We start from the raw sequence: 140951 nt of genomic DNA on the forward strand, positions 1-140951 counted from the left end.
TGTCATTGGTTTGGGGAGCAAATTTGGTTTTTCTCTGGCTAGTCCTGAGTTGGAGGTAGAGGCAAAGATTAGGAAAGCTGACCACTACGGACCCAGCCCTGACTGTTTCGGGCTTATTACTGCAGAGGCTGTGGGTCAGAGTTCAGTCATCATGTGTGGTCCGCCCACTATCTGTTTATATATTCAACCTCCCAGCACACACACACATCCTCGATTTCCATTTTTGGACGTTTTGAGACATTTATCAAATAGGGCACAAGTTAGAGGCAAAACTGGATTAAGAAGTGAAGAGAGGGGTTCAGCACAGTGATGAGCAGGCAGCTGACATTCAGTAAGTCCGTGGTTTGTTACTGAGGCTGGGAGATAAGTCTAGGACGTCAGGGTTCTATTGAAGCTCATCTTCATCTCTTCAACTCATTCCATTCATTCAACAAATATTTCTATTTGTTATTGGTGTGTTAAAGTTGTCTTCTGTTTGTCCATTAGTTCCTTCCCCCAATAAACCATCTGTTCTGATGTTTCAGCTTGGTTTCCCTCCTCCAAGTTTCTGAATCTACCTCCCCCCAGTTTATGAATTCTCCTAAGTGGCTTGCAGTGAGTTGAATGCAGGCTCTCCAAAAAGATATGTCCACATCCTAATCCCTGGAATCTGTGAATGTGACCTTATTTGGTAAAAGGGTCTTTGCAGATGTAATTAAATGAAGGATTTTGACATAAGGAGATTCTTCTCCATTATCTGGGTGGGCCCTAAATCCAAGGACAAATGTCCTTGTAAGCATGCGTCAGAAGGAGACCACACAGACACAGAGGAGAAGCAGTGTGACTGGAGTGATACGGCCACAAAACAAGAAATGCCAAGGATTGCTGGCAGCCACCAGAAGCTCGGACTAAAGGATGAAACAGATTCTCTCCCAGAGCCCATGGGAGTGGGATGGCCCTGCTGACACCTTGATTTAAGACGTTTGGCATCCAGACCTCTGAGGTAATAAATTTCTGTTGTTTTAAGTGGTAATTTTTTACAGCAGCCACAGGAGAACAATATAGTCACCCATAGGAAAAAATTACTTTTGTTTAGGGCAAATCATTGTGTGATTTTTGAATACTATGTTTATACAAACATTGTTAAAACCATCTAACGGTTTTTTTCAAAAGGAACAAAAAATTACCCATGATCCTCACCAGACATGTTGACCATTTCCATTTCTTCATAGTCTCTTCCATTTATTAGACTTATGTGTATTGTAAAACTAGTATTTGTAATTCTCCATTTTCTTTATTTTTCTTTTTTTTATTGAGTTATAGTCATTTTACAATGTTGTGTCAAATTCCAGTGTATAGCACAACTTTTCAGTTATACATGAACATACATACATTCATTGTCACATTCTCTTTCTCTGTGAGCCACCACAAGATCCTGTATATATTTCCTTGTGCTACACAGTACAATCTTGTTTATCTATCCTACATTTTGAAATCCCAGTCTGTCCCTTCCTATCCGCCTGTAATTCTCCATTTTCATTCAGCTTTAGAAAGCAGAGATTGTCCCATGTGGCCTCATTGTGGTCACCATTGTGTCATGATTGTATTTCATAGAGTGACACTGTAAGCGTTCATGACTTAACCATGCCCCTATTGTTAGGTATCTGGGCTACTTCCAAACTTTTTGTTACAGATAATGTTGCAATGAAAAATAACAGTAGTAACCACCATTTGTGCTGCGCCCATGATGCCACCTACTCAGACACGTCCCTCCATGTGGTTTTTATCTAAGACTCTCGATCAATAATTTTTTGAAGCAAGAAAGTATTTGTTTGAAGGAGGTTATGGGTATTACAGATAAGAAAATGAGGCTCTAAGAAGTAAATCAACATGTCCTCAAAGGCCCATCAAGTCAGGAATAAGGGGAGCCCGGGTTGGAATTTGGTCCGTCTGACTCTAAAACCACGCTTTGTCATGAAGACATACTGCTTCCCAAAGTTAGTATAACTAACATGTTTAATTTGTGTCATATCCTCAGACTATGTTTCCAGGAGTGAGATGACAAAATGTAATCCCACCTGCTCCCCACCAAAAAAAAAACCTTACAAAATCTTACTAGAAGCTGGGGCCCATAGATTTGCCTATTTTAAAAAAGAGAAGAGGAGGAATTTAAGGCAAGACTAGAGGAGAATAAGTGCAGATTAGGACTCAGAAGGCTTAGGTTTATTTTGTGCTTTCTAGCTGTGTGACCTTGGGGAAGTTACTTGACTTCTCTGCCTCAATTTCCCCATCTGAAAAATAGGGATAATGAAAACATCAAATAAAATCGTTGTGAAGATTAAATTAATTAAGGCATGGGAAGTGCTTAGAATAATGCCTGACACATGTTGAATAACCAATAAATGTTAGTAATTTATTGTCATCACTGTTATGAACAACCCTGAGTAGGTCACATAACATCTCAGCTTCAGTTTCTTTCCCTGTAAAATGGGGGCTAATTATAACATCTCCCTCATGGGTAAAGCCCAAGTGAGAAGAAGGAAGAGAAAGTACTTTATAAACTAGGGGGAGCTTAAACTGGGACTCAAAGCCTTTAGCGGGTAGCTGTTCAGGGAACCCAGGGAGATGAGGAGTGATGAGGTGGAAGGAGATGGAGTCATGAGGACTACGAGCAGAGTGAGAAGCCAGCACTTAGTTCCAGAGACTGTGGTCACACAGATGTTTCTAATGAAGCCACAAATCCAGATTTTTATGTAAGATCTCTCCTTTTTAAATGTTGGCAATTAAGTTGGATTTTTGTAAAACACTTTGAAAGCCAATCAAAACAAGGATACAGGCTGCCAACTTGTGACCTGTTGTAAACTTTCACAGCTATTACTTAATAAACCAAGGCAGGGAGGACAGGGAATCTATCAAAACAGCTGATGCAATAACTAAACTGAAAAGCCAAGAAACAACTAACATTAATTGGGTGCTATGTGTCATGCACATTATAGCATTTGATTCTCCCAGCAGCCCCAAGAGATAGGCACCCACATTCTACAGATAAGGAAACTGAGGCCCAGAGACATCCAAGGTCACACAACTGGTGAGAGGCCAATAGGGTTGGATGCTACCTCTCTGTGACTCTGAAACCCAATCTCTTTTCACTCCTATGGTGTTGCAAGATTGCAACACAGTCACCTGAGCCCACCAGCCCCTAGACTTCACTGCAGAAGTAAAATGTCATGGCAACGGCCACAGTCAGTGGGCCCAGCATTCAGACTCATTGCCCTGCCCTGCTTCACAATGGGGAACACCTATATGAAGGCCATGAATGTCAATCAACACCTGAACTAGTCCTTGCCCAGAAAAGGGTTTCTTGGGCTTGAGGGTGTTTTTTCAGTGAGGCTTCTGGACTTGCAATAGGCAGCCTGAAGAGTAAGGAGGGAGAGGGCATTAGAGTCTCCAGATCAAAAATGGTCTCAGAACCAGTCCCAAAAGCAAGGTACAAAAATGCAGCAAGCTTTCTAGATTAATATATTTTATGTTTATAATCCAAACCATAAGTCTCTACATTGCTGTGGCTTAGACCAGTGGCTTCCATCACCCTCAACCCATTGCTGAGTCCACCCCCAAATTACATCAAAATTTGGGCATTTTCAAACATTTGGTTATCATAGAAGAAAGAGTGGGGAAGGATAAATTAGGATTTGGGGATTAACATATATAAAATAGATAACCAACAAGGGCTTACTGTTTTGCACAGGGAACTATATTCAACATCTTGTAATAACCTATAATGGAAAAGAATCTGAAAAAGAAAAGACTCATATATATATATACAATGATTTATAAATATATATACGTACATATAATGGAATCACTTTGCTGTACACCTGAAACTAATACAACATTGTAAATCAATTATACTTCAATTAAAAAAAAAACTTGAGCATCTGATGGGGGCACTGGTAAGTTTTAAAAGCTCCCCAGGTGATCCACCAAGAATCACTGACTGAATGTATACTAGGAGAATTCAGCAGGTACTGTATTCATTCAACAGCTATTTTTTGAGCACCTACTATGTGCCAGGCAAAATAGTTGTGTTGGAAATAGAGTCAGAAGTAGAAAGGCAATGCCCTTACTTTAGTCTAGCGGGGATGGCAGGGGAGGGGGATGAAAAGCAAGTAAACAAAATAACAAAATTTTAGGCATAATAATAATAATTGTTATAAAGAAAAACAAAACAGTTCGAGGGGATAGAGAGTGATGGAGGGGTAGGTTATTTTAATGGCACATTGGGTTTTTTTAAACTGAGAATTTTTTGAGTAGGTAATATGTTCACATGTTTAAAAAAAATCAAAATGATAAGAAAAAGATAAACCCTGAGAAGACTTCTCCAGCCTCTGAGTCTGTCTATTCCTTTTTCTGGCCCAGTAGGTCTCAAATTATGATTCCCTGACTGGCAACCTGGGAACTTGTTATACATGCACAGTTTGGGCTCCATCCCAGACCCACTGAAGCAGAAGCTCTGGGGGTGGGAGCTAGTAATCTGTTTTGTAACAAGCCCTCCAGGTGATGCTGACGTGCACTGGAGTTTGCGAACCATTGCTCTAGACTGATTCATAAACATTTTCTTCATTTCTGATATATCCTTCCAGTGTCTCTTTTGTAAATACCAATAACATGAATATTCACTCTTTTTCCTCCCTTCTTACACAATTACTATTCTGCACCTTAGTTTTATTACTTAGTATATGCTAGAGATCTTTCCATTTGAGCACAAAGTTCATTCTTTTCTCTACATTCCTCTCCTTTCCTTGCATGGATATACCATCGAGCATTTAACCATCTCTCACGTGATGATTGTAGGTTATTTACACCATTGCTATTACCCAACTTAATGACCTTGTGCATGTGTCATTTCACAGTTATGCAAGTCAGAGGCTGAATTCCTAAAAGTGGGATCAAAGGGCAAATGAATTTGGAAATTTCATGGGTGGTGTTTGCTGCTCACAGAGGATTTTGCTTTCTTGTCTGCAATGACAAGAATGTCTGTTTCACCACAAATTCACCAAAAAAAGTGTTGGATTTTTGCTAATCGTTAGGTAAAAAAAAATTGTAGCCTCATGTCATTTTAATCTGTATTTCTCTTATTCTGAATGAAGTTGACCATCTTTGCATGTGTTTAAGGGCCATCTGTATTTTACTGTGAACTTCTCATTCCTGTCTTTTGCTGAATTTTTTCTATTAATTGATGCTCTTTTTCTCTTCTATTTCTAGAAGCTTTTTATATATTAGGGGGATTAATCCTTTGCGATATGAGCTAATCAAATAATAATTTTGATTAACTCATAAATAAAAATAATCAAATAATTTTCCCAGTTTATCAGTCACCTTTTGAATTTTATGGAGTTTTTTTGTTGCTTAACTTTCATTTTTAATTTTAATAATTGTTTTCTACTTAAAATTTAGTTCTTAAAAATCTGAATTTGGGGAAAAAAATCCTCAGTATTTTAATTACAAAATTTAATACAAGTATTATTTATATTGTTGGAGTACTGTCCAAATATACATCACAGTTATTTTTAGCATAACATGGAGAATTAAAAGCTTGATCTTATAGTAAGTATCAATGACTCCAAAAAATCTGGGCAGGATGTTCTATTTTTAAGAGACTTCCAGGTGATTGTGATGCATGCTGAACTTTGAGAAGAATCTTATCTCTGCATTCAGTTTTTAATTTTTTAAGACTTTAAATTCTTAGTTTAATAATTAAATTCTCAATAAAACATGATCATTTAAATTAAAAAAAATCTGAATTTGGTTACTCATTTAAGATCAACTACAAGGCTCACCAGAGCCTATCAGAAGCAAGTGACCAAGTCCTGAGGATGGCAACTGAGACCAAAAAAAATTAGTTTTTTGTCTACAATATTTTGTTGACAAATATTTTGTCTACAATCATTTATGTATCTACCATGTGTCAGGAACAAACAAGTGGGTTTTTTATTCTGAGCTGTATATTTTTTTCCTACAATTTTTCACTGTAAATATATGTCACTATATATAGTTATATATAATATATTAAACACTTTTCCATGGATGGGGCCAGGAATACAATATAGAGTACAGTGTGTAACTTCTTATTCCCTCAAAGAACAACTTATTGTGAGAGCCAAGCATTGGTTTACAAGTGAAATTCTGGAATGCTTATAGGTTCATAAGCAGGTTGGTACATTTTATGTCTGCAGCTCAGCTCTAAGCTCTGAAGGCAGAGCCCAGGTCCCCCACAGTGCTCACTAAATACTTCTGAGAACAGTTTACTAACTGCTCAGTCATGGAGAAGGTGGCCTCCTTGAGGGCATCATGTCTTTAAGTGTCCACACCTGTACCCAGGCTGTTCCCCTGGTCTGGGGTCCTTCTATGCACCTCTCCTCCTAAGATGAGGCCTTAGCCAGCTTTCTGGGCCAGGGCCCCAGGCTGGGGGCTTGTCACTTTGGGATCACAGCCCCTGTGCCCTGGTGGTCCCAGAAGGGACCACACCCAGCAGATGAAAAGTAGGTGCTTGCCAGCTTTGGCCAGAGCCTGAGAACTGGTCTCAGAATCAAGTGCATCACACTCTGAGCCAGCTCTGCCCCTTTGGCTCAGAAGCCCCCTCTGAATACAAAACCCCCTATGAGCTCAAGATAATCTTTCTCTCTCTGAAGCTTCTAAAAGGTGACAGAGGAAGAAAATAGAAACCCCACTGAGGTTGGGGTTATCATGAATCCCCACGGGTAGCCTGAGGAATCAGAGGCCCAGAAAGGAGAGGGACTTGCTTATGGTCACATAATTAATAGCAAGCTGGTCTAGAGCACTAGCAACAGTAACAGTAACAGCCGACGATTATTGCATGTTTACTATGGGCCAGAAACGGTCAGGCTGTTCTAAGAATGTCCACACCAGATATGAAGTGGTGAAGTCACCATGGCCACAGGAAGAAACAAGAATAAGGCTCGAAAGGAAGATGCTTATGTTGCTCACAGATCCCAGAGAGGGCTCAGCGTGGCTGCAGGGGAAAACATCGATGTCCGTCAAGAACCAGAAAGGAGCGAGGGAAAAGTCTAGGCCAGAGACTTTCCAGGGGTTTCTGCAGTAAAGACGAGCCAGGCCAAGGTAAACGGGATAATTCTGGTGAGCTTTGGTCTCTAGTTGCCTGGAACCTACCCTAGGATGATTTAAGGCCGGGAAGATACTGGCTTCTAGTGTGAGAGTTAGATAAGGAGGTGGTAAGGGGGTAGAGACTCAGGACTAGCTGGTTTGCGCAGGAAAGACATGCTCATGGGTAGGTTATTATTTTTCGGAATCAGCTAGCCCTGGGAGGGGCAGTCTCTTCCTGGGTCTGTAAAGCCCCCAGATGCCGGAGCATCAGGAATACAAGAAGCTATAGTTAATATAATTGGCCTTGTGATGAATGGATGCCAAATAGACCAATACAGAATCTAAGAAAACAAACTTATGGTTACCAGGGGGAAAGGTGGGGGTGGAGGAATAAACTGGGAGTTCGGCATTTGCAGATACTAACTACTATATATAAAATAGATAATGCCATTTGTAGCAACATGGATGGATCTGGAGATCATCATTCTAAGTGAAGTAAGCCAGAAAGAGAAAGAAAAATACCGTATGCTATCACTCATGTGTGGAATCTAAGAAAAAGAAATTATTTACAAAACAGAAACAGAGTCACAAACATAGAAAACAAACTTATGGTTACCAGGGGGAAAAGAAGGTGAGAAGGGATAAACTGGGAGTTTGAGATTTGTAGATACTAACTACTATATATATATAAACAAGGTCCTACTGTATAGCACAGGGAACTATATTCAATACCTTATAACAGCCTATAATGACAAAGAATATGAAAAGGAATATATATGTATAACTGAATCACTACATTGTATACCAGAAACTAACACAATATTGTAAATTAACTATACTTCAATGAAAAAGAAGAAAACACCATTGGAACATAAGTGTTTTTCATGTGTAATGCTACTTAATGCTCGCAATGGCCCTCGAAACAAGAAACTATATTTCTCCACTAGTCACTGATAAGGGAGCTGGGCTCCTGAGAGGTTAAGCGACTGCCCAACGTCCTCCAGCTGGTGGGGTGGTGGAGCAGGACTGACACCTAGGTTCCCGTCACTCCTGGGCCCTCTGTGCCCCCTTGATGTCCCCCTGTACTAAGTACCAGGGCTCAGAAGGGAATGGGAGGGAACATGGCCACACCTGCATCCCCTCCCGCCCCCTGCTCTCCTGGCTGCTCCGTGTCAATTGAAAACTCTTCTCTACAAAAGCCTGGTTCTCTGGTTTCTCCTTCAAACAAGAAGGTAAGTAGTGCGGGTTCCAAATCCTGGCTCTGCTACTTACTAGCCGAGTTTCCACTGGAAATTCAACTTATTTATGCCTAAGTGGTCTCATTTGTAAAATAATGATAACATCTTCCTTGTATAGATTAAATGAAATCAGGTATGCCAAGAATAAGTGCTGAATGAATACATGAGTTTTCTTCTGCTGTGTTGTTGAGACCAACGCCTTCATCCATGCTGGAGAAGGCTATTTCTCTCAGGGTACAGGTGTCTGCTCTCTTAGCCCAAGAAAGTTATTCAGCATCAACCAGTGAGGAAGGGGAGGTGGCCTCTCCTTGGATGTGTGGGGATGACATCTGGGTGTGGAGAAAGCCTCACTCCCATGTGCCTGACCGTTCTGGCCACTTCAGAATCAGTTAAAAGACAGCTGTCCACACCTTCCTGTTGAATCCAGGACTGATGCAGGAGAAGCTGGCAGTGCTTCACACTCCACATACATGGAGACTTTGTACCTCAAAAAAGAAATTCAGAACCAAAAGCACTTCACGTTCCTCTGCTACATACATCTATTTACATACTGAAGTTTCCTAGGTCTGTCTGATTTCGAAAGGCAGAAGCTTCTTTCTCTGTCATGTTTCTGCCTCCTTATACAAACAATGCATGATTTGAATAACCTGTTAAGAACTTGTTAGGTATTCTCTGGCACCCCAAGGAAAAGACACTGCCAAGTCAAAGAAGATGTCCTGAGATTAATATAAGGATGTGAGCCTGGCTGGGAGAGAAAGGGAGGGAAAGATGCTATACAAAGACACTAACTGTTTTCGGTGGCATTTATCACCTCACCAGATCAAATCTTCCAAGTATACAGTTCCTGGACTTCTTCCCTGAAAGATATCACTACCTGACACAACAGACTTAAAAAAGAAAAAATACTGTTACAGATAAAGAGTAAATGGTAAAATGATCAGATCGCAAGGAAAACTTAATAACAGCCTTGAAGTATATAAATTACAAATCAAAAGGACGACAAGGAGAAAAAGACAAACCACATCAGTAGATTCTAACATGCCTAAGTCAGTAATTGATGGATCAAAAAGACACAAGAAACGAGTCCAGATATGGAAGATTTCAACTAATGTATTCTCAAGTTTGATTTAATGGATCTACAAACAACACTATGCCGTCATCTGCAGAATATGCATTCTTTATGGGCACATGATGAACATTTATGAAAATCAAACATTCACTGGGTCATAAAGCAAATATTTACAAAACTCAAATGATCAGTCTCATATATCCTCGTTCTCTGTCCAAAATAGGGTTATTAGAAACCAATAACAAGTTTTTTTCAACAAATGGTGCTGGAACAATTGAATATTCATATGCAAAAAGATTAATTTAAACCCTTAACTCATACTTTACACAAAAATTAATCCTGAATGGATCATAGCCCAAAATTTAAGAGCTAAAACTATAAAACTTTCAGAAAAAAATAGGAAAAAGTTTTCTTGACTTTGGATTAGGCAGAGTTCTTAGATGTGACATGAAGGGCATGATCCATGAAAGAAAAAAATTGATAAACTTGACTTAATAAAAATTTGGACTTTAAAAGTCACTATTAAGAAAATGAAAAGATAAGCCACAGATGGGAAAAAAAATTTGCAAGTCATAATTCTGATAGATTGTGTAGTCAGATTCTAGAGAATTTTTACAACTCAAGAAGACAAGCAACACAATTTTTTAAATAGACAAAAGAGTTTGAATAGATATTTCACCGAAGAGGATATATGAATAGCTAATAAGTACATTAAAAGATGCTCAGTATCATTAATCATCAGGAAGATGCAAATTAAAACCACAAGGAGATGCTACTAGGATGGCTATAACCAAGAAAGACAGACAATTATAACTGTGGGAAAGGATGTGAAGGAACTGGAATCCTCATAGATTGCTGATGGAAATGCAAAATAGCATATTCGCTTTGAAAAATAGCTTGGCAGTTTCTTAAAAAGTGAAACATTTTAAATTATGTTTAAAAACCTAGTAATTCAACTCATAGATATCCATTCAAGATAAAAATATGCGTCCACAGAAACTCTTGCACAGGAAAGTTGATAGCATCATTATCCATAAAAGCCAAAAAGTGGAAACAATACATTCACTTGTAAGTGGGGAAAAAATGTGTTACATCCATTCAATATAATACTGTTCATAAGTAAGAGGAATGAACTACTGATACATGCTACAAAGATGGATGAACTTTGAAGGTATGCTAAGTGAAAGAAGTCAAATGAAAGAAAGAGCACATATTGTATGGTTCCATTTATATAAAATATCCAGAAAAGGCAAATCTACAGAAAGAGGAAGCAGATTGACATTTGCCCGGGGAATGGGGATTGACTAAAAATGGGCATAAGGGGTCTTTTGGGGATGGTGGAAATGTTCTAAAATTGGGTTGTGGTGATGATTGCACATTCAGTCAATTTACTAAAAACAGTGAATTGTATTCTTAAAAATGGGTGAGTCACATGGTATGTAAATTATACCTAAATAAAGCTTTTTAAAGACATAACAAAAAGATAAGTGGGAAAACCTTATGCTGGGAAGTTAAGAAACATCCTTATATAAAAAGCAAAAACCCTTTTAGCAAGTTAGGAATAAAAAAGAACTTCCTTAATCTGATTAAGAGTATCTACAAAAAAAAAAAAAAGAAAACTATCACAATAGCAATACTTAGTGATAAAATGTTGAAAGCTTTTCTCCTTAAGTTCAGGAATAAGACATGGATGCCTCAAATCATGATGTTTTCATCCAGCTTTGTCCTGGGGGTCTTAACCATGGCAGTAAAGGTAGAGGGGGGAGTATAAAATGTGTAAGGATTGAAATGGAAGAAGCAAAGCTATCATTATTTGCTGATAATATGGTTGTCTATATAGAACTTCTCAAAGCATAGGAGAATTTAGTAGTCAACAGGATACAAACTCCAGGCACAAAAATCAGTTTTATTTCTATATACCAGAAACAGAAAATGCAAGCAAACAGGATACTATTTGCAATATCGTCAACAAATACAAAGTATGTAGGAGTAGATCTAAAAATAGATGTTCAACACATGGAGAAAAATGATAAAACTACTGAAATAAGACCTAAATAAATAGAAAGATAAATCATGTTCATGAATTGGAAGATTCAATATCATAAAGATGCCAAATCTTATCAGATTGATAAAAATAATTTCCATGTAATTATAATAAAAATCGCAATTTTTTTTCCTGAAACTTAAACTTTTTCCTAAATTTGTTTGTGCCTTTATTGAAAACTATTACATTTCTGAAAAGGAAGAAAATGATAAAGGGGCTTGCCTAGCAAAGTATCAAGAATTATCATAAACTTAGCTCACAGCAAAAAAAAAAAATGTGACAATGAATATATGTATGTTCATGTATAACTGAAAATTGTGCTCGATGCTGGAATTTGACACAACATTGTAAAATGACTATAACTCAATAAAAAATGTTAAAAAAAACATAAAAAAAAGAATTATCATAAACTTATAGTAATTAAGACAAAGTGGCATTGCAGACCCAAACACAAACAGAACTTAATTTTACTGCAGAGAAGGCATTTTAGTTCAAGGTAAAAAGACCAATTTTTCAACATGTGGTACTGGGACAATTAGCTAACTTATGGAGAACATGATAGTAGACTCTTTAACCAGGTCTTTAACCAGGTTGGTTAGACTCATATGAGAAGAGTAAAAGCACACAATTCTCAGAAATTTTCATAGAAGAATAATTTAATTAGAGGAGAAAATTTTTTTAAAACAAGATACAGACGAATCATAAAGAAAAAGATTGATGCATTCAATTATATTAAGTTATAACTTCTGTTTATCTAAAGATATCATAGATAAGCCATAAACAGGGAAACACATATAAATGATAGAGTTAATATCCGGATTATGTAAAGAAGACCTATAAATCAAGAAGGAAAGATAAACAACTCAATTAAAAATAGGCAAAAGAAATGAACAGGAATTTCACTGAAAAGTGTCTCACAAACATATTAAAATAGATGTAAATTCAGTATTCAGGAATGCAAATATACACCATAACGTAATACTACTTCACACCTACCAGATCGGCAGGAGTTAAAAATTAATCAAAATCAAATGCTGGTGTGCATGTGGAGCAAGGGAACTTTCAGTATAATGTGGATGAATGTATCACTTGGTAAAAGTAATTTGGAAAACAGGTGGCATTACCTAGTTAAGCTGAACATCTGCATAACCTATGACCTAGTAATTCCAATGCAATGTGTATAACCTAGAGGGAGATTTACACATGTGCACTTGTAGTTAAGAATGTTTCTAGTGGCAACATTCACAATAGTCAAAAATTGTAAAAACACAAATGTCCATCTACAACATATGATAAATAATATTCCATTCATACCACGAAATACTACATAACAGAAAAAAATAAATTATAGCTATATTCAGTGACAATGAATCTCTACAACATGATGTTAAGTGGGAAAAAATTCAATGGCATCATTTACATAAGTTCAAAATAGGTAAAACTAAATACATATTCGAATCTATTCTTAAAAGGCAATGCAATGATAAAACACAAAATTGGGAGAGAGGTTACTTTGGAAAGAGATGAAAAGACATAAAATAAAACCATGAAACCTCCTCTTTTAAATAACCAGCATGTGAGATAGTTAAGACTCATGTTCTCAATTACGGCATCCTTAGATTTCATTGGTCATAGCCTGGGGCCAAGGGAAGCAAAACAGTCCTCTGCTGGAGTGAAATTGCCCCTTCTTAAGAGTTTGGCTGCTGTCAGGGGCCAAGCAACTGAGCCAGGCTTACTGACCCCAACAGGAGCCAACCTCTGACATTGACCTCTTGATGCTTGAGCTAATGGCTAAAGATTCTGCGCACCATTGCCCATGTTGTCTTCCTCAAGTGCCACTTCATCACAACCAATCAATCATTCAATCAGTCAATCACTAATGAGTCCTGGACCTAATGAGAAAAGATGAGACTGAATTACAACTCAGAGCCACCTCACTTCTGACCTAGAGTAAGTCCCTTTCCTTTGCTGGCCTCCCTTTGCTCCTCTGAAAAACACTACTCTGTCTAGGTCACAGTTACTTGATCCTTCCAAACACAAACTGTCTTTGGAGGGACAGAAAAGTTTCACAGTCCCCAGAGATTATGATGTGGACCTTCCCAGGGAACATTCTCTCTCCCCCAGCACTGGGAATTTTCTTGGCTGATGAGGTTATGTAGAAAGAGTTCTGCCAGCCAAGAAGTTCTTGTTGAGTTTTATTCGGTGGAGTAAAAGAAGAGGGGATTTGTGTTTATTTTCCAAAAATGAAATTATGATATTGTGGATAATTTTTAAAGCAAAACCTTCCTCAGAGGTAGTGCCATGCCCCTCTAGGGACTGTGCTGCTCCCCTGTCTCCCAGAGCAGAGAGTCTCTCGATCAGATGATCGTCTGTGGTTGTGCCCAGCTCTGGTGTCTGGTCTGGCAGTCTGAGAAGGCCCAGGAGGGGAGGTTAGTGAGCTGCTCCCCCAAGCTCCCCGTTCCTGCTCCCACGAAAGCTCACCTCTGGCCTGGAGATTCTCACTAATCACAGTAGGCTCGTCTTTTAAAAAAAATTTTAACTGAAGTACAGTCAGTTTACAATGTTGTGTCAATTTCTGGTGTACAGCATAATGTTTCCATCATACGTGTACATCCATATATTCCTTTTCATGTTCTTTTTCACTATAGGTTACTGAAAGATATTGAATATAGTTCCCTGTGCTATACAGAAGAAAGTTGTTATTTATCTATTTTCTATATATAGTAGTTAGTATCTGCAAATCTCAAATTCTCAATTAATCCCTTCCCACCCCTTTTCCCCCGTGGTAACTATGAGTTTGTTTTCTATGTCTGTGAGTCTGTTTCTGTTTTATAAGTTCATTTGTGTCTTTTTATAGATTTCACATATAAGTGATATCATATGGTATTTTTCTTTCTCTTTCTGGCTTACTTCACTTAGGATGACAATCTCCAGGTCCATTCATGTTGCTGCCAATGGCATTATTTTGTTCCTTTTTATGACTGAGTAATATTCCACTGTACAAATATACCACAACTTCTTTATCCTGTCATCTGCGGACATTTTGGTTGTTTCCATGTCTTGGCTATTGCAAGTAGTGCTGCTGTGAACACTGGGGTACATGTATCCTTTTAAATTAAAGTCCCTCTGGATATATGCCCAGGAGTTGGATTGCTGTTTTCCCCAAGAGTATTCCTCAGAGTCAAAAAAGACCTTAAACCTTTGTCCTTCCCCTGACTCGTTCACCCTCTGCCAAGAGCCTCTATGCATTGGCCCACTCTCACCCCAACTTTCATCAGAAACCAAGGCTGAATCCATTCCCTGTTCAGTTTCTTAACCTGATTCTCGAGCTAATCTGTGGCCTCAACTGCCCAAGATTAGTCTTTCCCCAGTCACTGACCACTGTGGCTCTGCAGACAGCTGTCCTGTGTCTCCCGCCCTGCCTCCCCCATTCGGCAACCACTGGCCTCAGCACCTTCCCAAAGGAAATGAACATCTGGCAGCCAGAGGCAGCAAGTAGCAAGAGCATGGACACAGGTTGTACAGGAAGCTGAGGTGGGCGGTGGGGTGGACAGGAAGAGGGAGGTTATTCCAGAAGAGGGGCCACACAGTTACTGCTGTGCAGGTTAGGGGGTGGAGGCAAATTCTAGACCATAAAGGAGACAGAGGCTGCAAAATCACAGCCAACAGCAGAATGATTCTTTGAGGAATGTTTCCAGGTTTAGTGAGGACTGAAGAGAAAGGAGGGGAAGTTCTGTTCCTGACCTGGCACCTAGTTTCCAGGTGGCTTTGCCCAGGTTCCTTTCTTTCTCCAGGCCCCAGAGAATGGACTAGAATGTTCCTAAGGCTCCCTGTGGGCTTTAAGCCTGGGTTCTGAATGCTGGCTCCCTGAATTGGTGGCTTTGTGGGCCCAAACAAGTGAGAAGCAGTGGGCTGAGAAGGACAAAGAAATAACCTGGACCAGACAGTAGCCTGCAGTCTGCTCTGAGCCCACTGTGGGTGGGGCCCCAGGTGCCTGCTGCCCTAAAGGGGAGAGGCAGACAGCAGAGAAGGCAGAGCAACAAGGAGCCTTCAGCAGCCGCTCCTAAGTTCTGGTGCTGGCTTATAGGAGAGAATATGTCACACATTTTATACAAGAAGGAAAAGAAAGCCAAAGTGTAAGCACACCTTGCCAAGAGCTGAATGACGAGAATAATGTACTAGATATTTTGCTGTGTCTATTCAGTCCACTTTTCTAACTGTTTCTGCACACACCTACAGGGTTACCTTGCAAGCAGTGATTTTAAAAAATGTGACCCTTCCCCTTGCTGCCACTGGCCACAGATGTTGGGTCCAGGCTGGGCCAATCAGAACCTCCCCTGGGAATTTTGGACTTGGAGTGAGAAGGAGCTACTGATAGCCACGTTTCCTCCACCTGGACCAGAGAAGTGGTAGAAATGCTCCATTTTCTCCATTAGAAAAAGAATAATGTAGCACAAACGTCGCCACCAAAATGTAAGCTCTGTGAAAGCAGAGACTGTTGCCCATTTCCGTTTATTGCTGTATCCCTAGAATATGCCTGGCATGTAGTAACAGTGATAATAATAGGAACATGTATGTAGTGCTTATAATGATCAGACACATGCAATTCATTCAATCCACATGATAACCCTGTAAGATAGAACATTTGTATCCTTCTATTCCATATGAGAAAACGGAGACACAGGGTAACTTACTGAAGGTCACACAAACAGCTGGTCTAGGAGCTGGGATTCAAACACAAGTCCTCCAGTTCCAGAGTCTGTGCTCTTAATCACCAGCCTACACCACATCTCAGTGAACCTGTGCTGAATGTAGAATGAATGAATGGATCAGGCATGCAGAAAGGAGAGCAAGTAAGAGAGAATTTTATGAACAACTGAGCACCTAGTGCAGATGGTCTTTGCAACTCAGTTCTACCCTTTGCCCTTGGGTCCTGTGAAAGCCTTGCCATCCAGTCCTATAAACAGGACTCATGGGCATCAGAAGGGCCCCATGCTTGGTTTAATGCTCTGCTATCACCACCTCTAAATTCATAATAATTTTGTCTTTGAGTCTGTGTTTTACAGGCAAAGTCTGGCAGGACAATGGAGCATGCATGAGAGCAGACACAGTCAGTGTGGTATCACTGTCCACTGCCGTTCCCAGCCTCTCCATCCGCAGACAGTGTACGTGATGCCCCATGAGCTCAGAATCTCTTTTATTTGCATTTAAAATTGGGGTTGCAAAGGAAATTAAAGAAGACTTTAAAAAATGGAAAGATATCCAATGCTCCTGGATTGGAAGAATCGATATTGTTAAAATGGTTGTACTGCCCAAGGCAATCTACAGATTTAATGCAATCCCTATCAAATTACCCAGGACATATTTCACAGAACTAGAACAAATCATAGTAAAGTTTATATGGAAGCACAAAAGACCTAGAATTGCCAAAACATTACTGAAGAAAAAGAAAGAGGCTGGAGGAATAACTCTCCCAGACTTCAGACAATACTACAGAGCTACAGTAATCAAAACAGCATGGTATTGGTACAAAAACAGACATATGGACCAATGGAACAGAATAGAGAGCCCAGAAATGAACCCACAAGGTTTTGTTCAACTAATCTGCGACAAAGAAGGCAAGAATATACAATGGAATAAAGGCAGTCTCTTCAGCAAATGGGTGTTGGAAAAACTGGCAGCAGCATGTAAATCAATGAAGCTAGAGCACTCCCTTACACCATACACAAAAATAAACTAAAAATGGCTTAAAGATTTAAACATAAGACAAGATACAATAAACCTCCTAGAAAAAAACATTATCTCACGTACATCCCAAAAATGTTCTCCTTAGGGCAGTCCACCCAAGCAATAGAAATAAAAACAAGAATAAACAAATGTGACGTAATTAAACTTACAAGCTTCTGCAAAGCAAAATGACAACCTACAGAATGGGAGAAAATTTTTGCAAATGAAACTGACAAAGGCTTGGTCTCCAGAATATATAAGCAGCTCATACGACTTAATAAGAAAAAAACAAACAACCCAATCCAAAAATGGGCAAAAGACCTAAACAAGCAATTCTCCAAGGAAGACATACAAATGATCAATAGGCACATGAAAAAATGCTCAATATCACTAATTATCAGAGAAATGCAAATCAAAACTACAATGAAGTATCACCTCACACCAGTCAGAATGGTCATCATTCAAAAGTCCACAAATGACAAATGCTGGAGAGGCTGTGGAGAAAAGGGAACCTTCCTGCGCTGCTGGTGGGAATGCAGTTTGGTGCAGCCACTGTGGAAAACAGTATGGAGATTCCTCAAAAGACTAGGAATAGACTTACCGTATGACCCAGGAATCCCGCTCCTGGGCATATATCCAGAAGGAACCCTACTTCAAAATGACACCTGCACCCCAATGTTCATAGCAGCACTATTTACAATAGCCAAGACATGGAAACAGCCTAAATGTCAATCAACAGATGACTGGATAAAGAAGAGGTGGTATATTTATACAATGGAATACTATTCAGCCATAAAAACCAACAACATAACGCTATTTGCAGCAACGTGGATGCTCCTGGAGAATGTCATTCTAAGTGAAGTAAGCCAGAAAGAGAAAGAAAAATACCATATGAGATCGCTCATATGTGAAATCTAATAAATAAATAAATAAATACAAAACACTAACAGACTCATAGACATAGAATACAAACTTGTGGTTGCCAAGGGGGCAGGGGGTGGGAAGGGACAGACTGGGATTTCAAGATGTAGAACAGATAAACAAGATTATACTGTATAGCACAGGGAAATATATACAAGATCTTATGGTAGCTCACAGCAAAAAAAAATGTGACAATGAACATATGTATGTTCCTGTATAATTGAAAAATTATGCTCTACACTGGAATTTGACACAACATTGTAAAATGACTATAACTCAATAAAAAATGTTTAAAAAAACTGGGGTTGCAAATATAACTATGAATGGGAAAACTCATGCTCATAATTTAAAATTTTTATTTGCTTAAGAAGGCTATTAAATAGCAAATAAAAAAAACTTCTGATAAGTTGAGAAAGCGACTGTGGAGAAAAGAAAAAAGCGTCATGTTTTAGTACATTTCATGCACTTTCCCCCTTGCTTTTTGAACAAAAAGCCCCATGTGTTCATTTTGAAGTGGGCCCCACAAATTATCTAGTCAGTCTTGCTTATAATTTTCTTTTTACTTAAGCAGCTTGATTTGATTTCCTGTTATTTGCTAGCAAGAGTCTTAATTGATTTGGAAACTTTAGCTGAACTTTCCGGGGGTTTTAACTTTATACTTTGTTCTAACCATTATATTAAAGTAACTGGGAATGCGATGCAATGTAGAGAACACAGGCTTTTATAGATGTAGAAAAGAGGCTCAGAGAGGCTCACTAATTAGCTTAGCTTCTAGGGTAAAGTTTTAAGATTTCTTTACTTACTTGTTTATTTTCACAGGAAGTACTGGGGATTGAACCCAGGACCTTGTGTATGCTAGGAAGCATTCTACCACTTGAGCTATATCCTCCCCCCAGATCTAAGATTTGAATTCAGCTCAGTGTGACTCTAGAAAGTTCAGTAGAAGTTTCTATGATCATGGAAATATTCTGTATCTGCTCTGTTCAATATGGTAGCCACTAGCCACATAAGGCTATTGAGCCCTTGGACTGTGGCTAGTGCAACCAGAGAATTGATTTTTTTTCTGTGTAAAGCAGGACATTTATTCTCCTCATTATCTTAATATTTTAATCTCATTGCAGATTGATTAGTGTTTCCAGTGAAGAAGACTCTACCGAAGTAAGTTTAAGTGTGTGTGCTTGAACAAATCTAGTCCCAGATTTACACGGGTGTGGCTAGCAGTCCACTTATTTGATTCAATGGCTCAAGTGATGACAACATTGGTTTGATACCAGTGTCCTTGTCAAAGTCCTATATACATCCAGTGACCAGAAACTTTTTTCAGAGACTGCGATAGTTAATTTTATGTGGCAACTTGACTGGATCAGAGGATGCCCAGCTATCTGATCAAGCATTATTTTTGAGTGTGTCTGTGTGTTTCTGGCTGAGATTAACAGTTGAATCAGCAGAGTAAAGTAGATTGTCCTCCCCAGTGTGGGGAGGGGCATCCTTCAATCTTTTGTGGGCTTGAACAGAACAAAAGGGCAGAGAAAGGAGGAATTTGTCCCCTTTTTTCCTGCCTCATTACTTGAGCTGGGACAACTCGTCTCATCTTAGAGAACTGAATTTTACACTTTATTTCTTTTTCACTACTTTCACTTTAAATAGTGCTGCTGTATTGGTGTGCACAGATCCAGAACTGGTGTCCTTCCCCTGCACCCCAACACTTGATTGGATTCAGTTGCTGCCTATGGAGGGGCTGAACCGGTCACTGGTGCCCTCTGTTTCGAGGCTCTTTGGCAGAGTCTGGCACATAGTAGGTGCTCAACAGCAGCTGAGTGGTTTTGTAGGTGCTCCGGCCTGATTTCTACAGATGAGGAATCTAGATGTGGGTAGGGGGCTGGAAAGGGAAGAAGAAGGGGGTGTGAGAGTGCCTATCACCGAAGCATCACTTTACCCCATCCCCCAATGCAAACAACGGAGAGGACCAGCCTCAGCGGAGGTCGGACAGCCCCTCAGTGACTAACACTCACAGGAATCCACACCCAGTTGGGTTGGTTGTCCACAGAAACCTTCCGGGAAGGGCCCAGCCTACAGTGAACTGGGGAGACGTGTCAGGGAGGAGATTAAGGCGCCTCTGGTATGTCTCTGGAAAGCAGCCAACAAACCCAGAGCTGTCATCACCATAAACCCAGCTGGGAGCTCAGACAGCTCAACCTAAACTCACTTTGATACACGGTGGAGGGGGTGAGGCCCCAGGCCTGCTGGTTCCCAGAAGCAGCTCTCGGACCTCCAGCCTGGGCCCCTCTTTGAAACCAGCTCTCCTCTTGCCTCCCCGTTGACCAACACCCCCTTTCCTGAGTTAACTCCTGGCTTATTCAGGTCTCTGACTATATGACCCCTCCTACACCCACCCCTCCTATGCCTCCCGGGCTGAGTCGGCCCCTCTATTGACCCTGGGGAATCATTAATAATCAGCAAATACCTTGACCTTGCTAGTTTCCACCGTGGCATACCTGGCACAGCCCAACTGCAAACTCACTTCTGCAGAGTGGGGCAGCTGCCCTTGTGATTTGGGGCTCGTTTTTGACGACACTCTGTATCTTTTCTACCAATAATATCTTAATCCGTGCAGTTCAAGTCTCCCAGGAAGCATCTTCCGGGCGTCCTGCTGCCCAGCAGTTTCAGCTGCTCTGGAGGGCAACTCCTCGCTCCTTGGGGCCCCCAGCTCCCCCCAGTATACCCTCTAACTTTAAGAATGATCCATCAAGTTGTTTCAAATGACATGGTAACAAATGGAGACATTTTATTCTCACAGATTTTTACTTCCTTGTCACAGCCATTCACAAGGGAACTGGGGTTAATCCCAGGTGGTGACTGAGGAGGGGCCTGAGTTAGTGGGAGGAGGAGGGGTTGTTGTATCTGGGGTGATCAGGGAAGGCTTCAGGGAAGATGGGGCATTTGACCTGGGCCTTTAGAGACATTCCAGGCAGAGGAGATAGCACAGGCACGGGTGCTGAGACCTGCGAGAGGATGCCAGACTGAAGGAACTCCAAGTTGTTTGGATTATAGAAGCTGGAGGTAAAATGAGCGGGAGGAAGTTGTGTGCTGAAGGGGCGAGGTGAGCAAATACAAGCCCCTGAGGACCTCACACACGTCCCTAAGGAGCAGGGACTTCATTCTGGAGGCTAGAATGTTCCAGAGTGTGTTCCCCAAACCCCAGACCCATGGAATTCTCTGCTCCAGAAGAGAACTTTGCTTCTGTACCCACTACTGGAAGACTTCCTCCAAAATGTTAGTTTTGTAAAGGCTCTGCTAAAATGAATAGTAACTGCCTGTGAGTGTCTGCAAGGCACCAGGCAATGCTCTAAGCGTGTAGCACGCATCACTGTTTTTGACCCACATCACAACCCTATAAACTAGGTACTATTGTGTTATTCCTATTTTATAGAGAGTTTAAGAAAGTTTATAGAGTGGTTATGGTCACATAGCTAGTAAGTGATAGAGCTAAGATATGAACTTGAACAGTCTGACTTTCCTGAGCAAAGAACAGGCTTAACTTTGTTTCATCCAGCTTTTTTTAATTATGGAAAAAATGTTTTTCATATCTAGTAACATTGTAAGGCCATTGATTCTGTGGGCAATGGGCACTATTAAAGAGTTCTTATCCAAGAGCCTTTCTTTTTGATTTGCAAATATCCTTAGTAAACTCATTATCAGTCCCTTACACTTTAGTGTGAATTAGCCCTCGCTTAGAGCCCCTCAGTTTTCTTATAAGCTCCCTGAGGGCAAGTACTGTATCAACTCATTGCTGTGTCCCTAGTACCCAGGAGGGGTGACAAGGGATGGTGCTATAAGAATATTTGCCTGAATGAGTTGTAACTTTCCCTGTTGAAGACAGTGGGAATGATGGATAGAAAGGCCTGGAGTCTGGAAGGCAGGTGGTGGTCGTGTTGGAGTGTGAGGGACAGGAGGCAGAAATGATTGTGGGGGCCCCATGGGAATCAGAGTCTTGGAGCTGAAGTGGAAAGCAAGATTCACCTACTTCATGGCATGACTAAAGGCCAGGCCTGGACATTGGTTGAAATGCAAATCCAAATATCTACTCAGAATGGTTTCCCCTCTAGACAGTAATTAAACCACCTGGTTAATTGGAAAATGAGGCACTTGTTGGAGCTGAAGGAAGAAAAACTCAGACTTGTAGAATCCCTTCACCCAGAAAGCTACTGGCAGTGAGCAGGGGATTTAGAAGACTGACTTGTTGAACTGAGGGATCCTTAGAAAACACCTAGGCTGTTTCTGTCATTCTAAGGAAGGCAAGACTGAGGTCCAGAGAGGGCAAGTTCACAGAGCTGGTTAAATTGAGACTGGAACCCTAGGGTCCCCTCCCAGTCAGCGGCTCTGCCCATGGCTTCAGGGCCTGCACCCTGGTCCCCTCCACCCGGAGCCCCCATCCTCACTCTGCTGTTCGTTGGCTCTGTCCTCTCTGTCAGGAGAGGCCAACTTGTGCACACCCCGCCCTACCACAGACCCACTGCGCTCCCTGCTGCCACCTGACTGCCCCTAATGAGATTACAGACTCCCAGTGAAACGGACGAGAGTTAATTCCCTCTGGCTTTAAAGGGCAGGCCAGGCCACAAGAAACAGCAAAAACAAAAACAAATAAACAAAACCCCTTTCTCTAAAACAGCTAAATGTAGAAGATGATCCTAACAGCCCTTCCCCTCCTTGGCACACTGCAGTTCACCACTGCTTTCACAAGCATTCTCTGGATGGAACGCCGCACCAGCCCTAAGGAAAGAAATGCTATTTTTATGTCTGGTTGGTGGGGGACCCTGAGGCACACTGTGTGCTTAGATGGCTTGTCCAGGATCACACAGCTAGTAAGTGGCAGAGCTAGGACTTGAATGTAGGTCCTTAGGGCTCTGTCATCTTTAAAAATAGCAAGCCCTGAGAACCTACAGGGTTCCCAGCTTCAGGCTTAACTAAAGCAGCCCTGAAATATACACATCACAGGGGGTGGCAGAGCCCAAACTGGAGCTCCGGTCCACTGGACTCAAAGCCTACATTCCCCATGGTACTGGGAAACATCTTTGAACCCATCCACCTATTCATGTGGTGGAAACCAAAGCAACGCAGGCCTGAATTCCACTCTGCCTCTTGCTAGCTCTGTGACCATGGCCAAGGGACCCTGGCTCCTGGGTCTCAATCTCCCTTTCTGTAAAATGAAGGTTGGAACTCTAGGGTTGTTGGGAAGATTCCCGAGGGTTCGCATAGGGAATGCAACTAGAGCAGGCCTGCCACATAGCACATACTCTTTCCTCAGCCTCTCTTTGCCTCAGTTTCCCCAAGTGTAAAAAATGATATCTGTAGTACTTACTTCTTGGGATTTGTGTCAGTATTAAATGTGCTAATACAAGTAATGTGCTCCTAGAACAGAGTACATGGTGCACAATAAATGCTCAGTGCTGGCGACTGCAGCCTTGTTATTTATTGATTGTTGCTAGTTGGTTGTTACTTATTATTGCTAGTTATTGCCTTGCCTTCAATTCTTTCTGAAAAGACATGGAGGTAAAAATCAAGCCAACCAAATGTTCCTCTTGCTCCTCCCACCAGTCCCTGGGCCCCTCCCCTGTTTAAGAGGAGCACTTGGCTTTGAGGTCTGAACCCCCAACCACGTGGCCTGCTCTAATTTCCCAGGCTCTAATCTGCTCCCGGCTCCTAATGATGCAGCTGGTAATAGGATTGTGGCTTCCCTCCGGGGCAGCCATGCAGGCCATGGCTATGGGGCTGGCGACAGGTGCTTAGCAACACTGACCACCTGCCCTCTGAGGAGCCAGAGCCCCCAGTCAGGACCCTGTGCCTGGGCTGGCCTCCCGTGCATGGAATGGTGCTGTGCCCCGGGCCAGCAGGCTGGGCTCACCATGGTGCTGGGTGCCATCCTGGCCCGAGGGCGGGACGTTTGCAGGCGGAATGGACTGCTCATCCTGTCTGTGCTGTCCGTCACCGTGGGCTGCCTCCTCGGCTTCTTCCTAAGGACCCGGCGCCTCTCACCACAGGTCAGCCACCCGGGGCATCACAGGTCCCCATCTTGGAGGGCTGGGTGGGCCTGAGGGATCTGGAGGTCACATTCCCACTCTTTGGCTCCCTGATGACATGACAGTGGGAGAATCACTTCACCTCTCTGGGTACCAGTTTTCTCATCTGTAACGTGGATGTGACAAATATATTGCAGGACTAGAGTGACAGGGCAAGTAGCTATAAATCAGCATCTCCAGGTGATTAAGAGGCAAGGATACCTCATTAGAATAACCACAGGCTAAGAGCTGGCGGGGAGGGGAGACTTGGGTCCCTAAGCATGCAAAGCAGGCATCGGATAACACCTCCCAAAGCAGCTCATGGACAGACTCAGAAAAGGGCATTCTAGGCAGAGGGGCATGAAAGACTTCCAGGGGCATTGGAGCAGGATGCTCACTGCAGCTGGAATGTAGGCTGTGAGGCAGGGGCTGCGCACAGGGGCCATCAGGCCTCTAGATCCCATCACCGAGCACAGACTCGGGGCAACCATGAGAAGCTTGGAGCAGGGCAGTGATAGATACGACCTGAGCTGGGAGACATTCTTCTGGTGCTGTGTGGAGGAGGGGGGAGCGGTAGGACAGGGAGGGGGCTAAGTGAGGGGTGAGACATGACAGTGGGGCTGAATGGGGCAGATATTAGAAGTGTTTCCAAAGAGGAAGCTTCAGGATGTAGCAGCTTATTGGATGTGGAGTTGGGGGATGGGGAGGCAAGGCAGGCCCCCAGGGCTCTGGCTGGTGTGACTGCAACAGTGAAGATGCTTTGCCTGGGAAAGGGCCCTTTTCTCACTTAGCACCATCTCCTACAGGAGAGGGAGAGCCACTCATCTGGCATGAAGGGAAAATTATTGACACTTTCCATCGGTAAGGAAGACTATTCACGATTCACTATAGGCGTCAAGGCTCCAGCCATACAGGAGGGTGATCAGACTCAACTCCAAGTAAAACAAAGACAACTGGAGATTTACAGCCAATCAGCACAGTGAGGGGCCAATGGAGAGAAAATGACTAAAAGGAGACCTCAAGGGTAGAGTTGGGGGATTCTTGCTAAACCCACTTAACAGGACCCTTGTTGAAGGCCAAGTTGGGGGCTGGATTCTCATTAAATTGACTTATCTGGGTTTTTGCTACATGTAGGTGAGGCAGGACAAAGAATCAGCCCAAGGATGAAGCTTAGTTGAAAAGAGGGCTCAGAATAGCCTATCTGAAGTTTTGAAGTTTGGTCACGGCGAGAGTCCTTGTCAATGGGCTCCTGGGAGATTCCCTATTTCATAAACTCCTCTTCATGCAGCTCAGCGATATCCAATGTGATCTCAACCACTGGGGCTCAAGGCATCAGAGTCCATCTTCCATTAAAAGGAAAACACCCATCTCTGGGGATTGAGCCCAATTATTCTAGTGACATTGTTAAGCTGCTATCAATGGTTCAGGGAGAAGCATGGACTCTGGGGGCAAAGGCACCCTGAACTTTGACTCTACTAGTGTGGCCCTAAAATCCTATCTCCTTTCTGGGCTTCAGTTTCTTTATCTGTAAAATGGAATGGAGGGCACTGTCTGTCTGCTAGGCTTGTCGTAAGGGGTAAACAAGTGTTCAGCAGTGCCTGGAGACAGTGGGTGCTTAGTGGGTGTTACTCTACTCCTCCCTCCCTTCCCTGCCTGTCCAAGTCCCACCTACATTAAGAACCACCTCATATATTCCATATCTTATAAAAATTCTTCCAGACCTGCCCACATCTGAAATAATACTCTCCTCCCACACTTACTCCATGCTCATTCCACCGCCGGAACCCAGCTGCTAGCGGTCTTGCTTCAGAACCATTTGTCAAGTGTCTATTTCTCCCATCAGACTTCGACTTACTGAATATCACATGGACTTTCTTGAACCAAAATGTGAGCCTAGCTCAGTGTCACAGAGAGAACCCTCAGCTAATTGCTGAATGAAACTGGCAACGGCACAAACATTCTGCAATCCCCTTTCTTTAATTTTCCTCAGCAACTAAAATATATTTCTTGCAGGAAGATTATTTTGTGAAAACAAATTGGAATGCCTGCTATTAAAAGCCAAACTCATCTGGGACCTCCTTCGCCAAAGCTGCCTTCCCCATCTGTTTGGAAACACAAACGTGGATTAACCTGCCAGATAAATTGAAGGAAGGATGTGGAGTCTTAGAACAGTTATTTGGCAGGAATTGGCTTTCTCAGCATCTTCCTTTGAAATCCAGGAGTTGTTTGTTTGATCTCTGCTTATGACTCAGAAACCAAACCCTTCTTATTTTGTAAGCTTATGCAATAAGGCAAAATTCATAAACAATATGCAAAATGGTAGAATGTCCTATTTGTGAAAAGAACTGACAAAAATTACCAAGATTTGTCTTTAAAGATGAGTCTCTCATTTAAAAACATAGATCCTTTTGAGAGTTCCAGTTAAACCATGATGCACTTAGAATTGCATCCATTTTCCTTCCTTTCCTGGATTTCCATCAAAATTATAGTAATGGAATTTTTAAAAGATACAAACTCCCAAGAGCAAAGATGATATATAAGGAGACAACTGAGGAAAGAAGTTGAGGGATTACAATAAATTAGACAAGATGGGATGTGGATAGAGTAGAAAGATCTCATTTGGTAGAGCACAGAAAGCTGAAATCATGTGTCTGTAGAAGTAGATGCCATTTGAGTTTGTCTTGGACTCTGAACTTGAACGTGCAAGCGCTGCAGGAGGCAAGGGTCAAGCATGGAGTTGAAACTGGGGACACTGGTTAGAATTTTTGTAACTGGAGCAGTTAGACCCCTAGGTCCCTTCCAGTTCATGTAATTGGAGGATTCCTTATCCCTCTCTCTATCCCCCTGCCTGTCCCAAGGAACCAGAGAAGCTTGACTTGGGATATTAGGCCCATCTGTGTGTGCTGGGGAGGGGAGGTGGTGAGGCACATGCTTCAGATGAATTAGTGGACAGTGGACATCTGCATCCTGAGTGTGGGGTGCCCATACGATAGCTGTCAGCTGGGCTTAGGCACAGCCCCATCCCCCAGCCAGAGGTAGGAAGGGACTTCTCTCACTGAAGCCTCAGAGACAAGACCTCCAAATTCTGATGTGAAGGAGAATCCTCCCCTATCCCACCCTTCCCGCAGTGAAAAGGCCAGACCCCCACCCATCACCCTTCTTTGAGGAACATCGGTTGATAAGTTCTACTTAAACACACAGAAGCTTAGTGCCTCACACTTGTATACAAGCAGAAGCTGACGTCAAAGCTTCTAACGTGGAGACGGAGACCAAACGAACAGAAGGGTGGGTCTCCAGTGAAGCAGAAGCAATGCAGGGAATAGAAGGGAGATTTTTAAATATTTTCTTAGTTCTTCAGAGATAGGAGAGAAAATATAGTGACCATAAAACAGAACAGGAGGTAAAAAGAAGAAACAATCCAAGAGCAAGAAGGAGATTTTTGAAATTGAAAATAGGTGAGCCAAGATAAAAACGCAATCACTGGGATAAAGCTGCAGAAGTCTCCCAGAAAGTAAAACAAAAAGAGATGAAAATAGAAAAAAAAATGAGACTGTCCAACATTCAACTAATAAGAGTTTTAAAGAGAGCTAACAGAAAAAAAAGGAGAGAAAAATGTCACAGAGAACACAAGAATATTTCTCAGAAGTGAAAGGTATGTACAGCACTATGAATTGTAGAAAAAAGGAAAAAAGAAGAAAATCTCATACCATGGTCCATCACTATGAAAATTACAGAAAAACTGGAGATAAACAGATGATCCTTAAATGGTTCTGAGGGAATAAAACAGGTCTAATGTACAGAATAGGAAATAAGAATGGCTCCAAAGATCTTAAGTAACACTGGAATCTAGAAGCCAAAGAGAAAATGCCTTTGAAATTTGGAGGGGAAATTATTTTAAACTAAGAATCTTATATATAACCAATCTATTATCAGAGGTAAAAGTAGAATAAAGGCATTTTTACTATGTAAGGATTCAGAAGTTTCTCTCTCATTCACCCTTACTGAGGAAGCTACCAAAGGAGATGTTCCAGCAAAACAAGGAGTAAACCAAAGAGACAAGGAATCCTGGACAGAAGGGATCCTGCACAGGAGAAAGCCCCAGAAAAAAAAAGCAAAGAGGAGACCCATGAAAACCACTGGGGCTAGAGAGCGACCTGTCCAGCCTGAAACAGGAGCATGGAGAGATCTTGGACTGAGGTCCTAGGGGCCTAAAAAGGACCAGTGTGGGTTTGAGTAGGTAGAAAATACTATTGTTAGGCATTTTACAAGAGATGTTAAAGCATTTGGAGGAAATCAATGAGTGGGTCACAGAAAACAAGGAAAATGAAAAATCAGTCAATTATTAACTTCAGGAAAAAAGTGAAGGTTGCACAGAAAGGAGGCATGTGAACAATATTTTGTGATCAAAACATTTTAAACCTTGGCAATTAATTTAACCAAAAATCGATATAATAGTGAAATGGTAGGAGGAAAAAAGGAGTAGGAATTAAGTCCTCATCTGTCATGGCAGGGAAGTTAACAGATGTCAAAAAAAGATATATCTAGAAATAGCATTATAGCCATATTCTTTACAGATAACAATACCTAGGGGAACAGCTAGAGTTGTTGAGGATGGTCACTCCTGGGGTCGAGGATAGAGATGGGTGGGGAACGGCTGCCTTATAATCGTTATAGTACTATCTAAATTAAAGAACATACACAAGGATTAAAATTAATAAAAAAGACATAGGCATGATGGTTATATTTTTAAAAGTAGATTTTCTGGTGCGTTGGAAATGGTAGTGGAACAGGACCAGAAGGCCTGCACTGTGGCTAACTCACTCTGTGGGCAAGTCACGTCCCTCTCCTGGCTCCACTTCTTCATCTATAAAATGAGTCAACTGAACCAGAGATCTTTAAAACCCCTTCTCAGCACCAAAATTCTATAATTTAGGGCTTTTCAAAGCATCAGGCTATTAACCTTGGGTTGTATTTGGCTTTGGTTTAAAAAAAAAAAAAGAAAGACAGTTAACAAGTACAAAAATTTAAGTCAGATGGTGTTTGAAAATCCATGTACTGGCCTTACCCACGAGCTTACCCTCTGAGGGAAGCAGACTCCAGCAAGCATTGCCAGAAATAGCAACATTGAATTAAATTTAAAAGTTTAAAAACAGCACACTCAGTTAAATTTGAACTCCAGACAAACAACAAATAATTTTTATAAGTAAAGTAATAATATATGATATGTATAAGTAAAGAACAAATATTTGTGGTTTATCTGAAATTCAAACTTAACTGGGTGTAGGGGTTCCTTCTTCTTCAGCCATCAGGTTCTGGTCATGTGACCAGTTACTCTGGAGGCAGCTGATTGGGCAAGGACTTGACGCCTTCAACCAAGGCCCCGTTGATAGGCTGGAACCAGCAGCCTATGAGGAAGCCGGAGGCAAGAACTCTGCTCAGTAGGGGCTCTTTAATACAGAGTGGTGTCTCACCAGCCTAATCCAAGTCTCTCTTTTTCAGCATTTTAAATGTGAGCAGTGTTTCAAGGGGCTGGTAAGAATCTGTGAAAGTGTAGGGTGAGGGGTGCTAGACAGGAGACCTAGGACAGAAGGAGAAACTGACTCAAGAATGCCATGGTCGGTGAAGCGGGTGAGAAAGGATAAATTGGGAGTTTGAGATTTGCAGATACTAACATATATATGTAATAGATAATGACAAGTTCATACTGTATAGCACGGGGAACTATATTCAGTATCTTGTAGTAACTAATGGTGAAAAAGAATATGAAAATGAATGTATATATGTGCATGTATGACTGAAGCATTATGCTGTACACCAGAAACTGACACAAAATTGTAAATGGACTATACTTCAATAAAAAAATATATATATATACAAAAAAAAAAAAGAAGAATGCCATGGTCTATTTATGAGGCCGTCTCCTCCTAAAGCAGACTGACAACTTTTCCGGTGCAGGAACTGGGCCTAACCCATTGGGTTAGTATTTTGGTTGGGTACCCAGTATGATGCCTTGCACAGTATGGGTTGAATGGAGGTATGAACACTATGCAGCCCTGCCCTCTTGCCACTTACATGAGACAGATTTATACCACAGCTAGGTGGGTGAATGGAGCAGAGGTGGGGGAGAGCTGTTAGTTACTGTGATTACTGACCATTTACTCTCATCCAGGCGTTCTGCCAAGTGCTTTACACACATCCTCTCATTTAAGCCTCCCAGCGGCCCTGTGAAGTGGCTATTACTTCATGTTACAGATGAGAAAAACTCAGAGAGGTGGAGTAACTTGCTTAAGGCCACACAGTAACTTGTAGGGGGCCAGGATTAGAACCCAAGTCTATTTGACTGCCAAGCCAGTGCTTTCCCCATGGATTCTGCTGCCCACATGCTAGATGGGAGAATGCAGGTGAAATGGTGCTTTGAAGATTGTAAAGCAGCTGTGAAGTCTGTGTGCCTGCTATAACCCCAGCTCCTGCTGTGTTTTCAGGAAATTAGTTACTTCCAGTTTCCTGGAGAGCTCCTGATGAGGATGCTGAAGATGCTGATCCTACCACTCGTGGTCTCCAGGTGAGGGGCAGGGTGTTTGGCTGGGAGGTCTGGAGAGAGGGGTGTGGGGAGAGGATTCTGTACAGAGCTTGCAGGTGCCCTGCTCCTGCTGGGGTGGCTGGGCTGCAGGTCCTGCATGCTGTGACTGCAGGGCTTTTAGGAGGACAGGGCTGTAGTGCGGGCTGCTGGAGTCTGGGTCGTTCAGTGGTACCTGTTGTTTCAGTCCCATTCAGGGGACATTTCAGTGACTTGAACAAGTGATCTGGAGTCTCAGGGCGTGACCTGACTCCAGGGTAGCTCGGGGCCAGGGATTTCAGGGATTGCTCCCAGGGAGGGACTCTGTGGTGAATGCGGCAAGATGTGGAGAAAAGATGACCTTGGAGATGCTCGTGAGATGATGTCCTGGCTCAGCTGTGTGTGTACTGGCTTTGCAACCTTGGGCAGGTTATCAAACTTCTCTGACCCTCAGTCTCCTCATCTGTAAAAGGAAAATAATAACACCTACTCCAAAGGGTTGCTGCAAGGATCATAGGAGGCTATCTATTTGTGTGAGCTGATGCCGGGGCTGATCACAGGGTGTAAGGGCGGTGGGAGGGAGATGAAGTTGGAGAATGGGTTCTTGCTCAGTCACGAAAGACCTTGAATACCAGGCTAAAGAATTCAGACTTTACCCACTAGGATGAAGGCCACAGGAAGTCCTTGGAGATCACCTGGGCCCTATCACTCATGTGCTGGGTGACCTTGGGCAAGCCCCTGCCCCATCTAGGTCTCAGATTTTCCAGCTGTGTAATGAGTTGGCCACTCCAGACAGTATCCAAGAGCCCTTTGCTCTGAGGCCGTGTGTTCAGAATCCTCACCTCCCAGGATTTCTCTGCAGGAAGGGAAGTGGACAAACCTCTGAGTCCTGGGGGATGTCGTGGGCTCTGTCCCCCGGGGCAGGGTCATCAGCCTCCCCAGCTTCCCTGCTGCTGAGGAGCCAGCCAGCTCCTCTCCCTTTTCCCTCTAGGCTGGTGGAGATTATGCTCCCCAGGCCCAGGAGGCCAGGTAATGTTGCTCTCTGCTGCCCACAGGTGGCTTCGTCAAGCTCAGTTCAGCTTAATGCAGGCAGCGTTTGGGTCTCTCAGGACTCAGCCTTCAGGGCCCCACTGCTACCTCCCTCTGGAAGCCTTCCCTGACTCCTCAGCCCACTCCTGTTTTTGTCTCCTCTTCACGTGTTCTTTGAGTCATTCGCTGAGGCAGGGAATCTGTCAAGGCCACCAGGAGCCTCCATTCTGTGAACCCCAGAGGACACTCTGAGTGCTTGCTGGACACGATCTGTCCACAGAGTGGATACACCTGGTACAGCAGTCGACCTTTCCCTCTTGAAACACTCCTCCCTACGGCATTACCCTCTCCGGCTTTGTCTGCTCTCTGCTCCTCTATCCCATTTTCTCTCCTGCTCAGCCGCTGAACGTTGGCGATTTCTCAGGCCTTTTCCCATCTGTCCTCACAGTGTTAAGATACCGCCTGCAAGCCCAGCACTTCAGACAGAGCTCTCCCTCCCGGACCTCCCCTCCGAGCACTGCTCGAATTCCCCATTTGACACCACCACTTGATGTTTCACCAGCATTTCAACTCATCATAACTACTGGAGATTTTACTAGCACACCCATTCCTTCTCCTGTTTCCTGCTTGTCAGTGAGCATCAGCTCCGTCTACCCGGGGATTCAAGCCTCCTTGCTCACCCTTTCCCGCAGAGCTATTTAGAGCAACTCCAGCTGACTTCCCCCAGCTGGATGGAACCCAGCGTCACCCCCACCACGCAGGTGCAGGCTCCACAGTAACCTCACTGGTCTCTTGCTTCGGTCTGTGTTCCCCTCCCCTCCATTCCCCACCTAGCGCCCAGGATATCTCGTGCAAAGTCGATCAGGCCATGCCATTCGTTCATCTAAAACCCTCCTATGGCCTCCATGGCACTTAGAATAAACCCTCACATTCTTCATCTGATCAGGGAGGCCCTGCAGGATCCTCCACTCCACCTCAGCTCGTACCTCACTCACCCCAGTTCCCTGGGCTCTTAGTTTACTAAGCAGACGCAATCCTCCCCCATCTCAAGGTCTCCACCCATGCTGTTCCTTCTGCCTGGAACGTGCTTCCCCAACGCTTTACATGTCTTCCCCTTCCTCCTCCTTTAGGTCTTCATGTCCCCTCCTGAGAACGTCCCTCCCTGCCCGGCCCCCTCACCACCACCCGCACTCTGCCCCACCACGCCCTCTTTCTCTTCCAGCACAGCACTTGTTACATGTTATTATTCTGTACCTATTTAATTGTGAGCTTGTTTCTCTATCTTTCACTGGACCGTAAACTCTGTGAAGGCGGAGACAATATTCTCTTGAGGTTCCGCTCGGGACCTCGCTCAGTGCCTGGCGCATCATAGGTGCTCATTCATACTTGTTGAGAGGATTAATGGATTCAACAGTCATGCATTGTGCTTGCTGGGTACTTGGCCGTGTCCTGGGTACGCCAGATGCAGAGATGAATGAGGTCCTTCCCTGAGCAGCTCACAAGCTGTGAGGGAGACTGATGAGAAAATAGACAATTATGCGGCAGCCAAGTACACATGTTGGAGGAAGCACAGCACTCTTTCCTGTTGTTTCTGTTTTCCCCAGGTGTGGTGCAGTGTTGTTAGGCAGCCTGACCTTCCTTTACTGTGGACTTTGCTTATTGCTTGGGTGTTGCCTGTTACTCAGAACAGAAGCCCCTCAAAGGCAGAGGCCCTTGCATGGGCCCTGGAGTCAGACAAACCCAGGCCCCCATCTTGGCCCTGCTGTTTCCTAGCTCTGTGACCTTGGGCAAGTTATTAACTCGAAAAAAAATCCTGGAGTCAGAGGGTCAGAGGCCTGGGTCCTACACCTGCTTCCAGCACAAATCACCTTGTGATCTGGAGGAAGGCGTCCTCACCCTGGGCCTCAGTTTACCCAGGTTACCCAGCGGCTTCGGTCCGAGTCCTGGCTCTCAAAGACCTGGTCTCTCCATCAGATTCAAGTGCTTTCTCTTGGCTGGAAACGGAATGTGGTATTAACTTGAGAAAAGCCAGTGTGTCTTCATATGTTTTGTTTGTTTATTACACAGTTTGGGCTGGTGCAGAGCAACTGTGTCACTGAAAAATGAAAGTGCTTTAAAACTGTTCTACTAAGCAAGAATTAAACCTTCTTGCAGGGAAATGACACATTTCTGAGCCGCTAACCCCTCCATCCCTGAACCTTCCTTCCTTTAGCTTCAACTGGTCTATAACCCATCCATCCCTCCATCCCGCCACCCACCGTAGTTCCCTGAGCCCCTGCCCCTGGCCAGCCCAGGGGGCTGGGCATTCCTATCCTCAAGGAGCAACCACTCTGGTGGGGGGGTGTCTCTCAGGACACAGCAAAATCACCAAAGCGACTGAAAATTCAGATGTCAGGCCTCAGGCCAGGCTTCCTGAACCAGTGCTGCCAAAGGGCCTAAACAGGGAGCTGTTTTAAAACATCCCCAAGTGTTCTAATGATTTAAAAAAGAAACCCTGATGTCTTGGGATCAGGCCTTCTGGCTGGACAGCTAGAGAGCCTGGCACGAGGGCTGCTGCTCTTCTGTCCCCAGGGGCTCTGAGCCGTAACCCCAGGAGACAGAGGTTTTCTGCAGTGTACTTGCTCCAGGGCAGTGGGAAGGTACACATCACAGCACATTTGCTTCAGTTCCAATAACCTGGGCCCCAAAGCCTGGTACCCATGACTCTAAATGCTCCCACCTCTTTTCCAGGAAAACCTGCCTCCCTTCCCTATGCCAAGGCCCTGGCATCAGGCTGGTCACCTCATTAGTCCCTAAACAAGCTGAATACAACCTTCACTCTTGCTGCTCCCCTTCCTCAAATGCCTTCTCCTCTTAATTAGTTAAGCCCCACTCTGTGTCAAGATGCAGATCAAGTGTCTTCTGTGAAATCCTCCCAGCTCTTTTATTTATGCATAACTACTGATGATGACCCACCTGCATCCCTGATGCTGCTGGTAAACCTGGATGGACTCGGTACTGTTAGCTAAATGACTCAGCTGGCATACCGCACAATGGGGCGCACACACCATTTTTTCCATAGTAGTGACGTAGATATAAATCAGCATTCTATCTGGACTAGCCACTCATGTTGCTGAACAAGAAATGGCCCTGCCAACAGGTAGGACCAGTCACCATGACCCCCCCTTGGAAAAGGGCCAGGTGCATTGCTGTTTTCATGTAAGATACTGGGAGGCGGTCATTCACACTAACTTCTACCTGGTGGTCAGCGTAATAGATTTTTTGCAAGAGATGAAAATCTAATAGCAAAGAGAAGATGAGATGTAAAGAAGTATGGGCAGTAATGGTGGGGTTGGCACGAGGGGCGAGAAGACCCTGTGCCTGCCTTGGAGGGTCTCACTGTCTGGCAGGGAGACCGCCACAGAGATACTTTGTTCCAGAGAACGGAGCCCCAGGGGGAAGAAAGTGGGGCTCGTGGCCTGGGTTACAGCCCAGCAGAGTCACTCTTCCCACAATATGGCATCTTCCAGCTCACAGGCCTCTTTTCTCTAGAATCTACTCCAAACCAGCCCCCAGCCTGAGCCCCTCCTCAGACAGGCACGCCATGGTCCAAGCCAGTGCCACCTACCCTTTGCTGGTAGTAGCTTCATAAGGCTCAATGAGGGAGGCGAGCAGGCAGCATAGGCTCCAGAGGAAGAACGGGGCTTTGGAGTCGCTCACAGACATGTGAACTTGACCAAGTCTCTTAGCATCTGAGCCTCAGTCACCTTATCTGTAAAATGAGAAGATCATCTATGTCCTTCTTAGGGTTATTCTGAGAACAAAATAAGATGATGCACTTGAAGCACCCAGCATAGCTCCTGATACATTATGGATGCCACATCTTTTTCCCAACTTATTAAAGCATCACCAGGCTTCTTCAAGGCCCAGATAAGATAGTTCATGAAATCCTCCATCTGTTTCTGCTCTCAGCAGGCAGACCACTGGGGTGACTTCTTCCCTCCTCGGGCTTACTTAGCACCTGCGGCTTACTTGTCACTTCCTCTGGAAAGTCCCTTGATTCAGGCACACTTGGCACTCCCTCGGCACTGATACGGATACAGTGCACGTAGCACTCCTCCACCTGAGTCCTGCTCATCGGTGTTAACAGCAGCCTTTGCAGGGGCACGGACCAGGTCCTGCACATCTCCCTGTAACACAGTGTCCTTTGCCCAGAGCCATTCCCCATGCCATGATTGTCAAAACTGCCCCATTTCCCATGAATTCCTAGTTCTTTCTGCCTCTTGCTTTTCTCTGCCCTCATATGCCTACAACCAGCTACAAGGCGCAGCCTTTGCCAGTTTCCTATTCAAGTGTAATCCCTTGCTTTCAGCAGTTCATAAATTTTGCAGCTTCACCTACAGAAGGGAGCAAGATAACAGGTAAGGATTACATTAAGAAATGTAAGCCCTTCAGCCATCTCTTGGTGTTCGTCCTCTCTCTCTCTCTCTCTCTCTCTCCTTCTCTTTCTATGTGCTAGTTATCTATTGCTGTTAACAAATTACCACAAACTTAGTGACCTTTTACCATCTACCAGTTTTCATGGGTCAGAAGCATGGCTGAGTTGGATCCTCTGCTCAGGGTCTCACAGGGCTGCAATCAAAGTGTCACTTGGGCTATGTTCTCATCTGAAGGCTCAGCCAGAGAAGAATTCACTTCCAAGCCCATTCAGGTTGTTGGCAGAAGTCATTTCCTTGTGGCTGTTTGTCTGAGGGCCCATCTTCTTAATGGCTATCAGTTGGAGACCACCCTCAGGTCCTAGAAACCACCTTCTGGGCTTTTCCAGAGGCAGTTCCCCCTGTGGCTCATTGCTTTGTCAAGGCCAGGAGGAGGCTCCCTCACTCGCCAGTATTCTAAGACAAAGTCTTATGTAACATAATCATAGGCGTGACATCCCATCCCCTTTGCCATATTCTGCTAGAAGCAGGTCACAGATCTCACCCACACTCAGGGAGGATTACACAAGGGCATGGATCACTGGGGGTTGCCTTAGGGTATGTCCACCTCTCTCCCTCTCTTTCTTTCCACACCTTCCTTCTCTCTACCCTCTTCCAAGACCAGCCAGAAATCCTGCCCTCATTGTCCTTAAAAGCCACCTCCACTCATGCCCTGTTCCTGGAGTGGGGTGGGGTGGAGGTTCTGTTCAGCTTCTGGTCCAAGTGGTTCATCAAGGAATTTCTTCTGAACAAGGACAACTCCCTTACCATAAAAAGAATTCTGAAGAATATGAATTCATCTCTTTCCCAGGGACATCAGAGGGTCTGGTACACAGTAGGTGCCTAAGAAATGTTTATTAAATGAATAAAGAGCAGTGGAAGGGAAGTTTAGGCAGAATTCAGGAATGTTTCATGACCAACATTTAAACTGAATATTGGAAGATGGTTAGGAATTGTCTTTTTAAAATATTTTATACTTTTTAAGTTATATAAGCAAACACAAACATTGTGGATAACCAATAATAATAATAATAATAATAATAATCCTATCATCCCACAACCCTAATTCTGCCACTGTTCTCTTTTTTCTTAAACATGTTCTTATTCTTACTTGTGAGTTTGCCAGGCCCAGGGTGTGGCCCTTGGCTGACTAGTTTGGAAGCTCAACCTTGCCTGAGCCTCTGAGCTGGTCAGGCCTGTCCTCTGATGCTGGCAAGAGGTGACCAACAAACCAAATGCCAATTTATTCATTCACAGAGATAAATACAATTGCCAAGGAGGACAGATGCACACAGCCTCTGGCTAGAGCATTTCTCCCTGTAGGCATATCACTTGGGGAATCCACTGGTTAAATCTATCTGCTGGCAGGATAATTTAATTATTTAATGTTATAACAGGTCTGGGTCCAGGTTTGCCATTTTCAGTTAATTTCTGGGGCCCACATGATGGAATCCCATCCTATGTGCATTTAACTTAAGTGAATTCAATTACATGTGCTATGAAAAAGAAAAATAATTTAAAGGGGGCAGGCAGCTTCCCCTGTTCAAAGAGCTAGCCCGGGGTGAGTGTACCATGGGAGAACTAGTCTGCCTCACCCTGAGGCAGCCTCAGCTCCCACGTGCCCTTCAGAGCAGCTCCCTGGGGCAGCTGTGGTTCTGAGCCACGAAGAGTGGGTTGTTCGGTTTCTCTCTTATATCATGGCCTCTACGTGTATGCTGACTGCTTCAGTTGGTGTTCACCTAAAGAATCAGTAACTCATTACAAAACTGGGAGGGAAAACTGTCTGGAATGAAAGTATCTGAAACAAAACCTCCTGAACTTTATGGACAACGTAAGAGATCTTCAAGGGCAAATTTAATTATGCTTGGTTTTTGCTCTGTGCACTGACATGAGAACTTAGTATGCTGAATATGGTCCTACTCCTCCACACAGACAGAAAGCCCAGTGTCTTCCTCTGCACCTCACTGGCTAAGGTTGGCTTATTTCATTCAGTGGAAGTAGATAAGCGAGAACAGGGACATCAGATCTCCTTGGACTAGCCCTGTTGCTCTGCTTCCTTCCACATGGTGTCGCTGTTGAACACAGGTCCTGCATGATTTGGTTAAAGCCTGCACACAGCCCCTCGAAGGCGCATGTTCCTGTTCAAGCCACAGGGATGCTCTGCGCTGGCTACTAGATTGCACCAAAGAGCTCAGTCGTCATTCCTCAAAGCAGCTTCAGTTATACCCTGAGCTTAGCTCCCTGGGGTAGAGCCCTGAGTCCATTTTCCCTCCTGGTAGGTTAGCCTTTTAGTGCTAAGAGGCCTTGTTCATGGACACCCTGATCCTAACTTCAGAACTGCAGGAACAGGGGTTGGAGCCTTAGTCTTTTTTCTCTCAGAAGGCCCCTGAGCCTCTCATGCAAATTGGTGCCCCTTTCCATAACTCTGCGGAACTTAAGGTCTCAAGGAGGGACACTTCTATCAAACCACCAGTCCCCTCTCCCTTCCACTGGACAGTGTGTGCCTTACTGCCTTAACTATGCCATCTGAAAAATTCTTCAAAAAAAAAAATTGACTGCAAGGAGACTTGCTGTCTCTACCTTTGAACATAGAAACCTCAGGTGAAATTTAGAAAACTCTGCCTCATGTTACGTTGGCATGGGAACAAGTAGTCTGATAGTTAGGACCTGCCACAGAGTTATCATGTCCTTGAACTAGGGCCCTTCTCCCATAGGTGGTGTTCGGATAGGTGCTGAGTGTTTTGCCACTCTCACCTCGCTTCTCTGTGCCCCACTGCTGACTGAGTCCATGCTCATTACATCTTTTTTCATTAGAAAAGTCAAGCCTTGGGGACCTGGGAGCCTTCCTTTCCCATTTTCTCCCAGTAATACTACTTGTTGCTACTCTGATCCCTTTTGCTTTTAATTTATAGTTTAACCCAAAGAGTATTGGCAAATTTCTGTTCCTTTAAATTCTTAGAGGATACCTTACTGTTACTTCTGCAAAAATAAGTCTATCTGCTTCCTTTTTTTCACTCAACATAATGTCATAAAAATTGTCCATCCCACACCCTTATCTTTGTACTCCTGTTTCACTCTTCCACTCAGGGGCTGGAGCAGAGTTTGCAGAGCCCTTTTCTTTTCACTAGACACTTAGGCTGCTGTTGGATACCCTGCTGCGGGACTTTAGATTTACCTCACCTTCTGTTATTGACCACACTCTTGGCCTCAGCCATAAGATAGACACAGCGCCATCTGCAAACTTACAAAGTTCTGAGCCTTATTTTCACACGTCCCCAGACAAAAGCTACATGAGGAACCCAGGGTGGGTCACCCCTAGCATCTGGATCCAGCTAGGGCCTCCAAGTCTCCACTTGCTTTTTGCCAAACCCTCCTCTCCCCTCGTTCTTCAATTTCTTAAATCAGGCATCATTGAAGGAAAACTGGATCCATGTGTTTGTGATTCACTGATGCTGAACATGGCAGCGTGTTTTGTAAGCTCCATATCACAGCAAAGAAATCAAGTGCGTGTGTGGGTGAGGATGTGAACGTGCGTGGGTCTCTACATGCATGTATGGTGTGTGTGTGTGTGTGTGTGTGTGTGTGTGTGTGTGTGTGTGTGTGTGTGTGTGTACATGTGTAGGTATTGCTTTCCTTTCTATTTCTTGTAAGAATTTTAAAGTGATTTTTCTTAGAATCAGGAAGTCATGTTTGGCCAAAGAAACTCAACACTCCCTTCTCCCCCTTCCCAAGGAACTCTAGTTTGGCAGAAAACTTCCAAACACCCACATTCTAACTTACTGGAGATGGTCCGGGGCCAAGCAGCCATCGAAGTCTGGTTTGGGAGCCAGTGTGCAGGGGGCAGCTGCCCCAGGCATCCGAGGATAGACAGTGAGCGGGAGGAGGCAGGAGGAAGGGGCAGCCTGGGCTTCTGGGCTCTGCCCCGCAAGCCAGGGGGCAACTGTTCTTAGCAGAGCTCTGCTGACCTCTTTGATGGGAGCCCTGGGATCTTTCTTTGGCCCTCTTGCCGAGTCAGCTGACCGCCTTACTCATCAGGAGGGGAATAAGGCCCAGCTGTGGGCTGTGGGTGGGGTCAGAATGTTAGCCTGGTGACTCTGAAAACCTCCTAGATTTGATCACCCGTCACAGATTCCCATGCTCTTTCCCCCTTCCAGTTAGAGGATCCCTACCCCTCCTTCAGGATCTAGTCAGCAGTCACCTCTGGGAAGCCTAGCCTGCTTCTGGCCTCTCTCAATCCCAGCCGTGACCCAGGGTTTTGTGTTGTCCAGCCCACTGGTCTCTCCACCCACTTGAGGACCACAAACCCACCTCCTTCATTTCTGGGACCCACACACACAGAGCAAGTGTTCAACATGGGGCATATCGGGGACCTATCTGAGTCTGGCGTGGTAGGTGAGGTCTGGAAAAAGCTCCTTCTGCTCTTCTCACCACCTCACAGAGAGGGTCTTATTCAAGAGCCTCGGGCGGGCACACCCAGCAGAGCCTGGGGGAGTAGACACCAGCAGCCCCCCTGGTGGAGGGTGGGGACGAGGAGACCTGTGTTCTCATATACTCTGGGTGGGGTCTTTCCCTCCTTCTGGAGCAGGGCTCCTAACCACAGCACGATGGCTCTGGTCATAACCAGCCATGACCATGATGGGCATCCCAGGGAACTCATTCCTAATGGTGGAGGCGACAATCTGCAAAGGCAGAGCAGAGCAACAGTCGTCCGTCCGTGGGGATGCTGGCTCCCTCCCACCTCACATTCTTTGTCTTGTGGGAAAGAAAGGGGTAGAGGTTCTTCTCACGTGGACTGGGAACTAGACTGACCCTTATTACACTTTCCTGGTAGAAAGTGGTTGAGACTGGTTGATGGTCAGACGACGAGCTCTCTGAGAGCTGCAGCTCCTCCAGCTTTTGCTTTTGACTGAGTTCAAGCTTGTTACTTGCAAATTCCCAGTCAATCTCCATCCCATGCCCAGGGGCCCAGGAAGGAGGGGCCTGCAGAGGGCAGTTGGGGTTGCCAGGGCAGCAGCAGCCCCCCACCTCCCGGGCCCATGCTTGTCTCTGTGCTGCCCCTACTCCTCCCTCTCCCCCCACCCCACCTCCCACTCTCCGAGCCCTGTGCTCCCTCCCCTCATGGTCTCTTAAGTGGAACCAAAGAGAGCAGGGCTGGGCCCAGTGTGGGAACTCTCTTCCCTGGAGACAGATTTCATTCTAATAAGCTTCACTAGCCCACAGTAGAGGTAGTGAGTTCTCTGTCCTCTGAGCTATGTAAACAGAGGTGGTAGACACATTTCTGCCTTTGGGAGGTGAGTGCTGGGACCAGATGACCCAGACTTTAGCCAAGTGGGAGTCTAGGCATCCTGCCTCAGGTCTTAGCAGGAGCTGGCTTGAGGGGGTGGGGGTAAAGCTCAGTGGTAGAGCGTGTGCTTAGCATGCATGAGTCCTGGGTTCAATCCCCAGTACCTCCATTAAAAAAAAGAAGAAGAAGGCATTGGCTTGAGGGTGGGGGTGCAGCAGAGACATGTGGGGAGCATAATTTGGTACTAACATGGCACTTGCTATCAGCTGCTGGGCCTGTCATCTGCTCAGGGGAAGGAAGTAGGCCAGGATACTTGGAGGGGCTGACAGGACTCTCACAGATCCCCAGATGCCGCCATCTGGTTGCCTGTCGGGTGGACTCCCTGCAGCTGCATCCCGGGGGTCAGCTTGGGAGAGCCTCAGCTGAGGTCAGCCGAGGCCAGAGCCCAAGGACTCCTTCCTGTCTCTAACATCCCAGGGCCAGGCTGTTGTGACTATGGATGTTGTCATGCTATGTAGACCAGGATTCAAATCTGCTTACTCACTGTGTGACTCCAGCAAGTTGCTTGCACACCTCCAGTGACTGGGAGTTCACTACTTCTCAAGGTGGTCCCCTCCAGGGCAGGACAGCTCTGTTTGCTAGAAAGTTGTTCCTGGTCCTGAGCTGAGATCTGCTTCCCTATGACTTTCCCCATCAGCCCCAGTGTTCTCAAGGTCGGCTCTGCTCTACTCCACAGCCCCTGCCCCGCAGGCTGGCATCACTGTCACCTGCCACCTACCCCAGCTACACTCTTGGGACACACACCTCTCCCCTGTCCCTTTCCCAGTGAATTTCAACATCAGGGCAGGTCTGTGGGCTCCTCAACCAGCCTTCCAGGCTTCTAGCCCCGCAGGCTGAGGGCCCCCCAGCCCTTTGGCAGCCTCGTTCCCCAGTGACTCATCAAGCTGGCTGCAAACCCCCAAGGTTCCCCTCCCACGTGCTGCCGCTGCAGCTCAGGCCCCCCTTCACCCCAGAGCTTGTGCTCTCCGAGCTACTGAAGCCAAGTGTGGCTCCGAATGTGTCCGTGTTCACTTTCATCATGTCAGTCAGAACTGGCCTGTGGTCCCGGCCTGCTGGGGTCTGCTTATTCCCAACTCCCTCATCCAACAGATGAGCTGTTCCTCCCAGTTTCCTGTCCTCTACAAATCTGATCCACATGCTGTCAGCAGCCTTGGCCAAGCCAAAAATGGCCAGGAAGGAGAGAGCTGAAGGCCGAGCCCCAGAGTACAACTCCAGAGACCCTGTCAGGTTCCCATCACTCAGAAGAGGGCACTGCTCATGATAATCATTCCCCCAAATTCCCAAAAGTTCCAGTGCCAACTGCCCCAATGTTACACAGACATACAGTGCCAGGGGCATTCCCCTAAACCTGGCTGGTCCAGGTGACTTTTTCTCTGGGAATGCACAGGAGGTGCACTTGGTCACCAGAGCTCACAGTTCATCCCTTTTCACAGTCTAGTCTAGAACTCCCCCTTGGCTTCACATCACACACACACCAACAAACCTGCACCCAGGCGAGGCCCTGGGGTCTGAGGACGTAGAGCTGAGCTAGATTCAGCCCTTCCCTGGAGGAGCTCACAGTCTGCTGGGGCCGGTGGTCACAGAACAGACAATGACACCCCCGAGTGGATGCTCATAACTGGAATGTGTTGAATACTTGCTATGAGGCCGGCACTCATCTAAACCTAGATTAGCGCTCACAATAAACCACCATTATCCTCATTTTGTCCTCCAGTGGAAACTGAGGCACACAGAGGCTCAGGAACTTGCCCAGGGCTCCCAGCTAGAGAGGGATGCATGAAGGAGCCCACGGGAGCTGCCTGGCCTGGCTGGCTCAGGGAGGCTTTCCAAGGGAGGTGGTGCCTGACTGGAGACTGGAGAGCAGCAGGAGAGGACCGAAGCAGCAGGCGGGTGAGGCAAGGGGACTGGGGGCCTTCAGTGTTCACTGCTGCACTTAGCACGCCTTCCTGCCAGCCCGCCGTGTGCCAGAGCTGGGTGGGCCCCAACGATTTAGGGGTGAGCATGCCAACAGAGTGCCCTGTAACAAACTGGGAAGCACCAGGTGCCTTAGGGAGATGGGTGAGGTGGACACATCAGGGAAGGCTTCCCGGAGGAAGTGATATCTAAGCTGACCTAGGAAAGGGCAACTGGAAATTTGTTGGGTTAGGGAGGTATGAGGGGTGGGGGTGGGGGAATAGAGAGTTCCAGGCTGAAGGAACAACTAATGCAAAGGTGGCTGAAGGAGCAGCAGGGAGAACAGGGTGGCTGGAGCAGTGCTAGTGAGGGGGAGGGGAGTGACCCAAAGCCATGAAGGAGTGTGGACAGTTCCTGAGGGAACTGGGGAGCCACTGAGGACTGCAAATAGGGAGGGGCCCCCAGCAGTCTCAGCAGCCTGCCTGCCCGCCACAGTGAGGGGTGGAGGCAGCGGTGGGTGCCTCTCAGTGTCACAAGGGGTCGCAATACTCACCGCAGGGGTTGGTGTGAGAACCAGGAGAGGGTCAGGAAGCAGCCTTTTCCTCCCTCCCTGAGGAGCCTGGCAGCTGCTGCCTCCCTTCCCCCACCCCTGCAAGTGGAGCAATTACCAGATTGAAACAGGCTTGCCCTGGAGCCCAGCCGGCTCCCGCAATCTCTTGACCAACAATCCCTGGGCCCTAGGGGTGGCCAGAAGGCTTGGGAGGGAGTCCCAGACCCCTGGCCTTCCAGCAGCTCCTCCCCAGGGCCCTCGAGGATGTGGGGGCCTCCCAGGAGCACCCAGCCATCGTGGGAGTAAGGGAGGCAAGGTTTCCTAATCTTCTCTCCCCATAAATCACAGAGCCAGTAGGAACATTTGAAGTCATCCTCATGGAATCTCCCAGTCATTCTGGAAGCCTTGATCTAGCACCCCAGCAGGTGGCCAGCCAGGTTCCACTTGGATACCTCCAGAGATGGGGGACTCAGCAGCACAAATCTGAGGGCTGTAGCCATGGGGCGGGTCATGTGGAACCAAAGAGCCGTTACATGGACTGAATCACATTCGCGGCCAGCCAAAACCAGAGGACATTTTTCTTCCACAGGAGTTAAACCAGGTCTGTACCACGGAGAGCCACTGTGGGAGAGGGGAAACCCCACAAGGCGGACTCCGAAACCCCTGTTCCAGTCTTGACTCTACTCACCAGCTGGGTGGCTTGGCCAGTTATCTCCATCCCTTGGCCTTTGTTTTCCCCGCCTGTAACTCAAACCGCTCAGCCAGTAGGGTTGTCACTAGTCATAAGTGACTAATGACCCCTTGAAATGTGGCTAATACAACAGAGGAACTGAACTTTTTATTTTTAATTCATTTAAATTAAAATGTTAAAACCAGAAGCAGTTTTTCTAAGCATTTTTATATTGATTGCACATTTGAAATGGTAATATTTTGGATATACTGGGTTAAATTATCATTAAAATTAATTTCACCAAAAGTGAACTTCACTGGCTTCTTTTGACTTTCCTTCTGTGACTACTAGAAAAGGCTCCCATTAGCATTCCGCAAGGCAGCGCCGACTTAGAACGTTAAGAATCAAAAGAGGTGGGTGTTCAAGTGCTTAGGGACAATTAAACTCCAGACAGATTGTGGCTTCTACGGCTGCTGGGCTCTTGGGAGTGCTGTTTTTTTTTTTTTTATCATACAAGCAAGACATGCTTATTCTAGAAATAATAGAGAATGTGGAAAAAAATTAAAAACAAAATGAAAATTTCATACCACCCAAAGACAGCTACTGTTCAATGTTCTAGCTTTTTTCTTGTGAATGTCCATACGACCTAACATTCCCTGCAGACCCCCTACCCCGGCTTGTAGGTTCTCAGAAAGTCCACTCTGACAGCTTGGCCCAGAAGTCTGAGACCTCCAGGAGCCCTCACCAGTCAAATGGAAGGAGCTTGAGCCTCCTTTCTTGTTACTGTGAGTTCTGGAAGTGGCTGCTGTCTCAGGTGGAATCCAGGCCCTCCCCACACTTGGCTCCCGTTCTCCTTGGCCTCCGCCATCACCTGCAGTCACCCTGATGCTGCAGGCACCAGCCCAGAGAGAGGTGGGTCTGCTCTGTCAGCTCTTTTCAGCAACTCCTCCCCAACCGCCCCATCTCCGCTGCTCACCTCTGACTTCAGCCAGTAGGAAAACCCTTTCCATTTTGGGGGCTGGGAGCGAGGTTCCAGAGTAGAACTGCTTGGGTCTCAGGTGATGGAATTCTTTCCATTTTACCCATCAGTCTTCTCCTTTCCAGAGCTATGTCCAGAACCTGCATTCCCTCCCTTACCACATCCCATCTGTCCCTGCGTGGGCACCACCCCCGTGTGAGACCTCTTCTTCCTCAGAGAGGCCCTCCGAGGGGCCCTTTGCCCCTTTCTGAAATCTGATTTTCATCAGCACTCCTCATCTGCACAGTCCCTCAAGCAGGACTGTGTTTAACTGGACTGCAGACCTAGAGAGAGGTCACAGGGGCACCAGGGGGCCCCCACAGAGCTACAAACTATCCTGTATCTTGTTTTCCCCACTTAACTCTAAATAGGAACATCTTCCCAACGACACCATCACTTCTAACGGCTGCTTAGAGCTCCACTGTATGGATATGCTATAACTTTTACTCTAGTCTTCACTGATGATTTAAGTTGGTCCCAGGTTTTTGCTCTTACAAACCACTTCAGTGACCCTCCCTATATATTTTCTTTACTTTGATATTTTCAGATTTAAGGAATTCTTAGTTCTCCCTTCTCAGACATCCAGCAAATTCTGCGAGATGAGTTGTGTTGGATCCCACTCTCCCCTGTGTCCCCCTTGGCCTGGCACTCAAGGCCGCTGACACTCCTGAGTTCAGTCTATCTTTTCTGCCCCACACATCACTGTACCTCAAATATAACCTAAGCACTGGCCACAGTAAATAGCAAAACGTCCTCAAACTTTCCAGCCTCTCGCCCTCCCTGTTGGCTTCTGGTGTCCCACTGCCTGGCACATCTTCCCCATCTCCAAAGAACCTCACATCCTAAGAACCAACTCAAATGCCCCCTCCTCCAGGTAGCTAGAAGTGACTCCTCCCTCCTCTGAATACAGAGAGCACGTCCTTGTCCCTTCCCTTATGTTACTGATGCATCCACCTTGTTCACTGTTTACTTGAGTCCACTTCTGTCCTAGTGTCCAAGTCCATGTCCTCCTCCACCCCTCTGCTGGACCAGGAGCTACTTGAGGTTGAGGACTGACTCTGATTTTTTCCTGTGGGCACAGGGCGTGGCACCGGGTGGGCATGTGCTAAAGAACTGAACAACTACATGGATAAAAGGGAACAGGCCTGGAGTTTGGGACTGAGTTCTGGTCCAGCTGGCCTCTAGTGTCCTGTGTGACTTCTAGCAAGGCATCCTCTCAGGGCCATGGCTTTCCTGTGGCTTGAAGTAGTTGAACTTGGTTATGGGAGATTTTTTTGTTGTCAGAGGCCTGCCGGACCCTGAGTGGATGTGCTGGCCCCCTTCTGGGGATAATCTCTCTCATGGATAATGTTGTAGGGTGGCCCCCCATTTCCCCAGGCCACACAATCTCGTTATGGGCCCTTTAGGATTTATGTCTAAGACCCACCCTAAGCCCATCACTAACATATGGCGTCCTGGCAGACAGAGATGAATAGAGATTGTAAACATTGACTCATTCATTCATTTATTCACGTCTTCATTCAGCAAACCACACTTCAACTGGGCCCCTGCCTGGCTCAGTGGACCCAGCATTAAGTCAGACCCAGGCCCAGCCCTGGAGGCACTTCCAGTAAATATCAGCTCAGTGAGGTGGGGCTGGGCAGAGAGCCGCACAGGGGCTTTACCCTTGCCTAGTGGTCAGGGAAGGCTTCCTGGAGAAGGGGACCCTTAAATTATGTCTTAAAAGAGGAGCGAGCCTTTGCTACAGTGAGCAGGGAAGAGCAGGGTGTTCACAGGATGTGGTTACAGCCTGGGGTGGGGGAGAGGTTTCTGTGCTCAGCCCTGAAGCTGGAGGCTGCCTGTATGTAACCTCATGATAAGAGGAGTGTGGATGGGGAGGGATTATCTGCTCTTGTTTACATGATTAAAACCAGGCAAATATTTCCCTTATCTGAAAGAATGAAAGGGCTTTGGGGAAAAATCCTTTTGGCAGCAAAGCAAAGTGCAATCATCTCCTTAACTAATCTCTCACTCCCCACCTGCCCCACACCACCCCCGCCCAAATAGTCATGAAATGAGTAGCTCTGGGGCTGACCTGCTCTGGTGGGCAGAGGGCCCGGGCAGGGCAACAGGGGTTGGGGAGAGAGACCCCCAAGCCCCCTCCACACAGCCTCCCATGAGGGGAGCCTGGGTCGGGCACTAACCCAAGATGGCCACAGGGTGGCTCCTCTCAGGGAAAATCTAACCATGGCCCCATTTCATAGATGGGGATCCTGAGGCCCAAAGACGAGGGAGTGATCTGCTTGCCTGAGGTCACATGGCCATTGGGCAGAGCTAGGACTAGGACCCAGGTCACCAACTCCCAGCCCAGGGCTCTAACTCACTCACTCACACTCACTCAGTTCGTTCTAAAGCTTGCAGTAGTCACCTGCTTGGTGGCAGCACCCAGCGCTCATGAGGCACTAGGGACCCACAGAGAAGTCAGATCTGCCTCTCTTCTCACAGGTCCTCAGTTTGATGTGAGAAGCAGATGACAGTGACAACCAGGTTTGTGACAGAGGCAGCCAGGGGCTGTGTGAGACCCAGAAGGGGTTCCTAACTCTGGTGAAGAGGCAGGTAGTCCAAGAAGATGTCACCAAAGAGGTGATGCTGAGCTTGGTTTTACCTGGGGGGTAAGTGAAGGGAGCTGCTCAGAGCACCCCAGACAAAGGAGAGAGCTCCCGGAAGCCTCCAGGTGTGAACGGGCTTGGCTGGTGACGGTAGGCAGGGTGGGGGGAAGCAGAGCAGAGAGAGGCTAGATGGAGCCGTGGGGACTGGATTGTTGGGGGGATTCGCAGGCCTGCACTTGCCCCGGAGTGCTGTGAGGGTGCTGGGGCAGGCTGGGGGGTGGGGGCGAGAGCGGGTACGCCTGAGCGCCTGGCCGGTCGCCCATGGACCTGACCCGCGTCACTCTCCCAGCTTGATGTCCGGCCTCGCCTCCCTGGATGCCAAGACCTCCAGCCGCCTGGGCATCCTGACTGTGGCATATTACCTGTGGACCACCTTTGTGGCAGTTATCGTGGGCATCATCATGGTCTCCATCATCCACCCAGGCGGTGCGGCCCAGAAAGAGACTACGGAGCAGAGCGGGAAGCCCATTATGAGCTCAGCCGACCCCCTGCTGGACCTCATCCGGTAACCCTCCCTGCTGACGCCCTGCCTGGAGATGCCATGCCTGGGCTGGGGCTGCTGGCTCCACAAGCCCAGCCCCACATGGCAACCAGGGGGCAGGAGAAGGTGTGGGGACAGGGTGCTCAGGGTCTGCTCTTGATCACTCACGGTAATGAGGGGGTTGGCCACAGAGGTCATTCTCTGAGCCCTCAGCCCCCATGCTTCCTGCTGGGCTCACTCTGCACCATCCGTCCCCATCAGGGTGAGTGGGAGGGCACCGGGGAGGCAGGAAGGGCACCACGAAGAAGATGACAGCTGTGCAAAGACCCTTAGCTGGGAGGGAATATTGTGGAAGAAAGTCATGGCCCATTCAATGTGACTGGGGCAAGAAGTGTAAGGAGGGGAGTGGACAGTCATTGCTGGAGAAGTTGGTTGTGGCCAGACCACGAGGAGCCTTGGGAACCAGGCCCCAAATTGTGTTTTATCCTAAAGGCTACAGGAAATGGGTTTTAAACACAGGAGTGGCAAGGTCCAACTCAGGAGGCTCACTCTGTCTGTCAGAGTGCTGGTGGATCAGAGTGCGATGCATGGCCCGAGGAGAAGACAAAGGCAAGGACTGGGCCAGGGTGCTGGCCAGGGACCTGGGGGAAGTAGAAAGACTGAAGGCTGCTCAGGAGGTAAAAATCAGCAGGAGATGGTGAGATGAGGGAGGGGTGGAGGAGGTGGTGGTGCTGATAGCAAGGACATGAAGGTCTCTGGCCTGAGCACCAGAGTGTACAGCAGCGTGGTCACCAATTCAGAAGACAGTGCTGGAGCAGGTGCAGACATCCCTGGGGAGATGTCAGCTGATGGTTGGCTAGTGGATTTGAGTCCTGTGGGGGAGTCTGAGCTGAAGACAGAGGTAGAGAGATCAGCAAATAGTGAGCTGATGACGGAGGGGTCTCCCGGGACCGTGTGGGTGAGGAGAGCAGGGCTGGGACAGAGTCCTGGGAAGCACCACACTGGAAACAGTTTATTGGGTTCAACAGCCCCCATTAAACTTGCTCCCTAGACTCCTTTTAGTCCCTTTCATTTCCTCACCAATTTCAGCTGTAAGTAATCCAGTCCAGTCTAACATTAAAACTCCAGACTCTTCCAATTTAAAATGAGTCCTGGGGGAGGGTATAACTCAGCGGTAGAGTGTGTGCTTAGCATGCACAAGGTCCTGGGCTCAATCTCCAGTGCCTCCACTAAAAAATAAAATAAAGTAAGAAATTAATTAAAGCATACATAAAGAAACCTAATTACCTGCCCCCCACCCCAAATGAATCCTATCCTAGCCTTTTGCATCTGATGCAAACTTGGAAACTTGGAGCAGGAAGAAGGTCACAGATTTCTCTCTTTCTTACTCCACCTACTCCCCTATTGCTAGCCCTGGGGTTGGCGCAGCAGAAAGAGGAGCGGGAGTGAGCTCAAAAGATCCTCCTTCGCTGGTAGTGGAGTGCACTGGGGTAGGTGCTGCCTGGCTGTATTTCTTCAGGGGTGCTTTTGTGGGTTCTTTGGAGCTCACCCTATTGCTGGTGTCTCTCACATTGATCAGGCACTCCCTGCTGCAGCTGGCTGCTTGCAATGCCCTCCTCAGGCCTGACCTCTGGTCAACTCCTCTGCTGGGGTCACTTCACCCCATTCCCACCCTACAGGTGATCCTCTTAGGCAGGGTCCCTCCTGCAAGGGCCACACTGGCCCATGGGAAGCACACAGTGCAGGCCTTTCCCAGGGCCTTTGGACATGAGTCAGGCACTAGCCCCTACATGCCTCAAATCCTAGGGGACACAGCCAGTCTTTGAGTGGTCCTCTTGGCATAAAGTCAGGGAGAAGAACTCCTTTACTCCTTTATGGGGATAGATGCTCAGCATACAATCTCTCTCTCTTTCTGTTTCTCTCTGTCTCTCTCTCAAGAAACTCTCACCCTCTGTAGCTATTAGCTGTTGCTGTGTAACAAACCAGCCAAAGCTCTAGTGACTTACAAAAACAACCGTAAATCTACAGGTCAGCTGGAAGGTTCTGCTGATTTGGACTGGGCTCAGCTCATGTGTCTGCAGGCAGGTAGGGAACAGCCGATCTAGGATGATCTTGGCAGAGATAACCCAGCTGTTCTGGTGGTGTCTCATCTTCCAGCAGGCCAGCCTGGATTTATTTTATGATGGTGACAGGATTCCAAGAGACAGCTAGCCTGGGCATATTCTTACGATGAAGGTAGAGGAAGAAGAGAGGAAATAGAAGCCTGCTAGTGTTTTACCAAGTTCCTGCTTTTGTCAAGTCCGCTAACATCCTATTGGCCAAAGCAAGTCATGTGGCCAAGCCCAGACTCAGGGTGGGAGGTGACTGCAATGTTACAAAGCAAATGCATGCATTAGTCCACAATCAATGCGAACAAGCTACCACTCCCTCCATTTTCTCCATTCTCCCAGTTCTTTTTATCCTTTAAGATGTGTGATGAAATAAGGATCACAAAAATACTTGCAGTTTTATTCCTATTGTACGGTTCTTGCCCATGGGTTATAGAGCCAGAGAGACCCAGGCAGACTCTGTTGTAGCTGCTGGTGATTTCACCCACACCATGGCGTTGAATACTTTCTGTACACTGACACTTCCGAATTTTGTTTCCGGTGGAAACCTCCCCCATGCACTCCAGATTGTTACATACACTTGTCCAAAGGCATCTCAAAATTAACTCATCCAAAGGTAAACTTTTGCTTTTCTCCATAAATCTGCCCTTTCTTCAGTCCTGCCCATCTTAGTCTGATATTTCTCATTCTCTCATATCCTGCATCCAATTTGTCAGCTCTACCTTCAAAACTGTATTCCAAACCTTGCCCCTTCTTTCCCCCTCACTCCCACCATCGCTTAGACCACAATCTCCTCTCACTCGAGGGTCCAACATGGTCACCTGTTTTCTCTCTGCTTCCCTACAGACTGGTCTCAGCACAACAGCCAGAGGGGTCCTTTAAAAAAAAACCTGCACAACCCATCCGCAGTGTTCACCATGACCTACAGACTCTTCCTGATGCCCCGGCCACACACGTGTCTGTATCTGACCTCTGCTCCACCTCTTCCTCCCCTGGCTCCAGCCACACGGGCCTCCATGCATCTCCCCAGATGTCATCGGAGGGTCCCACCTCGGTGTCTTATCCTCATGGCTGCCTCTGCAGGGAGGGCCCGTCCTGTGGAGCATGTGTGGCTCCTCCCCTCTCCCAAGGGGCCTCCCAGCCTCCGTCACTCTCTCTCCTCATGCTTGTATGGCTACCTGACATCCTGTCTGTTTATTTCTCTATTTCTTTTTCTGTCTCCCTGACTGGAATAAAATATGCTCCAGGCCAGAGCTTTAGCAATCACCCCACCATATCCCAGAGCCTAGAACAGCCCCTGACGCAGAGGAGGTGCAGAGTGTTTGCTGAGTACACCAGTAGGATGCAGGCCATCGGCAGTGCTGGGGCTTGAAGCCCCCAGAGAAGAGACGCTGGCACAGCTGAGCATGCGGCGCGGAGGCTGGGGGTAAACCTCGGCCCACAGCCACCCTGGAGCGCTGGGCAGAGCTGATGGAGCAGGAGCAGAACCAGGAAAACAGATGTCCTGGAAGTCAAGGGGAGAGGAATCTCGAAAAGCTTTCATTTTTAAGATCCACTATGTCTAAGATTTGGTGACTCTGACTCATCATTTCTTGGAGCCTATGATTCGAAACAGCCTTTCGTTGTGGTGGAAGGAGGGTTGGTGCTGGGGAGCCCCCGCCCTCCGCACATGGCCTCCCCTGCTCGGGGGCTGAGGGCTCTGGATCTGACACACGTGTCAGAGTCAAATGTTCCAGGAGGAGTTCCTGCTCTCAGCTGCTTTTCACGTGGTGAAAATTGATCCTTCTGGTTTGAAGTCTTTCCCCCTCAGTCGTTCTCAACCCCGAGGCAAGTTGTTTTGCAAAGCTGGGTGGTTGGACATCACTGTCACCGTTTCTTAGTCAGAGAGTGGGGCTGCAGGGGAGATCACGTGCTCCTGCAGGGAACCCAGACCTTGGAGATGAGCGAGCTGGGCTCAGCTCTGCCCATAGGTCACTGTGTGGCTCCGGGCAGGCAGCCACCTCTCCGGGCCTGTTTCCCCTGAGGTTTTCAAGATCCCTTCTGGTTCTGTAGTTCTGAAATACAAAGGCCTAGAGGCCAGTGAGGAGGCCGCTGGGCAGGAGCAGAGGGTTCTGGAGGCGGGTTCTGGGAGGTGAAGTTGTGAGGACAGTGCAGAGCTCAACCTTGAAGACCTTGATTCCAGGCTGTTACACTTGAGAAAGGGGAGGCCGGTGAACTGGGGAAGGATGGGTTGGAGTAGGGTAGAGTGGAGTGGACAGGATGTGCCCAGAGGCAAGGGGATGCCCTGGGAGGAGGCACAGTCACTTCTGTTCCACTCAGCCCACCTTTATTCAGTAACTGCTCTGAGCAAAGATACTGTGCCAAGAGCTGGGGGTGGAGTGGGGGGTGGAGGGAAAGGGGAAACATACAGTTCCCTGCATCTTACTGTCCACCAACTTAGGACAGACAGACGAGACGGGTGCCCTGGACAGCCACTCTCTGAGACCTTTTCTAGCTCTGACGTTCTGAGAGGCTGTGCAGAAAATGAGGACCCCAGCAGTGAGAGTACGAGCAGCCCCCTCACCCTTGCTCTGGCCCAGAGCAGCTGCTTACCAAATGTTGAAAACTGAACAAGAACATAGAAGAGGAACACTGGAAACTGGGGACTGGAGGCAGGTGTGACTAATGAAAAGTCAGAAAGATGAAGGGTCCCACCGAGCAGGGAAATAAGGCCTACAGCACCCCTCAGGGCGGGAAGATTTACATCCAACTCTCAAAGATGATTCCAGAGGAACACAATGGACCCTGTCCCTGGATGACTCTCCAAGACATGAGTTCATTTCCCAGGGCTCCGAGCGGGGGCTCCAGAAAGCTGGCGTCTGCTCACAGCGCAGCCTCCCAGGAAAAAACCCAAGCGGAACACCAACAAGAGCTGGGCCCCTTCATTTTTTCCCAATCTTTCAAACACACCAGAGAGATGAAGTAATGACTTGGCTCTACTTGTAGCTGCCAGTTACCCCCTCAGGGATTGGATGACGCTCTCGGGAGCTGTGTGTGGAAAGGAACCATTCCCACCTTTGGAGCTTGGGTTGGGGACACGGGATTGGGGTGAGTTTGGAACCGTCACAGTGGGAACTGGCAAATAGTGAGGTGGACTGTGGCCATGTCCCAAGAGATGTGCGGGGAGGCCCAGGGCAGAGTGTGTGTGTACCCAATGGGCTGGGCTATTCCTATCTCCCAGGCACATTTGTTCTGCATTTTGTGAAACTGCCACCAGGAGCACAGGCCTCATAGGGCAAACAAGAAGGCTTCCCATGGGTCTTAAAAGCCAAAAGAAAATGTTGTGTATTTTCCCATTTCATAATCAAAAATATAATACCTTACCAAAATCTGAGGATAAGTTCATTGATAATTAGCCAAGCACATGTATTAGTCAGGAATTGCTTTCAGCTACTAATTAAGAGAAACTTGAAGTGGCACAGGCATAAGCTAAGGTAAAGGCCTGCATTTTCTCCCAAAGAAGCAGTCCAGAGGTGAGCAGCTCACAGTCTTCAGGATCCCATGCTCCCTCCCCCTCCCTGCTTCGCTGTACTTATTTAGCACTTGGCTTTTATCATCAGTGTGTCACATGGTTCAATAAGGTTGCTGAAGCTCCAGCTATTATGTCCAGGTTCCAGGCAGAAAGAAAAGAGCTGGAGGAAAGGACCAAAGGGTCCTGACTGCATGTGCATCTTTTCAAGATTTTTCCAGGAAACACAACCCAGTGACTCCCACTTACTTCACATTGGCCACCCCTTTGGCAAGAGAAGCTGGCAAACAGCTTGACAACAAGGCCCTCTTGGCCCTCTTGGTCCCCATGACGTTCCTGGGTTTCTGTTAGTGAGGAAGGAGAGAGAATGGAGACTGGATAGAGAGCTAGCCATCCCAGCCATAGCATGTATTTTAAATTATTCTCATTTTAAAGGATGTTGTAAAGAGATGTACGTACCAGGTATAAGTTTCATTCAGTTTCTTACATTTGACCTTTTGATGGCTCTCGGTTTCTGCTCAGGCTAAAGCAGCCTTCCCTCTAAGTTTCATTAGAAAAACCACTTTGTCACTCGAACCTGCTGAAACTGTAACCAGAAGACATCTTCAAACCGTTGCCACTTGGTGCAGTGTGGGCCTCCTCCACTCCAGTCACGAGCGCCCCGGGCCAGAGGCCACGCACTCTGGCAGGCTGTGGGCCTGGCATGAGCCTCGGGTCTGCTCGTTGATGTCCAAAGCCCTTGCAGGCAGCTATTATTCTGGTGGCAGAAATCTGCTCATAACTCACTGAAAAAGAGCCTCATGTGAGCTTCTGCAGTCTCAGCTCCTGACCCTGCTTCTTCTCTCCCCTTGGACGAAGCTGAAATCAGGGTAGAAGCTGTGAGCATTCTCTACCAGTTTTCTGCCTTGGTAGCTCATTCTAAGCCCTCGTCCTCCTGCCTTATGCTTACACTGAACCTGCATTTTAGCAGCAGTGAAAACTTTCCAACAGTGGCTGCTGGGGTGTAAAGTTGAGAAAGAATGCACACTCATATTCATGGATATAACTCAGCGTATGTGTGAGCCGAGTCTTGAAAGAGAAACTTGCCAAGAACAAGTGGCAAGTTGAGTGGAAAGGAGGATCCAGGCAGAGGAGGCAGTGTGAGCACGAGGCACGTGGCCTGTTCAAACATGGGAACAAAAGTTCTTGTTAGCATCTCAGATGCAGGATGGATTCCTAAAGCAGGGTGTAAAGGCAAAGACCTCAATAGGAATTGCAAATTGCTTTACACAGAGTTTGCTGCCAGAACCACGTGAGGGTGCCCACAGCACCAAGCCTCCTCGATGGTGTGTATTGTCATTTGAAAAATTCTTTACTAGTATGATAGGTGAAAATTTATCAGTGAAGCCGAAAATTTTCAAAAAGGTTTTTTGGCTACTTATGTTTTTCCTTCTGAGAAGTGAATTACCCGGTCATAAAGTTCCATCATTTTTCTATTGAGGTGTTAATGTTTTTACAGTCCATTTATTTATGCAGCAAATAGTAAGTGCCTGTTAGGTGCCGGGCACTCTTCCAGGTGCTGGGGACACGGCGGAGAACAAAACAGAGATCGCTGTCCTCCAGAGAGCTAATGTCCCAGCGAGAAAGACAGTGAACACCGCAACGAGGCCAAGATTTGTAAAAATTCTTTGAACGTTTACAACGATAACATTTGGTCATATATGTTGTTGTTTGCTTTATTATTTTATTTGTATTATAATCTGTCTTAGCGAGTATCTTAATTTTTTTTTACCTTTTTATTTTGGTGTAATTTTAGGTTTACAGAAAAGTTGCATAGAGTCCCCAGCTTCGCCTGATGTTAGTAACTTACATCAAGCACATTTGTCAAATTTAAGACATTAAATCAGTACAAGGCTATTAACTAAATTGCTTCATTGGATTTCACCAGGTTTTCCACTAGTATCCTTTTCTGTCCCAGAATCTAATTCCAGGATACCAAGTTGCACTTAGGAAATTCTTATTTTTAATGAAGTAAAATCTATTGATTTTTTAAAATTACTCATTTTGTTCTTAGAGAGTCCTTCCATATTCTAAGAGCTGATGAAATATTAACCTATATTTTCTTCTAGCTTTTTAAGGCTTCATTTTAAAAATTATTTGTTTCTTTAACCCATCTGGGATTTATTTTGGAACAAAGTGTACATAAGGCTCTAGCTTTTAGCATTCTGAATAGTTGGTCAGCTGTGCAGTTCTCTAGAATGAGTCTTTCTTTATTTACTGATTTGTGCAGCAACGTCTATCAAATACAAAATACTTAGATGTCCCAGGTTCCGTCTCCACGCTACAGGCTCCACTGCATTGATCTTTCTGTTGACGGCTGTGTCAGTAGCTCACTGTTTTGACAGTTACATCTTTATAGTGTATTTTCATTTCTGATAGGACAAGACCTCCTCCTCCTTTAGCTTCATGAAAACAATATGAATAAGAATAATGATCCCATTTATGTGCCAGGTTCTGTGTTGAGAGCCACAGATAAAATGTGAATGACCAAGTCCCGCCTTCAGGAAAGCTGGTCTGTGGGGGAGGCAGACACATGAGCCAGTGCCACCAGGCATTGCGTTGGAGTGTAGGCGCCCCACAGGGGAAAGGCCACAGGGTCGACCTGGAGCAGTCAGAAAAGCTTGGCCTCTGCTTGATTGGAGCAGGAGTTAGCCAGAGAAGTGGGAAGGGCATTTCAGGCTGAAGGAACAATGTGGACAAAGGCCTGGAGCTGGAAAAGTATGCAGCACTCATGGGAATTGTATGCAGTTAGTGTTGGAACTTTAAGGGCTGGGGGTCGGGGTGGGGGTGGTGGAAAGAGGTCTGACTGCAGAGGGAGGTGGGGCTGGGTCATGGAAAGCTGCCACTGCCAGGGAGGTGTTCAGATAACCCCAAGGGCGCTCCCTCTTTGGTTCCCTGGAATTCTTCAGTTGCTGACTCTCTTCCCAGGAACATGTTCCCAGCCAACCTGGTGGAAGCCACATTCAAACAGGTGAGTGGGTCCCTGGGCAGTGGAGGGGTGGGCAGGCACAGCCAGCGGGCCTTGCCAGGAAATAGCAGGTTTGCCCAATCAGTCTCCCAGCCTCATGGGGAGCAGGATGCTCCAGGGGAGGGGAGGTGGGAAGACCTAGATCCTGAATGCTTCTTGTGGCCACACCCCTGCCCTGGGTTCCAACTTTTCGTGAAGAATTATGAGAAGCCCCAGCTGGGTACCCTCTCTGCTCTGTTTACACCTGTGCTCACACAAACTCCATCTCTCTCAGTCCTCACATTCACCCTGCCCCGAGGTAGGGCCAGCCCCTGTCCTGGAGGAGGAAACGGAGGCTCACAAGGATTAAAGGATTTGCCTAGTAGCTGGAGGGAACAAGGGATCCCAGACCTGTCTGCTTTTAAGCCTGCTTTCTCCATCTTTTTAAAGTAATCCTTTCCCTCTAATAAAAATAGTAATAATGCTCACTGTAAAATATTAGGAAAATACTGAAAAACATAGCGCAGAGAATAACAATCACCTCTAGTTCCCGCACCTGCTGATAGTGGTGGTAGAAGGTATGTTTCTAGTCTCTTTTTTTTCCCCTCTGCGAAATGTTTTTAAAAAATAAAATTGGGATCATAGTATATATACAGTGTGCATCTTGCTTTTTTCCCCACTCCCATTATATCATGAGCACTTTCCATGGTTATTAAATGTTTCTTAAGAATACAGTATTTTCTAATGGTGTAATAGCATGTTATAAGGCTGGGCTGCAATTTATTTCCCCATTTCCACTTTTGGTTGGTTTCCAAGTTTTCCTCTTTTAGAAATTATGGTAAACAACCATGTACACCAATCTTTGTCTGCACTTCTAAAAATTTCCGATTCTTTTCTTCTTCTAAAATGTCAGCCAGTTTGTTGACTCCATCCAACAGGCATTTCCCGATCCTCTTCCCTGTGCTGGGCCCTGTATTGGGCCTGGAGACACAGAGGAGGTGGCTGAGGGTTGAAGAGTCTCTGAAGTAAGGAGCTGTGAAAACTTGAGCTAATCACTGAATCTTTCCTAACCTCCTGGGTCTTCATCTATGAAATATCCAAGTCATGAAGGGCCCTGAATACTAGGCTAGGGAGTTTGGATGTTATTCCAACAGTGATGGGGAATTATTGAAGATGTGAGAGAGAAAGAGAGAACACTGCTCTACTTTATCCTTGCCTGGAATGCCCTTTATCTTTTGGCAAACTCCTACCCATCCTTCAAGACCCAGCACTTAGCACAGACTGTTCAATACTGGAATGATGCTGATGCTGATGATAATGATGGTGGTGATGGCAATACTAGCAGTAGTGGTTACAGAAAGCTTACCATGTGCCGGGCACTGTTGTCAGCACTTTACATACACTGTCTTATTTAACCTGACAGGGTAGATAACCATTATGACCCCATTTTACAGACAAGGGAACTGAGCACGGAAACTTTAGGTCCCATGAGTTTTCTGGGTTTTTCCATTGCACAGAAGCCTTGCCTTATTGATGCTATGGTGTAGGGAGGATAGGAGACCCACTTGCTTGGGCTCCTAGTACCTGAGGAATGACAGGAAAAGACCCAGGGAGCTGGGGAGGAAAGGTAGGCAACTCAGCTACTCAGTCTTCCCAGCTGGGGCCTCATCTCATCAAGAGAGCTCAGGGTGAGCTGAGCTTTTCAAACTGAAAGTCCAAATTTCCATCAGAGGAAGGCAGGCCTGGCTGGCTGCTAGGTGGATGGATAATGGATGGTTGAAAGGGGATGAACAGGTGAATGAAGGGTTATCTAGGTAGATTATTCAGGTAGGAAATGGATGGATGGTTAGAGAGCGGCCCGGGTGAGTATAATGGTACACAGACAGAAGAGGGAAGGAGGGATGGAGGGAGGTGTATCTGGGTAGTGTGTAGACAGATGAAGCAATTGCAGTTTTATTTTTCTGAAATAGTGATAATAATCCCTGTCCTGCCTGCTTCACATGGTTATTGTCAAATAGTTCATGAGCAGATGCAAATGTGCTTCCAGGATGTTATTACTGTTGTTATTGTTGATATTAATAACAACACTTGGCTCTGACTCATTCCTAATTGGGGTGTCACCCACCAGTACCGCACCAAGACCACCCCCATCATCAAGTCCCCCAAACTGGCATCAGAGGAAGCCCCTCCCCGGCGGATCCTCATCTACGGGGTCCAGGAGGAGAATGGCTCTCGTGTGCAGAACTTCGCCCTGGACCTGACCCCACCACCCGAGGTCGTTTATAAGTCAGAGCCTGGCACCAGCGACGGCATGAATGTGTTGGGCATCGTCATCTTCTCTGCCACCATGGGTACGTGCCACCTGCCACCCACCCTCCGGCAGTGCCCTGGAGCCTGGCCTCCTTGCATTTACCCCTCCCCACATCCCCGTGTCCAGTAACCTGAATAGCCTGGAGTCTCCCCATCTTCCAGATGGCTCCTCCCTTTCCTTTCCAATGGCTCAAGCCTCCATTCCATTGGGGGAAGGGGTGCCTCCAGCCCTCTTCCTGGTTGGAGCTAATGTTTCGTACTCAGAATTCCCCATCCTTGTGTTCTGTTTGCCTCCAGGGGCGTCAGCCCTCCCTCAGAGAAGACCACGCCTCTGGCCCCCTCCCAGCTGCTGTTAATTTAAAGTCCTCACTCCTCCCCTCCAGCCTCAACTGCAGGCCTTCTCACTGGCCACCTCTCTCTGCAGACCACTTCTCAGGGCCCCCTGACCACATCTTTCCCTTTGCTACTCTTCTCTGGGTCCCCAAGTCCCATCACAGGCTACATACCAAGAAACTGGTGAAGCTTAACTTGTACCAGCCCCTGCGGAAGCCTGTATCATTTTTCCTTTTTTAAATTTTGTATTCTTTTTCTTCAAGAGGGCCCCAAACTGTGTGAGCTTCAGAAAATCTACAAAACCTGTGGATATGCCCCTGCCTTCACTGCCCCCCCCACCACCGACATCCACACATATTTTTTTATTCTTTGGAGTCTAGGAATTCCTAACCTCTCCACGACAATCTAGCTTGTCAGTCCCCACCTTGTCCTTCTGGGCCGGGCCAGGGGTCATCATGACTCTTACTATAAAATTGGCATCAGCTTCCCCACCGCACCAGCCTGGGCCTCAGGGGGACTCTCTGGCTTCCCTGGCTGTTTGCAGGGTTTTCTTCTCAAGTGCAAAGCCTCCCCATCCTCCTGGTTGCTCAGGCACAGAACCCGGGGTCAGTTTCTACCTCGCCCTCTGCCTCAGCCCACTTCCAAATCCCAGCACGCCCGCCTCTGAAATCTCTCTCCAATCTGTGTGCTTCCTTCTGCCCGCTGCCCCCAGCCTGGTCCAAGGCCGTCGTCATCTCTCACCTGGTTTCCGCAGAAGCTGCCTGAAGAGTCCCCTGTCCTGGTGTGTCCTCCCCACGAGGTCACAAAGTCCCACATAAAGCCTCCCCTGGCTCCACTGCACTCAGAGATGGGTCCAAACAGCCTGCAGAGCCCCGCGCTGGGCCAGCTCATCCTGCTCCTCTGGTCCTGCTCACTTCCCGCCTCCGCCGCGCATGCGGCCTGTCAGGTCCCTCCCCACCTCCCCCAGCTGGGCTGCTCCTGCCCCTTCCTCGCCCCTGCACCTTCCTCATCCTTGAGGGGCTCTGGATGAGCAGCACATCCTCAGGAAAGTCTCCCTGACCCCCTAGACTGGTCAAGTCCTCTGTGTCACTCCTTAAACGTCCGGCCTGAGGCAGTTATGCAATTGTGTGGCTGTTTAATGCCTGCAAGGAAGCTGTGTCCACTCCCTGCCAGCAGAGACAGACCTTGTTCTCCATTTACCCCACAGCCACCACGTGACTGGCTTGTACAGGTACTCAGTAAAGTCTGCAGGAGAGATGGGTAGACTCATGGATGAATGGATGGACGGTGATGGATACTGAAGTTCTTATCATCTTGGTCAAAAGGCCAGGCACACAGAGGGGCCAGGACCTCAGAGACCTGAGTGTGTGAGAGGGAGGTGTTTGGAAGTGCCTTCAGCCCATCTGTAAATCTGTTCCCAATCCTGGACTTTCTTCCTCCTCCCCAGCCATTGCCCTCTCTTAGCAATTGGCAGAGTGAAAGAAACCTTTGAGACCCTTTGACTCAGTTCACTGTCTACTGAGCACGTGTAACTGTCCACATGTTAGTTGTATATTTGTGTGTGTGTCCGTGTGTCCGTGTGTCCAAGTCAGCATGTGTCACGCCCGTGTGTGCCCAACTCTAGAAATGTAAAAAGGCCAGCGCTTCCTGAGCCTAGTGTGGAAGGGAAAGAAGGATGGAGGTGGGAGTCATAGGTGGGGTCAGATCAGAGGGACCTGAAGCGCAGGGAGCTTGGTTATGGTCTACAAGCTCAGGGAAGCCAGTGTGGGGTGTCTGCAGGGAGCATTTTTATCTTAAGAAGATGGCACTTGATCTGGTTGGAGCAGGGTTAGAGCAGGTTAGATGAGAACCCTGTGGGGAGGTCACTGCCCCCGCTCCAGCCTGGAGGCTGAGAAGAAGGAGAGGAGAAGTGGAGGGGAGGTGCCGGTGCATCAAAAGCTGCTGGGATGCCTGCCAAGCGCTGAGATCTGTGCATGCCGCAGCTCGTCCCTGCCGGGCCACCAGCGTGCATGGGCGTGGGCATGTCTGCACCCTGGTCTGCGGCGTTTGTGATGTGCTGTGTCCCTCTCCCCCCATCCGCAGGCATCATGCTGGGCCGCATGGGTGATAGCGGGGCTCCCCTGGTTAGCTTCTGCCAGTGCCTCAATGAGTCTGTCATGAAGATCGTGGCGGTGGCTGTGTGGTAAGTCTGGTCATGGGGGGCAGGGGCAGGGTCCTTGTCTACCCACCCCACCCCCTGCCAGCTCTGCCCTGGGCAGTCAGAGGGACACCATGGGCCCATCCTCTGCTCTCACAGGAGTGAGCAGAGACCTGCACGGGAGGCTGCATGCCCCTGGATGTCCCAGCCCTGACCAGCCCCGGTCTGGGCCGGCCACTTCTGGCCCCATCAGGCCCACTGGAGGAGAGCTAAGAGCTAATAAGCCTGGGCCTGCTCTCCCGTCCTCAGTTTCCCCATCACATGGGGCCTCATCAGCTCAGCTTTTGGAGAAAGGAAACACTGGAAGTGACAACTAGCTGCTGCTCCTGGGTTCAGATTTCGGACCTTAGGAATCTTTTAGTCCAACCTTGCACAGTCAGATGGGGAAATGCAGAGGCCTGCCAAGGTCACCCAGGGGCCTGTGGCATTGCTGGGCTGAAATGTGGGCCTGAAAGTGGGGAAGGCAGAGGGGTGAGAGGTTGTGCTGGGCTGGGCTGGCTGAGGTGGTGTTAGTGACACCATGTGCTGGGCACCTTGATACACAGTCTCATTCTGTCCTCATAGGAGCCCTAGGAGGCTCAGGGGGGGTCAGGCCAGGCAGTGATGTGGTGCCAGGATCGCCTGGAATCTTTGGCTACCCAGCACTGAGTTGGTTGCCCGGCCAATTCCAGGTACTTCCCCTTTGGCATCGTGTTCCTCATCGCTGGCAAGATCCTGGAGATGGACAATCCCACGACGGTTGGAAAGAAGCTGGGCTTCTACGCGGTCACGGTGGTGTGCGGACTGGTGGTCCATGGCCTCTTTATCCTGCCCCTGCTCTACTTCTTCATCACCAAAAAGAACCCCATCGTCTTCATCCGAGGCATCCTCCAGGCGCTGCTCATTGCGCTGGCCACCTCCTCCAGGTAGCCCTGGGCAGCAGGCAGGATGGGGGAGGAGGCTGTGGCTGAATGCCGTCCTTCTCTCCAGCCATCATTTGCCCATACCCACAGAACCACAAAATGTGTCAGCGTGACCTGCTTCACAAACTTGGCGGTAGCTATGGTAACAAGACCTATTCTTGAAAATGCAATGCTTCAGCCCCCACCTGCCCGAATAGCAGAAAGCCCTCCCCAACTTGCCCACCTCCCCAGGGTTCACTCAGTCTGCATAGGGTCAGCTTCCAGGCACCAGGGGCAGAGAGAGCTGAAGAGTGATGAGTCTGCAATCACTGTCACCTGTCGCTGCCATGCAGTGCTTCTGCTGGAGTCAGGCCCTGTACTGTTTAGGGACCTTGCCTGTCTTCTGTCACTGGGACACTGGCAGGTTTCCCCATCACAACTTTGCCAGTGTCTCCAGACAGTGGGAATTTGAATCACGGTTCTGTTACCCACTAGCTATGTGACTGTGGGCAAGTCACTTGACCTCCCTGGGCATCAGTTTCCTTATATACGGACTGGGGATCAATGTAGCCTCTGCCACAAAGGGTTGCTGTGGGGATGAACTGAGATAACCCACTAAGGCCAGTCTGGGCTTAGTGAAGGAACACCTGCCCAAGGATCCCAGACCGCAGCTGACTGCAGAAGACCCAGAGTCATGCAAACCCAGCTGTTGAGCAAGGGGGAGGAAGGAGGTGGTCACTTACTGGGCATCTAACCCTGTGAAGAAAGAGTGGTTCTCCCCACACAGAGTGTCCAAGTGCCACGTGGGGGAAGTGGCCCAAACTTGAGCCCAAGTCTTTAGCACCAAAGGCCTGGCTCTTCTCTCCATCCCTTACTGCCCTCTCTTCCCTGGGCTTCAGCTCCCCAATCTGTAAAATGGGATGAGGGCCACCACAGACCCCCTTCCCCAGCAGCCACATGACCCACCCTTGGCAGCAGAAGCCCTTCGTGCAGGACTCAGGAGGAGCAGAACCCCAGCGAGGAAGAGCCCTAGAAGCCTTGTCTGGGAACCCCCACCCGGGGCAGAGGGAGGTGGAGAGAGGGAAAGACAAAGCCCCAAGCACCTGCCAGGCCCCGTGCTGCTGGCCAAGCCCAGCCGGAGCCGGCCATCCTCACCATTCCCCGCTTGGCGGAACCACAGCCCTGGGCGCAGCACGCCCGGGGCCCAGGAGGGCCTCTGGCAAGTGGAAGTGGGCTTCCCAGGCAAGGGCCTGTGGGAGAGGAAGGGCTCTGGGGCCACACTAACCTGGGTTTCAGTCCCGACACTGCCACTGGGAGCTCCGGTGACAAACACAGTAACAATAAGAGCACCACTGACAAGCGCCTGTGACGTGCCAGACGCTGTTCTAACTGTCGCCCGTTGACTCCTCCTACTGGCTCTGCAATGGACGTGCTGTTTGGGACAAGGATACTAAGGAGGTGCCAGGGCCACTCGGCTAGTGGGAGGCTGGAATCTGGCCCCAAGGCGTCTGGCCCAGAGCCCTGTGTTGGCCTCTCCGTCTCCGCTTGCTTGCTAGCTCAGCACGGTCCTAAGATGCTGGGTCAGCCCCTCCTTCCCTCAGTTTCTACATCTGTAAATGGATCAAAGCCCTGCCCTCGCAGGAAGCTGTGAGGATCAGATGAGAGTTTGTAAAGTGTGGTGCCTGGCACATAGTAGGTGCTCTGCTAGTGGTAATGGCCTTCCTGGCCTGTGTTTGTATCGGTGAGGTGGGGGGGATCTCTGAGGCCCTGGGCCTGGGCAAGTCTGGCCATGTGACCATTTTCAAAGCCCCTTCAGCCTGTTCTCCCCCTACCCAGATGGGCCAGCTGCCTGGGGTTGGGGGGTGGAGAGAGCATCCCTCCCTGGCTGGCGGGCACCCTGGGGGCCCTGACCATCCTAAGGAGGGTGGTCGGCAGAAACTGGCCCCTCTGCCCACAGCTCAGCCACTCTGCCCATCACCTTCAAGTGCCTGCTGGAGAACAACCACATTGACCGGCGCATTGCCCGCTTTGTGCTGCCCGTGGGCGCGACCATCAACATGGATGGCACTGCGCTCTACGAGGCTGTGGCTGCCATCTTCATTGCCCAGGTCAACAACTATGAACTGGATTTCGGCCAGATCATCACCATCAGGTACACTCCTGACACCTCACACCCCAGTGTGTATTAGGGGTAGGGTGCATTGGAAAGGCCTTCAGGATTCTTGAGCTGAGGGAAGGGGGCTGGGGTGAGGGGAGCAGGCCAAGGGGAAGGCCTCACATGCCAGCCTGAGGTACAAGTCTGACCCTGGGGACCAGGCCCCCAAGGGAGGCTGGGCAGATCTCTGCCGATGGACAGTCAGAGTCTCTGTGAAGCTTCCCAGAAACTTACAGAGGCAGTGGCTCCAGACACAGGGACTTCCACTAACTGCTCAGGAGGTTCTGCTGAAGCCAAGGATGGGGCCTCTGGGACCACAGGTCCTTGAGGGGACACATGCCCCCTGCCCCAACAACTTCTTGATGTGACAGTCCTAACAACTCCTGCCCCACGTTGCCATCCCCAGAGGCCCTGGCAATCTGGCTCCTTCCTTGGGGCCAGGGCCCAACAACGCTCCCTGCACCCCCTGCAGCATCACTGCCACCGCGGCCAGCATCGGGGCAGCTGGCATCCCCCAGGCCGGGCTCGTCACCATGGTCATCGTGCTTACCTCGGTGGGACTTCCCACAGACGACATCACCCTCATCATCGCTGTCGACTGGGCTCTGTGAGTGGGGGTGCCGCTTGGGCAGCAGGCCCGCGGGGTGGGCTGGGGAACCGCCGTGCTTTGGCACAGTGCAGGTACAGTACTATTGACACCGGCCCACCTATATAATTTGTGGGGCCCAGCTTTCAAAAATGAAAAAGTAGGATCACTTGTTCAAAAATTTTAAAGAATTTCAAGAGTGGGAGCTGAGCATCAGACCGAGCCTAGGCCTTCTTAGCACAGGCCCTGAGCTACTGCACAGTCACGTGCCCGAGAAGCCCGCCCCGCATCCCCCGCTTCAGCACCACCAAAGGGGTGGTGGGCAGGGAGGACCAGGAAAGTGCCTGGCTGCGGCTTGCCCTGGCAGCCATCCCGTGGGTGCTGCCGGGGTGAGCACTGCCCTCTTCCAGCTCCTCTTACAGCAAAGTGCCTCCTGCTCGCCGCTCACCGCCCACCCTGTCCCACTAGGGACCGTTTCCGTACCATGATTAACGTGCTGGGTGATGCACTGGCTGCCGGGATCATGGCCCATATCTGCCGGAAGGACTTTGCTCAGGACTTGGGCACCGAGGTGAGAACAGTGCCTCCCTCCCAGCGCAGATGCCCAAGGGCCTGGGGGTGGAGCCGGGGTTGGGTAGGCAAGGCCCCACATCAGCCACCCACCAGCTGGGCAGCCCTCAGCCGATCCCTCCATGCCTCCAGGCTTTGGTCTCCTCATGGGCACCAGGGGTGACAGATTTCCCTAACACCTATTAGTTAAGCACCCGCAGTGGCCGGTGCTGATCCAGACACAGGAAGAGCAGTGGTAAACAGAGTCCACTCCTTCAGGGAGCCTGCCCTAGTGTCCTGCCAACCACAATGCCAGTGTTTGTACGTCTGCTAAGGGCTTCGTGGTCCTCAGGGCTCCTTCAGTAACCAGGTGGGCCAAGCTGCCCCACTCCATGGGGAGGATGCTGAAGCCCAGGCCGGGGAGCCACCCATTCCCTCACTGGACCCCGGGGGTCAGGGGTCCTCCTCAACGAGGATAGTCCCAGGAAGTGGCAGGACAGCTTGGAGCTAGAGCCCAGAGAGGCCCTGTGACCTATCAAGTTTCCACAGCATGTCTGTAGGAAAACCAATCATGTTGTTCCCAGCCCTTTGCTGGTTCAGTCCTCCCTAGTATCTAACCTCAGTCCCTCCTGCTGCTGCCAAGACTGTTTCCCTTCCCCAGAAACTGCCGCCCTGCGAGACCAAGCCTGTGAGCCTCCAGGAGATTGTGGCGACCCAGCAGAATGGCTGTGTGAAGAGTGTGGCCGAGGCTTCAGAGCTGACCCTGGGCCCCACCTGTCCCCACCATGTCCCTGTCCAGGTGGAACAGGATGAGGAGCCAACCACCTCCAGTCTGGACCACTGTACCATTGAGATCAGTGAGCTTGAGACCAATGTCTGAGCCTGCAGAGATCCAGGGTTAGGGGCCAGGGACCGGATCTCAACTCGCTACTTTCAGGAGCATGGAGCCCAGGCGCACACAATTGAGAGACGGGCTCCACTCAACAGAACATGGAGTCTCAGCGAGGGCCAAGAGTGCATGTGGGAAACCCAGCCAGACAGTGACGGAACATCACCCAAGCCTGGCTGTGACATTTCAGCAGACAGACATTATGGTCCTTACTTTCCAGATACAGAGTTGAGGCTCTGAGGGCTGAAAACACCTGCCCCAGGTCTCAGAACAAGTACTGTCAGGGCCAGGACAAGGCTAGTTCAAGTTCAAGCTCTAGTTCAAGGCTTTCACTTGGAGGACAGGGATGCCTACAGGGCCAGATGCCCAGATAGAGAGGCTCTGCCCCTCTCCAGGAGCCCCGCTGTTTTCAGTTTACGAAGATGTAACAATGTCCTGGTTCTGCCCCAACTGTGTCCCAGCCCAGGCCAGCCCCCACCCTGCCCCATAACACGTGGCCTCAGACAAACAGCTCTCCCCAGGGATGGGCCCAGTCCAAGGCCAAGACCTGCTGCCTTCCACGTGTCCTGTTACCTCTCACAGATCGCCCCCAACATGGAGACAGGGATGTCATCAGTCTGGGCTAGCCTGTCCCTGGACAGGTGGGCCAGCTGGGACTGGGGAGGCAGACTCACTGGGATGCTACAGTCAAGCTGCCCACGTGGCCCTGAGGTCAGCACTCCCCAAAAGCCTGCGTGATAGAGTGGACTTAGATTTTCTATTCCTTTCTGTGTTTGCAAATTCAGTGATAGCTAAATAAAGGTATTTTGTTTTTCAAGTCTTGTGGGCTCAGCAACCATACTCCAGCCAGCATCTCTTTATTGGACTAATAGAGGCTGTCAAAGTGCAGACTGGTCTGTCTGGGCAGCCAGAGTTCAGACAGGCCTGTCCAGGAAACCAGAATGTAAACAGCCTTGTCCGTGTAGCTAGAGTGTAGACAGATCAGCCTAAGCCGTCAGTGTGTGGAGAGGCCGGCCTGGGCAGCCAGAGAGCAAATGAGCCTGTCCAGGTGGCCAGAGTGAGGACAGGCCTGTCTGAGCTGTCACGTGCAAGAGGCCGAGTGCAGACCAGGCTGCCCAGGGCCTGTGGACAGCCACAGTGTGGACAGGCCACTCTGCCTGGGCCCTGCTCTGCAGGCAGGGCCCTGAGGTCAGTCCCCACAAAAGCCAGCCTGGCTCCCATTAGTGAATGCTCTGCTTTAAGGAGGGGATATGCCCATGGGCATTTGAAGCTGTTTCCTCCCTCGATCTCCTCAGCCCTAAGGTGCCTTGAGGAGGCTTGCAGGGGACACACGAGAGCCTTGGCCATGCAGCCTGCTCTGGATGTGCTTTGGAGTCTTGTGCTGTGGAGTCCATGAAGACACTGAAGCTCCCAGGGTCTCTCAGAGCATCAGGAGGGTACCTGCCTCCCAGCCCCAATCCTGAACCACCTCCATCCTCCTCCCAGGGCCATAGTCTAAGGAGTTCCCCAAGGGCCCCAGGCTCCCCCTCACACTGCAGGGCTGGGGGCTACAGACTCCACCATGGGAGCAGCCTTCATTCCTTAAGGCCTAATCACTAGGTGGGTCGGATTGCAAGCCATCGTAGCTCCCATCATTGTGTGGCCTGGCTGAGTGGCCCCTTCCCTGTGTCACATCTCTGGGGCCCTTTGAGCAATGGAGCCTGCCCCACACAAGGCAGGAACCTGCTCTTTACTGGGCTTGACAGAGCATGCTCACACACCTCCAGTAGCAAGGGACCACTGCTTCCTGGGCACCTCGTCCACTGTGGGGCAGCTGTGTCCATCATAGGTTCTTCTTTGCTCTAAGCCAGGTGCTGCCTTCTGGTCCAGCTCTGGCCCAGTTGGGGGTGGTGGGCACACTGAACACGTTTGCCACCTTTTCTTGGGCAGACCTGCAGAGACCAGGGCCCCCAGGTGGGCTCTGCCCCAGCTCCCAGGCCTGCCTCCGGCCCCCTTCCCATTCCAGTGTCCCCATGGGACAGTTCTCATCAGGAATGCCCACTCAGTGCACAGGAGCCCTGAGTACCCCAAAGCTGGCAGGCCCTTTGCTTGGATGCCCAGCTTCTGGGGTTGCAGAGGGAGCTCACAGGCCCAGTGTGCTGCTCCCATCCCAACCTGCTGACCCCTACCAAGCTGAGGGGCTGCACATGCCTCCAGGCCACCTTACCTTCAACTAAACCCTGCATCCCTGGATGTCTGCCTGAGTGATTACTTTGTGGGCCCCGAGAACTGAACTTGGCCCTGACTACTGCTGGTCCAGAAGGCGCTGAGGTGCTTGGATCCTGCCCACCCCAGCCAGGCAGCAGCCAGCACCTGGCAGGAAGCACACACAGACACGGCCATGGGCTGCCAGACAGGGGTAATGCTTTTATATTAGTTTTTCTGTAACAGGAAAAATCGGCTTTGAAGTTTTTAACATTTTTTTTCTTTTAAAAAAAAAGAATAAAAAACCAAAGGCATCCAGAACTCCTGCAGGCCCAAAGAATAAAAAAAGGTCTCTCATCGGTGCAGCTGGCCCTTCACCCTTGCTCAGGCCCAAGGCCCCCAGCAGCCCCAGGAGACCTTCCCTCTGGCCTCAGGGGGGCCTGCCCATCAGACATGCCTGGGCCGGCCAGGGTGTAGCGGGAGCGGGGCAGGCGGGCCAGGGCAGCAGTCCCAAAAGTTCCTGTCCCTAAAAGGAGGGAAAGGAACAAAAGCCAGCTTTTGTGAGTTCCAGGGGGCTCAAGCACCTGGCTGCAGAGAGTACAGAGACAACTCTGTGTCTTCTCCAGGGGACAGACAGACAGATGGATGGGCAGACAGCAAGCTGTTCTGACCATTTCTGGCTGGGACAAGAGCTGTTGGTGGCGTAGGCTAAGGGAGGCTCTTTGCATGTGACTTGTATGTGTGTGTGTGTGTGTGTGTGTGTGTGTACACATATGAGTCCACGGGGCAGGGAGCAGGCACCCGTGAGTGCCAGGGCTGGTCAGACCCTTCCCGAGTCTGCAGGACTCGTGGTGGGTCTGGGGTGGAGAGTGGGACATTTAGACGACAATGTGCAGCTGGCTGTGTGAGCGTGTGGTGTGGTATCTGCGTGTGTTCGGTTATGGATGCACTGCAGGAAGGGCAGGGATGGGAGACTGGGTCCAGCCTGTGTGTGGAGGGGGGCCCGGCAGGTGCTGCACTGAGTGTGTCTGTGAGGATAGCAGAGTGGGGCTCCTGGGGCTCAGGCACGTACTGCAGAAAGTCTCCAGCGGTCCATGGTCCTGCAGAACACGTGGAGAGTCAGGGGAGGCCAAGGCGAACCCTCCAACCACAACCAGCCTGGGGGAAGTAGATTAGACCTGGGGGCCCACCAGAGGGGCTCTGGGAGAGCCAGACAACTGCAGGCATGAGGGGGAGTTGCCCCTGGGAGCCCAAAGCCAGCAGGCCACCCACTGGGAGGTGCTCGTGGAGGGTCTGGTATGGGCTGGAGGACCTTTGGGTGCCTCTGGACTCTCCCTGGGGCATCTCCCAGGGTCCCACTCAGCTGACCTGACTTTGGCCAATGTCCTCCAGAGGGGGCAGATTCTCTCCACCCCAGGACCCCCAGCACCCTTCCTGAGGGTCACAGCATCCTCACTGAATGGTCAGTCACAACTGTCGCTGACCCCTGACTCTGCCTGAGGACAGTGCTTTAAGAGAAGGGGCCCCACCTTCACGCCCCAGGGCCCCAGGAGTCGAAGAAGGTGATTTCCAAGCACTGCCTCTGGGCCTGCCCTCTACGCTCCAAGAACCCCCGCCCAGCACACTCCTCTCTCTGTCATCAGCTGGACCCCCTTCCCCATCTCCCTCTTTCATCCACCCATGGGGTCCTCAACCCTCCTCAGGCTTCTCTCTGACCCAGGTCCTACTTCAATCCAATATCCTAACATTGGCCCAGTGGCTCCCTCCCATGGCCACACCCTGGACCTGGGACCCGCCATTTAGCTCACTCTGATACTCCTTCCTGACCACACCTCTCCCCCTGGCTACTCAACACCACCTGCCGGCTCTCCAACATTCCCCCTGCAGCGGCCTCGCTCACCAACCCTTCTATCTGCACCCACTTCCCTTCCCAGCCTGACCCCTGGGATTCATGATGCAGCCGTTCTATAGTCAATACTCTCAATTTGTTTGTTACTTGCCCTCCTGTCCCACACATCCGGCCAAAAACCCAGCCATGGATGGATCCAACTGTCTATGGTCTCCACACCTGCCCGAGTCTGCTGCGCACCTCCTGCTGCACTGAGAAAACAGAAGGCTGAAGGCATCAAGCAGATGTGACTTTATGTCCAGCCACCAACCCACTAGCCTGCATGTGACTGCAGCCACTCAGTCTTCCGTCTTCCTGCCACAGTGGAAGGAGCACTGACCCTGCTGCCCAAGCTGGTCCTTCCTCCAGTTTACACAGGGATCACTATACCCAGCTCTCCTCCCTTAAATCTTTAACTCCTCCCTCCACACTGGCCACTCCCCACCAGCATTCAAACCTGCTCTATTCTTTAAAAAAGCAGAACGTGAACAGAGCCCTGCCTGAGTTTCATGCCCCCTTTCTGACTACTGCTTTCTATCATCTCTTCATAGCAAACTTCTTGATAGAGAAGTGACCCCAGGTCACGGTGACCTTCTTGTGGATAAATCTGGTGGGTCCTTGGCAGTGCTCAGCTCCATCAATTACTCAGCAGCGCTGACACGGCTGATTCCCCCCACTTCCAGAGAAGCCTGTGCATGGATGTGTAATGGGCGTGCTCATTTTTGTGTGTGTGCACATGTGCACACAAGGGCATGTGTTCCCCGGGAGGCATGTGTGCATGTACTCACATGCATGCACACATGTGTGCAATGGTGCACCCGTTCTGCATTTGTAAACGTGCAATGGAGTATATGCATGTGTGTTCAAGTGTGTGCTTTGGGCATGAGCACAAGGGCACGTGTTCCTGGGGAGGCATGGGTGCATATACTCACGTGCATGGACATGTGTGTTGGTGCACCCTGTGCATGTGGGGGTGCTTGTGCTGCATGTATGTATAATCCCCCTCTGTCCTTAGCTGTCTGCAGTTTACCTGCCTTGTTCCCTAGGTGCTTTGTCCCAGCTCCTTCTGTCACTCCCCTCTGGCTCGCCATGCCCTCCCACTCACTCTCCCCAGGCTAGCTCCTCCAGGTTCCTGTGGCCTCCATGACCATTTCTAAGCATTTGATGCCTGGATCCCCATCTCCAGCTCAGACCTCTTTCCCGAGCCTCAGACCCACATAGCCAGCCCATCCTGGGCAGTTCCCCCAGTACCCTCCAAACTCAACATCCCAGACACCAAACCTGCTCCTCCTAGTACTATCTTCCACCCAGAATTCCAGGCTAGAACCAGGATCTGGTCTTCTCCACCCAGTAGGACTGCTTGAGCCCTTTAAGTCTGCACCCCTAGACTCCTTTCAGGCCCATCTGCATCCTCACTGCCCGTCACCATCATCTCTGGCTTGGATTACAGCAGTGGCCTCCCCCTGGGTCCCCACATCCACTCCCTGCTTCCACCATTGCAGCCCCTGCGCGTGTCCCATCAGGGCACACATCACCCTCGACACAGTCTCCCGGCACGTGCCGCCGGCCTCCTGCAGGCTTACCACCATTCTCAACCTCTCACCCAGGGCCTGGCGCACACTAAGTACTCTAACAGGCTTGCATAATGAACGACGAAGCAGGGCACAGAGGGTGAACAGTGGACAGAGAGACCCTAGACTGGGGTCAGGGGCAGGAAACTGGTGAGCAGGTGAGTGCGTCCCCACACAGACCCCCTACCTACATCAGATCAGCTTGGTCAGATCCGTTCACTCTGTCACTATCGCTTTTCCTCTTCCTCCTCTTCCTCCTCCTCCTCCTCTTCCTCCTCCAACCGGCTCCGGTCCTTGGAAACGTCACCAAACTCAAAGTTGCCTTCTATGTCCAAGACCTGCAGGTGCTTCAGCCTCCGGAAGGCACTCTCCACCACGGAGCCCACAGCCAACTTGTTAAACCTGTGCGGGCCACCCACGGGGTCAGTGCCATGGGCGGGACCTTGTCCCCACTCTCAGAAGGGAAGGGGAGGGAATGAGCCCTCCGGGAAGATGCGCAGCAAGCACAGAAGGGGCTTAGAAGTACAGCGTGTCACAGGCAGCTCCGGCTGATTGGTGTGGCTACTGCTGGGGGCAGGGCCAGCCCTGGGCCACTGGTCTGTACAGGGAGGGGAAGGCCTCCTCCCATCTATGCTCTCGCTATGATTTGGGGGTGGCAGACATGGGCACCTCCTCTCTGTCTTCCCTCTGGCATTGACCCTGAGGCTTGAGGCTCCTGGGCTGCCAGCCTGGGGTCACCAAGGTACCTAGTGTGGAGGGACATGCAGGCCAGGACAGGGCCAAGCTGCGCCAGGAACATACTCAGATTTGGGAAGGCAGAGGCTGAGCTCTGATCTCAGGCTCCCTCAACTCTCTGTGCCTCATTCCTCTGCAGGAACTGGGACAGGTCATACTCCACTCCAGCGATACCCAACCTGGGATTTTTTGGCCACCAAGCCTCTGGAAGGGCACATACTGCCTTTCTCTGATCTGTCTCCTTCTCTCTGGCTCAAGGGGTAGGGGAGGGATGTTCGGAAGAAACTGGCTCTGCTGTTCAGAAGCTCCTTATCTCCTTAGGGAGCTGGGTCTCCTGAATCATTCTAAACCCCCAGAACCCAGCAAGGACTTGAACATCTGCTGTGGACACAGCAGCCACCTGTGCTCTCTGGGCCTCAGCTTTCCCAGCTGTAAATTGGGAAGATGTTCTCTGTGGTCCCTTCCTATCATAGGAACATCAATAATGCCCACATGCACCGCTTTTTAAAGTTTCTGAAGCCCTTTCACAAACCTATGAATGTCCCCAGGCATGGCCAGCACTGTCCCCACCATTGAGAGATGAGGAAACAGGGGCTCAGTGGGGTTCTGTGACGTACCCAGAGTCACACAGCTGGTCAGCAGTAAAGCCAGGCTTCAAACACTGACCTCTACCTGCAAGCTGTTCCCATCTGCCTGGACTATCACACTAGAGCCGGAGCAGACCCCAGAGGGGCACAGGCCTACCTGAGAAAGATCCCTTTGAGGTTGGGTGTGGAGTCGAAGGCATTGGCAGGCACGGTGCTAATCTTGTTGTTCTGCAGGTACAGATACTCGAGCGACTCGGGGAGCCCCTCGGGGATGTCTGTGAGCTGATTCCCGGCAATGTCTAGCAGCTGCAGGGGTGACCAGGGGAGTCAAAGCACTTAGCTTGCAAAGCTCCTACCAGTTCCCCACCCCCTGCCTATCTAAATCTCATAACCCTGTGAGGTGTGTTACAGACTATCCTCATTTTCCAGATGGGGAAGCAGAGAGGTTAAAAGATCTATTCAAGACCACACACGCAGCCTGTACAGGCTGGAAGCTGGTGCGCCTGACTCTGAACCCTTATCTAATTGATGTACAGACTCCCTGGTCCCTGCCTTCCCACGTGAATTCATGGCCAAGGCGTCTGGTGTCAAAGTCCTCCCTCCTTAACACATCTGTCACCTCACCACACTAAAGACCTCAAAAGGGCAGGGGCTAGGGGTACTCAAGTCTTTAAATCTCACCCCACTGGTGTCAGATGAAGGGTAGGGGGTGGCTACTCATTCGTGGACTTCAGGCCATGTGGACAGGGCAGGGGTAAAGGTTTGAGGCCCACAGTGACCCTGGTATGGCAGCCAGGTCCCAGGCTGGTCAGTCTCAGAGTCATCACAAGCCTAGAGCCCAGGAAGCAGGTGGCCAGGGAAATGGGGTAGCTTTCCCAGGGGGCACGATGCACCTGCAGCAGACAGCAGACTCAGACACGACCAGGCGCAGATCACGGCCTGGCCCTCGGGCTGTCAGCACGCCCTTGCCCGGACACACATCTGTGCAGCCACGGGTGGGCTTTCGTCATGTCTAACCTCCTCCCCACCTAACAGGCCAGGGCTCAGGGACAGGTAACTGGAGGCCATGAATCCAGATTCAAGATTCAAGGGGAGCACACACTTCAGGTACCTTAGGGAGCCTCCCTGACACTGCCCCTACCCAGCAGGGCCCCTGCTCTCCACTGTGTTCCTTCCACATGATTCCAGCACTTCCTCATTCATCCCAAACATCCTCACTGCCCCTGGGCGCTGGGGACATGGAGATCCACTGAGATCTGCCTCCGCTCTCAGAAAGCCAGGCTGGCAGGGGATATCGACACTGCAGTCTGACAATGACAGCAGCAGAACTGGGCTGTGATCAGGGAGCCCAGGAAAGGGGCCTGATCCAGCCTCAGATGGGGTGGGTTGATGGAGCCAGTGCAGCCAGGGGCTCTGAAGCAGCAAGAACAGCTGCTTATAGAAAGATCCAACAGGGTGAGGAAGAATCCCCTACACCGGACACCCCATCCCTGACTGATCTCACCCAGGCTCAGGCAGGCATCTAAACTGCACATCACTGGAGACTTTCTGCAAGAGGTGACACTTGAGCTGAGTCTCATGTATATTATAAGCTCTAGGAGGTTGACCCTGATCTGTCTTATTCCGCTCTGAGTCCTCAGTTCTAGAGCTGTGTCTGCACATGGTGAGTGCTCAGTACAGACTTACGGAATGAACGAGTGAGTAGCTGTCACTAGGGTGGAAAGGAGCTTCCAGCAGAGAGGCCAGTATAAGCAAAGCCCAGTGTGCCTGGGAAACTAAGAAGCTTGTCTGGGAACAGGGGCAGACCAGGCCTTGAAGGCTATGGCAGGTATTCTGGTCTGGGTTCTAAAAGCAATGGGGAGCCACAGAAGAGTTCTGGGACGGGGTGTAAGGTGAGCATGTGTTTTTCAAGATACCCTCTGCATGTGGAATACAGGACTGGAAAGCTCCTAGGAAGGTGGAGTCCAGGCAAGAAATGGGGGTGGCTTGAGTTGGTGGTATGAGCAGTAGGGATGGAGAGAACTGGAGAGACTGGGAGATGTGATGGTGGAGTTGGTAGGGTTTGGTAACAATGGGTACTGGGGGGCAGACACCGTGAGAAGATGTCATGGGCAGCTTTCAGGTTTCCTGTGGACACCTGGTGGGTGTCGCCTCCTCCAACGAGTTAGAAAATGCAGCAGAAGGAGCAGGTGTGGAGGACAAGATAATGGGGTTTGGGCCCCTTAAGAATACCCAAGAGAGCTGGCACAGGGGGTTGGATCCTGGGGTCTGGAACTCAGCAGGGCTATCTGGGTGAGGAGAGACCCTGTTGCTCCTGCAGGGCCAGTTGCCTCCCCGCCAGCTGCCACCCTGCTCCACTGTCAGAGCTCTGCCCCACTTCCCTGCCCCCCACCCCAGGGCCTCTCCGCTGCACTCCGCTCAGACACCTCCGTCCTGACAGCTCCCTGCACAATCACGTACTGTGCGCCTATACGACGAGGGCCCTGCATCCAGCAGGGAACACCACAGACTAAGATGCCTGCCCCTTATTCTAGCAGGAAGAGCGGGCAACAAACAAGCAACAGATGACCTACTGTCGGAAAGGATGAGGGCTATGAAGAAAAACAAAGCGGAGGACAAGCAGTGAAGGAAGACCTCCCTAGGAGGTGACATTTGAGCAGAGCCCTGAGAAAAAAGGAAGGGTAAGGCCTCAGGACCCCTGGGAGAGAAGGGCCTGGTAAGGTAGCAGAGCGGAGAACCCAGCCCTGCCTCCCAGATTTCTCTAATGAAGTTCCTTTTTGGCCCCTCACTGAGTCAGGAGGTTTTGCTTGTAACCAAAGAGGCTCAGTTCACTTGGCCTGATATCCCTCCTGTCTCTGTGGCCGCAAGAGCCACACCCACTGCCCCGCCCAGAAGCCTCAAGTAGACGCCCCTAGACTCTGCAGACTGGTGAGGTCAGCCCCCCCACCACACACACCAGCCTGCCGTTCTCCCGGCTCCCAAGCCCAGCCTGCTCCAGGTAGCTATTCCTGTGCCCACATGTGGGTGAGTCCACTCTCCCATGCCACCTGAACTGTCCTTGTCCCCCATTTCCCCCACCTGCAGCCATGACTTCCTCTTATCCCCACGGCGCTCCTCAAGCCTGTCCCTGCAGGTGGTGAACGCGGCCTAGCCATTCCCCTGAATTCTGCCCTGCACTCCTGCACCCTCGGGCATGGTCCCGCCCCCTACCCCAAGGCCTAGCCTGCCTGACAGGTGGGTTCTTCCCTCACGGCCCAGCCCTCCCGCCCACTGCTCGCCGGCCCCCGCAATGGGTGGGCTCAGGGCAGCCAGACCAGTAGGACTGCATGGACCCCCGCCCCCTCACCTGCAGATGGGCCAGGTCGGCCCAGGCGCGAGGGCCCAGGGCCCGGCTGCGCAGCCGGTTGCCGGTGAGGTAGAGCTCCCGCAGCTGGGCCATGCCGGCCAGCGCCCCGCGCGCCAGGGCGACCAGCTCGTTGCGCTTAATCTTCAGCACGTGCACGTTGCGCGGCAGCCCGGGCGGCAGCGTGTGCAGCCGGTTGCCCGACAGGTCCAGCGAGCGCAGCAGGCGTAGCTTGCGGAAGGCGTCGCGGTGCACCTGCGGGCTGGTGATGCGGTTGTAGCTGAGGTTGAGCTCCTCCAGGAAGTAGGTGGTGGCGAAGTCATCGCGGCCGATGCCCGTGATCTGGTTGTGCAGGATCATGAGGGTGCGCACGCGGCGGGGCAGGCCGCTGGGCACGCGCTCCAGCGCGTTGTTGTACAGGTGCACTGTGTGCAGCCGCTTGAGGCCCTGGAAGGCCCGCGGGTGGATGCCCTGCGCGCGCAGCTGGTTGCTGTGCAGTAGCAGGTACTCGAGGCTGCGGATGGGGGTCAGCACGTCCGCGTCCACGCTCCGAATGACGTTCTTTTCCAGGTGCAGCAGCACCAGACTGCGGGGTAGCCCCGCTGGGACCCGCGACAGGTTGTTGCTGGACAGATCCAGGTACTCCAGGCTGGAGAGCTTCCTGGGGACAGTGGAGGGGATTAGGCTGGTTGGCAGGAGCAAGTGGCCCACGTGTTTCCAATATTATTCCCAAGGGATGTGGCAGGGGAACTGTCCCTAATTCATCCCAGCTTCTGCCATTAGCTGACTGGGGGTATCAGTCCTCTGCAAACCTCTCATTGGATTGATTCAATGATATATTGGTGTAGGAAGGATCTAGCATTGGTTTCTGACACATAGGGGTTATTTGAAGACTGAGTGTTTAACTAATGCCTTTTGTGGTTATCCTGGGCCCTAAAAACTGAAAATAGATTCACCTTCAACAAGAATGCTTAAGTTTCTATTTTGTACCAAAAATCCAGCCTGTGCAAACACTTCCTTGCCACACGGGAATTTCGTCAGGCCTTACCTACACCTATCACTATTCATGAGGACAGAAATGTCATCAAAGGCACAAGCCTCAAAGTTCCTTCTCTGGGGAAACTGCAGGGGCAGGTGAGCAAGGGCCTGGCCAGTGAGCCCTGGGAGGGGCTTCCCAGGTGCCGTACTCAAACCAAGGGCCCAGGTGGGGGCTCACCAGAAGGTCTCATTGTCCAGGCCCTCATCAGTCAGGTAGTTGTTCTGCAGGTACAGCTCACGCAGGTTGCTCAGCTCGCTGAAGGCACCTGGCGGGATCTTCTCCAGCTTGTTATTCTATGGGGGCGTGGGGACGGTTGGGAGGGGAGCATGGGGGTCAGCCAAAAGGCAAGGGCAGACAGGGCCTTGGGATCAAGTGTGGAGAGGGGTCCGGGGGGAGCCATGGGGAGGGGGCCTAGGCCTAAAGTACTCGGTGTGGGGCTGAGTCAGCAGCCCAGGCTTCCGCCTGCTTCTCTGCAGCGGATTCTTTGCCTACCATCACGTGCCTGAGGCCCCGCAGCCTGACTGCTGTGCCCAACTGGGCCTGGGCTCCTCCCCTGATGCGGGGCCCTGCTCCAGCTGTGCTCCTCCCTGCCCTCTCCCTCCCACCTTGAGGTGCAGCTTGTAGAGGGCGGGTGGCAGGTGCTTAGGCACGTGGCGCAGGAAGTTGCTGGACAAGATGAGGATCTCAACGTTGCTAGAGCCATTGAACATGTTGTCCGGCAGCCCGGCATCCGCTAGCTTGTTGTTGTGCAGGTACACGGACCTGGGGGACGAGGCGCAGGTACTCACCCACCCGGGCTCCCAGCCCCAGCCCCAGCTCACCTGGTGAACCTCCAGACAGACCTTGCTTAGATTGGGCCTGGGGCCCAGGAAACCTTCCTCCCTCTGAAGGGCCTGAAGAACCTCTGACCCCACCAAATCCAGTCCAGACTACATAGCCTAGGGGACTAAGGACATACCACACAAGTTAGTGGAAGAAACAGGATTTCTCCACCCCGAGTCCCTGCTCCTGCATATCCTTCAAGGTTCTCAATTGTTCCCTGACTGTTGCAACCCTGAAATCCCTGCCTGTCAACTCCACACAGCTGGCTCTGAGTTCTGTAGGACTTCCTGAAGACAGGGCTTGTCCCTATCACCTCTTTGTCCCCAGTGCCCAGCACAGGATCCTGGCTCAGAGGAGGTGACCCTTCATCCATTCAGCAAATATACAGTGAGTGCTCATACATACCAGGACTGTTCTAGGCCCTAGAGATATAGCAGTGGACACAATCAAAAAGACCTTTCCCTCATGGCTAACACACTAGAAGGAGAGAAGACAAGGAGCAACAGAAATTCACAGGAGATATAGCTCATTCTTGCTGTCTGGTCTCTCCTGGGCCTCAGCCTTTCCATCTGTGGGATGGGGCCATGCACAGCAACACTGGCTCTTCCAGGGGATGGAGAGAATCAGGGTGACAGACTCAGGGACAGAAGAGGCACCAGAGGTTGTCAATACTTTCCCCTCCCCAGCCCTACCCTGTCCTGCTCACACACCTGTGCTGTGGGGCCTCTCTTGTCCCAAAGCAGCTCTCAAAGAGGATGGCTCTGCCTGTTGGAAGATGCTTCCTTCTCCCAGGGGCTAGGGAAGGAGGAAAACACCCTCACCCAGCTCCCCACAATTCTCTGGAAATCACCCTCTGTTCTTGCCTCCTGGACTGATTCCTCCTCATCCTTTATGTGTCAGCCTTCCAGATCCTGTGCCCCTGCAGCCCTGGGCGACCGTGACCACAGCCTTGAGCATGGGGAGTCATGCCTGCACTGCACAGCCCCTCCTCCAGGGCCTATCTGGGTCCTCTGTGCCCCACTCAGGGCCTGTAGCCTCTGCCTCAGTTCCTCCCTTTTCTCCAGCCTAAGTAAAGTGTCCCCTCCCCGACCTCTGACCTCAAGTTTGGCTTCTGGCCAAAGGTGAGCCCATAGATCTTGGTGAGATAGTTGGCAGCGAAGTCCACACTGATCAGGGCATTTGGCAGGAACCGGGGTGCCAAGGTCAGCTGGAAAGGGAAGAGTTGGGGTAGAAAGAGCAGTGGAGGGTCAGAGGCCAGCTCTGAGTCACACTGCCTGCTGCTCATCTGAGCCCTTTCAGTTGGTCTCCTCCCTGCAACCAGAGACATTTTTCTAGAATGGAAACCTGTCCCACCCCCCGATTACACAAGACCAGAACCTCTACAGCTTCCCACAGTCCCGAGCTTGGCATTCAAGGCCCTCTGGGCCTGTCCCCTGCCCTGCCTGATCCCCTGGCCTCTCCCCTCATTGCCCCAGACACCGGCCCTCTGTGCAGCTACAGTGAGCACACACACATCCTCAGACCCAGCCCACGGTGTCCCCCCTTCCTTCATTCATTCAACAGTAGTCCCTGAGTCTGTAACATTCCAGACACGGTTCCAGGCACTGGACATGTCCTGGGGAACAAGACACAGAGGTATCTGTCCCCTCCTCCCCCACCAACAAAGGCTTTCATCCTAGTGGAGAGGACAATAAACAAGGAATAAAAGTATCTGAGAGTGACCACAGCTCTGCAGGGAATTCAAACAGCCTGATGACAGAGTGACTGGAGTGGGTGCTCAGGGAACAGGTGACACTTCAGGCATGATGGCACCCTGGATGCCATTTGCGGGGAGAGCACCACACAGCAGGGGCAGCAGGCGGAGGCCCTGTGTTTGGGGTCTTCTGGGCTTAGGGTGGAGTGGAGTGAGAGGGAGCCAGTGGGGAGATGAGTTAAGAGAGGCAGGCGGGCCTCAGGGAGAATGTGGGTTTCTCCCTGGGCGGAGGGTGAAGCCATGGGAGGGTTTCAAGTGGGGAAAGGAGATGCAGAGGTAGAAGCGGACATGATTTTGAATAGCCACTCTGGCTGCTCTGAGGCAAAGAGGCAGCAAACGAGGAGGCAGGGGCATCCCCTGAGGGGTGGTGGTCTTGTGCCGGTGGGTGGGGGGAGCTGAGGGCCTGCAGTGGGACCAGATGTGCATGAGCGAAGCATTCCCAGATCTGTGGCTCTGACTGGTGGTGCTGTAGGTGGTCAGAGATGCTCTTTACAGAGATGGGGTGATGACAGGAGGATTGGGGTTTGGGGCCTGTGGTAGGACGTAGGGGTTCTACTTCTATTAGACATCAAGGGGAGTGGTTAAGGAGGCAGGTGGACCTTTGTGTCTCAAGTGGGAGTAGGGAAAGGCTGGAGACTGCCCCTGGACGTGGCCATGATGAAGATGGTAGATGGGCATTAAAGACCAAGGAGGAGACCAGTCACCTTGAGAGTTCAGAGAGAATGGGCCAGGACAGAGTCCTGGGGCAGGCCAGATATCATTTTGAGGTTGAATGCCTTTGTGCCTTCATTTATGCGGTCCCTCCCCCTTGAGGCCTCTGGCTGAAATCCTGTTACCCTTCATGGCCCTTCAAATGCCCTTCCCTCCAGGAAGACCTCCAAGTGCCCCCTCCCCATAGGAATGAGCTCTCACCCCCCCTATACCTTATAGGCCTTGGCCTCTGTTCTCATCATCTGACCACTCTGATGCCCTGGGTTAAGGTGTGAGGTCTGGGCTGTGTCTGAACAGCAATGGGGACCCAGACACCACCCCAGAAGAGGCCCTGTTGAAAGTTCCCTGAGCTCAGCCCCCGACACCCAACCCTGCTGCAGGCCCCTCACCTTATTATTGGCCAGGTACAGGTAATTGAGGTTGGTCAGATGCTCAAATGCCTCTTCCGGGAGCCCTTCAAAGGACAGGCATCGGTCAGAGCCCTGGATGAAGGAGACGCTACAGGGCAGCACGTGAGTACTGACGGCCCCACACCCACCCCACCTGTCAGGACAGGGAGGGCACTCCCCGGGGCAGGTGAGGCTCTGATCCCTTCCCAGCCAGTCCCAAAATGCCTGTCCAGCACACCCTCCTTTCCCCCTGGCTTGCAGGGGCCCAAGTTCAGAGAAGCAGGTGGAAAGCATCCACTGAGAGATGACTGATCCTTGACCAGCTCAGGGCAGCCTGGATGGAAATGAGTCCCTGTAAGGTCAGGCATGGGGCAGCAGACCTGCCAGGAAGGAGTGCTCCCCTGGGGGCAGCCCCAGAGGGTCAGAGACCCTCTTCATACCTGCCCCAGGGCAGGGCAGGGTGGGGTGGCCTCTGAACTTCCCCGCCACCTGGCCCACCCCTGCCCCATCTGGCAGATATAGTGTTAGAACTGGGCTGTCACTGGGAGCCCAGCCAGGCTGGCTCTTCTCCAGTCCTGAGGCCGGCCTCTGACTCTTGGTTCCAGGTTCCCAGACCCTCAGATGCTGGGACTCACCCAAGTATCTAACAAGAGGGAACAGTTACATAAACTGTTCAGCATCCCTCCATGGAATACCCTGTTGCCGATGTGCGAGAGTTTTCAGCAACATGTGAAATGCTCCTGAACTAATTGCTAAGTGAAACAAAGCAGCTTTAATAGTTATGACATCGATGCTGTAAGTCCAGCTATGAATTTTAAAAACGCAAAGAAAAAGGACTGGATTGGATTGTGGTGATGGTTGTATAACATAAACTTACTAAAACTCATCAATTGTACATTTAAATTGGGTAAACCTCATTGTTTATAAATTGTGCTTGTTTAAAAAATGGAAAGAAATGTACTAAAATAGCAATAGTGATTAACTCCAAGTGGCAGAGTTATGAGTGGCTTTTTTTTCTATTCCATTTTATTCCCTACATTTCCAAATTTTCTACAATCAGAAACTTCTCAACATCAGAGAAAATAATTTTTTAGAATCTGAGGCCTCCACACTTTTTGATTCTAACAGCCTTCTGTGAACTGAAGGGTCTGGGACTTGTCAGGCCCTGCAGTCTAAGCTGCTCTGAAGCCTCCCTGCGCCACTCCCAGGTCTCAGAGAGCTCCGGGGGTGCCTGTCAGACACCCACAAGGAGCCAGCCCCCTGCCGTGGGGCCTGATGCCAGCCCAGCCAGGTCTGCTCTTTCCCACATGCCAGGGTCTGCAGGGCGGGGCTCTCCCCAGCGGCATCCAGTTCCCTGCCTGGGGGCTTGTCCCCAACTTGGGGTGATCCCTCACCTCGGGAAGTCAGGCGGTTGTTCTGAAGGTTCAGAGTCTCCAGCCGATGCAGCCGGGAGAGCTCCCTGGGGTAGATCTTCTCCAGCTGGTTGTTCTGGGGGATGGGAGGTGGAGGCAGTGAGGAGGCAGCATCTCCAGAACTGCTGTCCGATGGGAGGCCTGCATCCACCCTCAGCCCGAGTCCCAGGAGCCAGTTCTTCTGTTAGACGTGTCTCCTGGGATTCTCCCCCATAGTGGACAGGCCCACATGTGGGCATTGGAGGCACAGCAGTGAACACAACAGAGGTGTGGGTCCCCCACTCTATGAGGGGGCGTGCACACACACACACACACACACACACACACACACAGGGCCTGACTCTACTGGCAGGCCTCAGCCCAGACTCCTCCCCATGAGAGAAGGCTGGTTACAACATCATGGTGCTCTGTCCCCAGGACATCAGAGCAGGGACGCCCCGAGGTGCAGCCAGCCCACTCTGTCTGCCTAGCACCCTGTGTCAGGAGGTGGGCAGCCATGGGCAAGCAGGGAGCTATGGCTGGCGGTTCTGGGATGGGAAACACAGTGTGGGAAGCAGCCTCTGGTGACCGCTGGCGTGGCACCGGCCTCACCTGCAGAGACAGGTGGTTGGTGTGCTCGGGCAGGTCCCCCGGGAACTCGCGCAGGTCGATGCCACCACAGTCCACGACACCCTCCTGGGAGCAGGCACAGTCTCGGGGGCAGTCGATGGTGGCTGGGCCACGTCCTGGCTCCTCGGGGCTCAGGACCAGCACCGGCTCCTCCTCCACGAATTCATTCTCTTCGGGGCTCAGGCTGTGGGCACCACTTCGGCCAAACACCGGGGCCCTCACCGCAAGCACCAGTCCCAGCTGCAGCTGCGGGGGCAAGAGCAGCAGGAGCAGCAGCACCCTGCTCTGGGCCATGGTGCCTGTGGGAGGGGTCTGGTCAGAACACCTGGGTCCTCGGGGTGTCAAACCTGCTAGGCACAGCAGGCAGAGGGCTGCGGCCCACAAAAGCTGTAAGGGGGCCCTCCCATGCACAGGGCAGAGCCCACCTGTCCCTGTCCTTGGCGTACATCTGATCTGCTAGCTGCCGCCCTCCCCTCCCCACCTGCCCCATCAGGGCTGCCCTCTGGACTGGAGGAGGGGTGGTGAAGCCCTGTCCTTAGGCAGGTCTGCAAAGCCTCCCATAATCCTCACCAGGACTGGTCCCGAGGAATCTGTACCCCCATTTTACAGAGGGGAAAGCTAAGGCTCAGAAAGAACTGTGACTTGCAGGGCTTGCCCTGGACCTTGCTGAGCTCTCACTGCCCTGGTACAGACAGTACTGGGAGGCCCTGTCCCTCCTCCAGCAGCCACAGGCCTGTGTGAGCCAGCACCAGCAGTGTGTGTCCCAGCTCTTCAGCTTGCCATTCTAGGGCTCTTGAGGATGTAGCTCTGCCTCTCTTCCAACTCCCCCATTCACCTGCCCCAGTTATACAGGTCAATTGACTAGTTCCTCCCTCCAGGCCTTTGCACATTGCTGTTCCATCTGCCTGGAATGCCCTCCTCCTCTCTTGTATAATCAGCAACTTCTCCAAGAACCAACTCCAGCATCACATCCCCTGGGATAACTAACTCTGAGATGTCCTAGGGCTCTCCATCACTTTGTTCAGCCAGGGCTTGGCATGAGTTGGGTTATGACTGTGTGATGGTGTCTTTCTCCCACACAGGGCTGTGAGCCACCCTCTGCCTCTGTGTGCCACCCTTTATCTCTGTTTGCACAGAGAAGTCATTAGCAATGGAGCTGCTGCTGCCCCCAGAACCTCCCAAGTCCTGTTCCTGCCCTCAGCTGCCCTTACCAGGGCCTGCAATGCTCGCATGACCACTGCCATCTGCAGGAGACCACTCCCCAGCATGGTCCCCTGGGGCAGCAGGGGAGGATACAGGATCGACTTCAGGCCATTGAGGAAGATGCTGGGGTTCCATCGTCCCAGCAGGCAAGGGCCTGGGCTGATCCCTGGAGTTCTCTTTGTAGGGACTCAGAGAACACCTCTGCAGTGTGGTTAAGTTGTGACAGGTGGTAGCTCAGGTGCACTGACTCTGGAGTCATACAGACCCCGTTCAAGCCTCCCTCTACGATTTAGTGGCTCTGACTGCTGAGCCTCAGTTTCTTCATCTTACAATGTAGATAATATGTCTAAACTCAGAGCTTCTGTGAGGACCCAGCAAGATAGCAGATGCAAAGCACCTGTTACTGCTGCAGCAATTACGAACACAGGTGCATGACAAGCGTCCAAGCCTCTCTCTCCATCATTATTAGATCAAGGATCAGAACCCAGAGTGGGTAGAAGGGTAGAGCCAGAGAGTGGGGGTGGCGAGCTGGGCTCTGGCTCTTATCAGCTGTGGGACTTTGGGCAATTTTGTCACCCTCTGAACCTCAGCTTCTCACCCATCCACTGGGTGGTCAAAGAACTGTCTTACTGGGGAGACTGTGAGAGTGTGTGCGATGCACGTTCTGCACACAGTAAGTGACCAATAATGTTATCTACTCTGATCCATGGGCACTGTTCACATGCCAGCCACACCACATCCACCTTAGAACCCCCTACTTTTTCCCTGTCCCTTGTCACTCTTGATCGTGCTTTCCCTCCAGTCCTAGGCCCACCTCCTCCCAGAAGACGTGCAGATTCTAACCACCCATGAACCCTGCTGCCCTGTGGCTACTTCGATATTTCAGATATTGCTTTGCCTTACTCTTGGCTCGGCCAGCTCTCTAAGGTAAGGCTCTATCTGCCCGCAGCCATGTGTTGAGCATGGGGGATACAGGTAAAGTAGGTAAGGCCCCTGCCCTCAGTCTGCAAGAGGCAGCAGACCCCAGTACCAGACTGGGTGGGCCCTGTAAAAGAGATCCCAAGATGCACAAGGCCCCAGAAAGAAAGCTGGGAGGAGAGAGAAGAGGGCCGGCAGCCAGGCTTACTTGACCTTATAGGAAGGTCCACAAGGCCTAACTGACCTGGGCCCCAGCCATTGCCCAGCAGAGAACCAGGGAGCCCAGCACACATAGCTCCCAGGTTCCCAGGCTCCATCGGCAGCAGTGAGTGATGCATTCTGCAGCCTGGCCCTATGCCCACCCTACCATGTCCCTGTTGCTCCATGTCCTGACCAAAAGGGCAATAAATCCTTGGCCAGTCTACAAACCATTATTCCCACGGCAAGTTATAACCCCCCAGCTAGCTCAACAGCCTTCAGCCCTTGAAGACACCAACCAGCATTAGACCAGAGTCTCCCTGCTTTGCCTGCCTGCCTGCCATCTGTCTGACCCACTGCAGATCCAGACTCTGGGAGGTGGAGTGCGGGCACAGGCCCAGGCCCCAAATTCAATCAGGGCAGGAGGCAAAGGAGAAAGATCCTCCCCACATATCCTGTGCACTCACTGGATCAGCTTATTTTCCCTCCCTCACCTTCAGTTCTGTATCTGTAAAGATCTGTAAACTGCACCTGTAAAAATATTTATATTATGAACCATATTGAAAATGTTATTACCACCACTTTTATACATGAAGGAGCTGAGGTCCAATGGGATTGGCCAGTGTAACCCAGCAGTTAAGTGGCAATGCCCAGCTCCCAGCCTAAGTCTTAACCACAAAGCTACTGGGCCCTTGCCTGGGCCAAGCACAGTTGGGCACTGAGGACCCGGATGACTCAGGTACAGTTGCTGCCCTTAAAAAGCTCACACCTGCACTGTCCAATGTGGTGGCCACATGTGGCTACTGAGCACTAAATGTGGCTACTGTAAATTGAGAGGTGCTGTAAGTATAAAATGTAGTGTCCACTGGATTTCAAATATTTAGTACAAAAAAGAATGTAAATTAGCTATCTCATTAATATTAATGATATCTCTTAAAATACCTTTTATTTTTGTAGTGATCACATGATAATATTTTGGCTATATTGAGTTAAATAAATTATTAAAACTTTACCTATTTTGTTTTAACGTGGCTTCTAAAAATTTTACATTACATGCGTAGCTTGCAGTTGTGACTCACACTGTATTTCTATTGGACAACGCTGGTCTAGACATTATGTGTAAACTGAGTATTACAATCCCAGTGTCATCAGAGTCTGTAGGGGCCCAGAGGAGGCCTAATTGTGGTCAAGAAGATATCCCAGAAAAAGTGATACCTTATCTAGCCATGAAGGATGAATATCAAGCAAAAGGGAAAGGGTGATACAAGTAGGGGGGGGGTGTCAGCATGTGCAAAGGCCGGGGGGCAAAAGAGCCCATGTTGTGACCTCTACAAACCTCACTAGAGTGCCTGGTGGTGGTTGAGGTCTGGGAGTGATGCCAGTGGGCAGTGGCCTTAGTCCAGGCCAAGAAAAGACTCAGAAGCCAGGTTAGGAAGAGTGACCCTTATCTTAGAAGAACTGAGGAGCCATTGGAGAGCCAGAATGTGGCACAGGCAGGTTTATGGATGGACCAGAAGGGACCTCTCAGAGGCTGTGCAGTGATGCAGGCAAGAGATAAGAGGCCTGATCTGGGCAAAGGGAGGTGCTGGGCTGCAGGGATGGAGAGGAGGAAAGCGGATTCAAGGGAGAGGGAAGGGAGAACAGACAGGACTTAGAGAGTGGTGACCCCAGTGCCACCTCCGCCTCCTTCTGGCTTGGCCAGCCACCCTCAGGACTTTGGGATCCTGGGCAGCTCCCGCTCAACCATCTGGTTTGCTGTGTGACTTTGCAACATCGGAGTCTCAATTTTTTTTTTGTTTCCTTAAGAATGCTGAGCAAGATAAGCCCCCAAGGTCCCTCCTTTGTGCCTAGCCATGTTGGAGCTGTGTGTGGGATTAAGGGCAGAGAGACTTCCTAGTTTCTAGAAGTCCCCAGAGTAAGGAGTCCTCCTGGTGAGGAACAGCTCACACTGTTGGGACAGCAAATGCTGGGTGAGAGGGGCAGCTCAGTCTGCGGTGAGTTGTTCCAATCCTGAATGCTGTGTGGGCTTGGACGAGTCACTTCACTGCTCTGAGCCTCTTTACTAGTCTAGGCAATGGAGATGGGAGCTCCTCATAAGGATTAAATGAAATGACATGCCCAGCTGATGCTGGCATCCAGCAAGTGCAACACTGCCAGGGACACTGAGGAAGTACCTGGGACCTCCTGTCTCCCACCCCAGGGAACCAAATCTCATGGTCCTGAACGGTTTAAGGGGGTGATTAAGGCAGGACTAGGGAAAAGGAAATCCAAATCAGGAGGCAGATTCTCAGCCTCCAGAACCACCTTCCTCTTCCACTCAAATTCAGTGAAGATTCACTGATCACCTGTTCTGTGCTGGGCCCCAAACAGCTGCATCTTACTGACTCCAGCAGAATTCCCAAGACTAAGAGTTAGTGTTCTTATTTTGCAGATGAGGAAACTCAAGCACAAAGAGGCTCCCATTGCTGCCTATCCCCAGTAAGCTCCTACTCAAAATCTGCCCTGGGAAGTTGCTCCTGCCTACTTGGCTGGTTTAGGCAGTTCCTTGATGCTCCCAAAGCACCCCTGGCCCTCTGTATCCTTCAAGGCTCAGCTGAGTCTTCCCTGATTCTCAGCAAGTAGCAGGTGCTCAGGCAGTGTTTGCTGAATGAAGGAATATACTTATGAAAAGCAGAGTTGGAAAAGATCTGCAATACTATTTTCTGGTCTGGTTCTCTCAGTTTATAGATAAATATTCTAAAGGCAAGGCCAGAATTAGAATTTGTGATTTCTAACTTCTGCCCGGAGCCTCGAATTGGTCTTGAAGACTGAATAAGAGTTCTTCAGGTAGACAAAGGGGAGGAAATGCACTCAAGGCAGAGGGCAGGGCATGAGAAAAGGTGAGCCAAAGTGTGTGGAGGGCGAAAGAGGGAGGTGTGTTTAAGGAAGAGTCAACAGAGAATGGCGGACCAAGTCTCCAACGGCATCAGCCACTATGCTAAGGGGTTGATGACAGGGAACTATCAAGTGTTCCAAGCAGATCATTGTCTGAGCTCTTATATAGGACTCTACCAGGCCCGGGTGCCACCATTAGTCACCCCCTCCCAAATTCAGATAGAAGGGACAAAGTATGCTCCAACAAGATTTCATGAAAACATTCATGTGAATCTGACATTTCTTAACTTGCACTCTAGTTTAGAATAGGCTGGGTTTTGGGCCCTAAAAGGGGACATAACCGCCCCGGGTCTCCTGTGGTGCCTCCTGCAGTCGGGTCAACCACAGCTTCACTTTCTCGGGCCGGCGAGAATCGAAGGGCAGATGCTCAGGTTGTGTGGGCCTCCACAGTGATGCCCTGCAAGCGCCGGGGGGCGCATCCCTCTGCGCCTCCGGACCCGAATGGTCAGCGCCGCACGCATGCTTGCGCCTACTCCTCTCCTGAAGTTCAGGCTGCAGCTGCCTCCCGCCCCCAGCCCCAGCGGCCGCCAGGGGCTCGCCGCCGCCACCACTTCCACCTAACGGCGCACCAGGTGTTCTAACGCCACGATCTCGTGCCCCGTCCAGGCCAGCCTGGGGGTTCAGGGACCTACAACCTGGGGGCCTCGGCCGCATTCGCTGGAGCGCGCCGGCCTCGCCGCCCGCACTCCGCGGCCACCTGTCTGCCTCCTCCTCAGTTTTGCTGTCCCAGCAGGGAGGGCAGCCGTATAGACAGGCAGAAACCAGGCCACCGGTTGAAAGCTCTGGCTCAGCCAGTGCGCGGCGCGGGGCTGGGGAGCCGAGCCCCGAGCGGATCGGAGAGATGGACACAGCGCGGGCTCCGCCTCACCTGTCCGCGCGTCCTGGGGGCAGATCTCTGGCCCTCTCTAGGCCTCAGTATCTCTGTAAATAGGTCGAAGGGTGGGCTAGCTGGGATGAGCTAACGTGTAAGGACACCGGGATAGTTTACGCCCAGTCTCTAAATACAGGGGGCTTCGCCCCTCCCCAGTTCCACCTGCCCCCCACATTCCCAGTCGCCCGCCCGCGTCCTTCCACTCCCCTCTCCCATCCGCCCTCAGATTCTTTCCAGATGTGCGCAGCGGGAGGGGCCCGGGGCTGGGACCAGCCTCTGGCCAGAGAGAACAGGCCCCTGCCGGGTCTGGATCGCAGAAGGTCGCGCCCCACGAGGGAGAGCTCTCCGGCCGTACTCCCCGTGTAAGGCTCAGACGGGGGGCGAGATGCGCGACCCCGCCCGGGCCAGCTGCTGGGGCCGTCCGGGCAGGGCGGAAAGTTCGAGTCGGCTGCCCAGCTCGGCCCCGGTCCTCGGCTCACCCGGTCGCCCGCGCCCGGTACCTGCTGCGCCCCGGCGCCGCGCCGCGCCCTGCCGGCCGACCGCGCTCTCCCGAGTCTCGGCTGCACTCCGCGGGCGCGGGCTCCTTCCATTCAAGTCGAGCCGTGCGCTCGGCGACGCAAGTTTTGTTGTGGGTTTTCTCCTCCCCGCCTCTCCCCCGCCCCCGCCCCCCCGCGTGCATCTGCTGGACGCCAGCCTCCTCCGGACACAGGCGTAGGGTCCCGGCAGGCGCGGGCCGGGGAGGGCCTGCCTCTCCCCGCGTTGGACTGGGCCGAGTTCCACTTCCCGGGAAGGCAGAGCCGCCGCACGACCCCTCACCCCATCTCCGCCCCGGCGGGGCCGCCGTACCACGCCCCCCCTCCGCAGGAGGCTCGGGAGGCGGGGTGTATAGCCCGCAATGCTTCCTAGTTCCTAGCCTTCCGAAGTGGAACTGGACCCCCTCTAGGCCCCAGCACCTGAAAGGAGGGCCGGTGAGCGGGGCCCCTTCTACCAATAGCCTCTGAGCTCAGTTTCTTCCTCACGGCAGAGGATTTTGCCACGGCTCCAATCATGAGTACCTTTCCGTTCACTCTCCCACCCTGGGGTCCTGAGCCGTGGCTAATAGGGGCCGCCAGCCAAGAGATCCTACTGGGCCCCTTCCAGGAAAAGTTCTCCGCCCCACCCCAACGTTGGTCCTGGTGAGCCTTGAAGGACGATAAATTGGGCTGGGAGTAGGGTGCATGCGGATCCCAGTCTAAGGGAGACAGCGGGAGGGTGAGCCATGAGCCCTCATGGCACCATATTGCTCCCGGGAGCGGGAAACGTTTCCAAGTAAAGGAGCATTAACTACTAGCAGCTGAAGCAACACCGTTTGGCGCCAACGTCTTTGGCGGTAGAACGCGGTTCGGCTTTTAGGTGGTACTTGGCACCTCCACTGCCAAACAAGGCTCTCCCCTATACCTGCTCTGGCCTGTGGGCAGAGCACCCACAGCTACCTTACCTGGCTGCCCTCCTGCTGGAGAGGAAAAGGATAAATAATTCAAACTTGGCACTACTTGCTCAACTTAATTGCCAGGGCCAGGAATGAATGAATGAACAAAGGAACGAATGAATGAATGAAAGGCTTATGTAAAGGCTCCAGACTTTTTCACTTGCTTCTGCTGCCGCATCCTGATTGTACCACATGCATTACTCTCCCTAAGCATCACAACCCTGCAAGAGAAGAATTGCTGTTGCCTCCATTATAAGTAAGGAGACAGCCTTGAAAAGGATAAATGAGTGAGTAAAATGGCCAGGTTTACTCTTCCCACAGCCCAAGTTTTTTCCATGATGGAGACAGGAATGTAACTTGAGCAGCCAAGTGCAGAGTCTGGATTTGAACCCAAGACTGTCTATTTCCATTACATCAAGAACTCAAGAACTCAAGAATGGAAAAGGGGAAATATTTTGCCTTCTTTGGCCTCAGATTCCAGTTCTCTCTGAGCTTAAACTTATGAGAGTTGGTATGATTCACAGGACTGGACAGGAGCCAACACAAAGATGTGTCTCGTGTCTTCTCAACATTGAACCTAGATTCAAGTGGAGCTAAAAGAGTAAGATTCTACTGGCTTGAATACCCATGAGCTAAAGAAACTCTTCTAGAAGGACAATGAGAACCAGCATATACTGAGTGCCCACTAAGTGCCAGGCACCATGTTCAATCCTTGGAGGTATTAATCATCCCAACCCCGTGGGGAAGGTATTCACCAGCCACACCACATCCCCCTACCCCTACCCACCCCTCAGAGCAATAGGCTCTTCTGTGGAATGCCAAGCAAGTGCCCACACATGCTCTGTGGCTGTCCAGGGCTGTAGGTACAAGCTAAAGGCACCTGTCTGAAGTCTAATGTGCAGGAATCACTCTGAGTGTCTCTGGTGGAAAATGGAGGCAGTCCTGGTACTCTAGAAGCAGATAATCTAACTCTCACATGTTCTGTAGAGACAGTGGAGTTGGACATTCAGGTTTCCTAAATCTGCTTGTGCTGCTTTGGCTCCCTCATGCTGCCCCTAGGTTTCAGCTCCTGTTTAATTACTGTAGTGCATGGGGTCTAGAACAGGCTATGGAGTTACATTTGGGTTCGAGTCCCAGCTGAATTCAAATGAAGAGAAATAGGACATATACCTCACAGAATGTCTAAATTAAATGAGCAAATGGAGGTACAGGACTCTGCAAAGCACCCAGCATGTGGCAAGTGCTCAGTAAATGACAGCTGCTATTATTACAAAACTATAGCCAAGATCTGACTAAACATCCAGGATGCATTATTAAAGAAGAAATGACCAGTGGCAAGAATTAAACAGAAACCTCTGCATTGCCCCTGCGTAAGTGCCTTCTAATTCCAAACAATAAGAAACAAGAAAACTGAAAAAAGAGAAGTAAAGACAGATACATGGACAGAGAGAGCTGGGCGTATAGGCCAAGAAGGCTCTCAGCTGGGGTTTGATGAGGAGAAAGAGGAGATAAGGAATAAGATGAGGCGAGATAAGGTGGTGTTATACTTCATCATCAGAGAAGAAAATAATTCCTCTTACTTTGAGCTGAGGGCCCAAGACCTTTCCTTATTAAGTTACAGGGCCCCCAATATTGAGCTATGGCAGCAGCTTAATTTTCTGGACATTGAGAAATTAAATCACATGGTAGTATTTTGTGCCTATGGATTCCATCTGAAGGATCTTTATCAAAGATGAGACATTGAAGAACAGGCAGGGCATGATGGAAAAACCACAGGCCAAGTCAGGTACAGAAAAAGTCTTCTGAGCTCCGATAACATCCCATACAGACCCTTTATTATTGGACTTTTCTTGCTGTATATTATGTTTCTCAGCTCTTTCCCCTACTGGATTGTAAACCGTTCAGGGTAGGAACCTCATCTCATGTTCCGTAAGGTCTCTTTCTAACTCTAAAATACCATCACTGTAGTAGGCAGAACGGACCCCCAAAGATGTCCAGAACCTAATCCCTAGAGCCTGTGGATAGTCACATGATATGACAAAAGGGACTTTGCAGGTGTAATTAAGGTTATGGACCTTCAAATAGGGAGACTATCCTGGATTAACCAGGTGGTTCTAACCCAATCACAGGGGCTCTTAAAAACAGAGAACTTTCTCTGGCTAGAGGTAGGAGAGATGAGGCAGAAGGGCAGATCAGAGAGATCTGACATGTGAGGACTTGACTAGCCTTAAAGATGAAGGGAACACAGGCCGCCTCTAGACGCTGAGGACAAGCCCAGGTTGCCAGCAAGGATACGGGACTACAGCCCGACAGCAGCATGGAACTGAATTCTGCCAGCATCCTGAATGAGCACGGAAGCAGGTTCTCTCCCAGAACCTCCAGATAAGAGCCCAGGGCCGCCAACACCTTGACTTTGGCCTTCTGAGACCTGGAACAGAGGAACCAGATGAACCCACCCAGATTTCTGAGCTACAGAACTGTGAGATGATAAATTTGAGTCGCGTTAAGCCTTTATGGTAATGTGTTACAGTAGCAATAAAAAACTAACGCAAACATTAATAACTAAAACTGGAGCATGGTATATTTACCCACACACATCATTTCATTTAATCTTCACAAGCATGATGGTGTTATTGCCACCTTATTTTAGGAAACTGATGCTCAGGGAAGATAAGTGACTTGCTCAGGTGACTGGCTAACCAGTATATATTTGAGCCAGAATTCAAACTCAGGCCTTCGGGTTCCAACTCCAGTGAGAGTTGTCTCTGACACTGCAGCTACCATTTGGTGGCTTTCAGATTGTACTACCTTAAGCTAAACAACAAACTAAAAAAAAGGACAAAAACTGCGGCTGCTTTCACACTGAAAACTTAAACGCTTCTAAATACTCACTTCTTTCTGATTCTCCTGAAGATATCTCAGTACATCAGGGCACAGGTCAGAGTATAAACAAGTAAATATAAAAACATCAAGTCTTCTTTCTGACACACAGAAGAAAAAAAAAAGGTTTTTTTAAATGGCAAAAGGAGAAATCCTCCAAAGAGTGGCTATCCGTGAAAAATATTTTCTCCCATTCAGATGCTCTTTCAGCCCCTTTAAGGTACATTTTTCACAAAACAATGCCCTTCTTTGCCAGCTCGGTTTAGGAACATCTCCGTGGTGGGAGCTTTTAGTCCACTCCTGACCAACTTTTTGTCAGAAATTAAGCTGATTTTCAGTCTGAAATTTCCCTTTGTATATTTCTTCCCATTACTTCTAATAACTAAGCAAAGTAACACTCCTCACCCTCGGTTTGGTCTTTCCATCTCTCAAATATTTGTGAACCGTTATCACACCCTGCCCTTGGGTATCATTTTGCCAAGTGCAAGGCTCCTTTTAGCCTGCCTGAGTCAACCTTTCTCTCATACTGCTGTGCCTTCACATCTGAAATTCTTTTCCATATTTTCATGTTTTAAATGAGGTACTTAATCTTGACCCAGGTGTTCTGTACACTACAGAAGGTGCCATATTCTAAAAGGTGAATTGTACAATAACTTGCAAAGGAAAAAGAAAACTTACAACTGTTTGATACCTGGTTAGAAAACTGTTGCACTTATTGCTTCTCTGCCTGCAATTTAAATAAACAGCAGACTACAATGAATTTCCCCCAGTTTTACATAAAATTTTATGGCCATAAATTCGGGAACTAAAAGGTCAAGCATTTGCTACATGCTGCTGAAAACAGCACTGTGAATATTTACAAAATATTTAAGCGACTGTTAATAGAATAGATAGACTAAATGGACATCACTTTTTGCAGTAAGTTTTGGATATGTTACATTAAAAAAAAATATTTCTCCAAGAAGTTTGGCTAAAGTTCCATACCAGATTAAACTTCCTGCCAAATGAAATCAGACACCACATTTCTTAAGGGCCAGAAATCTGGCCCAATATTCTCTGTTCTTACCAAGAACTAAAGAGCTGTTTGTTTGCAGCAGTCTCCAGATAGACATTAATACTGGAAATTTCCAATGGATTTTGTAACTCTCTATTGAGAAAAACCTTCAAATTTGGCCAGACGTGGCTATGGTTCCTGATAGCACATAAATCTTTCTGGACCCTCATTAGCTGTTCAGTAGTAGACCCCAAGGTCCTACTTCGTATCAGTGTGGTCTTTAGACAAACTCAGTCCCATGGAGTAGTTTACCCAGAGGTACAATCTGGCTAATTACCTTTTTTCTTCCTAGTCAGTAACATCAAGCAACTTCTTTGTGTTCAAAAAGCAGCCATACCATGGGCAGCTGGAACTGTAATCTTTGGCTGAAATGCAAACCTTCTGAAAGTCTAAATAATTCTATATCCATTCACTTGGTTACAGAGACTATTACATTGCAATGATTCTTAAGAAAAATGTAAGGATGTACATAGTAAGAAATACCGATTTTTGACACAACATTGTAAAATGACTATAACTCAATAAAAAAAAGTTAGAAAAAAAAAGAAATGCAAATTGTCCCCAATCCTGAAGTCAGCTGATTATTTGAACTCAAAGGATTATCACAAAATTGTTCCAGTGAATAAATTCCTTTGTGTTAAAAAAAAAATTCTCAAATAACTTTAGGCACCATCTATTGAGTACCCTCTGTGTCCCTGATATTTTACAGCTACAATTGTTAATCCTCATAACCAGCAAAGTCGGTATTATTACTGCCTTTTTACAGAATGAGAAACAAGCTCAAAGTCAGTATTAGCTCAGAGTCCCAATCTTTAAGTGTCAGAGCAAGGACCAAAACCCTCATCTGATAGGCCCCAAATTCCCCCACTATACCAGGCTGCTCTAAATGTATTACTTTCTGAAACTGCTAAAACCTTAGAAGATAAAGCTGTTAATTATAGGATTTAATTTCATATTTCAAGAAGTTTATGTTTATATGTGATTGAACCTTTTACAAGGTATTTAAAGAGAACTTTAATGGATCATTGTCTGCTCATTTGTTTGAGAAACCTTTATTGATGCTTACTCTGGTAGACATAGTATTCATACTAGAGACAGAATTGAATAAGAGATTCCTATCCTCAAGGTGTTCACAGTCTAATGAGACTACTTTAAAAAAATATTAAGTGTCCACCTTGTGCAGAGGAAGAAACTAAAGGCTGATGAGGCTTAAATGCCTTGACCTACCTTAGCTTCCTGGAGGCAGACAGGACCTGATCTGAGGTTCTTCTAATCACACATCAGTGACTCCCCTACTCCGCCACCTCCACACTCAACTTCCCAATCCCGCTCTCCATTACAGTTCTTCTACATATGGAACAAGGATTACAGAAACCTAAGATTTTAAATTCATCTGGATAGGTACAGCAATAAGACTAATGATTTTAATACACACATAATCCACACTAGGCTACTTTGTTTTTACAAACATGTAATAAAACCACAAATAAACTTATTACTTCAAGCTGCTTCACTCTTAAGTTGAAAGACTATTCTGAGAAGCTGCAAATATTTTCAAAGAAGGAGCAGGGTAAGTCAGGCTAAAGGAGAATTAATAGTCTCTTTCATTGTCAGGGCAAGAGAAGGTCACTGTAATAGAGAATGCTTTCTATGATGAGTTCCTATCTTCAGAAATGCCCCGTGAGTATAGAATTGTTATTCGGTTTGTCACATTCATTCACATTAGGACAGAGAGCCAAGACTCTGCGCTGGGGGTAGCCAAAGGGAGGCATGAAATGCAATCCCTGCCCTTACGGAGCTCTCTGTTCAGTGGGAGACAGAAACAAATTATCACAAAGGAATGATTACATAGTTCTATTTGTGGCAAACAGGGACACCTTCCTGAAAGCTAAGGCATGAAAAGGATGAAAAGGAATTTGCAAAGTGGATAAGGTGGGGGGCTGCAGGGGGAGAATGGTGAGGGTGGGCACAGAGAACAGCATGTGCAAGATGACCTAATTTAGAACTAAAAGTATTAGCTAATGTGCTTGCTCTGTATTAATCACTTGGAAACTGAACATATCACTACCAAATAGAACTTTTCTGTTCTTATTATTCATAGCTCTTTATGACACCAATTCCAGTCTAGCATTGAAATTGATTTTGTAGGAATCACCAGTGACTTCCATGCTGCCAAATTTAATCCAATAGACACTTTTCAGACATCTTAATTGACTTCACAGCAGCATAGGACACAGCTGACCATTCCCACTTTTTGGCCATATTCTTTTCTCAGGAAATTTCCCTCCACCTCTCTAGTCCCTTTTCCTCATCTCCCTGCCAGATCCTCCTCCCCCACCTGATCTCTAAAAGCTGAAGTTCCTCAAGGCTTCAAGAAGTTCTCAAGAAGAACTTCCCTTCTTCCCTCCCCAGGTGATACCATCCATTCTTACAGCTTTAAATACCATCCATGTGCCCATGACTTCCACATGTGCATCTCCAAGCTGACCTCACCCCTGAGCTCCAGTCTTGTAAATCCAACTGCCTCCTTGATATCTCACCTGGAAATCTTTCAGGAATCACAAAATCAACACGTTCAAAAGTGGAGCTTATGTTCCGTGACTGTGCATACACCTGCACTGTCCAACTTGGTAGCCACCCACCAACTGTGACTATTGAGTAGTAAAAATGTGGCTAGAGCAATTTAGGTGGAATGGAAAATACATCCAAGATCCTGAAGACTTAGTATGAGAAGAAACAATGTAAAATATCTCATTCATAATTTTTATATTGATTATACATTGAGATGGTATTATTTTGGATCTACTGAGTTAGATAAAATATATTATTCAAGTTAATTTCACCTATCTCTTTTTTACTTTTCTTAATGTTATAAAATATAAAATCACATGTTTATATTATATTTCTGTTGGATAGCACTGGTGTTAGAAACAAAATAAAATATTCTAGAAGTTAAAAAAAAGAGGGGTTTAAATTATTTCAACCACTCTCCCTAAAACCTGCTGTTCCCTCATCATTCCAGTCAAGACCCACCCACCTGGCCAGTCACCATCTTCTTGCACCTGGACATCCATTCCCTAGCCCTTTGCTCCCAGTACATTCTCCACTCAGCAGCAACTTGGACAGTTTAAATTATTTCATTCCCCTGCTTACAGTCCTTCTGTGATGGTCATCAGTTCCTTCACAAATATTCCAACTCCATTCTCTTCCCCGGTACATGGTAAGACTGTCAAGTTAGGTGGGGCACATGACTTTCTTTGGACAATGAGATGGGAGCAGAAGTGATACATATCACTTTTGGGTGGAAACTTTAAGAGCCAACACATATTTCACGTTTTTGTCTTCCTCTGCCATGACAATCACAATGCTCCAGACAGTAACTGCTCCATTAGCCTGGGTTCTAGACTTAGGATATGATGGTGAAGCAGATATACAGCATGAGTGAGAAAGGAACATATGTAAAGTTACACCTTCAACAGCTCCTGACCGCAAGAAGAATGAAACACAAACGCCTTACCACAATGAACAAATTCCAATCCAACTGGCTCCTGTGTATCTTTCCAACCTCATCTTGGGCCTGTCCTTTCAGGTCACCATATTCCACTCACACTGGCCATCTTACAATTTCTAGAACAAACCAGGCATCTTTCTACCCTTTGTTGCATGGTTCTTTGCATGGTTCACTCCTCAACCCGCAGATCTCAACTTAAATATTACCTCCTCAGAGATGTCTCCCTTAACTAGTTTATCAAAGGAGGCCCCTCACTGTGACTCCCCATCACCACACCCTGACCATCTCCTGCATGGCACATCAGTGTGTAATAATTATTCACCTCTTTGACTGACTGTCTCTCCCACTAGACTGTAAGCACCATTAGGGGAGGAGTTCTCTGCTATCTCCAGTGCCTAGCATTGTACCCTCAATACGGTATCCTATATATAGTAGGCACTCAAGAAATACTTGTTCAATGAATGAACAAATGAAAAAAGACTCCAAAAGTGGGATGTAAAAAAACCACTACAGACATCATACCACATATCACAGAGACAAAAGGTGGGGATAGTAAGGGAACTCACATTTATAGTAAGGGAACTAAGAATGACTGTGACGTACACCTAACACTAATTTAGGTACTTTACATATGTTATATCTCTAGATTCTCAATAATCCTAGGAGGTCAATATTAATATCCCCGCATTCTAGATCAGGCAACTGAGACTCAATCTGCTCTAGCAGCAAAACCAGTAAAAGCAACTGTTTCAACCCAGACCTGTTAACCTCTTTCCTCCAAACCATGCTTCTCTAGAAGTTAAACTGCTACTATATTTTATCATTAAGTACTTTTCTGTTATACATATAAGTTGCACTTATATATGAATACATTTCTACTCCAAGAAGCAGTTTTTGTTTTTCTTTTTTCTTTTGTTTGTTTTTTCAGGTTCATCCTAAAGCCTATAACAGATATCTCCTATTATCTGGGACAAGTGAACGCAGAATAATGCAGCAAATCCAAACTACAAATCAATCAGACATTGTGTTGGAACTTTTTTCTTGAAGTCTTTTTTCGTCTCAGAGTAAGAAGCCACTATGATTAGGAAGTAGGTCTGTGTTCTGAATTCATTTTATGGGACTTAAGATCAATTTACACTGGCTTAATGTACCAAAATAATGTTCTGCTGGTCACAGAACATGCAAAACTAAATGGTCTAAGCAGATTGGGTCCACAGCCCTGACTTCATTAGCACAGGGTCCAAACATCTAAGCAAACAAATGAAACTACCTAGCTTTTACCCCAACCACCTCTGGGTGAACTAAACGTGTTAACAGCAGGCTGGTGGGGCCCGGATGACTACCAAACAGTTCTGCTGGGCTCTGAGGAGACTCACAGGAGTGGTCAGAGCAGAAGGGGCTCTTAATCTTAAATGCCTTCTATTAAGAGTTTAGCAAACAGGCCCAAGCAAGCAGTTACTTCCTTGCCTAAGAGAAGCAAGACTCCTGGCTCCTGGTCAAGTGCTCTTCCCACTGCAACACAGTACCCTTCCTAATCAAGAGCCTAGTGATCAATATTGCCAAAGTAACCAGTAGACAGTAGCCTAGAAACGCAGATTGTAAACCCCCAATGTTTCTCTTACTCGCCATCATTTAGAAATCCCTGGACAAATAGAATATACACAATAAAAACAAAGCAGATGAGGAAGAGCTATTTTAATTTTCTATTAAACATTCTTCCAAAAACATTATTTTACCCCATTCTTACTGAGTTATTAGAAATAACATTTGCACTAGAAAAACTGGGAAGACAAATGTGGATAGTTAAACTAAATATATGAAAAAGGAAAATTAAAAACAAGGGAAGGAGAGCTTTACAAATTTAATTAAATGAATATGAGATTATAATCTGAAAACTGTGCATCTCAAAGCAAACATTTTTTCAATTATTTTTAACAACAGTGTTTTTGATTCTAATACAGTGATTTTTTTTCAAGAATGAAGACCATTTAAAAAATATTTTTATTTTAAAAATAGGCCTGTGTTCAGCTATAGATTTTTTTTCTCCCAAGCTCTGATCATATTTCTTTGATTTGGGAAGAAAATATCATTTTGATGGCAAGAAATGCAAAATTTTAGTTTTTTAAAATCCCAGTACAGAATTTTAAAAATTATCAATGGAAAATAGATTAAGATCATTAAGTGCACAACACTAATTATTGGACAGCTACTTGTATTCTGCTTCTTCCCTAGTTCTCCCAAGGAAAACTTAAACTGAACCTTCAGCAGAATAATCCTCAAATATACTTTATAAGCAAAATGAGAGCTTTCGTTTACATAGTTTTTGGATTTTGCTGTTCCTAATTTTATTTTAAAACTCAATTTTATTCCAAACCATAATTACCATATTAACTTTGTAATGCACAGTTGTATGCAATTCAGCAAAGCAGTAGTGTACCATCAGGTTCTATTCACCCAGAGCTTAGGGAAAACAAGACTGATCATACCCATTTAAAAACAAATCTCATGCTATTTGCCAATGTGCAGTTTCAATCTAAGTTCTGACAATGAAATATATGGATATATATCTATATATCTCATCCTGATTTTCAAAGGTGAGCAAAGGTAGTTCTTCACAGCTTAGCTTTGCCTGGTTGAAGCTGAAGATTTTGTAACTTCATAGCCAGACCCATGTTGCCAGTGATTTTCAATTTGCCTTGAAAGAAGGCCTGTGAGTAAGAAGAAAGAAAATGTATTATTGGGTGGTTTTTGTTTTGAGATTGCTGTTATTCCTAGACTATCCAGCTCTGAGAGGATTTATTTATCCAGGTCTCTTAAACATTCTTTAAAATACGAAAGTTGGCTTTCTGGAATAGATTTAGAAACAGACTCCTCAAAAGGATGAACTTAGTGGGGAGGGTAGAGCTCAAGCAGTAGAGTGCATGCCTAGCATGCACGAAGCTCTAGGTTCAATCCCCAATACCTCATCTAAAAACAAATAAACCTGATTACCTACATTCCCTGCCAAAATAAAATAATTAAATAATATAGTAATAAATAAATAAATTTTTTTTAAAGGATGAACTTGTAAAAAGCCATTCTTTACATAGAGCAGTCAAAAGGTACATCTTTCCCAAAGATCTTCTCTTAGAAACTGAGTCTGCCTTTAGCTGCCTTCCTCAAAGGTGGTACATTTTCCAAGTATCAGGCAAAGTGGGTTCATACTAGATTGATTTTGTTTAAAAATATTACATGTGGGTCAGGAATATGAACTGAAAACTTCAGTAGTCTGCTAACAGGGAGAAAAAGTACATGCATAACACAGAAACTCTTGGGATTCAATACCATGTGGGTGAAATGTCACCATCTCTTTTTCCTTTTTTGGTCTACATGATAAAGATCCATTCCCTACAGAGGGAGGTCAGGCAGCCTACTCAGACTGAGGTGCCTGTGTTAATCTTTGGCTCGAAAAGAACAATCAAACCGATCCCAAGTACAGAGCCACAATTTGTTCCATTTAACAACTGCCTGAGATTAGGTCACATGATATTTGCTAAATTTATCATGTAACAAAATCCCAGGAAAACTTTAAAGAAATAGCAAAATTGGGAACATAGCATGATTTCCCTGCTATGATCTCAGTCTTTTAACTCGATCTTAAAATAAGGAAAAGCTAGAGCAGTTTCTGGTAGTCTTATCTTACTAACAAGCACATGAAGAAGTGAGGAGCTCTTCTGCCCCATCCACAGGAACGCACAGAGCTCTGTTTTCTTTACACCTTCTGGTAAGGGTGACTAATTCCTTTTTTTTTTTTCCCTCCTCTGTCTGGACAAACTAAGTATTTCCTTTCTATATGGCACATAGCCTTCTGTCTGATGACTTAAAGGTCAGGTGTCTCAGAACACAATATATTTAACATACGTCCTTGAAAAATATGGACCAGTAGTACCTAGAAAAAAAACTCACCATCTTTTCCTTTTTTTAATTAAAAGGGGAAATGACTTTTTATTTAATAATTATTATAGAGAAAGACGAATCTTTATCCTTTAGAGAATTCAAAACATAAGAATCATTTTAATCTGGCCCTTAAGGTGTTCTTCATGTGTGCTTTCTGCTGGAGAGCATATTGCTTTGTTTCAACTGCAGCCAAACACTGAAATTATAATTTCCACTGCATTTAATGGTTTCCAGTCAAATCCTCTACCAAGCATAAGGGAAGGCCATTAGCACATTAACAGAAAGGTTTCCCATTTTTATCTTTAATTCCTTTGGGTGTTAACAGGTGTTCAGGAAAAGTAAGCTGCCATTTCATTCTCCAAAACGGGTGGTGAACAGATAAACTGAGAGCATGAGGGTAGCTGAATGTGAAGTCTGACTACCCTGCCAAGGAAGCGCACAGTGGAATGAGCAGCAGTGCGTGAGAAGGAGGATGTCGGCCAGCTCCAAGATTGGTGGCCTCTGCTCTGTCCAGATTTCTGGAGAGGGCGCAGTGGGTGGAAATATCAGTGTCAATGATGTGTATTCAGTTGAAATGTCACAGATGCAAGTCTCTCAGCTGAAATAGGTTTAGTTGCTTAGAAAAAGCATTTTTAAAAAAAGGGAATACAAATCGAAGTCAGATTTAGTTGTTTCATCCAATCTTTTGAATTACAAGGGCATCACAGAAAGAAGACCTAAAACAAATCAGGCTGAGGCAACAACAACAACAAAAGGTTACAATGGAAAGAAGAATCTTAGTTTCCTTTGTGTTTTCTATGGCTAGTGGAAAGCTCAGTATATCATGTCTGTTCAACACTGTGCAACTACAGAGTACATGAAGACCCCTGACAATCTGGGGGCCCAGAAAAATCTATATAAGGCATAAATACACTTTAGACAAATACCAATTAATTCAGCAACTGCGAAAACCTAAAAACACCAGGCATCATGCTAAGCTCTGGAGACACGAAGACTAACAAGATGTGGTTTGTTTCCTTGAGATAGTCACAATCCAATGCAGAGATAGGCACATTATGACTAATATAATGAGACCAGTGCTAAGCTAACAGTCCAGTGTGTGGCCCAGAAGAGGGACTGACTACAGCTCCCCTACTATGTGACAGGAAGTCTTTGGACATAATATCTTAGCTCATTTTGAAAGACAAAGAGTTTGTCAAGGAAGGACAGTTCAGGCAAAAAGAGCATGGACAAAGATATGAGATGTAAAAGGTCATGCCTCTGTTCATACCCATCCCTCCTTCTACGTGAATTGCTCCTACACACCATCTATGCACTGCTAACTTGTAATCCCCCCAGCACTCAGTGCAAGTATCACTTCCTCTGCGAAGCCTTCTCTAATGGCCCAGGAAGGCATGGCTGCTCCTTCCCCCACCCTCCCTGACCACAGGCCAGGCAGGGTGCCTGGATATTTGGCTGCTACAGATCTGTCACATACCAAACTGTGGATGCCCTGATCATGAGAACTACTTCTTATTCTTCTGGACATTTCCAGCAGACAGGGCAGAGCTGGTACATGGTCAGCCCCACAACTGTTTGTCATTTGTTAAGTGAACATTCTGGGGAACACTGAGTTTTGTGGCTTTGACCACTCAGCACTTTATGGGATGAGGCTGAGGTAGGTGATGAAGTGGGACAGGCTAAAAGCCCCAGCTGATGGAAGGATATAAGCACCATCATACTTACCGACTGAGGATTCATTTTACCAGTCATCAAAGCCAGTAAGTCCGAGTCAGCCATTGTGATTGTGCAGTCAGCCTTCTTATCTAAAAGAGAAGGAAGGGAAAGAGGTGAGTGCTCAGTTTTATGCATATATTTTAGTCAAAAGCCACTGACTGCAGCAGAATCACAGGCAGTATTAGTGCGGGACAATGGGCACTCACGTACACTTCAATGGCAGTCTGGTAAAATGTGGCACAGATCACAAGCAACCTTGGTATTTAACAAGAAGGAATTTATTACATTAGCCAAGGTATATTCATAGAATGGGATATAATGCAGACATTAGATGATGTGGATCTACATTTTACTGACCTGAAAAGATATTCATGTTATATCATGTTCATGATACTGTTATTTATATAAGCCAGTTACAGAGCAAACGGTAAGCATGGACCCATTTTTTGCTGAAAAGCAGATATTCAATTATACATGCATAGAAAAAAATCTGTAAACTCAGACACCAATATATTAACAGCAGTTATTGCGACGCACAGACTCGAAGGTGACCCCTGTGATCCCTGTCTTCTGGTGTCCATGACTATATAACCCCCTACCCTCAAGTGTGGGCAGGACCTGTGACTTACTTCTAGCCTAAAGAATGTGGCAAAAGTGATGGGATGTCATTCCTGTGTTCTGTTACATATATCAGACTCTGTCTTGCTGACTGACTCACTCTTACTCTCCTGCTGGCCTTGAATAAGATAGCTGCTTTCCTGTGAACTACATACGGCACATGAAGAGGGCGACCTGGCAGAGTACTGGCCTTTAGGAGCTGAGGGCAGACTCTAGTCTATAACCAGTGAAAAATTAAAGCTATCATTCTCATAGCTGCAAGGAAATTAATTGTGCCAGCAACATGAGTTAGCTTAGACATAAACCCTGCCCCAGTCAAGTCTCCAGGTGAGAACCCAGCCCTGGCCACACCTTGATTTCAGCCTGTGAGACCCTATGCAGAGGACCCAGCTAAGTTGTCCTCAGTCAACTTATGATGGAAACTGTGAGATAATAAATGTGTGTGTTGTTTAAGCATTAAGTTTGTGGTAATTTGTTATGTGGTAATAGATGATGAATACTTATCTAGACAGGGATTAAAAAGCTTTTTCTGTAAAGGATCAGACACTAAATTATTTTAGGCTTTGCGGGCCACGAGGTCTCTACTGCAAGTACTCAGCTCTGCACTTGTAGCACACAGCAGCCACAGATAACACATAAACAAATGAATGTAGCTGTGCTCCAATAAAACTATTTTCAAAATAGGCAGCAGATCGAAAGGCAGAAGATATCTGAAACTCACATATCCAACAAAGAACTTGTATGCAGAAAATATAAGAAACTCCTATCACTCAATTAGAAAAGGTTAGATAATCTGATATAAAAATGGGCAAACAGCATAAACAGGCACATACCAAAGATCTTCAAATGGCCAAAAAAAAAAAAAGGCCCATGAAACAATGTTCAACTTCATGAGTTACCAAGAAAATGCAAATTAGAAGTATGGATGAGATACTACAACATACCTACTAGAATGAATAGCTTTAAAAAAAAAGACAACACCCAGCGCTGGTGAGGATGAGGAGCAAAGGAAAGGTCAATACCATGCTGGAGGGACTGTAAAATGGTACAGCCACTTTAGAAAACAGTCTGGAAGTTTCTTAAAAAGCTAAACATACACATGTCATACAAGCCAGCAACCCCACTCTTAGGTGTTTACCCAAGAGAAATGAAAACATAAATCCACACAAAAATTTGTATGTGAATGTTCATAGAGGCTTTATTCAAATTGTCAAAAGCTGGGAAAAAACCAAATATGCACCAACTGATGGACAGATAAACTACTCAGAAGCAAAAAGGAACAAACTACTGATGATACGTGCAACAACATGAAGGAACCTCAGTGAAAGAAGCAGACTCAAAAAGCTGCCTACTGTATGACTCCACTTGCAGTTTAAGACATTCTGGAAAAAGAGAAACTACAGAGACAGAAATCAGATTAGTGGTTGCCAGGGCCTGAGGGTAAGAGAAGGGGACTGACTACAAAAGGACATGAGGACATTTTGGGGAAATATTTTATATCTTGATTTTTGGTAGTCGTTATGTAGCTGTATGCATTTATCTAAATTTACAGAATTGCACATCTATAAAAGGTAGATTTTACTGTATGTAAATTATACCTCAATGAACTTGACATTAAAAAAACTGATATTACCAAGTACTGTCAAAAATGTAGAGCAAATAAAACTCTCCTATAATGTGAAAGAGAATGTAAAATGGTTTATCAAAAAACTGGCTATACTGAACCTCAGGAATTAGCATTTCTACTCCTGGTTATATGCCAAATGGAAGCAATAAGCACATATGTCCACTGAAAGACACATGTGAGAATGTTCATAACAGCTCTATTCATAAGGCCCCCAAATGGAAATACTGCAAAGATGCAACAACCATCAAACAAATAAATAATTCCTGGAGCATTCACATAGTCAAAATGAAATACTGCTACATGCAACCATATAATGAACCTTACAATGCTGAGCAAAGGGAGCCACACCTAAATGAGTAAATATTGTATGGTTCCATCTATATGAATTTCTGAAATAAATAAAATCAATCTATGGTGACAGAATTCGGACTAGTGGTTCCTTTCGGGAGTGGACAGTGATGGGAGGTGGTATGAGGGAGGTGTCTAGCAACACCTCTGGTGCTGGCAACATTCTGCATCTTAATCTGGGAGATGTATTCATTTGTTAACATGTATCAAGCTGTGTGTTTCAGATTTATGCCCTTCATTACAGGTTGGACTTCAGAAAATTTTTACATGTAACCAAACAAAAAAACCAGGCGGTGGGATGGATTTGGGCCCCAGGCCATAATTTGTCAATCCCTAATGTAGACAGTGGGATTATAGACAAGTAACTTTTTCATTTTGTTTCTCTATCTTTTGATTTTTTCTGCACTTGGTATATATTACTTACATAATACAAAGTTTTAAAAATGTTAAATTTTAATAGTATAATCTAATTATAATGAAAAAAAAAAGGCCATACAACAAAGACTCTAATGTCTCATTGCTAAATCAGTCATGTCTACCTTGGACAAACGAGATATTTCAAGCGCAAAGGGAAAAATTCACAAGAAATCAAAATTTTCAGCAGTCGTTATTTTAGGTAATCAACACAATAGTACTCTAATAGTATTACTACTACTAATAGTAATAACATCAAATTACAGCCCAATAGTCAATCAAATAATCTGTGCCTTAATAAAAATGATAGGGGTTGCTATGGTCTGAATGTTTCTATCTCCCTAAAACTCATATATGTTGAAATCCTAATGCCTGATGTGATGGTATTGGGAGGGGTGAGGGCTTTGGGAGGTCATGAGGGTGGAGCCCTTATGAACTGGATTACTGTTTTATGAAAGAGCCTCCAGAGGAACCGCCAGCCCCTTCCACCATGTGAGCTCACAGCGAGAAGGCATTGGCTAAGAACTAGGAAGAGGGCCCTCACCAAATACGACCATGCTAAAGCTTTGTTCTTGGACTTCCACCCACCAGAACAACAGGAAATAAATTTCTGTTGTTTATAAGCCACCCAGGCTGTGTAGTGTGTTCAATATGGCAGCCCAAATGGGCTAAGATAAGGATAAACTATTAAAGCACAGCATGCCCATATTATTAAACAACTAAAAAAAGAAAATTTGAAGTTTTCATTACATGTCTTAGCACTCAGGGACAGCGCCTAAAAAGACTGTGGTTCAATGGCCATTCCATCTTTGCCTCTAACAAAATTCTCTCTTACTAGTTGAAAAAAGGTCTGAAATCTTAAAAATTAAGTTATTTACAATCTAGAAAATCCACTTCTCTTGTAGATATATATAACATCAAAGAGCAGGGAGAAAAAAGGCTGGCAAATTGAGATACTTGGACTTGATTTATAGTTGGACTAGATCCTAATATTCCAAGGAAGGACTCCTGGTCAATAAAAAGTTGATTTTAGAAAGTACAGTCTGCTGTTGCTGCTGTTACTGTATCAGCATTTACTGAGCTCTCACTATGCTGATTACTTCACATGGACTCATTTGATCTTTATAATAATTCTATGAGGCTCAGAGAAGTCAAACAACTTGCTGAAGGTCACACAGCTAATAAGTGGCTGAGCGAGGTGTGAAAGCAGATTCCTGCTCCCTAAATTCATACTCCCATCTCCTGAGCTCCTGTTATAGGAAGGGTACAAACATTCAGCAGCTCAGTTTTAACTGGGCTTTCACCAATTCATCAGCATCTGATGAATCCCAGATGCCTTCTCAGCTCTCCAAGTCCTTTTGAGAAGTCATAGACAAGCCTGATGTGTTAAAGCAAAACTAATGTTTAATATATGGGCTGGGGAGGAACAATGATTTACCGAGCACTTACCACACCAGGTGCTTTACATACCTTATCTCATTTAACCTCCACAACATGTCCATTGATAGACATTATTCTCACCATTTTCTAGGTGAAACAGTTGGACTCAGGGAAGCTATACACCTAGCAAGTGACAGAGCCAAGGTTTGAACCCAGGTTTGGGTGTCTGCAAAGGCTATGCTCTTTTTACTGTATTTTGGGGATTGGAGACTCTGAGGCTTTCTGCATCATGTTACCCACAAAGGGGCAGGGTTGAGAACTCCAATAGGTGCTGAGAGGGCAGAATAAAGGAATGTAAGAATAATATCATGGTAAATTAATCAAACTTGGTTTCCTGGAGATATGCTATGTGAGTAGTTTCAAAAGCGGGTGGGTGTGAGTAGAATTCATGGAGAGGCACCCAGGCAGCAAGAAAAGATTATGGAAAAATGCACAAAATTGAAAAGCTCTTGATAAAATCATCTGTATCATTACCAAACTCCTAGAATATAAGCAAATGAACTACATTTAAGTAAATCTTACTTTGTTAACAGAAAGTAAAACTCTCAACAGTATGGACATGCCAAAAAGAATGAGCAATTCTCTTAAAGATGCCAGTTCAAACTAGGACAGGTTATTAGTACTTTAACATAGCTGATCTCTAACAAATGGTCATTTGTTGGCTGATGTAAATGGAGCTGGCAATTCCTCATGGTAGCTTTTACTGGTAAGTCCATATTTCAGCGCTACTCCAGGCTGCCAACATGTATCAATTTCAGCAGAAATTCAGGGTAAAATCCCTTCAGGTCTGGGATGGGGCACCTAGTGCTGGGAGAGCTCAATGCCAGAGTCCATGTGCAGAGAACAAGGCTTTTCTGAAATTATGGAATACATTTCCATAAGCATATTATCTTTCATAACACAAATAACAAAACAGGAAAGATTTCCTTTAAAAATGACCTTAGTGACTGTCTGGGCATATCAATACAATCCTGAAGTTACTATTAATCTTCAGTCACAAAAAAAAAAAAAAGGCATTATGTCCCCAAAGTTCTTTTTATTTCGAAAAGCTAGAGTCCAGATGAAGCATTTAGTTTTCTTCCTACATCACATTGGATGGCAGCTCATAGAATGTAAACGTAGTTATTTTTCTGCCCACTCATTTAAGAAAAAAATGCTGCCCACACCAAATGCCCTTACTACTCTTCAGATTTTCCTTCATTAATCTCTAGTTGATTTCTTATTCAGCAGTGCATATAACACTGCTCTTAGCATTTTCTCCTTTCTCCAGGCTCTAAACTATTCCAGAAGTTCTGCCAGCCTCCTCTCTACCTCAAAATGTCCCTGAGTATTTCTCTACCCTCTCTGAGAAAGAGCATCCATCCCTCCTCACTGAAACTATCCTCCTTCCACCTGTGCTCCTGACGTCACCCTCTCCTCCAAGACCTCCCTCAATAACGAACCCTACCATCTCCGACAGACCTCCTTCTCCTTCACAGTTTCTAGGTCCCATCAACTTCACCCTAAATATCCCTGGCGACTACCATGTAGCAACACCCTTTATTTCTCCTCACTGCCAACGCTCAGGCTATCCTTTTTGCTTACTTAGATAGTAGTACCATCCATCTTCCTAACTGTTCTCTCTGCCTCTGATTTCTTCCCTTCTAATTAATTCATCAGGTCTAATGCACCAGCTTCATCCTCTAAAACACAGCTTTGACTTTCACTTTTCTACTTAGAATGCTTTAATGGATTGATTATATATCAAATCACTTTCAAAGTTCATAGGGTAGCCCTCTAAAAAGGTAGTTCCCATCCATCATCCTTCTTAATCACACCAGGCTCTATCCAACAAGAGAAACGTAACATACAGTATAGCTACCACTGGCTGAATGCTTATTAAGCATCATTCATTCATCTGCTGTTCATTTTTCACTTATTTATTTTACTGAAGGCCTTCCATGTATCAGGTACTATTCCAAGCAGTGTGAATGCAGCAGTGAACCTAAGGGGCAAAAGTTCTGCCTTTATGCAGCTTTCAACTCAAGTGGGGGATGGACAACAAGCAAATAAATAAGATATGGTATATGACATGCCTGTAAGTGCTATAAAGAAAAATAAGGTGGGAAAGGGGTTTAGGGAATGGTAATGGGTGTGATTTAAAAGTGTGGTGGGGAAAGGCTCACTGAGAAAGGTAGCATTTGGGCAAAAATCCTAAGGAAGTGAGAAAACAAGCCATGAGGATATCTGAGGGATGGCGATTCCAGGCAGTGGAAAACCCCTGAACTAGGAACACCCTGTATTCAAGCAATAGCTCAGAAGCCAGTGTGAGCGGAGCAAAGTGAGGGAGAATATAGTAAGACAGAGAAAACTAGGCCCAGAGTGTGTGGTGCCACTGTACGGACTCTGCCTTTTACTCTGGGTGAGCTGAAAGCCACTGGATGCTTTTGAGCAGAGAAGGGTCACAACCTGACTTAAGTTTTAAAATGATCACTCCAGCTGGTGTGTGTGGAGAACCTGCAGGGCAAGGTTAGAAACAGGGAGAACAGGCAAAAAAAAAAAATGGTGGAGGCTTAGACCGAGGTGGTAGCAGTAGAGGACAGAATTCACTGATGGATTAGACTGTGGAGTATGAGAAAAAGAGGAGCCAATGATGACTTCAAGGGTTGTGGACTGAGGAATCGGTAAGACAGAGGAGCAGTTTACTCAGACAGAGAAGACAGTGGGAGGAGAACATGATTAAACGGGAGTGGGAGGAAAACCAGGAGTTCGGTTTCATACATGCTAGCTTTGAGATACCTATTAAGTATCCAAGTAAATTTGTCAGTTAAACAGCTGGATATACACCTTGGAGTTCAATGTCTGACTCCATGCTGACCGTATCTGGGAGTCATCAGTGTAGAGATGGTTTTAAAAGCATGAAACTAGAAGAGAGCCCAGGCAGTGAATAGTAGATAGAGCCAAGACTTAGAGCACTCCAGCATTTGGAAATTTAGAGATGAGGAAAAGACAGGAAGAGAGGCCAAGAAGAAACAGCCAGTAGGTAAGAAGAAAGCCTGGAAGAGTAATATTATCTTGAGGGCTGGGAATTAACCACTGAATTTAGCAACATGGTGGTCACTGGTGACCTTGACAAGAACAGTTCTGGGATAGTGATGAGGACTAAAGTTGACTGGAGTGGGTGCAAAATAGTGACTGGGATGAGATAGTGGAGACAGTGAGTATAGACAGGTCTTCTGAGGACACGTAACCATTCACTGAACCATGTCCTTTACAGGTTAATTAGGAGATAACTCTCTTAATCCTCACATCAACTCTACGAAATAGGTAACATTTATCATTCCCATTTACAAATGGGAAAAAAAAAAAAACCCTGAAGCTCAGAAAAGTTAAATAATTCACTCAGTGGAGGAATCTGCGATTGGCAAGACCAGCAGCCCAAACCCAGATTTGTCAAATTCCAAAATCTAAGCCTGGTGAGGAAGCAGCTGTGACCTATTTCTGTTTCCATGGATTCACCAGTTCTTTAACAAGGTCCTATACCTCTAAAGCCAGCCCTCTCAGGGAACACCGAAGCAGACCCCCATTTTCCTTTGTGCACCTGTCAGCGCTTCTCTAGACGAAGTCATCACTGCACTGACCTGAGTTAGGGAGCACTGATCCTTTGCCGTTCTTCACATCCACCACCCAGGTGGCTTCTTTACCCTCAGGGCCATCTTTCACCTTGAAGGCAAAAATACCACCAATTTTCTTCACAAACTGCTCCCCTTCCTGGAAAGAAAAATGATAGGTTATATTAAGTCCATTTCCCTGGCTCTTCCCCCAAACTAAATGTTTAAATAGATACATGACGTGAGCAGCTGGGCCAGCAGGCAGTCCCCAAGCTCCCTTAAGATCTTTTACGCAGAAAAGTCTGAAAGACAACCAGGCAACAACTCCCTCATCTGCCAAATTTCTTGTTAAAAATGGCTTTCCGGATACAACTGGTGGAAGGACAGCGAAAATGGGGGAGTGAGTGGCACAGCCAGCAGTATTTTCTACTAAAATAGCCTTCCCTTGTCTCAATAATTTCTCAAAGATTCACTCTGGCCTCTCTAAATGTAGGAACCCTAACTCCTCTTTTTTCTGGGGGGGGGGAGTGGGGGCAGGAAATTTCCTTCACATATATTTTGGGCGTTCCACAATCAGAATTTTTTTTAAATTTATCCCTAGTCATACAGGACTTACATATTTTTTTCCATTTTTTAATTGAAGTACAGTCAGTTTACAATGTTCTATCAATTTCTGGTGTACAGCATAATGTTTCAGTCATACATATACATATATATTTCATTTTATATTCTTTTTCATTATAGGTTACTACAAGATACTGAATATAGTTCCCTGTGCTATACAATATAAACTTGTTTATCTGTTTTACATATAGTAGTCAGTATCTGCAAATCTCGAATTCCCATTTTATCCCTTCCCACTCCCTTTCCCTCCTGGTAACCATGAGTTTGTTTTCTGTCTGTGAGTCTGTTTCTGTCTTGTAAATAAATACATTAGTATCTTTTTTTTTAGATTCCACATATAAGTGATATCACTTGGTATTTTTCTTTCTGTCTGTCTTACTTCACTCAGAATGACATTCTCCAGGTCCATCCATGTTGCTGCAAATGGCATTATTTTATTCTTTTTTATGGCTGAGTAGTATTCCATTGTATAAATATACCACAACTTCTTTATCCAGTCATCTGTCAATGGACATTTAGATTGTTTCTGAGTCTTGGCTATTGTATGTAGTGCTGCTATGAACATTGGGATGCATCTATCTTTTTGAATTACAGCTTCTTCTGGATATATGCCCAGGAGTTGGATTGCTGGATCATACGGTAAGTCTATTTTTAGTCTTTTGAGGAATCTCCATACTGTTTTCCATAATGGCTGTACCAAACTACATTCCCACCAACAGTGGAGGAGGGTTCCCTTTTCTCCACACTCTTTCTAGCATTTACACAATCAGAATTTAAAGATAAGTGGTTCAACTTATTTCCTGGATTAGTATAAAGAATTACACAGGAATAAAGTGTAGAGAATTATACAAGTAATAAGCCACCTACCACCTACTTTTGGATCTTGGGGAATGAAGCTGAAAAAATAACCTCAGATCCACATCTCTGTAGGTTGGTTTCCTTTCTCCCTCCTTGTCCCTTCATTCCCACTGTGTTTCATCTTTCCTTACTGAAATATTTATTGATTGAAACAATGACTGGCACTAGATATTGTTCCAGGCATTAAGGAGTAAGAAAGGTAAATGATAATACACTCTGACCACTATGACAACATACTGGGATAAAGGGGAACACAAGGAGAACAGAGGAGCCGCTAGGCTGGCTGGCAGGATGAATAACTCACACACCTTAAAAAACACACACACAATCATTTTATTGCAATTATTTTCTTCAGAGAAGACATACATTTTATTATGGAAAAATAGAAAATTATTGATAAGCAAAAAGAAAATATAAGCCATTCATAATTTCACCAGAGAAAAAAAAATTGATATAAATGCCCTCCATTTTTCTTCTCTGCATATATATTTTTAAATGAGATCACAGTGTATATACTGTTTTGTAATTCACTTTACAGTTTAATATAGCTATCCTTACTACTGTGTCATTAAATATCCTTCTACATAATTTAAAATGACTATACGTGGTCTTTAACTGTAGAAGTATACTATACTTTAACCTGTTAAATAAATTAATCTCTAAGTCTATTTGAATTTTCTTATAATTTCTAATAGTTTTTATTCCTCATCTTTTTAATTTTAGCCCTATACCCCTACAGTAATTTATGTTCAAGATTATTCTTTTTGGTATCATAATATTTGTTTTTTTAACAGAAATTTAAATGCTTATTATGCTCAGGTACTGTGCTAGGTACCTGAAATATTCAAATAATTATCATTAGATACTAAACTCTGATTCTATGTATGCAGAGAGTCTGGCCTAAGTTCTTTCTTTCTGTTGTGTTTTGTTTGTTTTACAACAACTTCATTGAGATGTAATTAACATAACATAGAAGTTCCTTTTAAAATATGTAATTCAGTGGCATTTTAGTTTATTCAAAGTTGTGCAACCAACACTACTATCTAATTTTAGAACATTGTCATCACCCCAAAAAGAAACCCATACCCATTAGTAGTCATCCCCTGATCCTGCCATTCTCCCCTCTTGCTCACCCCTGACAACCACTAATCTACTTTCAGTCTTGGTAGATTTGCTTTTTCTGGACATTTCATACAAACGGAATCACACAACATATGATCTTTTGTGACTGGTTTCTTTCACTTAATGCTTTTAAGGTTCATTCATGTTGAAGCACGTAGCAGTAATTAAATCCTTTTTATGACCAAATGAGATTCCATTGTATGGATGTAGCATATTTTGTTTAGCCATTCATCAGTTGACGGCTGTTTCCCCTTTTTAGCTATTATTAATAATACTACTACAGACATTTGTGTACAAATTTTTACATGGACATGGGCTCTAATTCCTCTTAAGTATATAGTTAGAAGTGAAAATTTGGGTTGTAAGGTGTGATGTTTAACTTCTTGAGGAATATCAAACTGTTTTTTTAAAGTGGCTGCACCATGTTACAATTTTACCTGCAATGAATGAGGTTCCAGTTTCTCCACATCCTTACCAACACTTTTGTCTGTCTTCTTGATTTTAGTTATCTTAATGGGTGTGTCAATCTTTTTCTCATATATAGATAACACACCTGAACGAATCCAGAATCAACCACGGGTCTCAGGACTTCAAAAAAGCTATTCTAAAAATATTCAGTCTAGGCCTACTTATCTCAACACCCATGGAGGCAATTCTTATATGTGAGTGTCCTTAAATCAACTACCAACATTTTCTAGTCAAATCAAGAAAACAAAATGACTGTCAGATTTTTTTAAAGGTTATATGTACTTTTTATACAATTTTTAAAGGTTATACTCCATTTACAGTTATTACAAAATACTGGCTATATTCCTCATGTTGTATAATACATCCTTTAGCTTATCTTATACCCAATAGTTTGTACCTCCCACTCCCCATCCTTATGTTTCCCTTCCCTCTCTCTCCCCACTGGCAACCACTAGTTTGTTCTCTATATCTGTGAGTCTGCTTCCTTTTTGTTATATTCACTAGTTCGTTATTTTTTAGATTCCACACATAACTGCTATCATACATTATTTGCCTTTCCCTGTCTGACTTGTTTCACTCAGCATAATGCCTTTCAAGTCCATTTATGTTGTTGCAAGTGGAAAATTTTTATTCTTTTTAAAAGCTGAGTAGTATTCCACTGTGTGTGTGTGTGTATATATATATATATATAGATAGATACAGCAATATATATATTGACAAAAGACATAGATCAATAATACAGAATCAAAATCCCAGAAATACACCTACATGAATGCATTCAACTGATCTTTGACAAAGGAGCAAAGTTACTTCAATGAAGAAAGGATAGGTTTTTCAACAAAAGGTGATGGAATAATTGAATGTCTATAAATAAAATTAGTATGAATAGGTTTCCATTTTGTAAATAAGTTCATTTGAGTTTTTTTTTTTCAAGATTCCACATATAAGTGATATCGTATGGTATTTTTCTTACTCTTTCTGGCGACTCAGATTTTTTAAGTGAAAGAGAAATTCTCTTATTTTGGCTTCCCTTGAAAAATCTCACTCAAACTGTTTAAGTGAACTTTAGTAAAAATCATTAACAACAATAATAATCTTTGGGGAACTACAAAGTTTTCAAGTGTTTTTAATATACATTTTTCTTTAATTTCATAAAACCCTGTAAGTAGCTGGACAGGTGTTAATATTAGCTCATTAAGCAGAAAAAAACAACAGAGACTCAAAAAGGTTAAGAATCCTTTAGGCTGTTCTCTATCCTACTGCTAAGAAATTCATCTACGATAACCCACCTAACAACATTGTAATCCATCTAATAACACTTTCAGGTTTGAATTTAAATGGCTTCCCAAAGCCTCAAGGATTAAAGTCTGTCTTTACATATCATTCAAGATACTTCATAATCTCAAGGATACTTATTTATTCTTATCTTCAGCCCCCTTTCCATCCCCCTCAGGTTCTTTGTTCTAAAAATATTGATCATTTTGAATACCATGAACACACATGCCTCTATGCCTTTGCTCATGCCCTGTCGTGGATCACTCACCTCCTCCTCTTCTCCATCCCCACTCCAACCTCATCCATTCAAGTCTCAACTCACAGGCTAACTCCTCTGGGAAGGCTTCTCTGTCTCTACTGGGCACCTTGATGGCCCTTTGCACATGCACCCACATGTAAGTTCCTTGCTAAAGCAGTTATTTTTTTCTGGGAAAAATTTTCCATGTCTATCTTCCCACTACACTCTATGTTCCCTGAGGGGCTGGGACATATGACAAGTAAGCAGTCCAACCAGAACTCAATCTCAGGTTGGTTTAGCTTCAAGTTGAATGCTCTTTCCATTTGATCATACCATATGACAATGCAGGTTACATCAATACTTCCAAACTTTAGTCTATGAAAGTAGCTTCTGTCACCACAAATGAATTAAAAGAAAGTTCAAAGTCTTTTCCACATTCCTTGAAATCTTTTATCGTTCAAGGTTCTGTGGAGATAATCTAGAAGAGTAGGTTAGTAACGCTGGTGTGCTGGGCCACCCAAAGAGTCAGGCTTCCTTTGGGGCCAATGGCTGATGAACAACTACTTCCAGCAGCATCCGTGCCATCTGCTTGCACAATGCATCAGGAATAGAGTCATGGCAGACACCAAGTTAGACCCAGGAAAACACCAGCAGACATTTAGAAATTCTACCTGAAACTTGGAGAGAAATTTCTCCCACTTCCTTAAGAGAGGTGTAGGTTAATTTTGCACTTGTTGTTCCTTTTGAGAACCAACTGATCTTCTTACAGAATCATATCCTTTGGTCAATAAAACACTTTCAGTTGAAGAGGGAGTGAGAAAGGGTAAGGAAACAGACAAAGAGGAGAGAGTTAAAACGGTAAAAACATTTGTTGCGAAACTGGAGATCACTAATACTAAGAAAATTCTAAGTGCCTCCTTGCTTGAAGAAAAGTACTTTCTGAGTAGGCAAAAGGTCAAGGAGTAGGTCCTGTCGTAAACTTAATAGGAACAAAAAATTAAGACAGAATTCAAAGAAGGGCAATGGGGTATTGCTAACAAAGACTAAAGTGGAAATAAAATCTCTTGCCAGACTTCCTTTGCTAATGCAGAAAACGCATGAATTGACAAAAGATTCCAAGACTTTCACTTTCTAGTGCTACAAACATTTAGGAAATTGACAGTCGTGGGAAGGAGAAAGAAACAAGGGGACAAGGTCCATGCCAGTGAGGTTATAGCGGGAGTAGAAAAGAATTAAAATGGGAGCAAGAGACATTCATTTGCAAAGCTAAAAAAAGATTGTGAAATAAAAATAGCAGTGTTGTTAATCTCAATAATGAAGTATTCAATGACTGACATACAGCCATATCAGATACTCAGTATTTATTTATTTGACAGAATAAAGTTGAAAAAAAATGGGACAACTTGGCAAAAGCAACTATCCTATGGGTTACTCTGAGGGCAATAATTGGTAGCATGAAAAAACTTTTTTTCAAGCTGAGCCCTTAGAGAGTCTACCTTCATTTTAGTGGACACTTGTAATGAAAGAAATTTAAAAAACGATAATGAGATATATTTTCCTACTAGACTGGCAAAGATTTTTTTAAAACCAGCCAACAAAGCACTGGAGACAGTGTGAAGAAAAAACAGTCACTCTCATGAACTGTCATTAAGTCTGTAAATTAGTACCCTCTTTTTGGTGGATAGTTTGGCAATATGTATCAAAATGCTAAACATTCGTATCTCATGACCCAACAATTTCCCTCTCTATTTATGCTAAAGTGATCACGACATTTTTTTACTTAAAGACAGTACAAAAGGAAAACATACTAATTTTTTATTTGTAAGATTTAACAAGATACAACGCAATGTTCATCATAGGAGGCTAGTTAAATATATTATGATACATATATTCAAACATGTACTATGTGGTCATTAAAACCAATGGTAAGGATTTATATTTATGGGCAGGAAACATACTATCAAGAGAAAAAAGCAAGTTATAAAACAATGGGTAACTTGACAAAATTCAACACTCATTTATGATAAAAACTGTTACCAAAGTGGGTATAGAGGGAACATATCTCAACATAATAAAAGCTATTTATGACAAACCCACAGCCAGCATAATACTCAATGGTGAAAAACTGAAAACCTTTCCACTAAAATCTGGAACAAGGCAAGGAAGTCCACTCTCATCACTTCTATTCAACATGGTCTTGGAAGTCCTAGCCACAGCAATCAGGCAAGAAAAAGACATAAAAGGGATCCAAATTGGAAGAGAAGAGATAAAATTGTCACTATATATGGATGACATGATCCTAAATATAGAAAACCCTAAAAGCTCCACATATACTAGAGCTCATAAAAGAATTCAGCAAGGTAGCAGGAAACAAGATTAACATATAGAAATCAGTTGCATTTCTTTACACTAACAATGAAATAGCAGGAAAAGAAAGTAAAGAAACAATCCTTTTAAAATCACATCCAAAAAATAAAATACTTAGGAATACATCTGACCAGGAAGGTGAAAAACTTATACATGGAGAACTATAAAACACTGATGAAGGAAATTAAAGATGACTTAAAGAAATGGAAAAATACCCCATGCTCTTGGATTGGAAGAATCAATATTGTTAAAATGGCCATTCTGCCCAAGGCAATCTACAGATTTAGTGCAATCCATACCAAATTACCCATGACATTCTTCACAGAACTAGAACAAATAATTCTAAAATTTATATAGAATCACAAAAGATCTAGAATTATGAAAGCAATATTGAAGAAAAAGAACAAAGCTGGAGAAATAACCCTCCCAGACTTCAGACAATACCACAGAGCTACAGTAGTCAAAACAGCACGGTATTGTCATAAAAACAGACAATATAAACCAATGGAACAGAATAGAGAGCCCAGAAATAAACCCACAGACCTACGGTCAATTAATTTTTGACAAAGGAGGCAAAAATTTACAATGGAGAAAAGACAGTCTCTTCAGCAAGTGGTGCTGGGAAAACTGGACAGCACCATGTAAATCAATGAAGAACACTCCCTCGCACCATACACAAAAATAAACTCAGAATGGTTTAAAGACTTAAATATTAGACAAGACATGATAAACCTCCTAGAAGAAAACATAGGCAAAACATTTCTGACATAAATCTTAGCAATGTTCTCCTAGGGCAGTCTACCCAGGTAACAGAAATAAAAGCAAAAATAAACAAATGGGACCTAATTAAACTTAAAAGCTTTTGCACAGCAAAGGAAACCATAAGTAAAACAAAACGACAACCTACGGAATGGGAGAAAATTTTTGCAAATGATGCGAATAACAAAGGTTTAATTTCTAGAATAAACAGCTCATACAACTTAACAATAAAAAAACAAACAACCCAATCCAAAAATGGGCAGAAGACCTAAACAAGCAGTTCTCCAATGAAGACATACCAATAGCTAATAGGCACATGAAAAAATGCTCAATATGGCTAATTATCAGAGAAATGCAAATCAAAACTACAATGAGGTATCAGTCAGAATGGCCATCATTCGAAAGTCCACAAATGATAAATGCTAGAGAGGGTGTCGAGAAAAGGGAACCCTCCTACACTGCTGGGTGGAAATGTAGTTTGGTGTGCCATTATGGAAAACAGTATGGAGATTCCTCAAAAAACTAAAAATAGACTCACCCTATGATCCAGTAATCCCACACCTGGGCATATATCCTGAGGGAACTCTAACGCAAAAAGATACATGTACCCCAATGTTCATAACAGCAGTATTTACAGTAGCTAAGACATGGAAACAACCTAAATGTCCACTGACAGATGACTGGATAAAGAAGTTGTGGTATATTTATATAATGGAATACTACTTGGTCATTAAAAAGAATCAAATAATGCTATTTGCAGCAACATAGATGGACCTAGAGATCATCATTCTAAGTGAAGTAAGCCAGAAGGAGAAAGAAAAATACCAGATGATATCACTCATATGTGGAATCTTACAAAAAGGAAAAAAAGGGCACTAACAAACTCATCTACAAAACAGAAACAGACTCGCAGACATAGTAAACAATCTTATGGTTACTGGGGGGAAAGGGGTGGGAAGGGATAAATTCGTTGAGTTTGACGATTGTACTTCAATAAAAAAAATTTTAATTAAAAATAAAACAACATGGGGGAGGGTACAGCTCAGTGATAAAGTACATGCCTAGCAAGCACAAGGTCCTGGGTTCAGTCCCCAGTACCTCCATTAAAAATAAACAAATAAATAAAAGCCAATTACCTTCTCCCCAAAATAAAATAATAAATAAATTTTAAAAATAAAATAAAATAAAAACAACAGGTAGATCCACACACGTGTATCCCTGTAAGACAGCGGTAGGATAGGCCTGCAGTTCCTGGGCCAGTGCCTGCCTGCTGGGAACTGCCAGCCCTGGCCCCTTCTACCTCAGGAAGGTTGTTGATCATTATGAAAATTCTAGAAATGCAGGGTACTTTGTCAAGACCCATCAGTCACATTAGCTGTTTTCCCATCCAGGATGTAATCACCTCAAGATGTTAAGAAATCCTTTGTGCTACAATAAAGGAGTGAGGAGATAGGCACGATGTTTGTCTTCACACTGTGGCTCTAACATGAGAGAAATGTGCACCCCTAAATGTTTTGAATCCTTTTCTTTACTTCAGCCCACTTTAGTCAGCTTAATAGATGTGTAATTGGAATTGTGTGACTCTGACTATAACTGTGCCTTGTTGGTCTCAAAGTTAAAATTAATTATGAAATTCCAGGATGCCTTTAAGTTTGAAACAGTGAAGTAAATATCTAATTTGGCCTGAAAAGAATAACTCTTTTTGGAGAAAAATTACTGTTAGGTTGCCTTAGTATGATTATTAGATAAACATAGGTCTGCATATATAATAAAATTAAAAAACTCAACATATATTGTATGATCCTAGTTATATAAAACTGTATGTTCATATACATAGAGATGTCTGAAAGAATGTCAAATCACTGTTAACATTTTAGTGAACTCTAAGTAATGGCATTTCAGGAGATTTTTAATCTTTCTTTTTTATATATTTCTGTATAAATTTTTAATTAGCTCATTTTTACAACAAGAGAAACAAATTTTAAAACTTTGAAAAACCCAAGCACAAAATATTTCTTTCCAAAAGGAGTTTTGATATAAGGTACCTTTAAAGGCTCCTTTAAATATTATTCTTTTGAATGGTTCTAAGTGAGATCTTCCTAATTCAGAAGGAAATTACACCAAAATAAATTAGAATTCCTTTATGTAACTCAAATCTGAAGATTTATACATGTCTGAAATGTACTTTTACCAGAATTATAAGGAAGCCAAAATACATACTTATAAATCTAATATACAACAACAATACTTGATAACATGGTATAAATTTTCAACTTGTACTATTTCATGACAACACCTGAAATCTGTATCTGCTTCCTTTAGCCCCAGGGTCCTCCTGGTAGCATTTTATATGAATCTTACTTACCTCTTCAAGCTTCTTCTCAATCTCCTTAAACACAAGATTTGCCTTAAATCCATCAACTGCAGAGCTGGTTGGAGCAGCCTCAATTTGATGAGTTCTAAAAGAACAGGGGAAAAGAACTCATTTCAATCCACGGAGTCATATAGGTCCTAAGTTTTTTAACATTGATATAGTAGTAACTTCCAAAAACCCTAAGAATGGAAATATTGTGACTCTTATCCAAAGGAAACTGTTATTAAGCCAATAAAACAATTAACCTTTTCTTCCCATTTTTTCAACCAATACTGAGTGCTCACTAGGTGGTAGGCACTGTCCTTGAAAATACTGTAAAACCACCGAATCTACTCCCATGAAGCCTCTATGCCGGGGAGACAATGAACATGCAAAAACACGCAAAAAAAGTAAAGAATATCATTACTATGAAGAAAATAAGGCAGTTTAAGGGGATATAGAGAAAGTATATCTATGTGTATTGGGTGGTCTATTTTAGATAGCCTAGTCAGACAGGCCTCTGGGAGGAGGTAATATTGAAATTAGATCTTAAATTATGTAAATGAGCCAGCCATGTAAGGATTTAGGTGGGGAAGCCAGTTCTATACTTCTAGTGTAAAGAACTTGAGGTAGAAACTACCTTACAGTTAAGGAACTACAAGAAGACCAAGCATGGCTGGGGCAGAGCAGAGGAGAAGGATCTAAGGTCACAGAAACATACAGGGCAGGATAACAAGGGGTTTTGCAGGTCGTGGTTAGAAGTTTGGGTTTTAAGTATAGTGAGAAGAACTGTGGGGTATAAGCTGGAGAGTAGCACAACCCAATTCATATGTTTTAAAAAAAAATCTGGCTGCCAGCTGGAAAACGGACTGTAAGGGGGCAAGTGGGGAGGCAGGGAGACCAATTCAGAGGTCACTGCGGTGTTCCAGGCAAGAGATGATGATGATCAAACAGGATACAAGGAAGTGGGGAGTAAGCAGAGGTTGGACTCAGGGTTTATTTTTTAGCTACGGTGCAAGACACGAATTTAACACTATGAGCCTACTGGCTGTTACTTACAGAACAACTCTAGACAAGTGGCCTGGTGTGGCAGAAGGAACACAGTCTCTGCAGCCACAAGGGCCGGGTCGGAATCCCAAGGCTTCCTCCGCTCACTAGCTGTCTGATTCTGAGCAAGCTACTTCGTCTCTGCAACTTCTGGTGGGGAGGCAGGGAAGGAGGTGGAGAGTGCCAATAAGGTGGCAGAATTAAATGGAATCTTGGGTGTAAGGTAGCTAGCAGAGACTCTGCCCCACGGTTTAAAAAAAAAAAAAAGAGAGACAGCCATGGCTGTTATGGGCTACAGAGCCTCAAGAGTTACATATAGATGGAAACTTAAAGGGTCTGAGGAAGATGACAACATCTTAGGATATTGAGTAATTCCTCTACTACCCCACAAGTGTGCTGGTGATGGTTGGGGCCGCAAATGAAACAACACACATAGGAAGAATATGTCTGAAGATTCAAGGGCACAGCAGCGGCTCCGCAAAGCATTCCTTTCTTTTTTCTCTACCCTCCCTCTCCTTCCTTCCCTCTTTTTCTCTCTCCCTACCCACCCAATCCATTTCTCCTTCTTCTTCCCTTTCCTTCTTTCTATCATTTTGTAAACATTTAACGACTGCTTGCTACATGCCAAGCATTGTTCAAGGTACTGGGAGTATAATGGGGAACAAGTCAGACTCAGTCCCAGTCCTAAGTTTATATTCTTCTGGGAGAAAAAGAAGTAAACAGACAAAATAACTGCAAGTATTAGGAAGCAAACAAAAAGAGGAACCTACTTTAGGTAAGGCAGTCAAGGAATAATGTCACTGAGCAAGTGAGTTTAAGCTAAGACCCAATGAAGGGCAGAAAAGGAGCTAGCCATACAAAGAGGAAACTGCAAAGATCCTGAGAGAGAAAAGAGTTTGGTTTGTCAAAAGAAAGTAAAGTAGGTCACTAGAGTACAGTAACTGGGGGGAGCATGACATGAAATGAAATTGGAGAACTGGGCAGGGACCAGATCATGCAGGCCAAAGTAGGGAATCTGGGAAGCCACTGAAATGATTAAACAGGGAAGTGAAATAGTTTGATCTGTGATTATTCTCACAACAGTGTGCAGAATGAACTGGCGGGGTTCGGGTGCAAGAAACCAGCAGGGGAGGGAGTTACGAGGCTGCTAGAGTAGCCCAGGTAAGCAGTGATGGAGGCCTGGACTACAGCATGGGCAGTCTGCTAGTGGAGACGGAGAGAAGTGGTTTCAAAGTATATTTTGGAGATAGAATCCAAAGGCCTTGCTGCTGGGAATAAGGGAGATTTAAGAGGGAGGGGAAAGGGCAATGATGACTTAGCTGCTTGGCCTGAATAACCGCGGGGATGGTAGTGCCATTTATTGACAAAAGGAAGAACGCAATGGGAGTAGAGGGGATCAAAGTTCCATCTCAGGCACGGTCAGTACAAGATGTGAGACATGAGACAAGAGGCAGTTGGATATGAATCTAGAGCTCAGAGGAGAGGTCAAGGCTTGAGATAAAGCGGGGTAAATCATTAGCGCAGCGAAAGTATTTAAATCTGTGGAACTCAACGGAGTAATAATTTAGAAGTCTGGGAGAGAGGAGGAAGCAGCAGCCAATAATGCAAGAGGAAAGCTGGAAGAGCACGGTCTCACAGAAGCTGAGCGGGGAGAAAGAATCCGGGAGGGAGGGAGGGAGGTGTGAACTCTGTCAAATGCTGCCAGAGGTCAAGCACTCACTGGATTTAGCAACATGAAGAGTTCAGGTGACTTTGACAAAAGCAATTTTAAGGAAGAGCTGGAAGGTAGAAGTCAGATTACAGTAAGTTAAAGAGTGAATAGGAGAGGGAAATAGAGACGGTGTGGCTCTTTTGAGACATTACTTTTAGGGGAACAGTGAAATGGAGTGGTTTCTGCAGTGGAGTGTGGTAGTAAGGAAAATCTGTTTTTGTTTTAAGATGAACATACCAGAGCATGTCTGCCTGCTGATGGTAATGAATCAGGGAAAAAGAGAGAGGAGATAAATCTTGAGAAAGTGATGGGATGAGATCTAGTGGCCTGTGAAGGAAGAGAAGACGCAAGGGAAGAAAGAGGATCAGATGAGTGCAATCCTAGACAGGTCTTGGATGGAAATAAGGGAGTTTGGGTATAACAGCTTTTATTTTTTCAACAATATACAAAGCAAAGCAATCAGCTGAGAAGGAGGGTGAAAGGTGCGTATGGGAAGTCCAAGAGGTTGAAAAGTGAGCCTACTAGAGGAAATCATTACTATCACAACAAGGAATGGAACTCAGCTCCCACCAGGCTGAAAAATGGGTCCTTCTCAGAGCATGGCATGCGACTCCACACACCCACACCTTTGCCATTGCTGCTCCTTGTGCCTGGAATACCTCTCGCCTAGCAAACTCCATTTTACCTTCAAGATCCAGGCCAGGAAACTCCCTTTTTACAAAATGCTACTAAATGTCAGCTTCTCAAGAGTAGATACCAAAGCTTAAAAAAAACAAAAACAAAAAACACTTTACTTATATTCCCAGTTCCTAGCACACAATAGGTATTCGGTAAATAGTGACTCAATAGAACTGAATTACACTGAATTCTTCCTTAGCTAAGTTCTGATTTTCCTCCTGTTCCATTTAGAGCAGAATTATCTATGGTACACCACCTTCTCAGTCAAAAGTCTGAATGAGTGATCTAAAATCTAGGGACCACAACTAGTCCTCCACAAGCCAATTTCATTTCATTAATAGTCATTATAAATAATAATTTAGAAGTCTGGGAGAGAGGAGGAATTTTCAGCCTTTAATCATAATTATCACTGTGCCCTTTTCTAAGCATGCCACTTTCTAACTGTATGTGATAAAATAACAGACCCTTTTCACTGTATGTACAAAATATCTTGATACGGGATGGGGCAGAGTCCAGACGAATTCCCACAGGTCACAGATATTTATATTGCTTGTTTTAAAAAGCTCGTCAAGCTAATAGTTAGCCAACTTTTCATCCAGATTACAAAAAAATTACTATATAAAGTTATAGCAATACTTTCTGAAAACCCCTCACATCTGACAATTTGCTTGATGTATGCCCTGCTCTAGGGAAGCTTTATAACTTCAGCAAACTCAGAACAGAGATTACTCATATTACAAAAGGATGCTCCTCATGATTTCTTTATATACGAAGTTCTCATAGTAAAAACTAAAATTTGACTGTATTTTTTTAACTTGGTTTATACATAAGTTTCCTGGAATAAATTCACTATAAAAAATTTTGGAAGGCACTCTGAAGATTAACTATTTGGTGTATGAATTCTCTCTCTGCTTCCTGAAATTTTCATTCTAAGGCCTAGAACTCAGGCACTGTTTCAACAATGTCAAAGGTCAGAAGCGCAGAGCAGCCAACAAGACAGGAAACTTTGAACTCAGATAGATAAGGGTTAAAATGTTGGAAGGTACTTTGAAGATTAACTGTTGGGTGTATGAATTCCCTCTGTGCTTCCTGAAATTTTCATTCTAAGGCCTAGAGCACAGACACTGTTTCAATAATGTCAAAGGTCAGAAGTTCAAAGTAGTCAACAAAACAGGAAACTTTGAACTCAGATAGAGGAGGGTTAGAATCGTGACTACTAGGACTTACGACACCTGTTAGATAAATTGTTTTAACTCTGATCATCAATCTCCTCATCCATAAACGAGGTACAAAACCTACCATGTGGTCTTTTTTAAGGATTAAACAAAGAAGTACAGACAAAGCACCTAGCATGGTCCTGGGGCTCATACTAGGCCCTCAAAAAGTAGTTGTTAAAGAACTATTATGACTCAATAATAAAAAGACAACCCAATTTTAAAATGGCCAAAATATCTGAATAGGTATTTCTTCTAAGATATACAAATGGCCAATAAGCACATGAAAAGATGCTCATCATCCTTAGCCTTTGGGGGAATGCAAATCAAAACCACAATGAGATGCACGCCACACTCACTAAGATCAGTAAAATTAAAAAGGCAGGCAATAACAAGTGTTGACAAAGGTGTGAAGGAATCGGAACCCTTATCATGAATATTATTCGGCCATTAAAAAGGAATGCAGTGCAATATTCATTCTCATAACATGGATGAACCTTAAAAATATTATGCTAAATGAAAGCAGCAGCCACAAAAGGCCACATAGGGTATGATTTCATTTACATGAACTGTCCAGAATAGGCAAACCCTTAGAGACGGAAAGTGGATTAGCGGCTGCCAGAGCCTGCAAGGAGCAGGGCTGGGAAATGACTGCTAATGGGTACGTGGTTTCTTTTAGGGGTGATGAAAATGTTCTAAAATTGATTGTGGTGATGACTGTACAACTCTGTGACACACTAAAAACCACTGAATGTACAACTTAAAATGGGTGAATTGTGTAGCATGTGAATTATGTCTCAATAAAGCTGTTAAAAATAATTTTTTAAAGTGGTTGCTGTTATTCATAGTGTTTAGGAAGAATACAGAATGCTACATTTTAATCAAATCTCCATCCCTAAATCTAATGTTTTATCAGTAATTAGTCTGTTCAAACTAGAGATGGTTGTTCAGTGCACACAGGACTAATGAATAAAGTTCATTTGCAATCAGCAACTGCCCTTGACCTTAGAGAGAGCACAGAGTCCCATCCTGAACAGAAATCCAGCCCAAAGAGCCAAACTGTGGGCTTCAATGAGTTGGCTATGTTCCCCACTCTGAACTAAAAATTAAAGTTCATTTTTTCCAAACCCCTTGGTGATATTTATAATTTAATAAATAAAACCATTTTCAACCATTTAATCAGTGATGTGAACTAGAAAAATAGGAAAGAAAAATGGAAAATGCACAGGGAAATCAGAAATCAACAGTTTACTGAGCAACTACAATGTGTGGCAGGTACTTTGTGTTAAGTTTCCAAATCCATAAAGTAGATACTCTCTTTTCTAACTTTTCTAACTGAGGGAAAGGTTAAGTTAACACATCCAAAGCAAGCAGCGTGATAGAAAAGCTGATGGGGCGCTCTTTCCACTGATGAACACTGCCTCTCTGATTAAAAAAATAAAAAGAGATGTCACATATAGTTGACATTTCAGTGGTTTTATAATTGCTTCATTCTAACTGCTGACTAGCTGGTGGCTACATTAGCATGAAGAAAGATAAAAATCATGTAAGATTTTTGCACATGTTCTTAAATATCTCTTTTAAAACAAAACTAAAATTGTGTGTGTGTGTGTGTGTGTGTGTCCACTGTGTCCTCTGAGAAAGCCTGGAAGTTAATAAAGACAAGCACTCAGCTAGCAGCCACACTGTGGTTTCTAATTACCATTCTCTACTGAAAGGAACCAGGGCTCTTTGGAGAAATAGTTGATCCTAGGGCTGGGGCATGGAAAATACAGGATGAGCCTAGAATACCTTCTTGAGCTATAAAGCAAGGAAGTATTAAAGAGAATCATAAGACAGTACAAGTCAGCTAGAAGGGGTTCCCACTAGCCAAAGCAGAGACATTTTGAGTATCAAAATAAATGACACTAATGAATTATAACCCACTGAGTAAAATAAAAATGCATGCATTCACACTAATATATTTATTGATAGGTATAGATAGCCATGAATTCATTTTAAAATGGGAGAGAAGAGAATCTTCCTTACAGCAGAATGCCACTTAATAAACATTAGGTACAATTAAGTTAGAAAAAAATTGTCAATGGATGCTAAAATGAATGAATAATGGGTAAAAGCTGGATGAGGATCAGGCTATTTATATAATCTCAAAGCATCTCACCACAAATTACCTATTAACTAGAAAGGAGAAAAAGAGTAACTTTTTCAGAGGAAAACATGGTAGATACCACCTTAATCAAGTGATTAAAGCTAAACATCACCAATATGGGACAATCCACATCACGTGCTTCCAGATATGATGCGCAGATCTATCTAAAGTGCAGTATAATCACATAATCTTTTGCTAAAACTCATATTCTATAGGATAAGCTGCAAACTCCTAAGCATAGCATTTGAAGCATTTTAAAACCTGAATCCAATCTACTGTTACAGCTGAATCTCTGATCACCTATATGTTACTGACTCTGCCCTACTACCCAGGTACAAAAAAATAATCTACTCTCTACCCACACAGTACAACCAGTCACCAAATCTTGTATTTTCAAATCTCTGTACCTATGTACAGGCCTGGAATGCCCTTCGTCTCCCCTTCTGCTGGGCAGTCCTAGTCATCCCAGTTCAAATTTACGTTCTTCATAATAATTTCTTCTTCGCATCTGCAGCATTTTGAAAAAAGTATGTCTGCCTTCCCCATATACTCAGAGGGGAAGGCCTAAGCATGTAGCTGCTGCTCCATCAAAGTTAGAGAAATGAGAAACTAAGGAAATCCGATCATCTGCAATGAGTATCTTAAAATTACTTTCTTTAAAACCAAACCACAACCTCATTTTAAAACTATATTTGCACCATCAGAATTAGAATTATTTTCCCAACTTTGAAGTGGGTTATGTTCTATCACTAAAACTATCAAAAATGTCTTCAATATTTCAAGCCAGTTTCTTTCAGTCATTAATATATCATCTGAATTTTTTCATACTTTAGACTTTCCAAAAATACCAACTGTAGTTATTATGAACAATTCTATCTCCCAATTATTTTGTCTCCTGAAAAATAAAAGAACTATTAGAATTCCACGTTTAACATAGAATTTATTGAGGGGGGAGGGTATAGCTCAGTGGTAGAACACGTGCTTAGCATGCACAAGGTCCCAGGTTCAATTCCCAGTACTTCCATTAAAAAAATTAAAAATAAATAGAATTTGTTGCCCAAATGCATAATCTTCTATTCTGAGTAAATGAGATAGCTATACTAATATGTTGACTCTGGTAGCTCTTTATAGTTTGGTGTTTACTATGGGTTTTCAGCTCCAAATACAAACTAGATGGAATTCCAGAGGCCAATACAAATTAGACTTAGATGGGAACTTAAAATTCACCATTTTAACATATTTTTATTTGATTCAATTTAGTAAACATTTACTCACTATGAGAGAGATCCTTAAAGGGGTAGGGAGAATCACAGTCTTAGATCTCAGATTTCAAGGGCTTCATATAATAAAGGGAATAAAAAAAACCAGCTAAATACACTACAACTAAACAAAAATTGGATAGGGACCCAGGAGTTACAAAGTGCTGTGAATATTCAAAGGGAGGTGGTACCTAAGACTGGCCTTAATAGGAAGATAGGACTTTCACAACAGAACAAATATTCCAAAACTTTTAATGAAAAAGAATACGAAAATGAATATATGTATCTACATGCATGACTGGGGCATTGTGCTGTACACCATAAACTGACATATTGTAACTGACTGTACTTTAATTAAAAAAAAAAAAAGAAGAACTAATATTCCAGGCAGAGAAAGAAGAAGTAACAGAGAGAAGAGACTCAGGGGCTTTTCATAAAACATAAGGATATATGGATTCTGTAAAAGAAGTGTGTCACATACTGCTATGGAACCAAACAGGTGAAAAAATGAATAACTAATTACCAAGAATTTCAGGATAAAAGAGGGAGCCAATTAGTGTCGAAAGCCATGGCAGGGTTAAAGAGAATAAAGCTGGAAAATAAAGACAAGAACATTTCATGATCAGATCATTGGGGGCCTTATCTGACCTCAGTGGTGAGATCAGAGACTAAATCTAAGACATTTCAGAGAAGAAAAACAAAAGTGGCTCAACATAAAAGGCTCATCATGAAAGAGAGTAATTAAGGTAAGGAGAAAAACAGATTTTTAGAATACGGAAGACCTGAACATGCTGTTGACGGGAGGAAAGGAGTCAACGGAAAGGCAAAAATGGAAAGATTCAAAAGGGTATAATTAATTATGTTAATTATAACATGAAGGTATAATTAATATTTGGAACAAAGTTCCAGAGAGTGGTTGGAAACAAAAGCATGCAAAGACAAAGCTGAGCCTTGGAAAGGAAAGGGGACTTTTTTCCTCTGGGAAGGATGAGGACTTTTCTGAAAGAAAAGTAAGGAAGTCAAGGGATCCTGAAAAAGCTTGGAAAAGAAGGTACTTGGAAATTTGGGGGAGTACAGGCATTTGACAAGGGCGGGAAGAAAATCAGCAAGACAAATAGAAAATCAGCAGCAGTGAGGGCTTAGCTGGAGTCAGAAACATACATTTGCAGAGATACAATAAGCATATTTGATGATCTTCTCCAAACAACCTCAGAAGCCTGGGAAGCTATGAGGAGAAAGTAAATTGTGGTAAAGGAAACCAAAAAGTGACCTGCCTAAAGTAAAATTACTCAGGTTGGCAGGGCTGAGACAAGTACCCAGCCAGTCTGGGCTTAGAGTTCAGCACTCTATTTTGACTATGTTGCTTCCTATTTGAACAAAATTTTCCTAAGGCTGGTTAAGTTTAAAAGTTAATTGCCAGTTTTAAAGCCATACTATTAAAGCAAAGTAACAAGATACTTGTTCTTTGAGTAGTAAGACAATAAAATAAGGAGTTTTTTTACATTGTACAACGTCATCAGTTGTGAAAAGTCACACTGCCAGACAAAACTCAGAATGCCACTTACCTGGCAGCTTCAGGAAAACCCATCTTGTACAGCGTGACAACTACAGCTCCTCCAAGGCCAAAATTATGCTGCAGAGCAACCTTCGCACCAGGAACTTGCCTCTTTCCGGCTTCCCCTCTCAGCTGCCAGCAGAGTTCTGCGCACTGAGCCAGACCTAACAAATCGAGCACAGAGCAGTCAGATTCCGCCGGTTTAGAAAGCTGCCCAGCCAATTTTCTCAAACCAGATAAAAGCTAACGTTTAATTGTGACTTTAAACTAAACCATTTTATTCAGCCGAGATGACGTCTGACTAAGTAATAACTTCTCTTAAAAGCCTGGAGGGTTTTTGCAGCTAGTTATATTTAGTCCCTAAGTAAATCTCTGTATTTAGGCAATATTCGGGCTTAAGAAGTTCCTGCGCTCTTTAAACTTAACCAGCCTGTCATTTTTTGGCAACGTTGAAAGAGATAACATGGAATATAGTGTTCTCTGGCTCAGGCACAAGTATGATTTTAAGTTGATTTAAAATAGTAATTATTTAATTAAATTGTTTAACTAGATTAAATAAATTAAAATTTGAAAATAATTTAACTTTTTTAATACCATTTTTAATGTATCAAAGGAAAATAATCTAGGATTTGGGAGTTAGCTTTCCCTAAAAAATTTAGCTGGTATGGGAAATTTTCTTATTATTCTCAAGTAGTTCCTAGCAGGAATGAATTGTTTTCCAGACCTATTCACAGCTATTCACAAAAACAGCATTTCATCCCCTGGATAATAAAATCAGAGATTTTTTGAGCTGGAAGAACTTAATAATGTTGAAACTGAGCACCCCAAAACCGAGTTCCCTTACCGAGTTTATGACTAATCTATCTAAAACTTTATTCTCTGGCTTGTCTCCTCTGACCTCAATCCTTTTCTTGTCCCCTCTGACCTCAATCCCATGCTTACTGAACACTAATCAACCAGAATCAGATGACTAAAATTCCTATTGTCAATAAAACTGCTAATAAAACTGCTATTGTAGGTATTAACGTACAAACTTAGGTTGTTTTTCCAGGGCAAGATGAATGCACAGACTCCTGAGCCATGGACCACCTGTCCAGAGAATAATAAACCAGAGACATCCTGACTCCTAAAGCCATGACTAAGAAATGTCACAAGATTAAACTTAATCCTAGTTTTTTTGTTCTTCCCCTTTAAAGCATCTGTAACTCAAAAGACCAAGACGGAGTGGATCTGAGACTTGTCTCCCAATCTCTTGCTTGGCACCCAGCAAACAAATCCTTACTTTGTTGCTAACACCCACTACCAGAGTTTGGATTTTGTGCCACGGGTCCTTGCTTGGTTACAGTGTTGACAGTGAGAAACTGTATGATTAAGTAATTTGTGAAGAAGTTTTACAAAGCAGTCTAATTCCAGAGTAAAGGTTAGAACCCAGGTCTCCTGATTTACATGTCTTTCAACCACACCAGCAAAGGACAGATGCGTTAAGAATGTTAGATCAGGATAGACAGGTTTCACTGTCCTGAAGGCATAGCTACAGAGGTCTACCTATAATACCTGTCCTTCCACCCACACCCTCAATCACAGCTTCTGTTTCCCAAGAACTTATGACAGTTTCCTTTATAACCTCAACCTCCTCAAGAAATTTAACTGCCATTTCTTATTTTTGAGCAGTGTCTATATTTTTATAGAATATATATATTTTAAATGCTGTTTTAAGCTAGGTAATTTCACATCCTGTAATGATTTTTTGAATCGTGAACATTTCAAATATTGAGGTCAAAGTGAATGATTCTACTAGTACATCCAAACTTTGGGGCAATCAGTTTTACTTGAAATCTGCTGTAAAAAAGCTTAAACATTTATAAATATGTAAGACCAAAAAAAAAAAAATTCAAACTGGTCCTGTATGTACATGGGTGGGGAAATATAGCTAGCTGTCTTCACAAAAGAACAAATATACATAGTTTATAAATATTTCAGAAAAATACTTACTTCATCTTGATCAAATAGAAAGATGCTGTTTTTAACCAATCAAATTGGTCAGGATGTTCAAAAATGGAACTAATCAATACTGGGGAGACTATGGCAAGACAGCTGCGTTCATACACTACAGGTAAAAGTTCAAACAGGTACATTTTTGTAAAGCAATGTACAAAATTATTAAGAGCATTTAAAATGCCTTGAAAAACCATTCTATAGAAATAATCAAGCATAGGCAAGATCCTACATTTAAAGCTATCTGTTCATCACATTGTTAGAACAGTGAAAAACTAGGTCACCTATAAGTAGAATAACTGGGGAATGGTTATATAAATTATGATCCATCCATATGACAAAGTACTATGCTCCTATTTAAAATGATGTTTACAAAAATTTAGGAAGATGCTTATGATATAATCTTAGTTAAAAATTCAAGGAACCAATTACATATTCATCTACCTATCCATCAAATATTTACTGAATGCCTGTTACGTGCTGACACTGCTCAGGGCTCAGAAGATCTAACAATAAACAAGATAGGCATATAAAGGAACATGGCCTATTTAAGGAATAGAAAGTTAAGTGAGTGAGGCCTAGAGAGTGCTCAAGACAGCCAATGGGGGGGGGGGGGTGATGGAGGGAGAGCAGGAGGGGGAAGCTAGGCCCAGAGAGAGTGGAGAGGAGAGGAGAGGAGGGAGAGAGGACAGGAATGAGTACTGGAAGCACTTCATTCAGATTCTGCAATAATCTCAGTTGCACCATACCACTGATACTGTGGTACACGGCATTAAATTTCTACCCATGATTTGCTTAACTGACAGAAAAGGATTAGAAGGGAGGGAGAGAATAAGGATCCATGCTAACTTATCTTGTCATTTATTTGCTTCTGACAAAAGATGAGCATCAGTGAGAAAACATACTGATTACATGAGCTTTATGGTTGCCTGATTTCAGAATAAACTGGCATTTCTTGTATTTCTAGAATCTAGATCTGTGAAGGGTGGAAGTCAAAAGATGGCCTCAAATTCACTTGCCAAGAAGGTGCAGCAGACAGTTACGAAAGCATCAACTATGTGAGCAATGTTTTCTTTTTCTTTTTTTTTTTTTTTAATTTTCCTTCTTTGGATAACTTCTGGCACTGAATTGAAAACTGTATTTTTCCTCTGCTTGGAAAAAAATAAACTACCAAACATGAATACAATGTATCTATAAACTGTGGATGGGCATGGGAATGGTATTCTGTCAAAGCAGTATATTCAAACAGAAATGCCCTTCTTATAGTCTCTTATGAAGGGAAAAACACTTTTTAACTTGATTATTTCATTTTTACTACCATCTTGCTGCAAAAATTTCCTACAAGATGTTGGTCAATCTTTTTATATAAAAATAATTAGCCTAGGACTCAGCTACAAAGGTCTAGTTGCTACTGAAAATAACCTATTCAAACATGTATCAAATACTCTACTAAGTACTAAAGATAAAAAGAATTCACTGTGTAATAATATAAAATGCTAATAAAGATAAGAACTAAATGCTGTGGAAATCCAGAGTGCAAAAACAACAAGAGATAATATCTTAAGATATAATCCGAAGTCTTTTCTTCTTCCTGCTTCCTTGAACCCATAATTCTTCCTATACCATTAAGACTGCCAAGTACAAAGAAGTCATAATTCATCTTTAGTTTCAAATTAGACATCTACAGGCCTTAGCATGAACAACATAAAAAACATGTTTTTCTACTGTTGGAGCCTGGCTTTTTTATAAAGTAAAGGTTTGTCAAACTATAAGGGGAAAAAGCTTTGATGGACTCAGCATACACTGAAAAATGCATATTTATATAAGAGCAGTTTTTCCCTCCAGAAGTCATAAAATTATCAACCTAGAAGGCTATCAAATATAAAGTACATTTCAAGTTCAAAAGCAATATGAGCATATTTTCAGACAAAACAAGCTGAAAGAATTCATCACCATACTGCAACACCCACACTGTAAGAAATGTTAAAGGAAATCATTTAGGCAGTAGGGAAACGATAGCAGATGGAAATACAAATTTTTCACAAAGGAATGAAGTGGTAACTACATAATTAAATAGATACGGTTTTCTTCTTATTGTTTAATCTCTTTAATAAAAAGATAAGTGATTGTTTCAACAAAAATAATAGTCTCTTGTAGGGTTTATAACATGTGTAAAAGAAAAATTCACAACAATAGTATTATAAGGCCTAGACAAGAGAAATGAAAGTATGCTATTGTAAGGTTCCTTTACTACTAATGAAGTGGTATATATTACTTGAAGATAGACTATGATAATAAAGATAAAATGGAGTAATAAGAAAATAATCCAAAAGTAAGCTAGGAAAAAAAAAAGAGAGAAATGGGAATAAAGAACAGCTGAGACAAAGAAATAGCCATACTAATAATCTCATCAAATGTTAATGGTCTAAACACCCGACTCAAAAGCAGAGATTGTGAGTAGGAAGAGGAAAAAAGCAAGACCCAACTAAATACTGCCAATGTGCTTTAAATATAAAGCCACAAATAGGTTAAAAGTAAAGAGATGGAAAAAGATATACCATGTTAGCACTAGTTAAAATTTGGAAGCTGGAGTGGCCATATTAAATCAGCCAAAGTAGATATCAGAGCAAAGAAGGCCATTTCATAAAGATAAAGGGGAAAATGTAAAACTTTTTATTCACAGACGATATGATTGTCTGTATAAAAAAATCTGATGGAGTTTCTAAAAAGCTACTAGAATTAATAAGTGAGTTTTAGCAAGGATATGAGATGAATATATAAACATTGTTTGTAGTTCTACATACTAGCAATGAAAAATTGAAACTGAAAAAAATACCACTTATAATAGCATCAAAAATATGAAATACTTAAAGATAAATCAAACAAAAGATGTGTGAGACCTGTATAGTGAAAACTATATTACTGAGAAGAGTTGAAGACCTAAATAAATGGAGATATATATTTGTTCTGGGTCAGAAGACTCATTATTGTTTAAATCTCAATTCTCCCTCAAATAAATCTACACAGTCAACATAATCCCAATAAAAATACCAGGAGAATTTTTTGTAGAAATCAGCAAACTGATCCTAAAATTTCTATGGAATTACCAAACAACCTTGAAAAAGAAGAATAAAGTTTGAGGGCTAAGGCTACCTAATTTCAAGACTATTATAAAGATACAGTAATCAAAACAGTATGGTACTCATGTAAAGACAAATACATTAACTGAACAGAAAACGGAGTCCAGAAATAATGCCCACATATTTATGAACAATTGATTTTTGACAAAGGCAATACAGTGGATAAAGTCTAGTCTTTCCACAAATGGCACTCAAACAACTGGAAATCCATATATAGAAATTGGGCATGAGTCCATACTTTGTGCCATACACAAAAATTAACTCAAAATGAGTCATAGATCTAAATGAAGACTTAAACGATAAAATATCTAGGAGAAAACATAGGAAAAGAGCTTTGTGATCCAGGGTTAGATCAAGATTTCTTAGTTACGCCAGAAGTAAAACCATAAAAGAGCAAACTGATAAATGGGAATTAAAATTAAAAACTGCTCTTTAAAAGACACTAGTAAGAGAATGAAAAGGACAGTCACAGACTGGGATAAAATCTTTGCAAAGCATATATCTGATAAAGAACTTGTATACAGGATATTTAAACAACTCTCAAAACTCAACAAAAAGAAAAACCTATTTTGCCCCCAAAATGGGCAAAAGATTTGAATAGACACTTCATCAAAGAAGATATACAGATAGCAAATAAGCACATAAAAAACTAGCCAGTAGGAAAATGCAAATTAAATCCACAAGAAGATGCCACTATGTACTGATTAGAGTGGCTAAAATTTAAAAGACTGATCATACCAAGTGCTGGAGAGGATGTGGAGGAACTAGAACTCTCATACACTCCTGGTGGGAATGTAAAATGGTACTTTTGAAATCCACTTGACAGTTTTTTAAAAGTTAAACCCACACGTAGCATATGATCCAGTCATTCTACTCCAATGTACTTACTCAAGAGAAAACATAATCTATGTTCATACAAAGATCTATACATGAATGTTCACAGTAGCTTTATTTGTAATAGCCAAAAACTGGAAACAACCCAAATATCCACAAACAATAAACATGATATACCCATACAATGGAATACCACTCAGCAATAAAAAGGGATGAACTATTGGTACATACAAAACATGGATAAATCCTAGGCAGACAAAAAGAAAGATAACATACTGTAGGATTCCATTTATATAAAGCTCTAGAAAATGCAAACTAATCTATAGTGACAGAAGACATATCAGTGGTTGCTTTGGGATTAGGGATGGGGAGAAGTGGAAGGGAGGGATTACCAAAAAAGTCTATATAAAGAAACTTTTGGGGTTGATGGACACGTCCACTGTCTTGACTATGGTGATGGTTTAACAGGTGGATATAGATGTAAAAACTGATTAAATTGTGCAGTTAAATATGTGCAGTTGATTGTACACTGATTTTACCTTAATAGAGCTGTTAAAATAATAAAATAAAATTTGGGATATATAGGCACTATCTTCTCTCTCTTCCTTTTACTTGGCAAGAGCAATAAAAGCCAGTGCCTGCTTCTAGCTATCTCTACCTGGCAATAGGTATCAAGAGTAAATGTTTCTCCTGGCACTCAAGAGTGTCCATTAGAGTCTAATGATAAAACTTACCTCCCCTCACATCACAGTGGTAAACATACAAAATTCTGAGCCATGGATGGGTGTCCAGAGGATGGGGGACCTCTAGGATATGATGAAAGGTGAAACAGATGCTTTGGTAGAAAGCTATTTAGGCTTTGCTGACTTACTGAATTTTTAGAATCAGTATCGGATTTAGGTCTTGCCAGTCATCTTCCTAGAATGTATTTATTTTGGTGACCTCTTATAGAGCAGAGGAGCCAAGTCATGGTTTGAGTATGCTAGGTTCCCTGGCTAAAATTCTACTTACTCTCATTTCATTTTAACCTAAATCCTTAAAATCTAAGTTTATAATACCTTTAAAAGTACTGAAACATTTTTCTAAGTCACACAATAGAATAATATATGTATCATTAGAAACAAGAAGAACTCAGGAGATTCAGGAGGAACATCATTACATCCCTTTAGGGGATCAGAGCATTTTAGAATTAGAAAGTATCTAATCGCTCATCAAATCTAAGGCCCTATCAGATGGGCAGTTCTCCTTAAAACATTTCCATCAAGTTGTTAACTTGTATTTCTCATGTACAGCCTCTGTGGTAGCCAATGTATGCTCTCAGGAGACAACCAATTCCATTTTTGAAAAGGTATGTTAAAAAGTTCTTTACTGCATCAGTCCCAAATCTACCTTCCCATGAATTCTTCCCAATGATCGTAACCATCCTCACACTAAACAAGTTCATCCCCTCTGCCTCATACCACATTTCAGACGTTAAAGGAGCAATAATTTATTCAACCATCCTCTTTACACGTGCAAAGTCTTGTATTGGGCACTGTTCAGGGTACAGAGACAAATGAAATATGGTTCCTGTCCTCAACAGCTCTCAGTCAAATAGAGGAAATTTTTTAAAAGCCATAAATAATTATAACATGTACTAAAAGCATAAATAAAAAGAGAAGTATTAATAAGAAAGTATAGTAGGAGTTCAGAAAAGGGAAAGTTTCATAAGATGGGTAACATCTGAGATGGATCTTAAAGACAGGCATTTCCACTGGGGAAAGGGGACTGAAGTTAACGTGTTAGTGGGGTTAAGAGCTTGGATTCTAGAAATACACTGCCTAGATCTGGAATCCTAGCTTTGCTACTTTCTAGCTTGGTGACTTTAGGCAAGTTACTCTGTATCTCTATTTTTCTCTTTTATAAAATATAAAAATACATATGAGATTAAGTGCATTTATACATGAAGAATAATTGAAACAGTGCCCAGCACTTAGCACTGGTTATGTGTTGACTATTGTTATTATTGAGAAAACAGCAAAGCCAGCATTTGTAGAGGTGAGAAGGAATTAAACACATCTGGGAAAAGCAGAGTCTAGTTTAGTTTAAACATGCCTCCTATTTCTTTATCTCCTCCCCCAAAACCCAACTAGATATGAATGCTAGCATAGAACATGGCATGTGGTGTGTATTTAGTAAATCTCCACCCTTCCCATTCTGCTTTTCCTTTTTCCTCTCTTCATAGTTCTGGTT

At 45.7% G+C, this 140951-nt stretch overlaps 3 protein-coding genes across 5 annotated transcripts in view; 1 reads left to right on the top strand and 2 right to left on the bottom strand.

Annotated features, from left to right (window-relative positions):
* The first annotated feature begins 23991 nt into the window (after positions 1–23991).
* SLC1A7 (solute carrier family 1 member 7) lies at positions 23992–68061 on the top strand. The gene is made up of 11 exons (XM_006200502.4): positions 23992–24141; positions 30642–30721; positions 48611–48826; positions 57386–57428; positions 59533–59755; positions 62130–62229; positions 62916–63149; positions 65083–65277; positions 65753–65887; positions 66335–66437; positions 67077–68061. Exons 1-11 carry the CDS (start codon positions 24007–24009, stop codon positions 67293–67295), a joined length of 1683 nt encoding a protein of 560 aa, XP_006200564.2. The 5' UTR covers positions 23992–24006; the 3' UTR covers positions 67296–68061.
* A 1630-nt stretch (positions 68062–69691) lies between these two features.
* Positions 69692–91104, bottom strand: PODN (podocan). 3 transcript variants are annotated; one of them, XM_015236166.3, is made up of 11 exons: positions 90972–91104; positions 84330–84646; positions 83721–83814; positions 82327–82391; positions 80571–80680; positions 79257–79413; positions 78829–78944; positions 77616–78273; positions 74427–74575; positions 73139–73349; positions 69692–70588 (listed from the first exon to the last, which is right to left on the bottom strand). In XM_015236166.3, exons 2-10 carry the CDS (start codon positions 84639–84641, stop codon positions 73175–73177), a joined length of 1836 nt encoding a protein of 611 aa, XP_015091652.2. In that variant the 5' UTR covers positions 84642–84646; positions 90972–91104; the 3' UTR covers positions 69692–70588; positions 73139–73174. The 3 variants fall into 3 exon arrangements, with proteins under 3 accessions (XP_015091652.2, XP_072830535.1, XP_072830534.1); XM_072974434.1 differs by having other exon boundaries at positions 73135–73349; XM_072974433.1 differs by having other exon boundaries at positions 90951–91079.
* A 9960-nt stretch (positions 91105–101064) lies between these two features.
* SCP2 (sterol carrier protein 2) overlaps positions 101065–140951 on the bottom strand; it is a 97542-nt gene continuing 57655 nt past the window's right edge. Inside the window, exons 12-16 of the mRNA XM_015236165.3 lie at positions 132761–132914; positions 123150–123243; positions 113104–113233; positions 105046–105125; positions 101065–102092 (exon numbers count right to left, since the gene is read on the bottom strand). Coding sequence (XP_015091651.1) covers positions 101997–102092; positions 105046–105125; positions 113104–113233; positions 123150–123243; positions 132761–132914 — 554 coding nt within the window. The 3' untranslated portion in view covers positions 101065–101996. The remainder of the gene's footprint in view (positions 102093–105045; positions 105126–113103; positions 113234–123149; positions 123244–132760; positions 132915–140951) is intronic.

The sequence above is a fragment of the Vicugna pacos genome, chromosome 13 (genome assembly GCF_048564905.1).
Source record: "Vicugna pacos chromosome 13, VicPac4, whole genome shotgun sequence".
NCBI lineage: Eukaryota > Metazoa > Chordata > Mammalia > Artiodactyla > Camelidae > Vicugna > Vicugna pacos.

Excerpts from the sequence above, each read along its gene's own strand:
- SLC1A7 (XM_006200502.4), top strand. The coding sequence starts at position 24,007 with ATGGTGCTGGGTGCCATCCTGGCCCGAGGGCGGGACGTTTGCAGGCGG. Across the intron at positions 48,827-57,385 it reads CCCCTGCTGGACCTCATCCG|GAACATGTTCCCAGCCAACC; the intron begins GTAACCCTCCCT and ends CTCTCTTCCCAG. Across the intron at positions 65,278-65,752 it reads GGCCAGATCATCACCATCAG|CATCACTGCCACCGCGGCCA; the intron begins GTACACTCCTGA and ends CACCCCCTGCAG.
- PODN (XM_015236166.3), bottom strand. The coding sequence starts at position 84,641 with ATGGCCCAGAGCAGGGTGCTGCTGCTCCTGCTGCTCTTGCCCCCGCAG. Across the intron at positions 82,392-83,720 it reads CAACCGCCTGACTTCCCGAG|GGCTCCCGGAAGAGGCATTT; the intron begins GTGAGGGATCAC and ends TGTCCTTTGAAG. Across the intron at positions 73,350-74,426 it reads CTCAAAGGGATCTTTCTCAG|GTTTAACAAGTTGGCTGTGG; the intron begins GTAGGCCTGTGC and ends TGGCCCGCACAG.